General features: G+C 24.4%; 9 protein-coding genes across 12 annotated transcripts; 5 read left to right on the top strand and 4 right to left on the bottom strand.

Annotated features, from left to right (window-relative positions):
• The first annotated feature begins 40,778 nt into the window (after positions 1-40,778).
• On the top strand, positions 40,779-86,165 carry tara (SERTA domain-containing protein 2 taranis). Of its 2 annotated transcripts, none has more exons than XM_011502674.1 (2): positions 40,779-40,839; positions 84,538-86,165. In XM_011502674.1, exons 1-2 carry the CDS (start codon positions 40,819-40,821, stop codon positions 86,050-86,052), a joined length of 1,536 nt encoding a protein of 511 aa, XP_011500976.1. In that variant the 5' UTR covers positions 40,779-40,818; the 3' UTR covers positions 86,053-86,165. The 2 variants fall into 2 exon arrangements, with proteins under 2 accessions (XP_011500976.1, XP_011500977.1); XM_011502675.1 differs by lacking the exon at positions 40,779-40,839 and adding an exon at positions 80,633-80,981.
• Positions 86,166-93,605: 7,440 nt separating this feature from the next.
• LOC105364833 (fatty acyl-CoA reductase 1) lies at positions 93,606-101,073 on the bottom strand. The gene is made up of 5 exons (XM_011502863.1): positions 100,710-101,073; positions 96,415-96,928; positions 95,726-95,915; positions 94,907-95,152; positions 93,606-93,995 (listed from the first exon to the last, which is right to left on the bottom strand). Exons 1-5 carry the CDS (start codon positions 100,932-100,934, stop codon positions 93,665-93,667), a joined length of 1,506 nt encoding a protein of 501 aa, XP_011501165.1. The 5' UTR covers positions 100,935-101,073; the 3' UTR covers positions 93,606-93,664.
• A 4,657-nt stretch (positions 101,074-105,730) lies between these two features.
• Positions 105,731-108,325, top strand: Blos4 (biogenesis of lysosome-related organelles complex 1 subunit 4). 2 transcript variants are annotated; one of them, XM_011502673.1, is made up of 4 exons: positions 105,731-105,883; positions 106,174-106,245; positions 107,862-108,083; positions 108,201-108,297. In XM_011502673.1, exons 1-4 carry the CDS (start codon positions 105,803-105,805, stop codon positions 108,246-108,248), a joined length of 423 nt encoding a protein of 140 aa, XP_011500975.1. In that variant the 5' UTR covers positions 105,731-105,802; the 3' UTR covers positions 108,249-108,297. The 2 variants fall into 2 exon arrangements, with proteins under 2 accessions (XP_011500975.1, XP_011500974.1); XM_011502672.1 differs by having other exon boundaries at positions 105,732-105,883; positions 108,218-108,325.
• Positions 108,326-110,510: 2,185 nt separating this feature from the next.
• Stt3B (catalytic subunit 3B of the oligosaccharyltransferase complex) lies at positions 110,511-115,476 on the bottom strand. Its single transcript, XM_011502671.1, has 7 exons — positions 114,790-115,476; positions 113,686-114,384; positions 112,630-112,940; positions 111,823-112,360; positions 111,193-111,654; positions 110,852-110,942; positions 110,511-110,725 (listed from the first exon to the last, which is right to left on the bottom strand). Exons 1-7 carry the CDS (start codon positions 115,032-115,034, stop codon positions 110,642-110,644), a joined length of 2,430 nt encoding a protein of 809 aa, XP_011500973.1. The 5' UTR covers positions 115,035-115,476; the 3' UTR covers positions 110,511-110,641.
• Positions 115,477-117,440: 1,964 nt separating this feature from the next.
• On the bottom strand, positions 117,441-119,088 carry Idi (Isopentenyl-diphosphate delta isomerase). Its single transcript, XM_011502862.1, has 2 exons — positions 118,750-119,088; positions 117,441-117,908 (listed from the first exon to the last, which is right to left on the bottom strand). The coding sequence occupies exons 1-2, from the start codon at positions 119,020-119,022 to the stop codon at positions 117,441-117,443; spliced, it is 741 nt and encodes a 246-aa protein (XP_011501164.1). The 5' UTR covers positions 119,023-119,088.
• A 1,922-nt stretch (positions 119,089-121,010) lies between these two features.
• On the top strand, positions 121,011-123,202 carry cbc (protein CLP1 homolog). Its single transcript, XM_011502670.1, has 3 exons — positions 121,011-121,257; positions 121,328-122,385; positions 123,017-123,202. Exons 1-3 carry the CDS (start codon positions 121,159-121,161, stop codon positions 123,126-123,128), a joined length of 1,269 nt encoding a protein of 422 aa, XP_011500972.1. The 5' UTR covers positions 121,011-121,158; the 3' UTR covers positions 123,129-123,202.
• Positions 123,203-124,096: 894 nt separating this feature from the next.
• Rab8 (RAS oncogene family member Rab8) lies at positions 124,097-131,160 on the bottom strand. Of its 2 annotated transcripts, XM_011502668.1 has the most exons (5): positions 130,940-131,160; positions 126,906-126,966; positions 125,881-126,226; positions 125,515-125,517; positions 124,097-124,773 (listed from the first exon to the last, which is right to left on the bottom strand). In XM_011502668.1, the coding sequence occupies exons 1-5, from the start codon at positions 131,061-131,063 to the stop codon at positions 124,675-124,677; spliced, it is 633 nt and encodes a 210-aa protein (XP_011500970.1). In that variant the 5' UTR covers positions 131,064-131,160; the 3' UTR covers positions 124,097-124,674. The 2 variants fall into 2 exon arrangements, with proteins under 2 accessions (XP_011500970.1, XP_011500971.1); XM_011502669.1 differs by lacking the exon at positions 125,515-125,517.
• Positions 131,161-131,881: 721 nt separating this feature from the next.
• Hrd3 (HMG-coA reductase degradation 3) lies at positions 131,882-139,111 on the top strand. Its single transcript, XM_011502667.1, has 7 exons — positions 131,882-132,083; positions 134,808-135,482; positions 135,752-135,999; positions 136,230-136,709; positions 137,036-137,264; positions 137,731-138,137; positions 138,471-139,111. Exons 2-7 carry the CDS (start codon positions 134,990-134,992, stop codon positions 138,903-138,905), a joined length of 2,292 nt encoding a protein of 763 aa, XP_011500969.1. The 5' UTR covers positions 131,882-132,083; positions 134,808-134,989; the 3' UTR covers positions 138,906-139,111.
• Positions 139,112-140,126: 1,015 nt separating this feature from the next.
• On the top strand, positions 140,127-143,647 carry LOC105364677 (spindle pole body component 110). Its single transcript, XM_011502666.1, has 6 exons — positions 140,127-140,260; positions 140,853-141,122; positions 141,386-141,539; positions 142,357-142,606; positions 143,007-143,306; positions 143,468-143,647. The coding sequence occupies exons 1-6, from the start codon at positions 140,149-140,151 to the stop codon at positions 143,642-143,644; spliced, it is 1,263 nt and encodes a 420-aa protein (XP_011500968.1). The 5' UTR covers positions 140,127-140,148; the 3' UTR covers positions 143,645-143,647.
• Positions 143,648-144,179: the final 532 nt, after the last annotated feature.

Here is a 144,179-nt window from a genome sequence, read left to right as displayed (position 1 = left end):
AATATATATATAGTTTGCTATACATAATTTTACCGATAGACATTATAAAATATAATGCAGCTAATTTATATATATATATCAATAAAAATAATAGTAGATCTCGAAAATAAAGCTTCTAAAGCAACCCCCAAATTATATAATTAATTTAATAAAAAATTATTTAACGTTTATAAAAGTTGTAGATATATAAATGTAAAAATTTATGATGTAGTAATAAAGTTTATAATTATTTTATTTCTTTCATTTATGTAACCTAAGAACATATTGCATATTTCTCTGCATAAAATATTTATTTAAAAAAAGATATATGTAAATTGAAAAGTTACAGTTTTTTAGTAACAATTCTATATGTAAATGCATATATTATTATATTTATACAAAATTAATTTATTTGCACAAGTGCTAAAGTTTTTTTCATATGCGTCCATGTTCTTAACTCTAACAATTAAATTCATACGTATTTATTTAAATGAAAATAAATCAGATTTCAAAAACTTTTGCATCAATGTTGATAAAAGAATATCAGAATTTTCGTAACTAAGATAAAAAAAAGACATGGGTTTCCTAGGTAGTACAATCAAGCTGATTCACATTTAAAGAAATCATGAATGACAAAATGTAAACGTAAGTGTATACAAAACTTATTTTCCCTCGTCGAAAATGACCCAGTCTGAGTATAACAGCATCAAGTGCTCATTAATCGCCAAGCGTAGAAAAATAACAGCGATCGATCGCAACGAATTTGAACGCCACTAGGGGCCGCTTCTAATCTTGCAGCAATCTACATGCGCACAACCAATAATGAACTATGTATGATCTTTCCCATCCATTCATTATAACCTGGATGAACCTTTTTATATATGACTTTTTTTTATTTTTAAACTCTACCAATAATTTTTGAGCACAAAGATCTTATCACGTTATTTTCAAGGGACATCCGCTGAAATAATGCCTATCATAATATATAAAATTTGAGATATGTAAAACATACGATAAAACTTGAAAAAATTAATATTATATAAACTATTAATATTTTGTAATATTTTATTTTATTTTTGCTAAGATATGTCTGACAAAGTGCCTTAACTTTGTTTCGATTTTTTTTTACTCTTTGAATTTAATAATTTTTCAATATGTAAGTAAAGTCATTAAATCACTATCAAGTTTAATTTCTCCATACTATGATTTTTTCAAATTGAAAACTTCTATTTGTAGATTATTTTTTAAACCATTAGGATTTATAGATAAAAAAGTAATTATATTAAAATTTTTATTGCCTAATAAATAAGTATAAAATAAGTATAAGTCTATAATTATAGCTTTAACAGAATAACAACTACTAATCTCTAACATAAAAAGAGATGATTTATAAAATTTGATATTTTGATAAGTTTATAATCCTTTAATAACTACATGGAATTTTAAATTATTTAGTAAGCCTATTTAATATACTAAAATATTATTAATGAATATATACAAGTATAAATTATAATTGTATAAATATAATTAAAACAGTACGTTTTAATTTATATAAATTTTTATATATATATATATATATATATATATATATATATATATATATATATATATATATATATATATATATATATTAGTATAAATATTAATTTTTACAATTTTTAATGTTCAATCAAAACTAATTAAATATTATTGTCGACTAGTTTTCATTAGTTATGAAACTTACTTAAAAATTTTTCTTAAAAATTTTTTTATAGCCGAATGGAACGAACGAAATTGCGTTAATTTTCTTGAAAAATATATTAAATACATGATAATCTTGATTATACTGGATTATAGAGAAAGTAAATATTCTAAAGTATAATGATAATATGAAAAATACGGTGTTTTAAAATATTAAGGAATATATATTTAGGTTTGTTGATCGATTTGGCATTAATGAAATACATTAGAATTGAGCACAATAATATCAATTACAGTAGTAGCTTATAATCGCGTAACGAACATTAAAAATTCTTATTGTGAGATATCTATATGATAAAAAGAAAATTTTCAAACTTTTCTAATATTAATAGATGGAAATAGGTAACAGTAGTAATAGGTGGAATAAAAAATATATGAGTAAAAGGAATCTTATAGTATAACTTATTGTATATATGACAGTAGAGCACAGTAGAGTAAAACATTAGCCGATAAAAACATAACTGTTTGTGTTACCAACGTTATAAAACTAAGTGTAAGATCACGTAGTATACGAAAAATGTTCTTAATCTTGGTCGTAATTATTTTGCATAACCAATTATTAACGGCTATTAACAGTCAGGCTTTTTAAAGGAAGTCAACCAAAACAGTCAAACAATGATTATGAGTTCTTCAAAAGCGGTAGCACTTACACGTAAGCATATGGGCGCACATCATCTTTTTCACTCTATATGCGAGGCAACACTGAAACCGAAAGTAAAATCAAGGTGAATCAGTTCCATCTTATTTTGCTCACTTTTCAAGTATACTATTACTCTTCTTTCATAACCCCACCTCCCATCCTTATCTCACACATCTCATGTAAAGGACTCTCAATTTCTCCTGCGAGAAGCCGCAACTTTCTCGTGTAACTCCCAGAGATACGCTGTGTTATTGAGCATGTTACTTCGAATTTCCACTCGAGCAACACTTTATGTACATCTTTAAATATGAAAGATAGGCAATATCATATTGAACAGACATCATTTTTACTTTTGGCAAATTTCAAATAATTTGAAATTGAATTGCAATGAGAAAATAATATATATATAACATATTCAAATAACTCATAAGCTTTTAACTAAAAATAGAAACTGTTATTAACAACTAGTATTAATCGATTTTACTAAAAATGTCAAAAAGCCCAAATCAATTAAATAAAGTGTAGTTTATCGTTTGATAAAGTCTCTTTTGGTTATAGAACAAAAATAATTTTATATATAGTAGAGTATTTATGATTAGTATACATCTTCTGAAACTTTTCAATTATTATGCTAATGGTGATAAACATTTTTTAGTTAGTACAATATACTTTTAGTCTCTACATATTGTTTTTACATATTATATATTAAATTTAGGCAAACAATAAAACTTCTAAAAAATGTTATTCTAATTTAGGAAATATTACTTAAATTTAAATATAAATTATTAACTCCTTCTTTATTATCTTATTTAAAATAACGATAGAACTTATAAATAAATCTTTTCAATGAAATTGTCTCTCAAGAATTCAGTCACTTTTCTTCTCAATCTAGTGTTGTCGAACTATAGATTCACCTATTATTTAACATAAATATAATAATTGTTGTGGGAAATTACCTCCTATTGGCATTTCTTATATCAGTTGAACTTGTCATCACTTATTACCATCAAAATATTAAAAAATAAATTTTATTAAACTTTTAACAATTACTCGAGCATACAATGATATTAAACATATGTAGATAAATTTTGTGTCATAAAAAGAAAATATTTTCAATGAATGATATTTCAGTATACAACAACAAAAATTTAATATATCCACATTTTACTTTATATATATATACTTTATAAATATATGTGTTGTTGCGATCAATATTTTTATAATAAAAAAAGATTTTTAATTATCCGATAAAAGTTTATTTATATTTATGTAAAACAATTTTTATTTTAGTGCGTAGGAAAAGGATAAGGAGAAAGTCAGAGCATTATTAACCATCTTGAAGATTTGAATAACTTGTTCTGGAATAAAATTATATGTTTAAAAGTAATAAAAATTCGTGTCATATCAGTTACAAACACACACACACACAATATGATTGTAATATGAAAATGAAAATATTACAAAATGGTTTTAGTTTTTAAATATAATCTATCATGATTGATTGAATCCTATGAAAGGGAACCTTTTTGAAATAGAGAATATATTTCAAATTCTATATTCAATATTTACATAAAATAGATTTAATTTACATTATTTTTATCTTTTTAAAATAAAATATAAGGAAAGTACATACCTAAATTACTTATTACGAAAATTAAATTGATTAAATTTATATACAAATTAAAAACATTATTAAACATAATTATTTATTATAAACATTATTATTACATTAGTATTTTAAATATGTTCTCGAAGTAATGAAAAATTCAATTTCTTTATTAAAAAATACTATAAATTTATTTTAATTAATTTCTATATTATTATCAGTAATAGAAACTGAAAATAAAAATTTTTATCATTAAATAAAACCCTAATTATTTATTTTATAAGAATAAAAAATATAGAAAATTTTATATACACATATATTCATTAAAATTGAAATCAATTATACTTTTTTTGTAATTCAGAGATAAACTTCCAAATAATTTAAATTAAATATTTATTATTAATAATATCAATTTAATTGCCTTTTTTAAATTTTTCGGATATAATTTTTTCTTTAATATTAACTTTTCATTTATAAAGACATCTTATTGGTAATATAAGATAGACCAGCCTGGCATTTTTGAAGATTTTTTGTTTGTCTTTTGTTTTAAAATTTAAATATGCCAAAATTGAATTATATCGTTGTAGTTAACTATTACTATAGCATATTCAAATTTCAAAATCAAATGTTCAATAACGAATTTTTTTAATTTGACTTCTCATTATTTAAGAAATATATTAATTTTGAATAACTACCTGTAATTATCAAATTATAATTCAATTAGCTTATAAAATATATTATTCGTAAATTTTCTCATTAATTACTTTATTGTTTGTTAATAATAATTATTTTATGAAATAATATGTCATAATAACAATAAATATATAATTTTTATTTAAATTGAAAAATAATTTTTTCTTTTATTAAATATGTTGTTAATCTAAGCCATTTAAAAGTATAAATTTAATGAAAAATTAATTGAATTAAAGAATTATTTATGATTAAATGTACTAATAATGTAGAAAAAATATTAAATTTAGACCGATGTTGAATAAAGTATCGTACTCTTTTTTTGACATGAAAAGTTAGTTTATCTAATATAAAAGATATATAACGTAACATTTATTAAGAACTTAAATTTTATATTCAATCAATATTATATGACACGCAAATCAGAATTTTACTATTATCATAATTGTGAGACTATGAAAAACAAGAAAATAATGTAAGAGTGAAACCGATTGAAATATTGCCTCATAGCGTTAAGTATTCGAAATAACTCATTATAGGAAAAATCAAACAAATAACTACAAAAGATTTGATAAATGCTGCAAGTGACCGTTTATTCAAGCTTCTGGCTGAAGCATCGTAAAAAATAACTCTAAATCGTGACCACAATTTTCTTCTAAATAATGCAACAAGGAGCTCTAAAAAAATAATACAACCAAAGTATTATAATAATGAAACCTTAACCTCTAAATAATTTATTATTTAATTATTTATATAACAAAATATAAAGCATGATTTTATATTGTATAATTACAAGCTTCAGGCATACAGTAAAATATGCAACATTATCATTTTATCAATTTCCTACTTTTCTTAATTTCAACCATTTTGATTGTGCTCTTATTAACATATTACTTGTGATATTAAGTTCAACAATACACCTTTTCATCTCTTAAATGGCTAATTAATATTAAATAATAATAAATTTAATCACTTAGCCAACCACTTAGAATTTTTGCATCCAAATTTTAAATTTAATCTTTGAAATTGTAAGAAAATATAACTTGTTTATTTATTTTATAATCCATTATAAAATTATTATTAAGAGTTATTATTTAATTTTTTATATTAAATAAATAATAATTGATTTATATACTAATATGGTAAATGAAAGTAACATTATCTCCCTAAAAATAAAATATATTTATGTAATTATTTTTACTTACGAAAATAGAGCAAATAATAATATTTCTCAAATATAATTTTTATTACTTAACAAACGCTAAAAACCTACAGATATTCGATTAATACAATAAGTTATTTATGTACATGTTAAATAAATGAATATATATAAATATATATTTATAAGATAAGTTTGATAATTATTATATTTATAATTTAACATATAAAAAAAATAAGTCAGACTTATTTTATAAAATGTTTATATATTATATCATTCAGTTTTTCCTACTTAGTATTAAACATATAAGAACATTTATTAATAGAAACATAAAATGAACATATTAACACGTAATAGCTTAAAAATAAACAATTCTATCCTGTATCATTAATAGAACATTAATGTTGTTATTTATAAGTGAAATTTTGTACGAATTGTATATGTTGATTAATTTATATTAATATTATATATATAAAAGCTAATTTTCACTTAACCTAAACTATTTTTTTCATAAAATCCATAAATTAAAATTGTTTATTCAATGTAAATGCAAATATATAGAATTATTAGATATTATTAAAAACAGGTAGTGATGAATTTTTTAAATAATTAAAATAGAAAATGTTCTATATCGATAATATTTAATCTACTAAGAAAATTAAAAGATATTTTTATAATTTTTGCATGCAATTTATATATATTCACATTCAATTATAGGAGAACTTTAGAAGCTTAAAGTACATTTCGTCACAATACGCATACAGTGTATTTCTCATCATTCTTGCACACCTACCACACAGACGGACGCATGCGCTATATAATTGTAAATATGCTTCACGATATACTCCATGAAAAAAAAGAAAAAAGAAAAAAAACGAATGAGTTAAATGTTTATATTCATTATCTTCACCCTTTCACTATCTCTTTCCTTTTTGGCTTCTCTCTCTCTCTCTCTCTCTCTCTCTCTCTCTCTCTCTCTGTCACCCACCAAATTTACCCTATGTTCATATCAAAAAAAGATCAATGCCTAGTGCGGACTCCGTCGATCTACCCTTCACTCCTGCCCTCTTATTTGTTTCTCTCTCTCACGAGGTCCATACATCCCTCGAACTGTCTACATAACGAAATCTATAGCTTTCAATAGCCCACCTAGTTTTTTTCTTGCTTGCACGTTTGAAGATTGGTAATCAACATAAAGAACGAATAAGGAGCGAATACAAAAAATAATTTATACCAGATATATTTACACCATTTTACTGCCAATATTCGTTTGACCACGATATTTCATCACCTTCTCGATTATTAAAGCGCCTCCATTCTTTCTAATGTAATCCATAAAATTTTAATGTTTATGTAGAATATGTAAAAATGAAAAATTATGCTCTCCTTTAAACAAGAGTACCTTAATTAAATTTTTAAGAATTCTAGTATCGCTTGGTGTCTTAAATTTCTGGTTAATGTCCGTTCTATTCCATCAATTTATTTTTCAAACATCACTATTAATTTTTTATTCTTTATGTCTGTATAGATCGTTGATTTATAACTGATTTATAAACGATTCGCATAAATCATACTAGAAAACAATAACAATTTAATCAAAAATATTTCGGTCAAATAATACTTCAGTAATTTGTTATAAATATGAAAAATCTTATTTTATTCAAAAAAAGTTTATTTTTTTCAGAAGATTAAGTTATTACTATTACAATTAATAACAAGTCATATCAACAGTTTTATTAAAATGAAAACATTTTATTAAAGTAATATAGTAATTAACAAACAAATAATAAAAGAATTCGTAAATTATTTTTTTACCTTTGAAAAATTTCATGAAAGACCAAATGAAACAAAACTAACTTAGTATATTCAAAAAAATATATTCTTTAATTCAAACGAATTCAAATAAACGTCTATTGTTTTTGACGTACGTATTTGCAATATCTAATTAATTTATTTTTATTTCATAAAGAATTAAAACTTTTTTAGATACATCAATTACCTCTTATAATGTTATTTGTTAAAAAATTACTTGAAATAATTTATAATGAAGGCATTGAGTATTTAATAATTGTGTAAAATTCATGTGAAGTAAATATAGTTACTAAATACAAAACAATCCATGTATATAATTTTTCAACAAATATTCAAGTTTCATTTTTCTACACCAATTTTTATTAATATAAACTAAAAATAAAAATATGAAACCAAAAACATTTCATTTATTGGAAATATAAAATAATGGTAGAACAAAGAATTAATGCTAATAACCCATAAGTTGAATTTATTATTATTACATTAATTAAAAGAGAATTAGTTTGATTGATTAAATATAATTATCAAATTAGATGAATTTGTAGTTGGAAAGATTACAAATTCTTGGAGCAGCCCATGAAATAAAGTAAAAATATCAAATAAAGCAAAAAAAAAACAAATGAAAGAGAGTTAGAGAGAGAGAAAGAACATAAAAAAATAATTAAAAAAGGCTAATGAGGAATAGATAGAATGAACTATAAAATAAATGAACAACGTTTAAAAAACGAAAAAAGGTAATCTAATACAGAGTCAATTATGATAATTACCAGTAAAATCTTATAAACCAAGTACAACCAAATGATAACGAATTTAATATAACAGACAATGTTTAGCACTATGGGGAATTTCAATGTATAAAGAGACTACTTATAAATCTAATGAGATTAAGATAAAGAAAAAATCCTCAAAACAAATGTATACTCTAAAGAATGATAAACTTAATAATGGCGATATTTCCATAAAAGATCCAAGACTTTATATTACGGATTTACTTGAGCACAGCATTTTATTCCTACATTTTATTCTCATTTTGTATTAAATAAAATTTTGACAAATATATTACACTGATAAACTCTTTTCCTGATTATAAGTATATAAACACATGTTATCAACGCTATTTCCCTCCTTTTGAACTATTCATATATTTTATATTTATATTCTTTTGAATGTTATGTGCGCGCGTGTGTGTGTGGGTGTGTGGGCGTGTGGGTGTGTGAGTGTGTGTATAATTAAACGTTATTTTAAAACTATATATTTAAACATTAACTTGCTACTTTTTATTTTCATTAAAACTTTTTATTTAAAATATGGCTAAATTATATAAACTTTCAAAAAATAATAATAATTAATTATTATTGATCTATTCTAAATAATAAATGTTAATAATAAATAAAATAACAAATATTTATTGGACTTTAATTCCATTCTTTAATTGATTTAATTGTATATAATTTAAAAAAATGATTAGATTTATAGTTAGAAGTAGTATAATAATGAATTTGCTGTTAAAGTATATTTTAATTTTTTTAATTATTGGAATGATGTACAATTTAATTTATATTACACTACTCTTGATTAGACTTTGTATTATCCTGTTTCTCTTAGCATAACTTAGATGAAATGTTATTGCCTTTAATTTTAAATTATCATAATAGAAGACAAGTAAATACATCGACATATGAATATTCTAGTGGAATTAATAATTTATTGTACGTAGCAAAAGGACGTGTGTTTATGTTCAAATTACATCACCATATATCATATAGTTTTTCTATTCTTAATTCTATCTATGTGTATTATATAAGTCTTTATAATTATACTTAATGTGTTTGATTTATCAGACAGAAAAATAGAAAGATTGAAGAGTGTAGAGAAACTCGAATAATTGAGAAAGATATAATTCACAGCTTAGATTGTTTAAATCACCTATTTTGAGTAAAGTTCATCCATGCAAAAAGCTGAACACCCAAACTCAAAAAAGTGTCTCACATTTCTCACTTTTGCTTCTCAATCAGGGGCGGTTCAGTTCTGCGCTTGCTCGCTTTTTGCGGTCAGACAAGCGGGGAAGAAAACACTGTGCAAAAGCAACTATTGGCTAGACCCTCGGCCAATGGCTATGGAGTCGAGACTTCTACCACAAGCCATACACGTGGCTGATCGCGTCCGGTTGCGAGCTGTCATTCAAGAGTCCAATGTTCCAGCTTTTCGTCTTACTCTGTTTCCAAATCGCTTCAAAGATTTTCTCCTCTACTTGCAATTATGCATATAAGAAGGCTTCACAAGCTTTTGCACTAGAAAAACTTCTTCACCAAATTATTATTCCAGCGAATTATTGACTACAGTAGGAAAAATTGGCAAATACATGGACTCTCTATATCTCCTCTCTTTCGACTTTCTTCTTTTTCAATATCTTTTTCTTGTGGTGTAACTCTTCTATGCAGTTTCCGTCCAAACGTTGAGATGATGTTCGCTCCTTACAATATTTACTAAACAATCTCATATTGTCCCTATTTTTTTTTCTGTTCAAATGAAGTGCTTTTCAATCAATTAACAGCTATATATTAGTCCATAAATTGTAATTTAATTGTTGATTTAGGATATTTATTATTATTCGCCTCTTAAATTCATTTATTTAGGTATAATATTAATTGATCTCGATTAATTATGTAACTCCCTCATATTATTATTATTATTATGCATGTGTGTGTGTGTGTGTGTGTGTGTGTGTACTTAGTAGACAGAACTGTTAGCTTTAAGAATATGAATTAATTTTATTAGTTAATGAATCGTTTTGGAAAAACTAAATTTATGTACTAAGAAATAAAATTATTGTGTATGATTCAATATACGATCAAATTAATTTTCTTAAATTTTTATATTAATCATTACAACGTATAAAAATATTTATTTAATTTCTTTTTATATATAAAGTAAACAAATATTGTTTCTATTTTTTGTAGTTATCGTATATTTGTTTCATTTATAAATATTTTGATTTAAACAGTAGCACTTTTAAAAGATGTATACCTATTTCTTACATCTTTTAAGATTTTTTCGTTTGATATAAAGCAATTAAATAATTTATCTAAATAATTTACAAAATTTTCATATAAACTTATAATTATGGAGGTTACGTCTACAAATTGTATCAACTTCTCAATTACTTTTCATAAATTTTTATATATTGGATTCAATACACATATACGCGTAAACAAAAAATTAACTATTTTTTATATTTAATATTGAAAAGATTATTATGACAACACTAAATTTAAATGTAATTTAAAAATAATATAATATTATTAATATTTATTCATAATTTAATTTTGATTAAAATTTGTAAATTACAAAAAAAAACTATAAATTTATTTATTTATTTAAACATATAATTTTATTGCAAATATAAAAAAAATTTATTACTATTATTTATTTATATGGACTTATATATATACTAATATGAAAAGATATTAAATTCTTACTACTGAAAGTAAAAACTAATTTTTATTAATACACTTATCAAAAATTCTCATGTCAGTATAAAAAATTATAAATACTCGATAATAAAAATAGAATCATATTTATCTCATATAGCAAAAAAATTTGTTTAAAAAATTATATAGAATTAATAATAAACGTATAAAATTGTATAAAAGACCTTTCCGATCAATTGGATTGATTCATTTGCTATTTTCCTCATACATAAAAGTTTGTAAAAGGCCTTTTTATTTTAAATTTACAATAAATATTGATTCGTATTTATTTTTTAAAATCTTAAATTATTGTTGATTTTGCTGGCCGTTTATAATTACCAATATTGTATACATAATCTTTCTAGAAATTCATATTCCTTTTTAATTCTTGAATTTCATAGGTTCAAAGAATAATAGGATTAATATTAACGATTTACTTGCTTATAAAAAACGTAGATAAACAGATTGCTGTCAATTTACGTATTATTTTATTGCTAGTATTATGAAGCACAGAAAACAAAATTGCTTAAATCGAAGACAAAATAGGTATTGCTAAATGAAAGCCGATATCACTTTGATGCGATTCCGCACTGCAGTTACGATCTGACTGCAATCGACAGATTTGATTAAATACTCAAAAGTTATTGTTTCAACCGAGAATGATTTCTTTTATCAGAGTTCACTTACCAATCACTTTTCTCTTCCACATTCTTCATCTAAAATTTTCATTAGCCGCCTATTCTATTTTTTATTATTTCTTATCCTTCAAAATATCCTTTAAATGATATTTTGAACACTAATTCACTCTCTCAATTACATTATGTATACACATTTTGCATCTATTTATCGCTTCATTGATAAACTTTTTCTAAAACATTTACTTCACAAATCTCTTAGAATAATTGTAGTTTCTTTACTCGATTCTCGTAGATGTTAACCAATAAACATTAGAAAAAGTTATATAAAATTTATTGTCAAATTTACGTCTTGACGAATGTATACACCCAATAATAACAGCCACTCATTAAATTGTTCGTCTAAACATAAAGACATTATCGAGCATGTATAGAAAAAAATAATAAAGTTAATAGATAATAAAGCCACAATATTTCGGTATGATTATATATCAAGATACAGAAATTAAGTGAATAAAAAACCTTTAACCTTTCGATAAATAGATTCATAATATCTCTAGGTAAACATATATGAGACTAAAAATGCACATGCGTATATACTAACTGTTAACTAATTTTTTTTTTATTTATAAAATTTCTTTGCTTTTTTTAAAGTTAAATATTTTTGCCAATTTCCTTTTAGATGCAATTTTATTTAATTAATTAGTAAATTATTTTCATATTGACAACTTATAATACTATTACAAAGCTATATATGTGTCGTTTAAATAAAATTATCAAATAGCATGAAATAAAAACTAGAAAATTGTAAAAATAAATATAATGTATTTGCGATTAATTTTTACCAATTAAATCTTGAATGCAAATATAAATTCAACTTCTTAAATAAAAATATAATTATATTAATTTACATAAAGATATTCTTTCTCATTCATGGGCTCATAATAGCTTGTATAATTCAGACACGAACAATTTATCATAATTATATTTTCGAGTTACCATCCAAAAAGATTACCATATTATTTAAAGTGAAATAAAAATCTCAGTTCGTTTACTTTTGGAAATTCCGCATATAATTTTAAGTTGAAAAATGAAGATGTTGACATAAAAGTGAGGTTACATCTAGTAGAGCAGAAACGAATATTAGTAATCTCAAAGCACACTTGAATAAAACCATAAACGAATTTTTAATAATTCATATTACGATTGACGTAATTTATGAGAATATTCCTGATTTACAATCATTTTTATAACTAAATGAATACTTACAATACTTATAAAAAGAAAATTGACATACATGACATCTGATTTATTATATGAATATATTAAAATAGTAGTAAATTAAACCTTGTATATATAACTTATTAAGATTAGAAAACGTTAAAAAAATTGTGACAATTTATTAGGATGTACAAATGTTTTAATTTATATAAAAGTAAAATTATAAAAATTGAGATATGAAATAAAAAATAAAATTCTTTTATTTTCATTGCTTCATTACAATATTTTGATAAAAACTTAAATTAAGAATAAGATTTTAAATATATAGCAGAAAAGTTTTATAATATAATAATAAAAGAAACAATTGATCTAAATTTACAATTCATATTACATGCATATTATCATTTCATATCATTTACTATACATCTGTATCTTTGTAAAGATAACGTTATCATTTTAATTCAACTATCTGATATATTTTATCTTAAAACTGTGAAATATTATACCTTGTATTAAAAAGAAACTTTGACATAAGAATAATAAATTTATAAAAAATTTAATTTACATTTACATGATTCAGAAAAATTTATAACTAAAAAATATACAACATAGCAAAATTAATCAAATGAAAAAAAAATTTGAAGCATAAGATTATTTTAATAAATAATTACTTGAAATAAATATAATTATGTCAAATATTTACTTTTAAAAAGAATTATATGTCATAAATACTATTGACAAAATGATTGAAATAAGAATAATCAAATTTTTTTAAATTATCTTAAAATGTTTAACTAAATTTTCTTGAATTTAAAATTTTAACATAGCTCTAATAAAAATGATCAATAATTTTTTAACCTTTTTTTATAAAAAGCTTCTATTATTAATGTAAAATTTACACCGTTTAAAATATTTTTCAAATGCAGAATTTACAAAATTTATTTCTTAAATCATATTATCCAATTTATGTTACTCAAAAATATTGTATAAAGCAATATTAATATTAATACAACAGTAAAAGTGTCTAAATTTTATGAATTAAACAAATGGAAACAAGGAACTCTATAAAGAAATACAAATAAATTATAGTCAATATATATAAATCCATCATGTATTATCAATTATAAGATTAAATAATTATATATATTGAATTATAAATAATTGAATAAACATTTCAAGTTCATTTTAAGCAAAAATATTTTTGCTTTTTCACAAAATTATAAGAATTTCTGTTAATATTTCATATTCTATTAATCTTACTATGTGCCAAAAAATGTCAGTATATTTATAAAAATAATTATTAAATATATATCATTTTATAACTGCTAAGCCTTTTTCCTATGATAATGTTATAATAAATATTTTACTTCTTAAGTCAATACTAAAATAATATCTTATTCTAAATATTAGTTGTTTAAATTTTTATATAAATATAAATATTAATATAAATATTAATATAAATATTATTCTATTTACGTAATATAAATTAATTTATTATTTCCATAATTTTAACAATTAAATTATTACAAGTTTTAAAGTAATTAATTGTAAAATTGAGTATATTTTCAAAATTTTCTTAGTTTATCTACCTTTTAAAATTAATTTATAAAATGGTATAAAAAAATATTCAACGTGCTTTTAGGATTTCCAACTATGTGGTACAATGATTTTCCTTGATTCTGTCTCTTAACTCATGAACTGACCATCCTCAAGTCACATATGAACATTTTGGCCAATATCTTTGATGAGTATGAATACCTAATACACTTTTCATAACAGAATTTTACAATACTCGAAGAATTCAGTAGCAGAAAAATAAGCTTACCTTATAATTTCCATTCTTTTTTTAGACCCTTTATCTGAAAAATAAGTTTATTTATTGAGAACCGATCAATACCGTCCTGACTTTGTGATCAAATTCTATTCCTTGAAAGTAATATCTTTTATAAAACATATAAGTTGTATATTTATAAAAAAGATATTTTTTACAATTTTTTTACATAGTATTTAATAATATTTAATTAAAAATAATTAAAAATAATTAAAAATAAATTAAAAATACACATTTATTATTTAAACAAAATTAATCAACATACAAAAAAAATTTGTCAACCATTCATATTTTTATATTCCCGTATGATAAAAATATTCTAAGCAATTGACCAGATGAATTATTTAGTTATCAGTTATTACTTTATTCATTTAGTAAGTTTTTTCAAAAATAAATATACTTATTTAAAAAATAATAACATAAAGTCTTTAACAAAAGTCGTAAAATGTATATTTTCCCGTTAGTCTTAATGAAAGAAACACGAAAATGGAGCGGAATATTTTTACAGTAGTATGATTTTGATACAAAGAACTTATTTTTATTCTTTTTAACTCGATTTAAAGTATTTATCATATACCGCACCTGACACTCAACCACTGGATGTGTTGACTGAATGCGTTGACAGTTAAACATTGACAGGATCTTTAACAGTCTCATATATGCCTTTAGAATACTTAATCAAAATGATTTACTATATTCCCGAATAACTTAATAATGTTAAATATAATCTTATATATATTAAAATTAAATAATTCGGAAATAAATAAAAATAATATAAAATTGAAATAAATTAATATATGGCAATTTAGTCATATATACATTACACAATGAAAAAATTGTATTAGCTAACTAAGCTGTACTATAAATATGCATATTGTAATTAGTGAATAAATTTCGAAAATCTGAAAAATATTCGAGCTTTTAAAGATTGTTCGTGTATTAACTATGTAAGCATAAACGAATATTATTAAATAACTATTATATAAGATAATATAATGGTATGAAGAAAGATATAAGATATTCTATTATTCTACATGATTACAATAAATCATTAAATAATTAATTTTAATGTAGACCATTTAATAATTATTTTTAAAAGATCACCATTTATAGCTGATTTAATGACACTTTTTATAAAGAATTAGTTTTCTTTAAAAATAAAAATTAATTAATTTTACAAAAAAAACTTATATTCTTTAATGTACATTTAAAACAAAGTAATTTAAGTATGTAGTTAAGTATAATTTTTTAATAATTAAACTTAATTTACTCCTACAAAAATTTGGATGAATTGATTAAATATAAAATGATCGAACCATTATAAATAGCTAGTTGTAATAAGTAAATCGTATGTAAACCACACACCTTTTCTCTCTTTTTTATTGACAAAAAATAATGCTTTTAATGCACTATCATAAAAAATAATTGTTAAATGTATATATATAGCAAAAAATAAAAATACACATGACTGGTTTATTAATTCACACATTTGTAACAGTGACTGTAGTATAATTAAACAGAACTTATTGTTTTTATTGTTCGAGTAGAGAAATTTCTGCTTGAATTTATTTTTATGTATCGTAATTGAATTCAATTGCAATAAAATATGTGAATTTTATTGTTTCGAAATAATTCTTTTAATATTATTATCACTACATATTTAAAATAGCAAGTGGTTAAATTAATTTAATTAATTTATTAAATTAATTTTCTTAAATCCTATTAATATATTAAATAATTGGGCTTAAAAAAGTCTATCAATATATTTAAAAAGTCTATTAAATTTATATCATATAGATAATATTATAATATTATAGAAATTTATAATATATAAATTATAATTTTTCTTTGGTAGATATACTTAAAAATGTAATAGTTTAAATATCAAATTGAAAATTTGACTATTATTAAAACAAATGTTTGACATCATAATATCAAAATATTAAAACAGTAACTTTTATTCATTTCCACATATTTTAATTTATTCCATTGTGATAAAAATCTCATCTATGTATACTAAATTCATAACTAACGATCTATAATATATTCATATTAACTAATTAAATTTGCAATGCTACGTAAATATTAATCGTTATAAATGATTTAAAAACTGTTATTTTATAATACGAAAATATGCATTTTCATTATTATTCCTATTTTATCTAGAATTTAATGAGTTAAAGGTGAATCTGAAAATAATAAATCAAATAGTCTGAAAATTCAAAACTTGTTTATTGATTATATATTTAAAATATAGTTTTCTAGCTTTGAATTAAAACAACACATATTACATTTAAGGAAACCGTAATAAACAATAAAAACTACTTAAAATCTTTACAAACGATGACTCATGATTTATTAAAATACTTGTAGTTATTTCCGTTAATACATCTTATTTCATAAATTTATTGAAACATTGAGTATAACTTAGAAACTTGTAAATAGACTCATATACTTCAACTTTTGCATTATAAATTACTGTACACTTTATATTTAACTTTTAAAAGAAATTTTCTTAATATTACTAAAGATATTTAAATAAACTTCAATGTAAGCCAAAGATTATTTAAAAATAATGTTATACAAAAATGAAACAATAGTTTAGTTAAAAATTAATATATATTAAAAACTAGAGAAGGTATTTCGAAATCTTCAGCATTCAATTCTTCTAAAATATCAGTTAAATTTGATATTTACATTATGATAAAATAATAACTAAATTTTATTTATTTATTTATTTAATTCATTATATTTAAAAATAATAACACATTCAAATTTAATAACAATTAATTAGTTAGAAAGTAATAACTTTTTTAAACTAAAGAAAAAAAGATGATTTTATATTTACAATTTACTTTAATTAATTAATTAATTTGTTTTTATTATTTATTATTTATTATTAATTTTATTAAATATATTTATTATTGTTTATTGATTTTTATTAATTTTATTAAATATATTTATTATTATTTATTAATTATTTTGAATTTTTATTCTTTTGTAAAAGATAATTTAATAAAAGCACTTAGTTGTAAAAAATATATTGCTGTTATTCTTGTTATTATTAATTTAAGAAAATTAACAGCACAATATCTTTATTTTTAAATTAAGTCAACTTTATAAACACTAATTGTCTTTTCTTTAAATTTAACTATGGAATGACTATTAACAACAAAAACAAAAATAAGTAGAAATGTTTGTTGTATGTATTTTATTTCTTCAAGTATTCAATGTAGCTATTTAGATTTTCTACAAGATTCTGAAGCTGGTTTTATTGAACTTTTATAAAAAAATGTATTTTATAGTTTACGTGAATACTTGAACATATAACAAAAGTGTCTAAATATAACAAAAGTTCCCTAAGAAAAAATTCCTTCCTTTACTTGATTAAAAAAAGAGTATTAAGAAAAGCAAGACTCCATATATGGACAATGTAGAGAACATTTATAATTCTTCATTCAACAATTTTTAAAAGAAGAAGAGTGAGAAGATGGTATAACAAAGAAGAGATAGAAACAAAAATACAAAGAGAGAGAGAGAGAGAGATGTGAACGTAAAATAGAAAAGGAAAGAGAGAAAAAAGAATGGAGTTAATTTCGGTAATTATAAAAACGAGACAACCCTGAACTGTCCAGTAGTACAAGTCAATATGCAAAGAACCAATACATACTTTTTACATACTGGTACACAACCAACAATATTTTACTCACGGTGATCACAATTTTTACTACGTAAGACGATTTTATTTTACACTTATAATGTAAAATCCTACAACTTAATATTTAATATTATAGCAGAGTACTGCAATTATCAAATATATAAAAATGTTACAAACATACTTTTATTTGAATAAATAAATAAATTTTAATTTAAGTTAAATAAAAAAACAGAAAATGGGAGTGGAACAAAAACTTATTGTAAATGATGGAACTTAATATTTGAATACTCATTATTGGCGTAATGGTGTCTTTAAGTTTTCTGGTAATAGAAATTTTTTTTCGATACCCTATTCACTTTTGAATTAATTTCTCAGAAATTGAAATTTTGAAAACTCATAAATATTTACTAATACTGTATTCTTTTCTTAAAAAGTCAAACAGTATTTTATAGTAATTACAATATTATATAGATAGAAAAAGTTGATTCACTAGGCTGTTATATTTGTACATACATTAATAAAAATTAAGTTATGTGATATAAAATCGATATTTATTGTATAAGTATGTAATGATATAGAATCAATCGAAAATCTTGGAAAATATAAAAGTGTAGAATTTCAGAGAAATGGATCCAAGAAACTAATAAACAAATAATAAAGAATTACATCCATTATTTAAAAAAAGGAAGCACTTGATAAGAATTTTTATATTGTTTGCTTTTTCTATTACTTAGTAAATTTATATTTAAAATCTATGCATATATAAATTTACATAAATGTATATACAAGTTCTAGCATGAAAAAACTTGTAGATGTATTAATCAAAAATACAATATATTGACTTTTATATATATTTGTTTTTATCCATCTTATGCATAAAATACTTTGTTAAATAGCTTAATAATAATATTATATATAATTATATATAGTACAGTGAGAGTGATGCTCTGCAGTACCGATAAATAGCAAAGTTGAGCAGTAAAAACTCTAAACACAAAACAATCTTTTGTTATTTGTCAAAGTCGAAATGAATATTTATAATATTAATTTTATCATCTCATAATACTTCTCTCAGAATGTAATGGTAAAACAACTTCAAGCATATCACTAAATACTAAAATTTCTAAAACTCACGACATTTTTCTAAAATTTTAGTAGTGCCATAAAAGAAAAGCCGCCTATAATGTGTTAAATATATAAACTATAAACTGTAGTGATACTAATTGAATCTATACTGGAAGCAAGGCGAGATTGCTGTGACTCAAGGACAGATTTTTCCCGTTAATGTACAAATCATCTGTTGCTCCGCTCGCGTCCATGCATTATAAATCTCACCCCGAATATTTAAAATTTCATACAACAACCTCTCATTCAATCAATAGAGAATAATCGTTATTGGAAATACTACAAACTCCTATTGAATTATGTGTAGGAGTTCGCGAAACTCGTTTCCCAATGTGACTCGAATAGCTTTTTCAATGATGATCTATTTATTCTATAGCTATCATTATGGTAATTTCTCGTCCTGCTACGGTTCACGTCCATTTTTATACTAATTCTTCTATTCAAGATATTGTTTGTAACTATACATATTATCTTTGTAACGTATTTTCATTCAATTCGATGTAAAAATTTTTACTTATACTATGTTAAATCATATGTTTTTATACAAATTTGAGATTTCAATTCATTCTTTAAAATTGATTCCACCTATTCGGAGTTCATAATATCAATTCATTTTAATGAATACAAATTTGTGGTTTAAGAAACTGACGAAATTAAGATTTTAGAATTATTAAACAAAAGTCAATTCAAAATAAATTGATGACAGCCCAATAAAAGCTCGAAACTGAGTGTAAAAAATAATTAGATACAGGAAAGACTTAAAATGTTTCAAAATATTTAAATTAGAGAAATTTAAAAAAGTCGAAAGATTTTATAATCGCTTCATTATCTTAGCATTTATTGTTTATTAAAATAATAATTTATTAAAGAGAATATTTTTTAAATAAGACTCATATTTTTATTGTACTTCTACATTTGTTATATATGTATTTTTAACTTTTTTCTATCAACATCTACATCAATCATTTGTAAATGACATTTTTATCGCGCTCACCTTTTGTATTTCATTAAAAATTAAGTTATGTACAAACATTAAAAAATGTTCTGAACTCAAAATTTGTTTACATTGACAAAAATTCCATGAAATCTTTCACTAATGCTTACGATTTTTTATTTTACCTATGTTACATAGATAAATAATATGAAATAGTAGATAGCCCTTTTAGGTGTATAAATATTAACAAATATAGATGTAAAATGAAATAAAAAGTAAATAAAAGAAAATAAAAAGAATATATTAATAAATAAAATTTAATATTTTGTTAATTTTTGGCTATAATCATATATAAACTTGAATTTCTAGATCGAATAATATAAACTATTTATTATAAATACAAAAATTAAAATGTTACATGTAATTGCACAATTTTCAGTCCGCCAAATGTTATAAAAATTTATCAGCTTAATATCGTTTAGTAATTGTTCAAAATTACCTTTTCCATCTTTAAATAAATAAAATTTTAAATTATTGTAATCGAATTTCAAATTTAATGTATTTAACTGTAATAAAATACAAATTGATTTTCCCTTCAAAAATTAAAAGTTTACTAGATTAAAAGATCTACAAATGCAATGTACAAATGAAAATATCAACGAACGTAGTGCAACAGAAATGAAACACAATGCAATGAGATCGTCGAACACTGAAAAGCTCCTACGAAGTCCAACACAGTTTCCGAAATATTTTTTCATCTTCTTTCCAATATGAAAGGCTGTATCGCCCCTTTATCATTGACAACCGCAGAGTAAAGCTAACTCAAGAATATGTAAAAGTAAAAGTCTTTAGGAATTGCTCAGGGTCAAAGACATGGAAGAATGATCAAAGAAGAATAGTCAAAGACATGAAACCTTGATCGGAACGGTGATACTGTGCATATGCGACAACTATTCAATGATTCATCGAGAGTTAACGTCCACAACTTAACCGATTTGATATATATTTCACTTTACTTTCATTTTTCCACTGGTCGTTCACCGATCTTCAATTTGAATATAATATTGAATATATATAATAAATATTGAAAAGTAATGTTGATAATGAATTAAGAGTTAATAGAAGAATGAATAGTTAATTCGACACACTATTTCACTTCCATGTACTCTCCTTCACATACTTTATAATAGTTTTGCCAAATTACTATTCTTTCCATTACGGACTCGCATAATATACTTAATGCTTTGGACTTTACGCATATAATAGCAGCCAGTAGTTTTCTTTTTTTGTAAAGAAATATTACACCTAAATCAATCTGTAATCTGTTGTTATTTATCTTTTTCTTCTTTTTTCTTCTCTTATTTATTCTTCTTTTGCTCTTCCTTGATTTTGGAAGTCTTAGCTTCTGAAAACTATTACTATACAGCTACTACCATAATGGCGCATTACACAACAATTACAATGATAACGAAGCAGAAATTTATGTTGTTAAGTTAAGCGACTGAATGCATTTCATGAGAAAAGTAAATTTTTGTGCAGCTGTCCTCCAAAAAACCATTCATTTTAAAACTTTTTATTACTTATAATTGCAACACTCTATTGTCGTCCATAATTTTGACCTGCCATTTTGAATATTTATAACTAAATCGCTGGCTAAATAAAATAAAATACCTTTATGATGTTAAATTAGTATTAATGTTTGTTTAGAAAATATTTCATGCTTTTTAATTTTATTTTCTTAATCGTATTGATTTGTTATGCTAATAACCTTTAACTAGTATTTAATTCAAATGATCACATTATTTTATTGGAAAGATAAATATTTATTTATGGAAATCAAATAATATGAAAAAAACAGAAGTTCTTAAATGTTTAATATATTTAATTAATCACAGATAATAACATGTAGTTCTAGTATATTCAAATTTAGTGATTTATATAAAAAAAGTAAATATTAAGTATCAACTGTTTATGTACTTTATAAAAAAAATTATCACGTATCATTTATTTAGTATATATGTTTACTCTTTATATTTCATAAAAATAAAAATTTCTATTTAAGAATATTTAAAGATTGAATTTTTGAAGTTAAAAAAAATATAAAAAAACAGATTGAAAAAAAATATTTCTTTGTCCTGCATTACTTATAATTGAATGCAAACGAAACAAGTGTCATTTTTCACGTATTTTTTGTGATAAAAATATTAAAATATTTTCGGTACAAAAGATTGCACATGACCGTATTATGGAATGATACGCAGAACGTATTACGTAATTGTTAAGTATTCAAAATATTCTATTCTTTACAAAATGTTTGAACTGTTAAACAATCAGAAATAACCATAATATGTATATACGTATATATTCATTTATATATACATAAATAATACAGTATAAGACAAATAAGATGTGGCAACATTTAAGTGAGTATTTCAAATACTATTAATTACCTATGCACTTCAATTTGTAATAATTTAATTGCAATTTTATAAAAATTAATACAATCAATCAAATTAATTATTTTTTTATATTACAATATGAAAAATAATTATTAAATCTTCAGACCTATTTACATAAGGCAATGTATAATTACGAAGCTTAACTTCCATAAATATTTGTGGGAAGATATTTATATATATAATTACATGAAAAATCATAAGACTATTTGATATTATTAATTTATATCTATAATAATCGAAAATACAAAATTTCCTCTATAACTTACTACATTTTCCATTTAATTTATAAAATATCTTATACAATATATACATATAAAATAGATAAAATAAAAATTGCTTCTTTACGTAAGTTCAAAATATATTTTAAAATTCTAGGATAAAGTTGAACTAAATAGAATTTTCAACAACTACAAAATATTATAAATATTTCTTAACTTTAATTACTAAAAAATTGTTTTCAAAATATTTTATTTATATTAAATATATTTTATAAATTTTATGCCTATTCAAAAGTATATATATTCGCGTAATTTAGAGGATACTACATTATAAATAAATAGATAATATTATTTTAATTTTTAAAGAAACAAAATGAGCCTAATATACTAATTACTTCTACAATATTAAAATGATACTACCACTAGTAATATACTGGTAAATGTTTATATAAAATTTCCGATTTAACAACAACTAAATTAAATTTTAATAGAACTTATTTTCTTATTAGTTTGTAAACCTTTTCTACAATAATATTAAATAAATATTTACTTAGCTTGAAATTATTTTGACATAAATTTAAAAATGTTTCTTAAAATTAATGAGATTTTTCATCAAACTTAGTCTTAATATTTTATATAACACGTTTATGCATAAATGTGGTTTTAATACAATGAAATATTTTATTAATTGTATTCAAATTAATAAGCATTTGAATTTATGTATATTTAAAATAAAATAGAATGTTTTATGAATGATGATATGAATAATATTACTAATTAATAAATTTTCATTCGTTGTACGAACAAACATATGTTATATATTATTTTAATGTAACAAACATTCTTCTCTCTATAAAAACATTAAATATTTACATTAGAAGTGCATATGTATATATTTGTTACAAATAAGACAACAAATTGAAAACTTAGAATTATATCATTTTTTTAATATGTAAGAAATATATTTATGATAATGGAACAAAAATTTATTACGTGCTTTAAAAAGAATTATTAACTACATAGTAAAAGTAATAAAAATAATAAATATATAATTATTTGACTGTAAAGATAACTTCAAATACAAAACTTTTAAACAATACTTTTATATATTATTTATGAGTATTCTTAACTAAGTTTATAAAAAGTTAATAAAAAATTTTTAAAAATAAGTATATTAATAACACTAAATGACTATGTAATAGAAAAGTTTAATAAAGAAAAAATACTGTCAGAAATTTTTAAAATATAGAACAAGTTAAAAAATTCTGTATTTTGAACATAACTGAGTAGAATAAGCACAGTACAGAATGTGGGTTATACGATACTTACGATTATAAAAGATAATTGTTGACCATTAATTTATAATTATATTATATATATAATTTTATATTTATACTAAAAAATAAAATTAATGTATCGACTATTTAAGCTTTAGCTTATAATTATTTTGACATCTATTTAGAAATTCGTTCTGACGACGCTGAAATTATAAATCAGCCATTTTCATAGACAATTACAAAGTACTTGCAATTAAAAATTATGTCAAAGCTAATAAATATTGTATTTATTGAAAAACTAGTATTTGAATTTTGCATGTTTTATACAGCTAAAACTTCACTGGTGCCTCTATTCTATCAGAAAAACAATAAAACTAAAATGTTCAATAAAACTAATTCTAACAATTAATTGCTTTTTTATAGAAATATGAATCATTTTACGCCAAATCGAAATCCCAAGTCGAAATAGTGGAGTAAATTACAATACTTTTTAAAAATAATGAATTATAAGAAATTTGATTGATTATTTGAGAGATTATAGAGCAAATTAGCATACGTATATATCACAAAGTGAAATTTGCCAATGATAGTAATGTATTTAAAAAATACACAAGTAACAGTATTTAGACTTTCAATTCCTACTTCCATCACTTATCCATAAAAAACATTAATAATGAAAGAGTTTCTGAGTGCACGTGTGTGGTAGGACGATAACTATCATTCCACCCTTAACAATGAGCAATGACCCGTAATAGTAAATGCTCGACGTTTTCTGGCAAATAATATTTCCTTCCTACTTTCCGATTTCTGCAATCTTTTTCTACTTCTTTCACTACTTCTTTCTCTATCTTTTTCACTCCTCATTCTCCATGATTCGCCTATATACCAATTTCTTCAGAAATGTAAGAGACTGTTTGAATGTCAAGAGTTCCGACTTTGCCTTGGCAAAGTCACTCCACTTTCATAATCACTCTGCATTGACAACTTTGTTTATGACCCTCTTTGATCACTAAAAATACCATTTCTCAATCTAATATTTGCTTTATTTTTCGTAAATATAAAATACCATTTTATTTTCAATTTAAAGACCTTCTTTTTTGGTCAACTAGCACATACTAATACCCTTTTCAAGGATTTTAGCTACTTCTATGTATACTGTACATTCGTTTTCATATTATTAATCTTATTTAATGACGTCCAAGTAAATTTAAATAATCTTACATCTTTATGTGTCATTGGCACTTGCACAACTTTACTTGATGATACGTATTTTGAACAATTTATCCTAACGCGAATTTCAAAAATACTGGAATCAAATCAATTAATTCGCCAAGCAATCATTATATTTAAAAAAAAGTTAGACGTTATTAATTACAATAGAAACGTTTACAATAATTCACCGTACCAAACAAAAAAAATCATGTAATGTATTGTAATTATTGTATATATAATAAGATTCGTAAGAAATCATTGATAATTATACAATATATATAATTACATTCTAACTAAAGCATTCTGTATCTAACATTATCGATCGTTCCATTAGCGAAATTGATTATTATTCTATGTACGAGTTCTTCGACATAATAAAAACAGTTAAATATAATTATAAAAGAATTAAATTATTAATTAGTAAAGATTAACTAGTAAAGATTATAATGATTAAAATGAATGGCTAGAGACTGCTATTTAAAAACTTCTCTGTAAAATATATGTAAACATATTTTAACTGTATCCAATAAACTTTATGATATTCACTTTGTTCGTGTAACTACATAGTACAACTTCTAAATACTATATTTTTGAAGTACTTCCAATTACTAACTAAAAACTAATACTTTGTAAATTAAAAATTTTACTGTAATATTTGGAAATTTAATATTAATAATAATTAAATTATGAAGTGCTAATAGAAATATAACAATATTATAATACAACTTTTGTGTTACTTTATATATATCATTGATTTAAAATTTTATGAAGAGTACTTCTTAAAGTTTTCATAAACACATATAATACAATTTATAATTCAATTCAATTTATTATTCAATTTAATTTGTCATAAACTAGAAAATCACCTGAAAGTTCATTTTTGTACAAAATTACATTATAAATACAATATAAGAGTGTAAAGTAATAATTTTTATTGTTTAAACCATTAGATAATTAATATTAAGTAATTAATTTCAAATATTATATACTAAAGAAATTATTCTTTTAACATGAATTGTATGAATATATTATAGACTATTTACTACATATCATTATAAATATTAATTTTAATTTTATGTAACTGATAATTTGTACCGAGGCGTGATATTTTATAATTTATTGCTAATTTATGTAACTAAATTAGTATTTCGTAATAATATTCTTAAATAATATATTTTGATGATTTATTTTTATATTTGTGCATAAAAAATAATCACAAGTCACTATACCATGGTTTATATTGGTTTAGAACGGAGGTAAATAAATTTATCTTAGCAGATAATCCAATTAATGTTAAAATTTCTATAACCTCAAACGATACTAATTGAAATTTGTTTAACAAACGCAATTTATAATTAAATATTTAAACAATATAACAAAAAAATATTAATCTGTAAAAAACATTTTACATAATATATAAAAGTACTAAAATTAGCTATAAAATTATATTAAATTGAACAAATAAGTAAAAATTAAATTATAAAGGTATTATATTTTATGATCTATTAAATAAATATTTATTATTAATTAATGCTTTGATTATAATTAAATTTAATAATTACATTTAATATTCTTAGTATAAATTATAAAAAATAAAATATTAGATGAATAATATATGAATAATATTATTTCGATTTACTTTTAAGTTCCTTTTCATTTTTTTTTATTTTATGTATTTTATATATTATATAATAAATATCTATCTCAATTTAATATTGGATTAAAATATAAATATTTTTCTACAAAAATTCAAAATGTACTTTGACATTATAAAATATAAAATGCATAAAATAAAAAATTATTAAATGCAAATAATAAATTTCAATTATTTAAAAAAAAAAATCAAGCTTGTAGAAATACTACATATAGAGTTGCAAATTTAATAAATACTTTTGAAGTACATTAAGGTTTAGACGTACAGGTAAATATTTTCACATATCGCGTATTCATTATATAAGTTGTAAACAGCAAAAATACATAAAAAAGATGCAGTTAAACATAGCGTAAATAACATTAACGATTTATATAACAAATGAAAGAAACGATAGCAAATTCATTTATAAATACTTATAAACATTGATTTTCTTCGATAAAATGATAAATTAAATAATATTATTTAATATAATTAATCACGCTTTAATCTTCTATAAAAAACTTTCAACGGAGACTATAACTTAAAAAACCGTATACTTACCAAATTTTAAATAAATTCGAAATTGGAATATAATAAAAGTGTACTTCGAAGATCGTCATTTTTTAATGACGATAAGAATGATATAAAAACGAAGTTTAAAATCACATATGATGTCAAAATTAATTTTCTAAAATATGAAATAAATATTAACACTACATTAAACTACACTAAATAATAAGTAAATATATAATAAATATAATATAATAAAATTTTAATTGAAAAAATATTAAAATAATAAAATAAATAATATTTACGAAAAATTTTAAGTTGAGTAAATTTAAAGCTGTGTAAAATATCTGATCATTACTTGGAACGTCATTAAAAATTTTTGTTTATACTCTCTAAAATATATAAATATATATTTAAATTTTTAAATTTATAAATTATAATATTTATTTAAAACTGTAAACTTGATAGATTTTATAATCAATATTTATTTGTCTTATTGATCCAAAATTTTAAACAATAATACTGAAATATTACATTAATACAATTTAAAATTTTTTTTGGTTGCAACTTGTCCTCTACTAATTACTTAATTGCGACATAAATTTAAACAATTTAAAAAAAAATCAAATTTCAGCTCATTTATTGCAATTAATTTCAGTGTAATATTTTTGTATAAAGCTGTCCTTGAATCTATATTATTCATGAAAATGTTCAATGGCCTCAGAAATTAGACCAACCTTTTAAATCTCATATTGTTAATTTTAATTTTACCAAATAATTGTTAATATAATTAAAAAGATGAATACTTTTGAATATTTATAAAATATCAAAGTATCCAATTTAATTATAAATTAATGATTTTTAATTCATTAACTCAAATATTATAACATCAATAACGTATATGTTAAATATGTATTATGAATTTTAAACAAATGATATAAATTACACAGTTAAATTGGAATTACTTGAACGAAGAAAAATATGAAAACGTTTACTTTAGTGTAACAAGTAGAAGCAGTATTAAAGCAGTATGGATTAGGATATATTTATCACTGATATGATAGTTGTAAATAACGAAATTTAAATTAAAATCATTAGACAAAAATTAGAAATGTCATATATATTTTTAGACATTAAAAATTTATATAAATAAACTCAGTTTTGTAATGAAAAATCATTGGTAATTCAAAAGAATGATAAAAATTTCTTAAAAAATTATCAATAAATATTAAAACATTAAGAAATATCAACATCAACAAAGTTATCGTTTAATTACCGAAAATAGTAAATAAGAAAAATACGTGCAAAAGTATATTAGCATACGAAATATTTCATATAGAAGTCCTATAAAGCATAAAAAATAATGAATTTAAAAAACTGTAATTTCCCTATGAAACAATATGGCTCAATAATAATATATGTATATTATTATTGAGAAATAAAAAAAGAAAGATATGATGTTAGATAAAAGAAGAATAAAGATAGAAATAGTAGTACGAAATATACAGTGTACAAAAACATAGCATAAATATAAGTATTTACTCAGAGCAGAAGCATAAGTAATACGCAGTACGCAAGCGTTACTTGCCCGTTGGCGTACGCATAAGGCAGTAGTGTCTCATTTCTTTCATATCGCTCGCCAAATTTTTTACACTCTCTTCTCGCCCTCCGTAACTACCGCTGTCATCATTTGCACACGCGCGGCACATTTAGCTGAGCCAGACTAGCTAAAGATCGTTTCCATAGCGGTACTCGAGGAGAAGTCGAACGTTCATCGCTCTTCCAACCCTCTTCTCGATTTAAACTTGCAGGTCTCTGCTGCGCCAACTGAGTAATTAGTACTTTCGAATTTATAAAATACTTGCTTTTGCTTTTTTTGAACTGCAACCAAAATTCCCAAAAACAAAAAATGTGTATTACATCGATCACCGAGAATTGCTTTCTATTCTAATTTTTCTTTTAATTTATTTTGTGCCATCACTTTTTTAAATATTGCATGCACAGTTCAAAGCTAGAGTCATAAAATCATTACCGTCTTCAATTCAACATTGTTAATATTACCATCGTTATAAAACCTAACCTTTAGAGCGATACAATTACGATTTTCTACGTTAATATATTAAAAATCGTTTCCCGTTCGGCTTGGCTTAGGCTGCATAAGCTGTGGGTTATGTGTCGACAGCGGTAAGTTACGTTCGGGGATATGATGTTGCTTAGACTGCACGACCTATAGAATTAAAACTACGATATCAGCCAGTCCAAACTCCAAACTCAGGCTAGGCATCGAACCGCAAAGTAAGAGAGACGCCACGAAACCATTTATTTTTTAATACTTTTGTTGTTAGATTTTTGTTATTATGCTTCCGGTAGTTTATAACATTATATACATATACTATGTTTATTATTCAAATTTTACAAAAAGCGTTTATCTTGATCTTTGGAATTATTAATTAATTAATTTGATTACATATGTGCTTATTAAACATACAAACAAAAAGGAGATTATGTAAGATTTATATTTATGTAAGGATATTTATAGTATAATATTTTTTAGAATTACTTTTCTGAAGATTTTTCTAACAAGCTATTTTTGCCATTAAAATTTTCGACCTCAAATTTTTTAATGTTTAATTGTGAAAAATGCTTTTAAAAATAAATTACTGTGTAATTATACATATATTTGATAAATTTTTTAATATTTTCGAGAACTTATAACACAAATTGATAAAAATATTTACATATACATATTTATACAACATTGTTTGTAACATTATTTATTTTTTTTTTTTAAACAAAATTTTTTTTCTTTAATTAAATACATTTTAAAATAACGATAAAATAAATTCCCTTGCTTAAAGTATGTATGTGAGTACATATTTAAAGCTATATTTGTAGGTTATAAAAAAAATGTAAAAATTGTCAATATTAAAGAATGCGATATATTATAAAATTCTAATAAAAAGTATTACGTTTTAGAATTAACATAACATTAAAAGATTTTAAGATCTGATGCAAATCTAAATATGATTTTCATAAAATAGCATACAAGCCCATACAAACAGTGGTTCAACGCATGAACCAGTGTTCCACACCAAAAGCACACGTGCGTATAGGACGGGTGAGCTCAAAAATTTACGTTTTTCCTTTTTGCGAAGATAAAAAATATATAATTTTTTTAATTAATTTTTGGATTTATATTTTATAATTATTTAAATATCGAAATAATTTAATAAAATATTGAAAATTAATTTGTAAAAGTATAATACATTCTTATTTTTTGGTTAAAGTTATTAAATTTAATATTGGAATTATATTGTGCAGAAAATTAGCCTTTGGAATATAAAAAATTTATTCTTCATAATCATAAATAAAGCATAGGTAATATAATATTAAATTAATTGATTGAAAATTTGTCTACAATTATATACAATTTGAACTTTTGGCATAATTAAACTTGTATTATTGCATATATTATTCAATGAATGTATTAATTATTTTTAATAGAAATTCTATTACATTTTCAGTTATTATATTATATTTTAAAATTTGTAATAAATTAAAAAAAAAAAATTAACAAAAATTGATGAAAATAAAACTATAAAAGGGATAGGTTTGTTTATTATTGAATTATTAAAATTTTTTTTAAGTTACTTTATAGTTTCTCTCCATAAAGTACAAAGTATATTTGTAAAAGTTTTTTCAATATATAATAGGAAAATGTTGCTATATATTGTTATTAATTTATTTTAAATATTATAGATTTTTAAAGAATAATATATGTGATTACCGTAATTATTATTTATTTCTATAAATTGTGTTAGTTCTATTATTTTGTAATTTTAAAGGCATTGAATACTTTCTTGATTACTTCTCTATATTAAAATATTTATTAAAAGTTATTTTTACGAAAAATATTGAAAATTAATTTTTTTTTCATAATCTTATGCTTCATAAACACAATAAAAAATATATTAACAAGTTCTCAAATAATTTTATATTTTGAATACCAAATTTTAATTGTTTTATTTTGTTATGAAAAATATAATGTAATTAATAATCAGCATTTAAAATTTGAATAGTCATAAATTAAACTTTTTTTAAACTTCTGTTTATCTACATCTTCATACGTGTTCTATATAAAAATTAATTGATGTGTACGAATGTTAAAATATGATTTACATGAAACAATACGATTTTTTATAGATAAATGAAAAATTACTCAAGTTAAAGATTGAAAAGTTAGTATCCTTTTCGTTGAGTAACAAAATTCTCAAATATTGCTCTATGACTAATGCAAACCTCCGCCAATAACGTGCAGAATAAAATACTGATAAGACCATGTCATCACTTTTTCAAAATAAAACGATAAGATAAAATTGTAAGCAGCTAAAATATATTGCTGGTGACTATTGCTTATTTGTTAAGATTTATAACGATTTTAAAATGATAAGTTAAACTTATTTAATATGAAAAATATTATTAAAACATTTTTATATACTATATTTATATTTGTAATTTAAAGCATGTGTATTCATTTCTTTTGATTTATTCTAAAAGGATTTCCAAGAATATCATTTTGAAAGAATCTTAATAATATTAAAAGTAATTTACTGAAAATTCGCAACTGTAATAGTATATGTATTGTTATTTAAAATATACAATTTTTTAACATTACCTAATAAAATAATTTATAATCTACATAAGTTAAATATACTCCATTTAATATTTATTTTATATATATTTACATATATTATATATATATATATATATATATATATATATAGAGAGAGAGAGAGAGAGAGAGGAACTCTAAAAATGCAACTTTTATATTACTAAAACACAAGGCAGCATTGCACTGTATTTTTACAGTTTATAAATTGTATTCATTGATATGAAAATCGGTTAAATTTACAAAAAATATCATATAATTATAATTATCAAAATAATCTTACTTTAATTTTTTATGAAATGATTTTAGAAACAATAATAAGAGAATATAATAGATTACATATATCCTAACCAGTTGTACACTATATAATTAGTATACAGTGACTTTCTAATCAAAATAGATAAATAAATGGACGGAAGAATGAATAGATGGATAAATGGGTAGACAAGCAAATAGATAGATGGTCAAATAGATTGATAGATAAACAAATAATCAAACATAATAGGTATAGATAGAATAGATAGGCAATCAGACAAACAACTGAAGAAATAACAATAAAAAAACAGAGAGCGAATGTTAAAAGGAAATAAAGAATAAATCAACGAAATATAGTAAATATAAATGATAATAATTATTCATTTAGCCCAATAAATAAATTATTTTTTTAAAAAAATTTTATTCAGGAAGCAATGCTTATCATGTTTTTATAAGATTTCTTGCGTTAGATATATTTTCACTATATTCTATATTTTCAAATAACATAATTCGTTAATGTTTTTAAGCATAAAACTAATTTCAATTTTAATTGCATAAGTATATTTTTATTGTGATTATCAGAAAATGTCTTAATATGACATTACATGAATATTTATATAATATGTGTTTGTTTAAAAAAAAAAAACGGTATAAATATTTTATACGCTATAATTCTATGGCTGAAATTAAAATTATAAAAGTAAATTTTGACTTTAGGAAATAGATCCATCAACGAGACACGATTGAAATCAATTATCCAGTTTTAGAACACATTGAAATTTTCCTTTTCTTGGCCCATTTTTAAATTTAACAGCATAGATTTACATGTTATGAATTATTTGTACTGATAACATTTTCCATTAAATCATTTCCTTAATTATTAATTATATATTATCAAAATATAATCAATCGTAATATATAAATGTACAAATATCGAGAAATTTGTAATTATAGAATAATCCGCAATATTTCCCCGAAAATAGCTCAATAATATGTAACAACAGAAATAATTACATAAAAAATACGCCAAATTAACTCGCATTTAGATTCTTGTTTATAGCATTAATTTAAAAATGATTACCCATTAAATATTTAACATTAAGTATTTTTCATTATACGTATATTCCAATGAGATTTTGTAATTTATTAATTTTTCAATTTGTTAATGTTTTCATTATAATTTTTTAATGTAAATATAAAATCAATATATAGCATGAACAATAAATATTTTTATTTTAAAATGAATTACTTATATCAGGACTATTTTGCATATTTGTAAAACTACAATTCCGTAGAAAAACTTATTCCATAAACATTTAATTTTTCATTGAAACTATTCAAATTGACAGATATAATTAACAAATGTATAAATTATAAAATAAATTTAAAAAATAATTTTACATGAAGCAATATCGAAAAATAAATAAAACTCATTGATACACGCTCTTAAATTATATAACAATACCAATACTTACTAAATCCCATTAATAAATTTGATTTTAAATATTTTTATATAACAATATTTTAAAATTTAATAAAAATATTTATAATAAAGCATATTAAATGAAATGTAAAAAGTGGAAATTAAATACATACTCATATACATATATATAATAATATAATTTTAAACTAATAATTTATAGTTAATATTATATATATATATATATCTTATATTAAATATTTAATATGAATTGATAAATCTATTATATCCAATAAAAAATATTCTCTTTCTTGCTTCATTATCAAATTATTTATTATAATTTGTTTGATTAGTTTATTTATAAAAGTTGCAATGAACTTTAATTTCAATTTTTTCGAATTATTTCCATGTAAATAATATGAAATATTGTATCTAACCACTGATACCTTGAATGAATTTTCCTTCATTTATATACACATTTCATCTATTTCTGAGTAAAAAGCATTTTACTATAGTAAATTTAATTTTCAATTTTAAAGGAATATACAAAAGCTATAAAAAAAGTATTAAAACAATATTTATATCGTTTATGAACGTAAAATTAAAATAAATTAATTTTTTTAATTAATATTTAAATATTGTTTACAGAATTAAATGAGTGAATCAATTATAATGGTAAGTCCTTTTTTTATTCTATTTGACATGTTTTAACTTTTTAAATAATGGTCTTACTTAATAAGTATCATTAAAAATGTTTTAAAAAATTTTGATGGTCTAAATCAATTAGATATAAACTGAAATTTAAGTAAAATAATTTAATTGAAATATTTTTATATAAAAAATATTTGTCTTTTCTCACTGAAAAATGGAGATCATTGAGTTTAGATGAAAATACGTAATGAAAAGTATAGTCTCACTTTTCTATGTTTTGTTTAAATTCTGATTAAAGGGTTTCATAAATAGATACTATTCTATGGTTTGATTTAAATTTTAATAAATACTATTTAAAATTTAACACAAATATAGCAATGCAAAAAAACGAAATCTCAAAACCATCCACTTATTCATTAATAAATGAGACTTAACTGTGATTAGTGCAAGTATAAAATATAATTCGTTGATGTAAAAAATAATAATATTTGAATTTTCAATTCTTTTAGAAAATATTATCAAACTAGATAAATCAAAATGAGTAATACTTGACAATATATTTAAATTAAGAAAATTAAATTTCTTAAATTAAATAGGTCGATAATAATGAATAAGTAATCACAAAACTTCAATAATATATATTATTTAGTAAATATAGTAGATTTAATATTTTTTCAACCATATAAGTTTAATAAATATTTCTAGTAGAATTGTATGTTTACGTAGTAAAATATTTTTATTGATACAATTTAATCTACAATATAAATTACACTTGTCTCAAATTTTAAGTAATTTTCTTTACCATTGCTTTTTTTAACATCTTTGATTTTTGTTATCTTTAGATGAAATAAATCAATAATTTATCACATTTTAAATATTATTCTATTATTATTTCTGTTTCTATTATTATTTGACTATTATTATCACTTTTATTATTATTATTCATAAGAGATTTAAGACTCATTATAGATGTACCATTTCCATCACTTAGAGGCACTTATAATAGTTTCAATATTTTATGACACAACTCTACTGTTTCTTATTTGTTAAATTGTTGGTAAAATTTAAAAAAAATTAAGCAAGTGATCTACAGTCAATGTTATCAAATATGTGAAAAATGAGAAAGATTGCTATACAATTACAAATTTTGCACGAACATTTCAAATAAGTTTATTCGAAAATGCACCCTATAGTTACTTAACTCTGAAAATTCAGTATGTTTTTGTATTTTATACTAAATTTTATTTATACTAAATGATACTTGTTACAAAAAACTTCCAACTTCCTATTTCTCTATTATTTATAGTTTAATGATTTTTATAAACCTAAAGCTAAAACGTTCATACATTTATTTATTATATTTTAATAAATATTATTACTAGTCTGAAAATTAATATATTTTAGTACATAAATGTTTTTATACATTAATTAATTTTATTACTTGATACATTTTTCAATAATTTTTAAATCTATGGCATAATTTTTTAACTTGTTTAATATATATTGTCAATAATCACTTATGCATACAGAGTATAAGATAATTTAATATATATTCAACAAATAAAAAAATTTCTTTCAATTAAATTGTACATAAGATGATTAAAAAAAGAGCAAATAGAATAAATTACACGCTAAATAATAACTATTTAAATTCTATATAATATAATATAAATACTATCAAACGAATTGTAATATACTGTATTCTTTAATAAATAATCTTTTCATTTGGTATAATTTTATTCAATGTTTTTCAATGCTTAATAATATAATTTTATAAATAAAAATATATTTATTGAGGATGTATACGTATGTGTATATACTGAGTAATTTACTAATATAAAATAAAGGCTTATAATTCATTTATTAATGTAATAAGCTCATTATAATATTTGAGAAAATTTAAATGTTGAATTTGAACTAAGCATAGATTGATATATTAAATCCACGATTCCTCTAAATTTTAAATTATTTAAACCAGGATAAGTACTATATCTGTCAAATAAATAGAAACCTTCGAGAATGAAAACGATTCTTCGGATTCGCTTTTCATTCGGATGCCCGCATTTGGGACCCACTATCAACAGATTAGCGCTCGTTGACTTTGTTCTGTCGGCTCTTGCACCTATGTAAATATTGTTTTGAAAGAAAGACATCATTAACTTAAGGTTTCTCGTCTTTAACTCGTTCATCACTGTAAAAAATCTGTATTCGTCAGTTAAAAAAAATTCCATTCACGGGACTAAAATTTCACACAGCTACCTCGTTATCGAATCCAACTTTGTAAATGTTTTAATTAATTTAGATACCATCTTAAGCATCTGTTCTATTTATCTTTTCTATTATCGCTCACTCTTCTCTCCTGCACAGATCGTAATATCTTATCCCGATTCGACATTATATTTATTCATCCTCTTTCATCAGCATTCATATTAATTTAACTACCTTTATCTGTTCAAATAATTATAAATTTTAATTCAATTTATAATTTCAGTGAATTAAACTACTTGCTTAATGCATAATTAGTAAATATATATTTACTCTCTGTATATTTTACGTTTATTTTTGTTACTTATTTAAAGAGAATCATTTATTGAATAGAAAATGAACGTTGGGCTTGGCAAACTTTTCAATTAGTATACACAATGCAACTGAGTCCCTTCATTTCAATTCAAAACAAAATTCAAAATTTCAGCTCATATACTTATTTCGTACATATCGCAAATAATTTTATGCAATTAAAATGACTGGACTGATAAAACGTATTTTTAGAAGTTAATTTTTTAACATATTGTAAACACTAATATAAAAAATTTTATTTTTATTTAGTATAGAATATAGAGCATTTGAGCATAGCAAACTACAACATTATAAAGATTTAAAAATATAAAGACCATCGGCATGAGAGAGGAGCCAATGTAACGCCTTGAATCCATTTTAATGCTCTCGTAAATATATAATTAGCAACTTATAATCATATTATCTATCATGTATGAATATCATAAGAAATATTTTATATATTACTGATATTGTTTATTACTTTTTTAAGAATTAATTCAGAATTATTTTAAAATTTAAATTAGCAATATTTAAAAATACAGTTATGTATAAGTATTCTCTGTTGTCATTAGAAACTATACATATATAGAGATTTGAGATTTAATACATTATATTTTAATGTCAGACTGAATAGTATGAGACAATATCTTTTTTCTAAGTTAATTGTTAATAGGTCTGTAATCTTTGATTTAAATAAAGTGAACTTCTTTACTTAATAATTTAAATTAGTACCTGTTAATTTAATACCCTTTAAGATTAAAAAAAATAGTAATCGTTAAAATATTTATCGATGTATGTATTTTCAATAATATATAATGAATGAACCTAACTTTCATATATATATATTTATCATACGTTCTGAATATATCACAAGTAACATCTATTTGTATCAAATTAAAAGAATACCAGAAAAAAAATTTTTTTTGAAAACTTTGATAACTGAAATTTCAAATTGAATAATATTTTATTCGATTGAGACAATAGTTTAACTTCTTGAGTTTCTCCTTTGTCATTCATTATGCACAATATGAGTAGAAATTAACTATTTGCTCGAAATGATTTATTTACTTAAATTATTTCATTGTGTTTCTCTTAAAATGTAATGAGAAAAATGACATTAATAAATATTCTAATTTGAATATAGAACTTAAGAGGTTTTAAAATATGGATAGTATCTAATAATTAAATTTTTACTGTTAATATTTTATATAATAATGCAAAAAATAAAAAAATCAATATTTAATATCTTACAGGTTTTTAAAATATAATCACGTAATTTAGTGTTAATAAATTTTATAAATTATATATTTATAACGCAATAAAATTAATTATTTAATTAACTAAACTGATACTTATAAATGATATCGATAAAAAAATGATTCTCTACGACCCTTACAAAATTTATATCAACATATTTTCAATTGTAAGTTACAAAATATTTTTTAATTTTTCTTAATTAATATTTCAATTTCCTCACTTTATTAGTCCCACTATATTTATAATGTACATACATTAAGATAGTGTCTGATATATTCTCATATAATGTATGTAATAATAATAATACAGTAATATTTTATATAGTACAGATATATTAATAATATAGTAATAATGGCATAACATCGAATTGCCCATGTAATGTACTCTACTTTTATATTATATAAACAAAGTTCAATTACATTACAAAATTCAGTTTCCTATTCCATTGCAATTACGTATATCTTGATAAATATATCTACTTGCTTATGTATAATTATTAGTCTGCACCATGAATGAAAATTATTTTTATTATATAAATATAATACAATGCGTTAAAATAACCGTTTTAATAAACTAGTTAATCATTATGAATATGAAAACCTATAAAAATAAATAACTGAAATCTGTAATTAACTAAAATTTTATATTTTTATACTAGGATGCATTCGTTTTTTATATAGTTTTCTTCACTAAGCCATATTTTCATAGAACACTATATAAATAATTATTTATGAAATTGATAAATGATTAAAAATTTCTGACACTATGTGTTTTTATATAAAATAATAAATATAAAGAAATATTGATCAAGTAAATTAAATTTATCTATTTTTATAATCCAATTAAAGAAATATAAATTAAAAAATATGATTTGATTTATGAAGTAATTAAATTTTTAGTACGAATAAATAAATGAGGAATTATGTAGATATGACGGTTTGGTACTAAATAAATAGAGAGCTTTTGTATTTAGTATAATGCATCGATTTTTAAATATTAAAATTATATAAAAAATATATAACAATATTAACAATAAACATATTAAATATTGTACATAAATTTTAACTAAACTACAATTGTTCCAAGTATTTTATATACAAACTCTCAAAATGTATTGAAGCTATTGAATATTTTTCTAGTATATTGTATTTTCTATTTTAAATCAAATAAATGCTCGCTAATGAAATGTAAATGTAGTCAGCATTATCATATTTTATATAAAAAATTTAATTATACCATACGTTACAATCTTGAAAATAATTATATTAAATAATACTTATTAGTTTGATTAGTTTGATAATTGATTATGATCGAATTTGGGCGTAAACGTGGCGTAATGAGAATAAATGTAATTCATTACAAATTTAAAGAAACTTGCTTTAGAATAGAATATACAATTTTCTTAAACTTTTGTTAGATGAAGAAAAAATATAAATTAATATATTATATAATTAAGCTGAAAATAATCATATTGAAAAATTACACGTAAAATAGTTTCGGTTACTACTAAAATAGACGGTTTTATTTTTCAAAAAATTATGATTATAATTTTGTAAGAAAAGAACTTGTTTTTTAAATAAATGAAGAGTTAACATTGTATAAAACATTTCTTTACCGATAGAAAAATGATAGCGGTCCAGTCGAATGGGCCACAGGATTGCTCTGACTGGCTAGATCAGTGCCTGATCCGTTCATAAGCATGAGGCAGTGCGCGCTTGTGCGCTCGACGTGTGCAGTTGGGCCGAGCCGTGGCGAAAAGAGCCGAGCGCATGGCTCGGGGAAAGCCGACTACGTGCCTCCGCTGTTGTCGAAGCCGCGCGCAGCTCTCAGTAACGCTTCGCACAGCCAGTCAGTGTATAGCTTCTTCCCTGTAAAAGAACAAGTCGTTGCAAGTAAAGCAATTCTGAATAGAATTACACTACTGAGTCGTAGTTTCCAGAACTTTAGGCATCTCGACCACACCAATTCCGGTTTCCGTTGCCCATCTACTTCCCTTCCCTTCATATTTGCGTGTCCATTGCGAAAGAAGCCTAAGAGGAAGGACAGTCCGGCCCACGGCGCTAATTGCGCCAGCAGCGCACGTCGAGATCCCGTTCCTTGGACGGGAGTTACCTTAAAATTTGCAATTGATGCCAATAATCGATCGTGCATGCCTCGCAAAGCCAGTCCAAGATGCTGTCGTCGGTGCCAGCGAAATAATAATGTGGTACGACGTTGGTCAGGTAAGTCGCTTTTCCCTTTGGCTTCATGACTTTTTTTCGCAATCTTGGACTCTTCCCGTGGAATACTCAATGAAATGATGGATTCGGAGCGGTCAGTTGAAATATGAATGCTAGTATTTGAAATAACGGCTCCGTAGGAGTCAGATATTTATGATGCGTGGTAACCTCGTGGTTCGATGGTTTGAATTCAAAGCGATCCCGCGTTTCCTCGTGAGCCGTTAGCCCGAGCGAGCGAAAAATAGATGGAGCACGACTCGAGTATATCCAGTAATTGCAAGAGAGATGGAGCAAAGAGCTTGGTTACTCTAGTGAACGGCTGGCACACTGCATGACCTGTGTGTAAGTGATCGCACGGGAGGGTGGAGGGGACGGCAATTTCTGTATAGAGATGGCATGTACGCTGGAGGGGGCTTCGCGTCAGGACAGCAAGACGTCCCAATAATACGAGAGGAGAGAACGACTGAGAAGGATGCATATATCGACCATTCCCTCGTGACACGCGCGTCAGGGGTGGTGAGCAAGCGATTGTCGCCGCAGGGGAGTACGGGGAACAGGCAGCTAGGCGATGCTGGAAAGTGGACTTAAAATTTGTTACGTTAAATGAATATGTATATAAGCCATCAATGAGCATTTATATGCATGAAAACGTAGCAAAAGGTGGCCGCGATATTGTTAAATTATCTTTTTTATTTATTTTACTTTTGTTTTATAATCCAACTATGTTATCTGCATGTGTCAAGCTTATACGTTATTCCGATTGTATGGATGGCCATAATATTTAGGGAAAAATAAATGTAATTTTTTAGTTTTTTTTCATTGCTGTAAAATAAACGTTTCAAAAAAACTAATAACGCTAAGCACTGTTAAAAATGAAGTAAGGAACATCACATAGAAGAGCCCAAAACAAAACATGTCCGAGGCAATAACAGCAGCGGAAAACGCGTCTTTTACTTTACTTGGCCAGCAAACCAACAGACAAAGTGAATCTATTGCTTTCCTTAGCCAGTCAGCTAAACAGAGATGGAACGTGTCTACGTCCGATTGGAGTATAGCAGGAACCTAGCCTTACCTCACCTCACCAAGCTTGGGTTCCGCTTAGTACTGGGGATAGAATGTCGGTGCCCGCGCGTCCACCAGAGTAAGAGAGATGAACGAGAAAGAACGAGGTAGAATAACTGCAGTAGCAATGGCGAAGCCCTGGGACGCGCTGAAAATTTAGCGGCGCCGGGGGCTACTATAAAGCGGACTAGCTCGATGGTTATGAAGCGGGGAGGAAGGTATAGAAACCGGAGTGATCTCATGGTGGGGAAGCGATTTGCCATGGCTTAGTAGAAGGGGAGCTTGAGCAGTGGCACTACGTAGGCCTACGACCAATCATGAAGAGGACAGCCGCGTAACCATGGTTACTCCGACGACAACAAGTGAACGTCGCCGTTGCGTTAAGGGGATGTTTTTTAAGGAATCATACTTTATAGATATCTATATAAACGTTCTATATTTTTCTCTGGCATGTGCACATATGTATGATATTATCTATCACTATCCAGATAAAATTACCTGACTTTTTGTTTTTTAAGCATTTCAATAATTAGTATTTTTAATCTATTAGGTATTTTAAAAAGTTTAAATTTAATATTCTGAAGTTTTTCTGAAGAAAATCTATTTACTGGAACTTGAAAAAATTAGTTTCTGAAACAAATTAGTGATTTCTCAATTTTATAGAAGCATGAAACAAGCTTCATTTGCATTAGATGTTAATTTGTTGTTAATTAATAGAATCATATGTAGTTGATGACTTGTATGCGTCCAAATTAATTCGCATCACTGCTTGACAATAGTTTCTATTAATTTTCTTCAGTTAAATTCAAGCGCTTTTGCGTTCTTGTAATCAACTTGAATCAAAGGAAATTTGTTCAAGGGGTTTCCTACTTTTTTTATTAATTTAAAATTAACCAATACACTCAAATAATTTATTTGTCGAGAGAGAGAAAAGATAAAGTTGTTAACTTACTTCATCCATTGTAACAACAGCTTTCAAAAACCTGTTCTACTCGTGCCTAAAAAATTGTAAATAATACAACATACAAATAAGTTTATCCCAAATATTTTCATTCTCATTCAACTGTATTAGATGAAGTATTTAAAATTTTCAATTTATAATATTATTTTACTATTAAACATCAAATATACAATACCTATTAAAATGATAATCAACGATTAGAGCATAAAATTATGTAAATAATAAATATCAAGTATAAAAATTCTAGCTGAGAAAAGCTATTTAATGATATTTGTGCAATGCAAAAGAACAGATTAGCTCGAATTATGTACAAAATAAATATGAAATGTTTGTAAGGAGTAAAAATCTTTTTCTAACATATTAATTTTATTCATTAATGAAATTTTTTGCAAAGCAAAATTTTCCTGCTTTTATCGACCAATCACAATGAAAAAGTACTCGCATCGAATGTTGCTTAAAACACTCTTTTAAACTAAAGTATCGTATAACTCTAGTAACGCCGCTTTAAGCATTGGGTAAGATTTCGTTTTCTGTCGTTGGATGTGAGTATTCGATAACGAGTTACATGTCCCAAGAGGTGATGGCGAGACTTAGTGATGCTTTATACTTATAGGTCACGCACTGACATCAAAAATCAACGAGTCTGAATCAAATAAACGAAAAAAAACCGAAAGTGTAAATACAATGTGTAAAAAATCCATATAGATCCTGCTCAATTCTTCTCAATTTTCCTTAATTTGTAATTAATATACGGATCGGTTTTAAATTATCGATACGTCAATAGGAAGAACTGGAATGAATATTATAAACTGGGATGAGTGGTTCATTTTTATCTGTACCTCTTCATTGTCATATCCTTTATGGTACATTATTCCATCCTGACAAGCCATTCAACTTTTATAATTTGTAATAAAATTGCAAAAACACTTTTGTTTTATATCATATGCATTGTGCACTGAATGTTTATCTGCATTCTTTTATTTACAATAAAAATAAAATCCGAGAAACATAAATAACAGAGAATGTAATTGTAATAAGAGATAATTATTTCAGGTAATGGAAGATAATTAATAGTCCAAAGAGCGCGATGAATATAAAGGAAAAATAAAATGCGGCACCAAATTGGAATATTCCTACGAATCTTCTCCGAAATATTTAACAAAATTGAGAAATAGGCTCTATCAGTTAAAAGCGGTTGATGTGTCTTTAAGCAACAAGTCTTATTTCTAAATAGAAGGGGGAAAAGAACATGCATCGTGGCTTATACAATGAATTTTTTTGTTTATGGTTTACAAAAAACACGCATTTCGGCGCTCACTCATACTCTTTAATGGAGCTAACGCTTTCTACATTACGAAATTTCGTTACGCAATAATTTAAATTTTGAGTATAAGTACACAGTGTTCGAGCTGCAAATTTCATCGTTATTTTTAGAATAAAGCATGCATATCTTGATCTAAAAACATTAACTAAGAAAGAAATTAGAACAGTAAAGTTCACAGTGATGATGTGCTTTCTTTATTACCTGTAATCTGAAACTATTTTTATCTTTACAAGCAATAATAGATTTGCAGCATTCACGCATTTATAGTTTAACATACAAAAAAGGAGATATTAAAAAATAAACTGAAATACAAAATATAAATATATAAATTTCAACTTAGAAATCATTCTGCAATATTTAAAATTTTGCTGTTGTTACTATATATTCGTAATATCCACTTGAAATTTAACTTTTGTACGTATAAACTAGAACATAAGTATATCAATCGGCACTTATCAAAGTAGATTCGATTTTGATTGAAAACCAATAAAAAATTGAACGAAAATGTACTTACGTTTAGGTCCCCTGCCCTCTACTTGCCCTTCTCTATTATTATCTTTTTGACTTTCAAATTCCACAGAAAAGATGAAAATTGTGCGATAGAGCTCTTCTTCCTAATTTATCGCTCGGTTTTTTATCGATAATATTACGCGTTACTGAATGCACTGTCGTAAACCGGGCAAGGGATATTTCTCTACATTCTACGAATAAATAGTTTGTGATCGATCAGAAAAAGCCAAAACTGAAAATACCTCATAGATACAATGAGATAGTATGATAAAAAAGATTTAAAAAATCAAATTTTTAATTATGTAGTTACAACGAGACTAGATGTTTTTTATCTAGTCTAGAAAGGGGTCTTAGACATTTGCAATTTCCTCTCACTATTTAGAGTAGATGTAAAGATTATTCGAGCAGTATAGGCAGTCGTTTTAATCGTTTAGTGCCTTAGAGACCAAATGATTTTTATCATGCTTTAAAATTGCAATCAAATTCACGTAGATTAAGAAGCACTTGCTACTCAGTGTTTAATTCTCAAATTAATGATATCATCAGAAGAAACCACAAAGTTTCTAATTGAAACGCCATTTCTGTCGCTTCGTTTTTTTCTACAGGATTCAGCCTGAATCAGGCCCACGTAATAACTTTTCCCTCTTGTTATGATGATTTAATAGACGAAGAAGACGCAAATACAATTCCCTCCATTTTACTTTCTACTCTCTGTGTTCGTCCGCTCTTGTGTCTTCTCGATACAATTTCATTGATGTTGTTTTATTCACAAATTACTAACGCTTATAGAGAAACAACTATTCATTCCAGAAAAAATGCAAGCTCGTTTAAAAAAAAGGTATATGTAAGTCATAAAAAAATTTTGGTACTCAAAGTGATATGGAATCTATTATTTTTTTTTCACTATTATTCGTTATATTCTTAACTTTAAGTTCGTATGCCAAGGTAATGTTATCTTTATTTTGTACAGTTTTTTTATTATTATCAATTTGATTTCAATTATTCAAGAAATTATTTCTTGAATTATAAAATATTGTATTGCACTATACTTTTTATAAACTGTCGTTTTAATAATAATATTACAGAATAAAACTGATGTTTGAGGCTATAGAGTCATGTTTAAATGAAAAATGATGAGATAAATTTAAATGGGCCTATTGGATGTCAAGAACATCTTCATCCGGCCTTTTTCGTGAACAGCCGCCAAAATTAATCTGCATTTGCACGATTTATATATTACACATATTATACATTACAAACCTGTGCCGATAATTAATGTATATTAAGCTGATTAGATGACTTATTGAAAAGTAAGTAATCGCCATTAATTTTCTGTGCATGCACATACACATGCATGTACGAAAGATACAAAAAACTGACCCTTGGCTTGAAATTAGAATATTAGGCAATGCTAGTCACGATTCATATTCCTTCGAAGATTTTGCTTTTCTAAAGGATATGATAGATTGCCCTTTCCTGATACTTATATTCCCATAGTCTATTTTCATTTATAGCTACAGGTGATTTGTGGTAGAAAAAGTTTATAATCACATTCATTTTTGAACTTACTGCTAAACTTATCAAGCGATATTTTCCATTTCAAGATATTTTTTTATTTAAAATAAAAATATATCAATATTTTCAATTTTAATTTTATATACATTCTTTATTCAATATTTGATAAATTATTGTTTTTTCGCTAATTTTAATTTTAATAATTATAAGTTTGGCATTTTTTTTCTATCAATATACGGATTTCAAAACAATCAACTATAATAATGAATAGCTGTGACTGAAATCACATCGCGTGAAAGTAGAACTTTACTGTGTACACAAGAAACGATGGTGAAAAGCATGTAATGGTAGTAATTAGAATTTCTCTTACGTACGTGTTATATTGTCTTCATATTTAAATGAATGTTTTTAAGTGAATAATCTTCAACATTGATGCTGTAATTTAGTACAAACTATTACTTACCCATACTTAAATAATAGGATGAATTTAATAATGGGCGACTTAAATTTTTCAAAACATCGAATGATTATATCTATAATAAAAGTTAAAAACAAACATAAAATTTTTAATTTCTAGCTGTGCATTATGAGTGTAAGCTAATGGACATTGCATAGAAGTATAATTTTATATAAAAATAAATAATTAAAATAAATAGCAAACATAAGTACTATAAATGAAGTCATTAATCTTCATCAACTTTGGAAAATGTTTAAAGCCAATAGAACATAGCACCTTTATACTCTTAAGGTAATCGGCTACATATCTAAATAAAAGTAATTAATTTATCTAGTGCGAATTATAGAATACTAAAAATTAGACACCTACATACAGTCCACGCATAGATGTATCTCAATTAGATCTTACGAAGCACTAACAACAGCCCTAGAATAGGCATGTAGCTGCAATACGTGACATATTGAAAATTTGGTTTGAGCAACTTTACATTTGGTGTATACATTTCATTTATTATTTTTTCTGACTAAGGAATCGATCTTAGGATAGTTTTTGAAAAACTGTATCTGAATTATGATCTCAAATATTCGTCATCAATGATCCCTTTGCATATAAATTTGATGCTGGATATGGAGCAATATTAGCTTAATATATGCCATGTTTATTTTATTTATCAATTCCTTCTCTCCCCTTTTCATACTTACTTACATATTAAAAAATAAGTGATATTAAAAATATATAAGGGAATAATAGTTCACATGAAATATATCGCAGCAATATAAGCAAGGAGAAAATCATTGCGTATGATAGTATTGTGATCTAACAAATAAATGACGAAGGTTACCGACGTAATATAATATCTAACACATTTATGTACATATAAAAACATTTTAAATTTGCCGCATTCAAAATCGATAACTTTTTATTGGAACTATAAATATAAATCTTTATTAGTAAATATCGTATAAACATGAACTGTATTTTTATTTTTATTACGAGTACTCTATAGCTAAACATCTTTTTATAAATGTTTTTTTTTGTTTTAGGTACGTTCTTGTTTGGTTAAACTTAGCCATCCAGTTGAGGCTTACATGTGTAAGTAAACTTATAATTCGACTGTAATGTCTGAAAAATATTGAAGTAATGTACAAATTGTATAAATGTTATTAAAAAAAATTATGAAAGCGAACAGATTCCTGCACGTATAGTTTTGATTAATATGTGGAAAAAAATTTTTCACATATATTCAAGTAGTAATATTTAAGAGACGCAAAATTTTTGATAACGCAAACAAGTATGTTGCATAAGCAATTCATTGTGAAACAAAAAGTTTCGTAAATTGGATTAAAGTTAACTGTAAAATAATAGAAAGTAATAAAAAAAAGATGTTTAATTCATTCTCACATAATTCAAATACAAGAAATACAGTTGAAGGGTTAGACTGACCCACATACCTTTATGAAAGCATGTGTAAATCGTGTAGTTCGTTGACGTCACTTCTAAAACAGATTTGTACGACGCATGTAGGTACGAATGTGTAGGTATATACATCTTGGAGGCCACAAATCGCTATATACAATGCTTCTTCAAGTCCTTTTCATTTATGTATCTCTCTTCCCATCACCGGTGACTATTACGACGGTGTCTCCTCTTCTTTCCCAAAGGTACACGTCATTGTCAAATACAACGAAGTCACTTCATCTCCTTTTTGCTTCCTTTTTCACTCACGTAAGTTACCTCGCATCTTCTTGTGTGATATACTCTTATGAAGCACGTATGTTATGTGATGTTAAAGAAAAGAAAATTATCTCCAATGAAATTCTCTCTATATATATATTAAATGTATCGAAACATTCGTTAAAAATAAGAGGTAGAGAACGAAATGAAAAAATAAGAAAATATATACCATTCCTCTTCAATCATTTCCTCTCTCTCTAATAACTTTGACAATACCACGAACTTTTTACCGGTAAAGATCGCTGAACATAATTTAGACTCTGGCATATCCACTATTATGGCTACGAAAATCAATTGCTTTCTTAACAAACCAGGGATATTATCGAAGTTTTGATTTGATTCAAAACATTCAATCTGAATTCTTCAACTTATAATAATACTCCGTTGAATAGAGCTATATTTTGTAATATTTAATATATAATTAATTTGTATGAATATTTCTGAATATGTATTATAGATGTTTCTATTAAAGTATCAAACAATCTTTTAATCAATCAGTCCCATTTAAGTACATTTTATTTATAGAACATTAAGTGTACAAGTATAATGTATTAAATAATATATTAAAATTAAGTATTTTATAATTTTTTTATTTAAATTTAATTACCGTATATTTTTAAAAACACTATTTATCTCAATTGTTTTATAATTCGTATGATTTTACAAGCATAAAACTAATTAAGGGATTATTATTATGAACAAGATGAACTTACTTTTAAATAATCTTACAGATTTTAATTTTAATGAAAGTTGAACGATTATAAAAAAGTTTTTAAAATGCACACATTGTGTATTATAAATTCTTTACCAACATATATTATTTACAAATAATTTTTATAATATCTAGCCATACTCGAATTATCACGTGAAACTATTTTCCTTATTTATAATATATATTAAATTTTTTTTTTTTTTAATTGTTTATTGTATATAATTCAGAAAATTTTATTTTTTTCTTACTTAAATAATTTTATACTTTTAGTTTAAGTATTGTGATGTTAATTCAATCATATGTTGTATTTAAAATGTAATTTCTTTATCCAAGTTAAATTAAAATTTAAAAACTTTCAAATAAGTCTTACCCTCAATATCAATTATTTTATAATTGCATAATTTAACATTGAATAAGGTTTTAAATTATTATTAATTTGATTTTTCTCTCATATATTATTCATGGTATTATAATAATGGTATAATAATAGTGTTATGTATCTATCTCTCTACGACATATAGTATTTATTTTTTATTGTACATTTTAATATTACTGTTACAGTTAAGACCTAATACAATTTTATAAAAAATAAAAATGAGTAAAATTGTATTATCATCATAATACATCTCGTAAATAAATATATTTAAACGTATTTTTTTCTTAATGAAAAATTGACCTATATTTATAATTGCTAAATCATAGAAAGAATCTCGCAAGATCATGCAATAGTTTTTAGCAAATAATTAATAACTGGAAGATAAGTTTTAGCAAAACCATAAATATTTCGTTTTCTTCGTAATAAAAAATGAGTAACGATAAAAATGACAAATAAATTGTCACTAGTCATTATCACCAAAATTTTAATTGTATTAACATGTAATTGCATTAAATGTATTTTTTACACTTGTTCATTATATATGTCTCTTTAAATATTATTTCGGTTTGACTTGAATTGAGACAAAGAAATATTCGGTATAGAATTTTTATGTCCTTCATATAAAGTTTTGGCGTATTTATTTTACTCTTCTAATAGTGAAAACAGTTTTTTATTCTGCACAAAAGGTAAATTTATTATGGCCTGGAGAAATTCAGAAATTTAATATCGATCCAAACAATAAGTATCATGCCAACAAGTAATAAAGTGGTACGCATGTACTAGGCGAAACATTTAACCAAATACAAGTGTACCTGTGTTAAATAAAATTTTATAGATGAAGAAATTTCGGATATAAGGTTTTAAAAATTAAATTAACGCTTGAGTACAAATACCAATTATATAGTGAAAATAGAAATAAAATAAATTAGAAATATACATATATTAAATTTATTATTTACAAAGTTAATAATTTTGACAGATAGGTCGATTTATTGTTGAGTTTATTATACTTTCAAGTCCAGACAATTTTAAATATTGTATACGCCTTCTGATCTTCTTTTCCTGTCCTAATATTTCTCATATATTACCTTTCTTTTAGTATTGTATAATATTTTTTCTTAAATATATTTTCATTTGAATCGCCGACATATAAGCCTCCATCCCCCGTAATTGCGATTTACTTTTCCGAAAAGAACATTAGAAGAAGCATCTCCATATTCTTTTTGCACAATTTACATTGATACAAATTTATTTTATCTTGTCAAAAAGTAATCGCAAACCCTATCATAAATATATACAAATATTTTATAAAATTTTGACTTATAACTACAAACAACATGTTGGACTTTTAACAGTAAATTAAATAACTAAAACTTGTCCTGTCTTCCATTTTAGTTTTTATTTTAAACGATAACATGTACAATAATTTGATAATATCTAGATCATTAGATATTTTCAATTTATTTTTTGTACCTGTTTGCTCACAAAAAATATGTATGCAAAACCACATTGCATTCGTCATTCGATGGAAATCGAGTGTACTTTTTTCATATGAAAGAGTAATGCACAGGTTAATGTAACTTATAATTGCGTTTGTAACCATACAAGAACTCATTAGTGTGTTTATACAACCCCTATCAAAATTCCACACTATTTATGTTTAATTATAAAAGTTCTCAGCATATGTGCTCGAGCAAAACAAAAAAAGGAAAAGAAACGCATCATCCATGATCAACGATAAGACCGTCGTTTGTCCATACAGATCCCTTACCTGTACTTCAGTTACCCACGTTGGTTTTCAAAATATTCATAAAGTTCACAGCAGTTGATTCATCCCTCACCTCATTATCTTACGCATGTTTCGTGTACTTACTATATTATTTATCACCATTTTATCTATTAATTTTGTTTTCATTTTTCATATTTAAATATATGATGATTGTATGAATGATTTTTTTGTCTTTATATATTTCTTCATTTTTACTATTCAAAATTTTTCAGATTTTATTTTTCAGTATTGATTATGAATTACGTAATATTATTTGCAATTAGTTTATTTAATTAAAAAACAAAAATCTTATGCGTTTTATAGGAGTTTTATAATGTTTTGTTAACAATATGTTTGAATTCAAAATAAATTTTTTTTTTAATAATATATACGGTTTTCAGTTTTTAAAATTATGTTTAACAATTTAATTTCAGACTACAAAATAAAACTTTTAAAGATTAAAATTTTTTATTTAATTAAAATTGAGTAATTAAATTTATAGTGAAAATTAAAATTATGATATTATTTATTGATATTAAACTGCACTTTAGAAAAAAAATTATTAAGGGGCACAAGTAAATATATATATAACAATATATATAATAATATACAACAACAACAAATATATATAACAGCAATACTAACAATATGAATATGTAAGGTGTAAAGGAAATAATTTTTTTCCATTGATGCTTCTTATTTATACTATATCAATCTAGATCAATATTATTTTGATAATAAAGAATAGAATGATTATACAATTATAAATACTTGTATATAATACTCTACAATTATAAGTTATTTGTATAAAATTAATCTATTAAAATTATATTTGAAGTACTATATTTCATATCAATGTTATTCTCTTCAACAAAATTAAAATAGTATCCTATTTGTCAACATTTTTTGCATATTTTGTATTCTTTTATTTTAATTCAGATATTTATTGTTAATCAGTTAAAACAACATTCCTTATTTTTTATAGTTTGTAAAGAAAAGAAAAATATTAAGTCTATAATTATAAAATATAATTATTATGAATATTCGAAAAAAATATTCGAGTTAATTTTAATTTATTACTACATCTACTGTTACATGCAGAATGAATTTTTAAACATACTAAACATTTGATTTAATCACTATTGAATTTGTCTCTTTGTAAATAATTTTCGAAATAAACTGTAAAAAAGTAAAGTTGGGAACATACTTAAACAATTTGGTTATCCTGAAAAACCTATAAGCACGAGAAAATAAATTTATAATACTTACGTAATTTATATATACAATTTTTTTATAAGATATAAGATATAGCATTATCACATTTTTAATTGATTTTCAAAACAAAAATAAAATTTAGAATTTTCTTATCCTTTTTTAAATCCAACACAAAGTATAAGGGAATATAAATAGACAGAGATCAAGAAAATTGCTGGAGTTTGGAAATTAAAACGGAAATTATAGATTGTCTCTGATGACGTAGTGTTGAGTAGATAAGACACGCACTTACGAACTACTTTATTTCTATCCCTATATCCCTATATCGTTTCTGCAACTAGAAAACCAAATAAAAAATGTTTTTTATTAGACAAATAATCTTATTTAAAGATAACTGAAATATATAAAAAATATACTTTCGTCTCATTACAGTTCCAATGATTATCCGACATTAATGTTTTTTTGTAATGAAGCTTTCTTTTGGGCACTTATTATTTTCACATTAATTATAATTACATTAGAAATATATTCTTAATACAATTTTTAAACAACTCAAATAAAATATTTTTTTACATTTATGATTTTTATAACAATTTTACTAAATGTCAAAATTTAAATTCATCCGTAGTTGATAATAATTATTAACCTTATGCAAAATTATATAAAATTCTTATGATTAAAATCTTTTGATTTTTCCCTATTAAATAATAAAGAAATTTTTGTTTGGTCAAATATTATGTATATTTACCTTAAAAAAGTTTTATACGCTTTAAGTAATATTTATTATACAAAGTGAATTAGTTTAACTCATGTGAATATAAATTAGATATAATTTTTAAAAATTATTAAATACACAAAATCAGAGAATCTTGCTTTTAAAATTTGTATAAAATCTTGTTTGCGGAATTTTGCTAAGAAGTTCACACGTTTAATTAAATTCCAAACTGTCGTCCTACTCATCTTAAGGTTCAAATATATCATTGTGATGAATGTATTGCTAAACAAAAAATACACGACCTGCAGCACATCGTTCCAAGCTTTAGCTCTGTAAAATAACAACCTCACATCTCTGTACTGTATATTTATTGTCCATTAACCACATTAATTATATTTCAGCCCATTTATAATTTTGTTATGATGTTTTAACTTAGTACAAAATGGTAGCGGTTATTATGTCAACTGAATATTTTAGACGAGGTTAACGCACTTGAATGGAAATGTCGCAAAGTTGGCATATTGCAATTGCTTAAAAGTAATCTGTAAACATAATTTGATTGATCTTTTAGATATATTATATCGAACTATTCCACAATGTATAAGGTATACAAGGACCATTAATTGTGCTATAACATTATTACTTTGATAATCCACTGAGTTTTTATTTTAAAACTATGTCTTAATATGATTAAATTAAGATCGAGAAAGTTATATGAAACATATAAACAGGTTTTCAAAAATATTTTAAAAAGCAGTGATTTAAAAGTGAGGATACAAAAACTGTGTACACTAACATTAATATCTATTAGGCTGTAAACATAAATTAATACTTGGCTCTATTAAGGTGGTACTTTTTCTAATTGATAGATAATAAACATATTGTTTAGAAATATACCGAATACTATATGAGCGTTATACTAAATGAAAAATTAGTATACTAATTATTATATAAACAGCACTTAAATTAACTTACATATATGAAGGAATTATGTTCTTTCATTTAACAAAAAATAACTTGCCAATTTCTCTGCAGTGTCTATAATCGTTATAATTATTGATTTTTGTGTTACATATATAATAACAGAAAATTTCCTTTATTTTGATATATTCTAAATTATAAATCGTGCCTCTCTCTCTCTCTCTCTCGAGATGTGTGTGCGTGCGCACGCGCGTGTGTGTGTCACTTCCTTTTACTTCCTTTCACATAGAATATATCACTCTAATTCTAATTATCGTACGTAGTCGATATTCCTTAAAAAAGAAAAGCAGCAGTACGCGGTCTCATCCACCCGCCACACCCCTCACTCAATTATTTAAGTAATAGTCCAACATATAAAAAAATGTTCTACATTTTCGCAGGAAGTCGGTGTCCTTTGAGCGAGACGGAGACGGAGAGCGAGAGGTCGAGTAAAACAAACGCTTGCGCACTTGCGAGGGGTGGTGGACAACTCCCCAGCTCGCTCCCACTCCCAGATGCGCGATTTCGCCGAGCCAACGCATGCCCCAAGGGGTGAGAGCTCGATGTAAAACATTGGCGCCGCGGTGGCAGCACTGCGAACTCCCAGCCACGTGCACTTGCTATCGAACCGACTTTGCTCCATCACCCCCTCTAAGTGAATCCACTCTTGTACTCACACATGCCAACGTTCCTTCTATTTCAATTTTCTCTTACAGTCTCCAAGCTGCACCATCCCCACTCCCTTATACATGCAGTGATTGCAATTTTGTATAATTATATGTGTGGGCCGCGCGCGTATGAGTTCATCCTGTACATAGACCACGTTTCTGCCTGGATTAGATAAAGGTTAAGCTATATTGAATGCATATGCGAGCGCATGTCTCTGTGACAGTAAGAAAAATCACATCACAGTAATCCTCATTAATCGATAACAATTATGTTATATTTAAGTTGCATCATACTACCATCAATGATTAGATTGTATCATCCTTGTCATCAATAAATAGTGAGCTTAATTTGAGACAAAAGACAGTGGATAACATAGTAACAGAAAAAAATGACCAAACGCATTTTAGTAGCTATTTTACGCGTCTCGTTACGTTCTTCTTAATTCTTGCATATTATTTGGTCGATGTAAAACTGGAGAATTTTGATAATCTATATATACTCTACAGAAATATGTTTCACTAATTGTATGATTTTGCATTAATCATATGTACACCCATATTCGGTAGACGCATCGTAGATTAATCTATTCGAGCCTGTTTAATATTTTTTAAAACATAAAATTAAAATAAATATATATGTATAGACATGCACTGCAAATGAATAACTAATTAATTATTATATTTGCCATGAACGCATTTATGTTCAAATGTATAAAGGAAATAAATATAAATGTATGTAAAGAGAAAAAAATCTTGTAATTTATTTTTAATACACGAAGCTTTTTCGGAAAAATCAATTATTATTGTTCTACTCATTTTTATTAACGTTATGTATACAATGTATTCTTTATTATCTTTTTAAAATGTATAATTTAAATAAATCTTATAAATTATAACTTTATAATTTATCATTACAAAACCACTATTAGACGTATTAAATAGAAAATTAAATTTAATACCTTAATACTTATTCCTTAAATTTTAAAGCTTAAAAATATACTATTTTTCATACCTATATTAAATTTAACTTTTAATTGTATATATAATTATTTAAGTGCATTGTATTAAAAATATCTCAACGACGGTTTTTTAAAATTATTAATTATTTTGTTTCATTTTAATATTTAAATAATGTAAATTATTATGCTACTAATTATAAATGAATTTATAAAAAAACTAGTAGAAAAAATTATAATAAGTTTATCCTAACATTCCCATTTGATTTAAATAAATATATAAAATTCAAAACTTAAATATTAATTCCTCTGTTTCAATTTTACAATATTTTTAAAATGTACCCTAAATTAAACATAGATTTTTAATTAATTTGTAGAACAATTATACGGAAATTCTTACTTCGGAAATAACCATTCGCCTTTCAATTTTAGATATAATTAAAAGAAAATATTAAATTTAAAATCACGTAAATTGTAATTTATGTCGTGACAATTAGATATAATTAAAATATTTAATTCCAATAATTAATTGGTATTAATATAATATTAACGCGAAAGTATAATATACCTTATTATTTAATACTTATTAATTCATTTTTATCAAAATCTTTCACGTTTTTAATCCTAATTTATATATATGCCTAGTAAAATGTTATTATTTAAGTCATTCCTCCCCATTCGATCCCCTTTGTTATTGACACATTTTCCATACAGCTATCTGTTATTCTTGGTAAAGTTTACTCACTATGCAGAACAGGGAGGTTAATTTTTTTTAATTTTTACTTTTAGCCTAATTTACTGATAATAGGCGAAGATATCAATTTTCCTTTTCCTCATTAAATTCATAGTGCTTTAATAATATAGCAGGAATAATATTAAGTGATATTATACACTTTGTATTAATATTTTATAGATATTTATTATTTAATATAATATAATTTAAAACCTTTGATATATTAGTTTTAAAATATTTGATGTTAAAATTATTGAAATTCGTAAACTGTATAAAGATTTTTGAAATTCATATAAAGTTTATGAAAATGATATAATATGCTTCAATAAAAAGCGTAAATGTTAAATGAAATATACATATTTAATATATTCCTATTTAATTATCACAAAATTCGATAAAGCATATTGAATTGCATAAATTATATATACATACTTAAATAAATATTTAATTAAAAGTAAAATATGTATAACTACTTTAATTATATTTTTAATGATTATCTATTAAATTTTTTGTTTTATATGTGTGCAATGCTACAGTTCATTTTTTCCCATCAATTACGGTAGATAATAATTTAAATGTATAGAAAATAAAAAGAATACTTTACAGCTAATTAAAGTAATGTTTACAAAATAAAATATCGCTAACGAAATATTTAAAAAATTCATAATGTAAATATTTACTAAATATAACTCATAAAGTAGGAACAAAATAAGAATATAAAATATATGTTCAATATAATATTTTTTCACATGCGTAAAACTAAAAAATTATATGGAAGTCCAACCAAAGCACATAAAACATTTATAAAATCTCTTAAGGGTTAATTTCACCAAATTATACGTCAATTTTCTCTTTCCACTTCTCTCTCTCTCTCTCTAGTTCTTCTTCTTCTTCTTCTTCTTTACTCACACTCTCTTCAATTCCTTTCTTTTCAACCTGTAGAATTATCGATTCTCCACTGCTCGAGCATCGAACACCGACAAATATTTAAACACAATTCTGATTTATTTTTACTCTATTTCATTACACTCTCGATCTTTTTTTATTTCTATCTTATATTTCATTAATTTTCCATATTTATTTTCTGTTTTTTTTCCTAGATATTTTTATTATTTGTATCGACTTCATGTTAGTAATTAACATTATTTTGTTGATTCAAGTAGAGAATTTTGTATTTTTTATATTATCGAACTGCTTTTCGTTTTTTTTTAATTTTGATAATTAATTTTTTCAATTTAAGTATTCAAAGTCATAGAATTTAAATTCATGAAAAATACAATAAATAGTTTTAAAAATGAACAAATACAAACAAAATAGTTAACAAATTTTAATTAGTGGATGAATGCAAAAATCAATAGGACCTTTTAGAAATTCATACAAAAAATATAAATATTTAATAATTAAAATTTCTCGTAATTTGTACATACAGACACATTTACACAAGGCATGCTAAAATATTCGAATTTTTGTTTTTTTTTTGTCGTTTCGATTATCCTTTCTGCCATTGAAAAAAGATAGTGACTCCGTACTTAAGAGGAAGAGGGAGAGAAAGAGAAAGGCTAAATTTATATACATATTTATCTAAAATATCTTCGTCATTCAATCATTTTTTTAATACTAGAAATAATATTTTTAAAAGCCTTATACTTACCACAAGAATTAACATTACATTTCAAAAATGTATTTGACTGTTCTGTTTGTTGAGAAAATATTACAATTCCGTTAATTATAATATATAAAACTTTTGGTAAAATAAAAAGTACTCGTCCACAAAGTAAAGAATTGCATGTCCCTTGTAAATATGGAAAATATCGATCTTATAAAGACCCACTGCTTGAGCATCAGGTATGAATTAAGTAGTTGGCTAAAAATTTTGAGTTAAAAGCTATTCCAAAAAGATCTATAAACCTATGTGCTTTTTTGAAATCGAAAATGTTGCGTAGCTCTTCTAACTAGTATTTAACTTACTAAAAATTATCTTTAGATAAGAATTATTGTTATGATCGAGGCGCTTACGTGCACCCCATGAACCATGTATACTCGTATTTCTTCAAAATTATCGCTAACCAACGAATGAAGACTTACACAACCATCTGGTGAATCACACACTCGACATTTAATTTAATTTATCTAAGACAAGAAATACATCAATTGAATCAGCATTCACTGATCCTTTTGAGTGTTCTGAAAAATGTAGTTATTGTATTTTTTTACGAGCTCAGAGTATTCAAATAATGGTTGCTCTTTGTCCTTTTCGTTCCTTTTCGTCAGAGAGAGAGAGAGAGAGAGAGAGAGAGAGAGAGAGAGAGAGAGATGGTGTATGTATGTAGTGTGTCTAAGCGATTATTCGTGTTTTCTTTATTCGTTTTACCAAAATGAATGTTACAAATATTAAAATTATCTGCAAGTTATCAATTATTTGCGAAGAAGCGCATATATCATCTTTTTTTCTTTATATTTTGTATACTTTTTTATATTTGTAATTTTAAGTATTTACATTATTTTGAATTAAAAAACATGATTCTAATAGAACAAATATACTGCTTTCAAATTACTTGTTAATTAATGTTTTCATATCAAATCACGTGAAAAATTTTGGATAAATAAAAAAAGTTTCAAAAGTATATGGAAATTACAATAATAATACTATTACTATTATAAATATAAAATCAAAGGTATATACGAATGCTGTACTGCTAAATGTAAAGTGTTAATAAGAGATAACGAGATACAGAGAGAAAGAGAGAATAAAGATTAACAGATCGTTTGGATTAGAATTTTCGACGGTTTTGTGGTTAATTTCATCAAATAATAAAGACTTTAAACTTAATACGAAATAGCCATTGCTTAATTAGCGATTATCGTAGTACAGACCTCTGCTTGCTGGAATTTGTTCATTTTCTAAACAACAATTTAAATATTTATTTTTATTTATTACAAATATTTTAACAAAATTCTTATATGAATATACTTATAACAATTTCCTAAGTTTTCAAAATATTAGAAAAATTTATCGTTTAAAATTTGAATTCTATTTATTAGAATTGAATTCCTCAAACTTAGTATTCGACTAAAACTTTGTGGCTTTCAGAATTATTTATCTTTCTTATCTATTAAAAAACTAGAAAAATGCATGGTAAAATGATATTTAACACAACAGTAATAGTTCCAAATATTTAAAAGTTACTGTCATTCATGTCTTGGTGTAAATAATTTGTTGCCTTTTAAGAATTCTACCATGTAAATTAAGAAATGCACTGTTAAACCAGTTGGATACTCGTATAATTACTAAGTAGGTTCCCAAAATAAAATTGACCTAGATTCAAATAAAAAATGACAATAAAGAACAGACTTTTAATAATTATCAAATATTGTATTGTTAACTCCATAGCTCCTATTTTCTATTTTCTACGCACTTCTGTGTGATTGTGTAGATTATCTTTTTATCATTTTCTTTTTTTTACATACGCAGATTTGTTCAATTATTTAAACTTCAAGTATTTTCTTAAACAGTTCTAAATCAATAGTAAATCAAACCGTGGTTTCGATCGGCAACGAAATAGTTATGTAAAATTAAGGAAGAAGCTGAAATAAGTAATAAATAAATAAAAAACGTAAGGAAATTGTGAAAACGGTGTAAAATAAAATAAAACTATGCTTTATTATGCAGAAAGGAGAATTCCAAAGTTTTTTATGAAATGTTTTAAATTATTTATCATCTATATTTGCAATGCTGACTTACGCAAGGATTATATATGATAAAAATACGTTTGTAAATTATCATAAGGTATTCGATCTTCTTCAACTAGTAAATTCGGAAAATGATGTAAAACGACCCAGTCTTAAAAATCCTTCCTTGGCTTCTAGAGGCGCTGGCGCAGTCTCATCTCCAAAGGCCTCACAGAAAATCTATACACCAAGGAGGTCTCGTTGTACACGCGCATGCACTTGAATCTGAACCGAGCTCACTTACTCATACCGAAGGATTTTTCGCTATCTGGGCCTGTATTCTCGTGCATGTAAATGTGCCCATCTTAAACTATGCTTCGCAGTTCTTAAAGTTTTCCAAGTATTGACACAATAAATATTGTGTCATTTTTTACCTTTATATTAAAGGCTGATAACAATAGATTAATAAAAATTTACAATACAATCAGTCAATAGTGCAAAATTAAAATTAGCTGATCAGTATCTAACTCTTTACATATTAAGTGTATATGAAGGTGAAGTTTTTAATATTCACTCCCGGGCTTAAGGGAAAGCATTAATACATAATACAAAAACAATAAATTTTTTCAATCGAAGTTATAATATAAGTAGAACCTGTTTAGTTAGTACGGATATTGTGAATTCTCGCCTTAAGGAAAGAGATGAAAGTCAGTACACGTATAAATTTCTTTCGGATGGATAAAAATCGTACGTTTAATACGTTAAATTAATACGTACTGATACTTTTCCTCGTACACGAACGTACTAATGAACATGTGCACATATTTAGCTACGTATTAAACATATTTAATGTTTAAAAATTTGTTATTTTAACTAATTTTATTTATAATTATTTAAAATTATTTGAATACTTGAATTAAAGAATAAAACAAAAAGACAGAGGTAAAAGGTAAAAAAAGTACACGAGTGCTCGACACTAGCAAAAATAGATCATTCTATATGTATACAGTGAAAAAAGAGACATAAGGCGAAGGCACGAGGATAAAGAAGGAAATATAAGTAGAAGAAGATAGCTATATTAAGGAGAAAGTGGGGAGCGCATTACTAGATATAGACGTTGCCATAGTTACTCGTATTCCTATCACCTTTGATTTTTTCGTTCTCATCTATATATACGAGTAGACACATAAATGTCAAGAGATAAATTATAAAATAAGAGAAATAAAAACAGCAACGGAAAGAAAAAAGTGATTAAAGAGAATGGTTGAAGCAAAACGAAAGAAAAACGGACATAGCAAGAAAGGGATGAAAAAAAAACGATGCTAAAGGCTTGGGTGCACGAATAAGGACGACAGTGCAATCAAACCATTGCCTCTTTCTTTACTCCTATAGAACACAATCATGAAATTGTCTATGGGTCAAAAAAACGTCTAGGGGTAATTCCAACCGTTCGAATAATAATACAGTAAACAATGAAAACAAAAATAAAATAGAAAAACATAACGAAAGATTAAGGTTTTATTATATTGAGATAAAAACCAATTTTGTCGATAAAACAGTTTTAAAGTAATTACATATTACAGTTAAAAACAAATCTTTATTTTTTCGTTATCATAATAATTATTTTATTCTATTTTAGTTTCTACACAATATTGTTTTCATAATTCTTCTATCTCAATTTTTAATCCAAATAATTTTTACAAAATTGAAATATTAAAAAGAATAATAAGGTATATAACTTTTGGTTTCTTTATGTAGATAAGTATTATAAGACAATTTTAAGGAGTGATAAGAATTTGTCAAAGATGAAAATTTATAAATATAGGAGTTGATAAATGCATATAAATTATAACCGATTTCCAATTTATAACGCACACAGTAGAAATATAGAACGGGGTACAATCAATCATCGTATTATGCGTGCGCTATTTCTGTAATAATAAAATTCAAAATAAAAATGCAGAATAGTTAATTTAACAGAAAGACAAAAAATACTAAAATAATTTGCCGATATTTCCTATTGTCAAAAGTTATTAAAGAAAGCATTAAAAGGAATAAATGAAACTAAATAAATATAAAACAAGAAAAACGAATACAATGATAATGTTACAGATATAGAGGCAAGAAAAACGATGAGAAGCACGTCGAACCCGTGCACAATGTAAGAGAGCCGTCCACGCTATAGAATTTTGCACGCGCGAGTGTGTTTATGTGCGCACGCTTCTGCGCGCGTGCGTAAGAAGCAGTGAAGGAGTGTGGGAGTGTCGGAACGCTTGGTTGTGCACGCATGTGCGAAGCACAGTCACTACGTCTCATTAGAACCAGTTTTCTTCCACGCGCGGATGTTTGTTTGTTCTCCGATGACGGCCACTGCGAAGAACACAGATGTGATGAAACGCATTCGACTGCTACTGAGCTACCAATCTTCTCTGTTTTCTATCTCTGTATCTTATGTCCGTTCTCTAATGCGACACATGAAAGAACTATGATGAAAGAGCACAGGCAATGAACGAGAGAAATAAAGATAATAAAATAGTTAAATAAATTGCATTAACTCTGCTTTATTTATGTTTTTCATTTTCATTTTATTAAATAAATTCTTAAGATATATACATAAATCGTCTATTGTAAAATGGGTTTGTATTATTAAGAATACATTTTAGTCTGTTATAATATGGTATTATAACTTTCTCTAATAATCTATAGGTGCCGTTAAAATTCTGATTGTTGAGTTATATATTAATTCATACGAATAAATTTCGTTTAGCAAAATAAAATAAATATAAAAATGGCTATGAATTAGATATCCGTACTTATATTAAATTTTAAACATTGAATATATGCATATAGACGAGTTAGAATAATTATTTCGTTGAAATTATATAAATCAAAATAAAATTTAAAAAAGTAGATAGAAGCAGCAATTGTACTAAAAATAAAATGACAGCAAATGTTAAGAATGATAGAAGCCAGAGAGGCGACCAGTGTATATCTTTTTCTTTTTCATATACATGAAGTTTTATATATATGCACACATTCAGGAGCTCTCTCATGGATGAATGCAGCGTTTGCTCATATGCTCGCATATGTTTGTACGCGCACGCGTATTATATAGTTGTGAACGCCGAGCCGAGCAAGCATGGAAAGCCAGGCGCACATCAGCCTAGCTAGAAAGTTGCCCGGTGTGGCCTCACTGCTATTGAAACGAGAGAGAACGAATAAGTACCAATGGGAGGGGCAGCTGAGATAGAAAAAAGAGTGTACTAGTAAGAGCGAGTGAGCGAGAGATCAAGAGGTACGAGAGAGAGAGAGAGAGAGAGAGAGAGAAAGAGTGAGGGCGACAGAGGTTTCTGACACAGCTAGAGGCCTTTCGAATTTGAATTGCTGACTATACATTATTTTTCAAACGGGAGAATGTTCAGGACTTACGGACCTCGTACTCATACATTAGTAAATATATAATATAGAGATAACCTGTATCCTTTAAAACCATAAACGTCGTAGAATCGAAATTTCTAAAATTCTTTTTAAATATATAATGAACCGTCAGTCCATATTTAGTATCTCATTTTCCTTCTTCCATTCTTGTTATAAATTTGATCTTTTGGTCTTTTTTGTAAATGATTCAGCTCTTCATTTTTCATCATTCATTTTATTCTAACATATTTTAAAATATTTATTTGATTTTGATGAAAGAATAGATGGTATAATTATTATAAGTCAACTATAATTTTATTTTTAAATTAGAAATAAAAACCATATTTTAATATTTCTAAATTTTTTATGATTTTTGCTGAATAATGTCAAACAAAATGATTGATTTTAAATATTTCCGTATTTTTTCCTCAATATTGGAGATATATTTAAAAAATAACGAGTTACTTGCTTAAATAAGACATTATTAAAAATGTAGTAATTCTTCGAGGTATAAAAAATGCTGAGATTATAATTTTTTAGTATAAATGCTAAACTCATTGGCAGTTAAAATAGAGGCGCACGGAAATTTTTATGATCAGCAAATGAGCCAGTATAATGAAGAATCCGATGTAAACTGAGATTTTCTACTAATTATAATGATTTACTGTACGCAGCTTTGAGTGTTATAGATCTGAATTACGGAATCATCAATTAATATAAAAATACGTCGAATGATTTAACAAAACATTAGCTTTTATGAAAAAAAGTCTTATTAAAATTCACTATTGTTCGGACCATTAATTGCAGTAGCTTGATTGTAATAATAGTGTAACAGTAGCTAGGAAAAAATGGTATGCAATGATAAAATAGTTACATAATCAGTTAGGCAGAAAATTTAAAACCATCTTTGATATTTGTTTAAATAGGAAGTCAAACGTTTTCAATAAATAATATTAATTTTTCTATAACTCAATGTGGTTATTAATCTTTGCTATAATTGATCTCTTAAACAACCATGTTATTGATAAAAATTACCTTGAAAATTTTGTCTTGAAAAAGAGAATAGTAGTGTCGCACTTAAATTGAAATAAGTATAATTTGTTCCTATCCCTTATAACACTTTAGGTTGAAAAATAATTATAAATCAATACTTAATGTATTTACGGAATAAGAAAAATAAAACTTTGAAATTTAATGCGTTATGCTTTAATCTTTTTAATGTTGAGTTTAGAAAGAAAAAGAGAAAAGCAAGGAAAAAAGAGTAAGAATGAAAATGAAATAAAATAAATAGAAAATAGTGGAGGAAATTGACAAGAAGCAACCCCATTCACGTGAGTAGAAAGTTTCGAAAGGCATTGCTGTCCGTGGCTCGTTGTTACTCGTTGCTGTAGTATTGGAACGCTTCAGCTGCTGTAACTTGCAAGCAAGGAGAGCGTGGGTATCAGCACGGAACCAAACAAAGTACCTACGACGCAGCTCATGCAGGACGATGTTGCCGCGTTTTGAGGCCTTCTCGCTACGCTTGTGCGGTGTTGCCAAATTGGAAGTGCCGAGGTTGGCGCTGGCGGGAAAACCACCTTTCGAAATGAATTTTCCCGAAGAGTAAGAGAGACAGCAATTACTCCGAATCTTAGGAAGGGGCACCAAGAGGGGGAAGGAACTGCCTTTGCTCTGCTGTCACTGCTATTGCCGACAATCGATTGTCTTTTCTCAGTGTTGTAACTTCAAAATCATTTTTGTTTGCACGCACGTATTCTTTTTTCATCGTGCAAACATTACTCTTTGTCCTTAAATGACCTTTTCGATTCTGCCATCCAAGGAATCACGATCGCAAGATCGACATCTTTACCTTTATTTTTGTTATAACATTTATTTTTCCTTCCTTATCCAATTCAAAGATAAACCGCTAGTCATTTTTTTCAGCAATCGTAAATATACTTTTAGGAAAATAATACATATTTTAGGTATATTTTAAAAGTAATTATTTAATATTCAAAATATTCAAATTAGAATCGAATATAGAGTTGAATTTTAAATATGAAGTTAATATTAAATTTATACAATTTTATCCTTTAATTTTTAATGCAGAGAATCTTACGAATTTCTTCTTTGTGTTATCAATAAAATATATTAGTAGTTTGAGATTCATTTAATATTTTTCTATATGGAATATCACGTAAATTGAATTACATTTTAAAATACATTATAAATACATTAAAAAGAATAATATTTATATCAATGTACATAATATTATATTATACTAAATTATACTAAATTTAATTTATACTAAAATTTCTTTTAACAATATTTAGGCAGTATTTTTATTATAGAATACTAATAAGATTAATTTTTGATAGTATTAAAATTCGTTATTTAAGTCAATACTAAGTACGAATATTATTTGTAAAATGAATAAATAAAAATTAAAGAAAAAGCAAAAATAATTATCTCTGTGTATTACCTGTATAATGTGATATAATGTGATCCATTAATCTACTAACTTTTAATGTCTGAAATTACACGATTATATTGGTCTTCGAGTATTTTGATCTGCCTCTTTTTCATAAGTAGATTTGGTATCGAGATACTGACGTGCACTTTGAAAATAGAAAGGGGTCCATAATATTTTGGAAATAGGTTCCGAAAGTACTTTGTTGTCGTCATGAAGCCCGAAACGAACTCTCAAAGAAAGAAAGAAGCGACGTTGGCATTGACGCTCACAGCTTGTTTTTAGATTCGCAGTGCGTAGCTTAGTGTCGAGTTAAAAATAGTAGAGCCATGATAGTCAACTTATAGCAGCCGCTCAGTCAATTTCTCTGTTCTTTCATCTCTGCATCCGTTCATTTATCTTAGAGGCTGCACTTGTATGCTTTATTGAACTTTTTACCTTCAATATCTTTATTTTCTGAATCCACACTTGTAGTTTTTTAATGCTATATTTATATTATATTTTTCTTTTTTCAGACATAGTTCATAATCTGTAAATTGTATCTTCAGAATGTCAGCGTTTCGAGTTTTGAAAATAATGGCTAAACTGTAACTTATTTGTTTTTTTCGTTCATCTTTATTTTTAGAGTTTAAGTTCAGAAAGGGCTTATTCCTTAAAATTCCATGATATAATGTCTGATCTATGATTATAATATTACTGTAAGTTTAAACAGTATAATAATAATAGTTTTATAACACTTCCTTCAACATGCGACAAATTTTGAATAATATTTTAAAGTTATTCGTGAAGTTATTAATCAAGTCTTTGGATGATCATACGTACGGGACCAACATAGATGTAACTGTTAAATTCTGGTTACCGCACTACATTAAAAAGATTACATAATTTTACAACGTAAATTAAAATATTTTGCTAATAAATGCAGACATAAGCACTGAAATTTCAACACTTTGGGAATTGTCATTTTGAAGTGGCACGAGAAAATGGTCAGATTGATATGTCCGGCACGCATTGTTACTCAGGGAAGATGGGAAGGAGGGTTACCATAGCTAGCAAAGCGAGTTTTGTTCCATGAGTTGTGTAGTGTGTCGTTGTGTGGTAACCTTGGGCTTCAAAAAATAAAAGAAAGATGCCGCGCTCCTTTCGCCGATAAAATTCGATGGCAGCTAGACTTTCACAACTACGTTCTCGCCGTAACCTTGCCCATATCTTTAAATATTTTTCGCACAAACGTGCCCAGTATAGAGTTTTTTGTCAAAACGAGAGTGTTGTGCGAAAAACGGATATTTTATAAAATTTTCAAAGCCGATGGATTTTATATCAATGTTCCTTTATAAAACTTTATTAGGAAAACTATGATGTAAAAAGAAAATATCCATTTATTTAAGTATACAAACATTTTTTTGTACTTTCTATTTACTGTTCATATGAATCGTTAGGTATTGGGAATCAATCTTTTCAAAAAATACATTTGCAAATTTATATTAAAATTAAATAGCCAGAGCACAGCATACTAACACTTTAATTTATCGACTTATATTTTTCATTTCATGTGCTTAACATCAATGCCTATGTATAAATATCATAGAAACTCTAGATGAGTAATTTAAGCAAATTTTTTTTTCACCCAAATTTTTTTAGATTACTACATTCTAGACGTGCCAAATTCTATTTATTAATAATATTAGTTATACGAAATCAAGTAATTATATAATTTAATAACTTTTACCATTTGGTCTGACAGAGATGAATTTAATATACAAATAATTAAATACTAGTTAAATAATTAGCTCTAAAAGATATCCATTTATTATATAAACCATTAAGGTATGACGTTAATATGTTAAGATATGAAATGACTTCATTGTCACTCAAGAACTATAAATTGATTCCACTTTCGTTAGAATTCGGATAATAGGGTTATATTCATTGCTAATAAATAATCTATTATAATAAAAGTAAAGTCGTAAAAAATTATTTAAAGAGATATAGTTACGGAAAGTTCATATGAGTACTGAACATACGAAGACTCAATTGTATATGAGTAGTTAAACATTAAAAAAAAATATTGTTTTTAATAATTAATTAATTTATTAATTATCGGCTAACAACTTATTATTGCCATTAAAAAATGCTTTAGAAAATAATAATCAGAATGTTGCAAACGTATTGCACTTTACTTTCATAAATTTTTTTCTTAAAGCCGTCATTAACTTCAAAGAAAAATTTTTCTTAATGCTTCATAAATAAATGCTGGTTTTATGATCTAATATTTATCACTCTTCAAATTTTAAGAATTATTTTATTAATCGAGACTTCTCTTCAATCTTATTTCTGCTCTCCATTATGTATTAAATTGATTTCATTTTTGTCTACTTTAAGCAAAGTTAGAAAATGTTTCAAATGTTCTGAATAGAAAATGTTTTCCAATTCAGAAAAATCAATGTAATTTAAATAATTGTATAATCATTGAAGAGAGAGATTAATGAATGTCCACTATGTTATCGATCCGATCACTACTCTTATTTCATACTATATATTACTCATTGCGGCATTTTTGCTTTTGAAAGACATAAAAAATTCCAGTTAAGTGGTAAAGTTGCTGATCTTGTGGTAAAATAAAAAGATCGAGTTTGTTCTGGTTTCTCTGGAGAATAGTATACAGGTAGTACCGTTAGATGTGATTTTATGATCAGCCCCGTTCTTATACTTTTCTATCGGTACGAGATGTCTTCATAGGCGAAGAACTAGTTAGTTTTTAAGGAGCTTAAAATGGATTCAAAATAAGCGAGTGCTTTGATTTTTCAGAGGAATTCATTTTTAATTATAAAATTGAAGTAATTATCCTCAACTATTTTCGATTTCAAGTTTAATATTTCAAAATTATTTAAATAATAAAAATTGAAATTGTTGGCCTTTGTTTAACGTATCATTTTAAATTCTTTGACGCTTCACAATCTTGTAGTAATTGAGTGATGAAAGCATTATATTCTTAATCGTTTGTTATGTTTCATTAAGGTTTCGGAAAAATTCGCAATATCATAATAAAAAGAATTCTTATTAATATTGCATTAATTTATTATTAATTAATAATTTCATCTTATTATTTAATCCCATAATTCAAACGAACAGTATTGGTAATAAATAAAGTATTTCAACTTTGGATAAACCCCGTGAATAAATAGATAATAAAAAATGTACAATTCTTTATAATGCATATATAATTAATGCAATGAATACATATGTATTTATTTATTTATTGACCGTATTTGATAAGTTTGCATCGTACAAAATCTCCATACACGTATGTATGCATGCACGTCTGTGTAATGTATTCATACAGTAAAAGCAACTTTTAACGTATAATATAATTTTTTGTTTCTTGTTTACATTGAGAGTCTGCTCGTCAAGGTCAGTAAATTTGAGTTCCATTTTCTAGTGCTTGAATCATTCGCTAATACTATCTGTATAACTTATGATTCAAGTTTTGAGACACAGATCTCATTGATCCATTGTTGACAGTTTTCATGAAAAGAATAGTCTCAGAGATTCTTGTTTGTTGTGTCAAGTTTACTTTTCTTACTCATATCCCGCTCTGTCTTTCTTATAAACGAATGTGCATTGTATTGGAAATGCAAGTAATTCAAAACATATTTATCTATGTGTTAATTGCAAATTATAAAAAATCTTGTATTCAAAAAGTTTTATATTATGACAACCCTAACTTATTTGTTTATTATTTAACTGTAATTATAGATATTTATTAAATTAATTATAACATTTAAGTTTCAATATTATAAAGGAACAAGAAGAGCGTTTTGACACAGCATATGACAAAATTAAAATTACGTATTTTAGCCTTGAAGATTAGTGATAAATAGATTTTTTTAGAGAAATTAAATTTCCTGCTTCGTGTAGTTTCTTTGGAGATTGTCTTATTGACTAAACAGAAAATAGCACTGAATTTATTAAAAAAAAAAATGAAACTAACCTCAGAAGATAAGTGTTCATCTGGGGCTAAAAGAATATCACCTGATATTTCTTTATTCATTATAGAAACTATTCTCATCAACATATTTATTTCATTGTATTTAAATTTTAATATTGCTTTTTATTCCTATCTTATTTTTCTGATTTTCTGTCGATTGTGTTATTTCAGTCATGAGAAATGAAGATAGAGAAACAAATTAGACCATTAGACCAGCCAAATCAAGTCTCCAAATTGACTAGTATAAAAATGTCGAACGATGAAGTTAAGTATTGAAAATAAGTAAAAAAAAAACAAGAAATTTAATTCATTTAATATAAAGAATTAATAATTTATAGTTTTTATTCCTTTGTTTATCGCTTGCTTTTTCAGTGCGAATTTACGTATTGAAAAGGAACAGTTTCTGCTCTTGATTCTCTTCGTGATTAAAATATCAAGGTGAATTTTGTTATTCATTTAATTTCTTACTAATACTTTTGAAAAAATGTCTGCTGAATTTTTATTTAAGTATTTTTTAAACCATTTGAAGTAAAAGACTCGTAAATTAGACAAAATCGAATCAATAAGTAACTATAACTTTTTTTTTAATTTAAGAAATGTATTCTTGAATCTGAATTTCATAATGCGATATAATTACAATTTCTTAATGCATACTTATTAAATTATAGTAATAGTAATTGAAGCTCTTAAAATCCTAACCTTTAAAGAAGCTACGAAATTGCAGAATGTAATTCAAATGTTTGATTGCCAAATAATTAAAAACATTTCTTTACATTTTTTTATTTTTATCTCACTTTTATATAAACTTTAACAGAAAAAAGGAAAAGAAATAGCGAGTAAAAAAGATAGATAGAGACAGAGAGAGAGAGAGAGAGAGAGAGAGAGAGAGAGAGAGAAAGGAAAAGAGGGAGCATAGCGGGTGCAGAGGATATCTGTGGTTGTCCCCTTATGCGTACCCCAATTATTTAAGTTTTTCGTTAGTAATAAAAAGGGAATGTTCAACGGGAATAAGGAATAAGGAATGGTGATTCTAGCCCCAGTGTCAAAACTAGTAAGAATGATTAGAAACTTTTTCTTTGATATGACGAGCACTATCGCTACTTTTCGAATGTGCAAGAAAGAGAAAGAAAGAGCGAGAGAGAGAGAGAGAGAGAGAGAGAGCGAGCGACGAAATGAAGAACGAAAAGAAGGGTGCAAGAGAAACACTTCATTGTTTAGACTCTAGGATGTGTATCATACTCGTGTTGAACGTTAAGTTTGGCCTAGCTGCTTTGTTTTTATGCCCTATTTTCTTGATCCATTGTTTCATTTTTTTCATAGATATTTTCCTAAAAAAAATAAGTAAATTTCTTTTTATTATTGGCACTTAACAATCAAGATGAATTTATGATTTTTATTAAATTACTAGTGTTTTTACTGATAACAATGCGAATTTTAAAAGCATAAAAATAAAAACAACAGAGATGAGAACCACTAGATCATTTGCAGCATCCATATATTTAAAAGTGAAGAATGGAGCGGTCGATTGGTCGATCCCTCTGTCACATTCAACCCTCGTCAAAAGTTCTGAGAGCCGGAAGAACTTGCGAGTACGAGGAGCTTTTACCTGTCTACCGTTTTAGTTTGTAAGAAAGACCTTTTCTTCAGGTATGCGGTCTTTGTGGAGGGTATATCTGTATGTTGGTTGAAAACTTTTAAGGACCCGGCTTTTACTCCTCTTAAATCAGTTCTTATAGATATAAGAATTTATAAGTTCCTCCTTATTTGGTTTTACGTTTTTAATTGTTTTCATATTTTTTGTAATAATTTCTCGTTTTTTACATTATTGCATGTTGATATTCGTACTGACTTGGAGTAAAAATTCTTAAATTTAGAATTTTAAGATGTATTATAATCTAATATTATAAAAATATACTTTTCAATCAGCAAATATAGTATTAGAGGATTATAATTGTCCTTAATTATTCTTGTAATTTAATATATAATTAAGAAATATTAATATATAATAAGCCTTTATTCAATTAAATTAACAAAAGATTGACTGTTAAAAAGATTAAAGTTAATTTTTGGAAGTGCACAAGACTGTGAGGTTTTTCTAAGAACAAAAATTCTTTCATATAGCGTGTATTAATATATAATTATCGTAATTCATCTCAATTTTACTGTATCAGAGGTCAACACGTCATAATCGATAATAATTAATGAGCATGCGCGGCAACAGTTTTTATATATCTTTCCATAAACATTCATGGACTCCACTTGGTAGGCTTTCAAATGATCTATTGTAAAAAAAGAAAGACTATCTTTATAACCTTCTTATCTCATATATCACAGATCAGCCATATATGCGTAAGTTCATCTCCATTCATATTTGGATGTTAATGCATCTAATAATTAACAATCAACCTTTTTGCAACATTACTTAATATGAAAATGCAATATTACTTAATAGTTGTTTATTAATTTTTTCAAGTTGTTCCATCATTTGTTTTTCTAGAATTAAACATATTACATATTTCACTGCTCTTATTTGATCTGCTTTTATATTTGAAATATCTACTATATAAATGCATTGTCTTAATAAATTATTTTAAATTGATAATCGTTGTTTTTTATCGATTTATGCATTAATATTATCGATATTAGTTTGTGAAAAGTATTTTATATTTTAAATTTATAAAAGAACCTGTCATATAATTTTAATTTTTAAATCGATATATATAATGTCTATTTACAAGTTAGGCACAAAATAATGATTTTATAAATTAGAATATCTCATGGAAAGGAACGAATTTTGATAATTAAGAATATTAAGCATTATATGTAATCGAATAATATATCAACAAACATTTTTTCTTCATTACATTTTTAATTATGTATTAATATACAAAAACATATAAATATGTGGAACTATATTTGTTTAATATAGTTTTAAATATACATTTTCTGTTTATTATTTTATATTTTAAACCCTTTCTAACGCCTTGCTCATTTTATTTTTCTCATTCTTTCGCTTTCTCAAATAAATACATAAAAAAGCTGTCTGTATCTCAAAATTTTTAACACTAATGATAAAAGAACGATTGAAAAGAGGGAAGATATACTTACACAATGGCATACTGTTGTATACAAGCTGTATGTATACATGCTGTTTTTTTTTATTATAATATACTTTTGCAACAAACTTTCCCCGTTTTCATTTAAATACTCTATATATTTTGTCTTTTTATACATTTACTTATTACATACCTATATGTGTAGATGTTTATTAATTGTATAAATAATTCACATGTACAAATAATATTCTGTGTCAATATATTGCTTTTCTGTCATTTATTCCATACTTGTTTGTTTTCTTTTTTTCTTTATCCTGTTCTTATACTACTTTTTATTTATATTATACTACGCATACATTTTAATTATTATTGTTACTAGGTTTAAATTAATCTTTATTTATTAAAAGCACAAACATTGTTAAATATTTAAAAAATTATATAATGATGTAAATGATATAATTATATAATAATATTATTTGTTTTTGGTATTTGATAAATGTATGAAAGAGATTTTAAGATAATCCAATAATTTTGTATGTTTATTCATTCGCTTAGTATATGCATAGTCTAAAGTATAGAAATATATCATCTATATAAGTATTTTTAATATTTCTTTTCAATCTTCTGTACTTGATTTCAATAAATTTACACGGGAAAGTATGTAAATTGTTGGTACAGTTAGTATAATGTAATAAGTAAGTGCAACAATAAATATTAATGTCTTTATTACTTTTTTATTTTCGTATCAAATTTTGCTGGACATCGATGCTATAAGATAAGTTATTGGCTTTGATTCGGATGCGCGGGAGTACTGTATGTTAGATACACTTTGAACTGAAGCGAGTAGAGTATTAACGCAAGTAATAAAGTGATTTGCTATATTTGATCTAAATTGAAATAAGCCTTAATTATCTAAATAATCGTAGAATGTTAGTTTATCAAACTTTCTGTATGTACTTTTTTAAAATTAGATATTAACTAAAAGCAATTGCATCAGATTCTGTAGTATTCTATGTATTCATGCAAATTATACAACTAATGTAATTTTTAAACAAGTTGTTACTTAATTACTCTGCACTAAAGTATATTTTGAGAAATTATATAATTTTCCATTATTAGAATAATTTTTCATCGTAGGTATAACCTTTTTTTTGTAACGAACCAAGATAATTGGATATCTCAATTATTAATAAAGTATTCTAATACTTTATTGCTAACGAAATGCCAATGGACAAGGACCAAACGCAATTTTTTAGATGAACATAAGCCCATTAATGGTCACTAATATTTGATAAAAATTAATTTGTATGCAAGCATTAAATCAACAGGCCGGATGACTAGATAAAATAAAAAAAAAGATTATATTATGTTAAAAGTGAACGCATATGAGTTGGAAAACAGATGATAGGACCTATAGTTGGTCCCGCCTTCAATTGTCTTAACACATAATTCAATTTTATAAGGTCTTTTAACCTCTCTGCCATCGACTGCGTCTAAAGTCCACTGTATGTTTACACGTACCTAAACAACTATGTAAATAAGCTCTTGATAAGCGAATTATGTGCGAGTTGATAGAGAGTAACGATAATAAAGTGTACATTTATTTTGTGATGAGTTTTTTTCCAGTAAAACTCTCAATATGATTAGAATTATTCGTGATAGAGAAACTGTATACTAATAATAACCGAATTTCATAATAGTTTACTAAGTTAAATGCATTGTATCGGCGGCGTACTTTGCTTATATATTGTGTCTCTCTCCGTTTTTGCGCTTTTCCTCTTTTTCATATCCTACTTTCTCTTTTGTCTAACTCGTGATTTACTCTCATTACCTTTTCTTTCGATTCTTATCTTATTTATCTAATATTCTTGAAGAATTATTTGGTTCTTTATTATGATATAATGATGGTTATAAATCTTATAGATAAGAATGCTTTTGAAATTATTGATTATTAACAATTATTTTTCCATCTTATTGTTTCTCATCAAATAGCATGATTGCTCACCATCCTTTTAAATTCGAAATCTCTATTTCCATGTTTACTTTAAATGCAGTGTAAAATTAGAAAACATCAATAAATTTATATATATATAGAACCTTACCAATATAATTAAAAAATAGATTTACTCTGATGAAAATATATATGCATTCATTATTTCTATTGATAATCATTAATAATAATGTTTTTATTGATTAAAACATTTCAGTTGTTTATTTTTCTTGTTTTGTCTACTTTTGACGTTAAATTAAAAATATATTTATCCTTTTTATTTATCTTATAAGTGTTAAATTGTCTATTTCGCTGATTTCCTTAATTATTTACCTGCATTATATCCTGATTATGCCAATAAATAACAAAATATTTTTTCTTGAAGTTAATAAATGAAATTTATTTATTCTTATATTTTTGTACGCATATTAGCATATTATTTAACAAGTATAACTGTCATGAATACATGCCAAAAACAATTTATTTGTTAAATAATTTATTTTTAATTTATATACTATGTTTAAGAAAAAATGAAAACTATTAGATTTTTAAAATTTAATTGAATAATTTATATAATTATATTTTAATCATATTCTAATATCGTTTAATAGATTATTCTCATTGATTAATAATAATTTTCATCTATTTATAATAACGTTTTTTTAATAAGTAAAAGAAGTTTGAATAAGCAATATAAATTTACCATTGAATACAGAATATAAATAAAAAGCAGCTTTGCGTTCATTTTTGATTTGAGCATTTGTTTATGCGATAATGTTGGACATCAAACGGATTTCCGTGATATATATAGGGAGGAGCGTAACTAATGAACAAACGTCGAATGATGATAATGAATGTGAAATTGATAGGTATTTATTGTAAAGATAACATACAAGAAAGAAAACGGAATGTACGTCAGAACAAAATAAACTTAAATAAGGCAATTTTTAGCTACCGTGTCATTGAGCCTCTAGTAGCTCTGGAGCTAACTCCAGCAAGAAATTGCCGATTGTAATAACAAAATCCTCTGTACGATAGGAAATTTTTACAAATTCTACAAAATGGTAAAAAAAAAATAATAAACAAGAAAATGGAATTTCTAATCACAACAATGAAAAATTTGTTTTAAAATAAAGTCATTAATTGATTTATACAATATATACTTAATTTATTACTGCATATCATAACCACTTAAAAATCATTGAGAGGTTTTATATTCAATTACTGATTAATGAAATTAATGAAATGTAATAGATGTGATTTTTGAGATAGCTAAAGAGGATAAGAAGAAAAAGCGAACGTGAGAGAGAGAGAGAGAGAGAGAGAGAGAGAAATAGTAACGTAGGCTGAGCAAAATTAGTGGATATATGAGACAATTTAAGAGGGATGGAGAAAAACACTAGTGACGATGAGAACGGAGAAAAGAATGAGAATGCGGCACGAATTGAGATATGTATATAAGGTATCACTCGAACTTATCCTGTTTTCTTCCATAATAGTGAGAAAAATTCAAATTGTTTATCTTTCACATTAAGAAATTCTATGTTTGCATGTGATAATGGTGACCATGAATCTGCTTACGTATATTGATAATATGCAACATACAACATACAAAAACAATGATACGATCGAAAAAATGATGAGAGAGCAATCTTTGAAATTAGGTATTCATCTGAAGTTAAATGAAGGTGTGTACTTGAGTAAGGATTTAGGTTACGTTATAAAGTAGGGTATGAATGAATAATGAAAACTTGCGCGACTCCTGATATAATAAGCAAAAATAAAGGTGGATGCTTACGTAATGGCATCGAAGCCTCTGGTATGTCTTTGGTTTATGCATGAGACAGGTATATATTGAGTTGTTAAAGTTTTAAGTAATGGCGATTCGTAGACTATGGCAATTTTGAACTTAGGCGGTGAAATAAATAAAAAAATTCGTGATTATATAGAATTAAGCATTGTACGAAAAAAACAAGGAGATAAATCATTTATTTTTTAGTCCTGCTTGACAATCTTGACGCCAGCTGGCGCTGCTTCTGTAACTCGTTGAATTTTCTTTCGAAAATAACATAGGACTGTTTGACGTCATCTTCAAGAGTAGTTCAAATATCTTCTCCTTCCTCCTTATTGCGTATCCCCTTTTCTCTTGTTTGTTCTTGCGTGTGCGCAATGAACGAAATAATAATGGCGGACGGAAGTGGTTCAATTTTAATTTGGCTCAGGTTCTCACTCTTGTAAGTATCGTTTATCTTTGTCAACCTTCTCGAAAATTAGACTTAATGACGGCCCCTGTTAAATTTTGGAATTTTTCCATTTTATTCTTAACTCGTGTATGCTCTTGCAAACCTGGGGTTCGTATTGCATGCCTTTAGTTCAGTAAAATCAATATTTTGAAATTTAAAATGCTCAGTTTATATTCGTTTATATAAATCACTATGTCGCCAATCGAACTTCGTTTACATTTAATGGATGGTAAAAAAAAAACTTTTTATACAACCAAATTGTATTATTAGCCGTTAATTGAAAATAAAATAAAAAGATAAAAATATTAGATGGGATTGTGCAGAAATATTGCTATTAAATAAATGCTGGCAAGAGAAGAACTCAAAGATAAAAAAACGTCATAATTTTATTTTCAATTAGTTTAGCATTTATCCATAATGTAAAAGATTATTATAAATTTTAACGAATGGAAGTTTGACTTTTTAGCAAATTCTTTTAATATTATAATACAAATATTTGTACAAAATAAAGTCGTAATTTGAAATACGAATAGTTTAATAATGGCTTTGTAAAGCATGTAAATTTTCAATACATCTTTGTTAATCGATCTTCTTGAACTCGATTTTTCGCTAGCTCAGTGTCTCTTTATAAAAAAGGAGCACCTGAATTGTAAATAAACGTAGAAACAATATTGCAAATAATTTTTTTCAAACACGGAGCTCAAAAATGATGTTCCGGTCGGACTTTGAGCGAGGAATAAGTGTTCAGGTTGATGAAAATCCTCGACTTGTAACAAGGGAGGAGAGGAATGAATCGTGCAAATGAATGCGAGACATGAAGTTGGACGGCGCGTACGATAATCAAGATATATCAGCTAGAATAAAATAGTAGAGTAAAATAGAGCTGAAGAGATAGGCGCTTATGAAAGCTTCATTGCTAACTCGTATACGTTATAATCGACCAAAGACAGTTGGAGTCGACTGCTGTGGCCCTGAGTGGCTTGCCTTTATCTCCGTGCGCATAAGGCTTGATGTACGTGAGTGCGTAAACGCACACGTACGGGCATACGCGTGAGACCTCCCAGAACTCTGCGCGCATATTGATACGAACTTTAGATAGAAGTGTCATACGTATATAGACACGTAGTTGTGTCAATATTACCTCATCAGTTGTCAAGAGCACTCATATGCCTGTGGATACATGTTAAATAACTCGATGCTATCTCTTTTCTTTCTTCATAATTTTTCCTTTATTATTTTATATAGATTTTCGCCTTTCGTTGATGTCCTATACGAATTTTAAATTTGCAATTCTGGAGAATAATTTTATTAACATAATTTTTTTAAATAATGAAATTTATGCTTAAGTTATAAAGACACTCGCAAATATTAACTGAAAGTTAAACAAATAGATGAAGAATATAATTAGAGCAAGACGAAATATCTTAAATTTTGAAGTAAAAACTTTGAAGTAAAATTTCTGTAGAACTATGGAAAATTTGAAAGGATGCATTCAAATAAAAATCTATAATAGGATATAATAAATGAAAAAGTATCATTAGAGATCTTGTAATACACATATACTAGGTTTGAATCATTTTGCGGATGAGTAGATAATGTGAATGTAAATGGGTCGCGAAGATTGAAAAGTGACTTAGTAACAGGAAGTCGTCTAGTGACTATTGATATAATAAATACATTGAGATAAATTCGGGCATCACAAAATGAAGAAAATGGGGAGGGGATAAATAGAAATGGAAGGTGGATTCAGTATTGGAAGGGATAGCTATAAAGAAAATCAGTCTGTGCGCAGCTGCGACTGTGATCAGCTGTGAAATGGAAAAGGGATAGAGATATATCGATACATTGCGGGCACACATGATCGATGTCATGAATGAAATTGGAGAATATTGCATCAAATAGAGGAGACAGACATGTGCTATATTATACATGTTCATTCACGGGGTAAAATCTGTAACGCATGAGTAACGTCAGCCTGTGAACCGCTTATTTTGGTTCTTGATTTTAATTTTTGGATAATTAAAAAGCAGACTATTCATGACAATTTCATGGAAGTGGAATAAGTGACACAGAAATTTAAGCGTATCAAATAATTTAATTTAATGTTATTAAAATAATTTTTTGACATTTGCGACGAAGTAGCAACTTTATTTAGGTTCACATTGTTTCAACAGACCCACAGAATTTTCTGTTTATTGAGTGAAGACTAACTGATTGAGTTCCGAATCATTAACTGTGTAATCAAAATATTGACTTGTCTTTCGTATTAAAGATATTTTGTATGCGATAGGAAATTTTTCAAAAGCAAATATATATAATTAATAAAATATAAAAGATTTAAAAAAAATTTTTAAAGCTCGAATGAAGTACCAACCAGATGAATTCAATTATAAAAACCAAATACTATCTTCCTATTTTAAAAAAAGTATTTGAAATTGACTTGAAAATTTGTTCAACATTATTATTGAGAATGATGCAGCTCTTTAATTAGGATACTTGCTAATTGTTTGCGAATGAATTTCAGCAAATATTCTGATATATACCCTTCAAAAATTAATCTTATGGTAATGGCATTACTTTTTTCAAATATTATTTTTATTGGAGAAAGTACATATACTTGATGGAGTAGTTTTTTTTACAGAGCATCAGCGGAAACAAAAAATCAGTATTCGATGTGCGACCTCATTGGTGTTGATTAAAACGAAAGCACCTGAATCTCAAGTGGGACGAACAACGAATACTTCTGAGTCCCTCCTTCTCCCACGGTATTTAAAAGAATTTTTCGTCGGAAAATTTAAAAGATCAGATGGAAGTGAGGTTACGTAGAAATATGAAAATATATCTATGTATATTATCGAGATTGAAATATTTTAAATTCATTATTTTAAATAAGTATTATAAATTTCCTGTATATTTAAATGTATTTTTTACAATATTAATGGATAAAATATCAACTTTTAAAAAGAATAAAAAGATCTCGACATCCCTTACAGGGACTCAGTAAATCAATTATACTAAACCGACTTTACGTACTTTTAGGAACGAAAGAATAGAATTGAAGATCACAGTTGTATATTGAGAAGATTCACTGTTGAAAGTGGATCATGAATTTTCATCAGTAGAAAAACATTTTTTTTTTGGCCGTGAGATTTTCTTTAAGCCTACAACTGACAGTAATGGCACTTCAAGTTTTCTTACTATTCTTTACGAAGGTAGCGTTTTGCTATGAGAAGATTTATTTATAAGTATATTTTGCAGAAAAATTTACTAGAATTTGCTTAAAAAGTGATGTTCAAAGAGGCAAAGCACACAAATACACGTGGGTAAGAATGGCGCGACATTGGTGGCGCCATCAGGCGGCGTAGGTCTTCAAGTGCCTCGGAACGTACGACGGCGGCCTTTCGAATCAGCCTAAGCCGAGTAGAGCCGAGCCCGAGTCGGAGAGGCGCGCGCCTTAGTCAGTCGATGTTGTACCGTTGTGCAGTGAGTTGTGGGTTATGTGTGTATGAGACTACTTTTACTGCAGCATAAGCAATAGCAATAATAGCGATAGCTACAGCCACAGAAAACCGCCGTCAAGGCGTAGGCAGATCCAGTCGTGAGAATGGTCGTTGCCCAATGCCTCCAAACCGAGCGCTGTTCGGATATTTCGAGCTCTTTGTGTTTTGTGAGTTTTTGTCGTGTGAAGGTCTTGTGATCATTGTGATACGCGTAATTCGTTCTTGTGAGTGGCCGTCACCGATATGGGCTAACGTTCACCCAGGTTGCTTAGGTAGACCTCTATAACAGGCTTTGTTGGAGGCTATCTGCTTTTTCTCTCTCTCTCTATCTCTCTCTCTCTTTTTCTTTCTTTCTCCTTCCCTCATTTTGCCCCCTCCACCATTTAACTACCATTCCCCTCCAATTCTATGGGTCAATGTCTTACAAATTATAAACTACTTGTTTTTCAAAAAAATTGTAGACTCAAGATACTTTGAACATTACAAATTAGTAACGCCTTAACTGCACTGTACGCAAATTATGATTATATTTTCAGATATTTGTATTATGAATTTTTAAATAATAGATCGCATTTTCATATTTGTTGATATTTAATGAATTGTATTTCGTGAAAATTTCCTGATAGCATGCTTAAAACTTTTTCACCAAATAAAAAGTTAAAAAAACTCCTAATGTTCTTTAAGAAAATGATTAAGTTTTTCGCATTTGTCGAATATTTATATACCATACTTAAATTAGATTTATTAAAGAATATCATCAAAGGCATATTTTTCTAAAATTGAATTAGATGTTTTATTTTTATTTTTCTTTTAATGATGTTCAATTGTATAAAATAGATAAAAATAAAATATTTGCAAATAAAGTTAAACAAAATAGATTTAAATGTTCTAAATTACAAATTATTAGTACATTTCCTTATCTTCCATATTACGTAACATATACTTTTCTTTACTAAAAATTCTTCTTTATTTAAAAATAGTTTGGAGTCTATATTTTTTTATTTGTGATCGTATGATGTTATGAATATAAGTATTTTATGATTTTATTTTTATGTAGAATAATGATTTGTTTAAAAAATTTTTATAGAAAAATATAATTTTTAAAATAAATTATTCTATCAGATTCAGCCATCAATTCACCTATCCATCCATTTATCTACACAAAATACACACATAATATGCATGCTTCTGTATATGAATTTATTGTGATTGTTAAGTTTTATTTAAATGAAATCTTTTTTTTTTAATTTACATACTACAAAATGCTTAATTCATAGTACTGTAAAAGTTTTAACCTGTTTCCGTAAGATGTCGGTAGCGACTAGTGCCTACTAGTGACTACTGCTAAAGCAGGAATAATTTAGTAATACGATTTTATTAAATCATATTGACTACTCAAGTATTTTCGATATACAAATGGCAATGATTTATGTGCGTGTGTGCGGGCGCGTGTGCGGGCGCGTGTGCGGGCGCGTGTGCGGGCGCGTGTGTAAGAATAATATTTTAAATATATTATATTAACTGAATATTTTTATCATCAACTATAATTAGAACTTACAGCTTAGTTCGAAATGAAAGAAAAATTGTGAAAATTTCACTAGTACCGAAAATTTTTTGATTCTTCAAAATAAATAGTTATAAAGTATTTGTTGAATAAAAATGTATATTTTTATATTGTATATATAGTTCATAAAATCATTCATAAATTAAAATTTTTTCAGTGATATTTCTCCATCATTGATAACATTCCATGACATTTAAAAAATTCATAGAATATAAATAATAATTATTTTGCACGACAAAAAAGAAAACAAAAAATATAAGAAGTTTTTGAGTAATGCATATCATCTGCACCTATCTATAGATATATATAGAATAAGATTCTCAACAGAATTCTCGGTTAATTTATTAACTTCAAAATATTCGGCGTTTAATTATCTCTGTTTGTGTGTCTCTCTCTTTCTTTCGCTTCGGTCTCCCTCTACCCCTTTTCTCTCTCTCTCTCTCTCTCTTTCTTTCGCTTCTGTCTCCCTCTACCCCTTCTCTCTCTCTCTCTCTCTCTCTTTCTTTCGCTTCTACCCCCCTTCTCTTTTGAATATCTTTTTTATTTTTCAATCGTTAATGGAATTGTTTTTCATATATTTTTTGATCCTTTCCATTTGCAATACATTTATTGATCGCCAATTTAACGTATTTTTAAAGCTAATATTACTTCAAGGGTAATATAGTAATTAAAAATAAATATAAATATTGGTATAAGGATATATATAAAAATCGGCGATAAAGAGCTATTAGTACTACATTAAGAATATATAGTATTTTATATAAATTTTTTTAACTATCAATAATTTGCTTTTTTTATCAAGTAACTAAAAAGCTATTGAAATGTAAGAAATTACAGATGATTTTAACGTGTTTACAAGTATTTGCATTAAATAAATATTGAAAATTAGAATTTAAATATATTATTGAATCAATGACAAACGTAAATTTTTATTAAATTAGATACTTTTGAGTGTATTCTTTTATATTCATTATTATATCTAACAAGTACATATATTATTTTTATATAATTAATTTATAATAAATTTTAATAAAAAGTAATTTAATGAAATAGAATAAAATAATTGTTTTTTAAAATTTTTCAAACGTGGGACTGAGTTGAAAATTTACTATTTTATTAATATTGTAATTGTGGTAAAACAATAGTAATGTTAGAATATTAATAAATTTTAACATTGATAAATTTTAAATATAATCAATTATTTTTATTGTAAATTAAAAATGAATACAAGATATAAAAGTAATTTTACAATTTTAATGAATAACGTTTTAATAGAAGCAATACTAACTTCATAATTACGAAAGTTAGTATGTGAACTATTAGAATAACGTATTTTAGTATAAATAATAAGTAATAGATATATTGTACTCTATATTGACATCTCCTTATGTAGAGTCTACGAAACTTTTGAAATGAAAAACGTTTAGATTGATACGTCACTCGTAGTTCTCTATGCTTTGTTTTTCCATTGACGCACCGATCTTCTGAGTCATGAGAATAGCAGCACTTACGCAGTATAGATGAGCTCTTTGTGTGGTCGTTTGCTTCTGAGTTAAATGCATGGGTGTATATTCACGATAGTGGTAGAGACTAAGTTTGACGTGTATGTCAGCTTTTGATACATGTAAAAGTAGAAAATAACAATCTGATAAGCTTTTAGTTTTTGTTTACTGAAAATCGTTGGTTTTAGATATTTTAGTTGCATAGGAATAAATGTTGTGAAATTATTGAAATTTCATTTAAGTTGCATATATTTTCGTGTATTTACCTAAAATAATATACTTTTTAAATCTACTGGAATTTAATTATTTAATTTATCTTGTAAATGTTTTTGAACGAAAATTTCAACAATACAAGAAGTTTCAATTTCTCCATTGTTGGGATCTGTTCTAAATTTTCAATTATAAAAATATGAAATAAAAATGAATTGCTTTTCTGTTAAAATATTATATCTTTTATAAAATAAAGTAGTAATAAATATTTGATAAAAAATTATTTATTACTTGTAAAAATAATTAGTCAAAAATAAATTATTTCTATGAACGAAAAGCATGTTTACAGTAAAATGCGAATGAGTATATTTAGTATTTTTGTTATTTTTGTTTACTTTTACCAGTACATTTTTTAGTTAATTCATGATCTTATATCTCTCTTTTCAGAGTTGTGCAATGATGGGTCTGCAGGCTACGTCAGGAAAACGTAAATTAGACGGTGGAGTTGGTTGTATGGATTTTGATATGGAATTGGGTGAGAGCCCTTCAAAACTTGGTAGGGTTGAGGGTAGTTGGTGGGCGATGGAGGAAAGCTTTGCTTCATCATCGCCTGTAGCTCTCAGTCATACAACTGCAACAGCATATTACGATATGGAGGTGGTGGCCACTTCCTGTATTCAGTCTCCTACATCCAACAATTCTTGCCATTTGTCATCACTCCACAATTCTTCAGGAAGTTCTACGATACCCGGATCAACAACGTCCACGACTAGCCTTAATGGATCTTCATCTCCTGTCAGTTCCTCTCAGCTAACATCTGGAATCAGTCAATCTCAGCAGCAACAGTCACAACAGCAGCAGCAGCATTATTATCAACGAGGAGGTGCCAGTCTTGTAAATTCCATCTACCATCAACAACAGCAACAGCAGCAGCAAACGCAGCAGCAGCAGCAGCAGCAGCAACAGCAGCAAGATCAGCAGCAACAAAAACAGCAGCAACAGGAGCAGCAGGAGCAGCAGCGGCAGCATCAACAACAAAGACAACAATTACAACAGCAACAGCAGCATCAACAGCAACTTTCGAGGCCTCAAGCCCAGTGGGGTCATCATGCAAGTGCACCTCATCACTATGAGCCTCCCACGATACGTAGGGAAGAGAATGGGAAAAGCTACCTGGAGCTGGGCTCCAGTTATCGTGTAAATGAGCGTTGCTGTGAAGGTTCGCGGTCTAGCTGGTGCAGACGCGGTCGGGCTTGTTATAGGCAGCGACGTCTCGCTGTTCTCAATATCTCTATGTGCAAACTTGCCAGGTACAGGCAGTTTCCTGATCCAAGTCTCCATCGTTCGGTGCTTATTTGCAACACTTTAAGATATCTTGAACGTGAAATGGAGAGAGATCGGAGTCCACCACCCATGGAGCCGGTTATGGCAACGCCTATAGCTCAATTGCAGTCATCCGAGCAGGGCAGGCTCACGCCTTTTCCTGTAACAGTGAACTCTGCTGAAACGGATGTTGATTCAGGAATTGGAGATAGTGATGACAGCCGCTCCATTAATTGGGGCAGCGTTTTATCGCTTTCAAGTCAGTCGCCTCTTGATCCACTTAATAATAATGAGCTTCTTGATGTGGACATTGGTCCAGAGCTGGATCTTGATTTTATGCCTGGATGGAAGTTGACATCTGCAGCGCCCGTGAGTTCAGATGAGTTACTGCGAGGTCTTTCAAACTCATCCAATGAATCCACTTTGAGTCTGCAGCAACAGCAACAACAGCAACACAGTCAGCATCACGGTCACCAACAGTTGCAGGCTGGTCATCATCACCTTCACCACCATCATCACCACCATCACCACCATCATCATCATCATCAAGGAAATGTAGTCGGGAGTTGTAACAATACGATAGTCGCAACTAATAGCGGCAGCAATACGCATGAATCGCTTATGTGCGTCGGTTCATAGCCCCAGACGATACTCACATCGCTTAGTCACCTTATTGATTTCTATCCTCTTGCGCCATAGGAGATAAGAAAAAAACAAACTCAAGAACGAAAGCTAGAATAAGATAGATATATAGGTAGATAAATAAATAGATAGATACATAGGTATATACACAGATAGATAGATAGATACATAGATAAATAGATACATAGATAGATAGATAGATAGTTAGATACATAGATATATAGATACATAAATAGATACATACACGCATACATATATAGATAGGTAGCTAGATACACAGGTATATACACAGATAGATAGAAAGATAGATACATAGGTAGATACATAGATAGATAGATACACAGATAGATAGATAGATAGATAGATAGATAGATAGATAGATAGATAGATATATAGATAGGTAGCTACATACATAGGTATATACACAGATAGATACGCAGATAGATAGATAGATAGATAGATAGATAGATATATAGATAGGTAGCTACATACATAGGTATATACACAGATAGATACGCAGATAGATAGATAGATAGATAGATAGATAGATAGATAGATAGATAGATAGATAGATAGATAGATAGATAGATAGATAGATAGATAGATAGATAGATAGATAGATAGATAGATAGATAGATAGATAGATAGATAGATAGATGGTAGATACATAGATAGATAGAAAGAGAGGTAGATAGATAGAGAAATAGATAATAGATATATATATAGATAGATAGATAGATAGATAGATAGATAGATACATACATAGGTAGATAGATAGATAGATAGATAGATAGATAGATAGATAGATAGATGATAGATACATAGATAGATAGAAAGAGAGGTAGAAAGATAGAGAAATAGATAATAGATAGATATATAGATCGATAGATGATAGATAGGTATATATATATTTATATATATAGCTGAAAAATAACATGAGGTGCGCATGATTCCACGAGATTAGTGATACAGCGTGTGTATGAATTTATAGGTGACCGTCCACAAATTAAGCAATGTAAGAGACAATTATCGAAACTTCATTCGCTACGAATGATCAACATTTACGACTCATCGCGGAATTTCTTGCGTTTTCTACTTACGCTCTTGTTTAATCACTCTGCTGATGTGACTTCAGGGCTTAGGAAAATTTCGCACGTCTTCGCTAAACATTCAAAGCAAAGAATACTTGTATGCTATTTCCTTGAAATTTACACGTCAAAGTTTTTACTACGAATATCACGAAAGGTAGCTGAACTACAATGTTCACATTTGATAATAAAGATAGGATGGGTCGCAGGGAAAAATCTTTAATAGTGATTGAGCAGATGATTTGTCTGGTGGATTAATTACTATGTGAATAATCGAACAGGGCGATTTTGAAAGATATGAAAACCGAGCTTATTAAAGAAAAAATCCAATTTAAAAGAAAATGTCCCGATGACGTTCGTAAATTTTTATTTGTACACATGAGTATATATATACAATATAGATATTTATTGTTCGTGTCAATTAAAACACTATTTCGATTTTTATCATAATCCTCTGTTCTTCATAAAGTCTCAGTAGTGATGAAGTAATCGTAAGACAAAAATAAAAAGATTACGAGTGTTGTGAGGGGGGGGGGTTACGAGAGAATTTAAGTTTTTACAGAAATGGACGTCTTTATTATGCAAATAATAAAAACTTCGGGAATTTCAACGTCCATTTGCCCCCGGGCCGGCGATGTATTCTTAATTGTCGTTTACACTAATCGTGTATCAAATTTAAAATTAAACATCGCTCGTCTAGTCGGCCAACGTTGAGAATCCTGTCGTTTGATTATATATATATATATAAATAAATAAAAAATAAAACAAGCATTAGAATAAAATTATTAGCATAAAAGACGTCGCGTGTATTTCGTACTGGCTAAATTACGTTGGCGCATAAGCGCTGAGAGGCCAAAAATTCAATCTTGTGAAGATACCATTATTATATACGAATTACTTGACGGCAAATTTGATTTTAAAAGTTATTTGAATTCAAAAGTCTAAGCTATGCGAATTGATTCATTTTTTTTGCAAAATTGAAACAAAATTTTTATTGTATGTGGAGCATTCCACAAAAAATATAATTTATACTAAATTTTCTCCAAGTTTAATTCATTACATAAAATGGCCTTTTTAGACTATTACTATACCTTTACTGCTGCTGCTACTGCGATTATTATTTTTATTATTATTATTATGTCGATGATGTTGATGATGATGATTATGATTATTATTATTATTATTATTATTTTATAAGGAATTTGTTTTATTACATATACGAGATTTATAAGTCAATTTTTTTATTGATTCATTTTTTATAAAGAATTGCGTTGTGTATGATGAAGAAAGGTTAAGATTTTTATTACTTTTCTAAACATAAGAAGAAATAAGGAGATTGGATTTTTAAATGAAATCTCACAAATCATTGATCTCACATAGTAGAAGGAATGTTAAAAGAACAAATGTAACTTTCGCGCACTTGATTTTTCAGAATTTTACATTTTAATATTTGCAATATGTCCATGTATTGACAGCTTGGCAGACATCTATCTATCGTATGGCATATGCTGAATTTTCACGTATTATAATACAAGGTCAAATTTATTCTCTTTACATTAATATGATGTATATGTTTACAGAGAATTGAACCTTGACTACTGAATTTTTATAAACAACTAATCTTTTTTTTAACAATTCAAGATTATGAAAAATTAAGAAGAACATAATGAAAAGCGTAAAATACGGGACTGAAAATTTAAGTATGAGACGGAAGAATAGAGAAAAATGAAGTAATAGGTAATTGTGTAAATAAAACGAATAGCAAATGAAAGTTAAAGGATACAGAAAATTCGTTTGTGGAATTTGTGCCACTTTTTTCTGCAAAAATGTTTTCTTTCAAAATTCTTCTACAAAATACACAGCAAATACTTCCAAATAAGTTTTCAAATTTCAGTGACAGCAATGCTAAAGTTAAGAAAGAAACTCTCTTCTTCCTCCAATTTTGTCTTCGATAAAATATAACGAGCAGTGTTATTTGCTGGTAAACATTTTGAAGCGATCTCGTAAATGTATGAGTTGATTAAAATGAAAAGAGTAAATGGATAATATTTTGTGGAATGCTGTTCCCGCCCGACGTGCGATTATGCTGTCAATGAAATCTAGGTGAAATATATGTGAGATTATCGCGATTTGTGAAAAAGATTGAATGGATTACCAATCAATGCAGAACTTTGAGAGTGAACTAAGTAAGAATAATGCTTAAAATTTCTATCAATATGAAATAGTGTTTTAATGCAATTTTAAAACAAATGATTGCAAACGAATTTTCAATGATGAGAAAAGAGACACATATACATAAGTACACCTAGCAATACTCAGAGAGAGAGAGAGAGAGAGAGAGTAAAACGGATAGACAAGTGACAGAGATGAAGATCGTAAATGATTCAATGCTCCAGACGCATTAGAAATCGGCACAAAGAATAAAGTATATTATGTTGTAAATATAATATAAATTTTGTGTAATATAAAGAATTTTGTGTTTGATTTTTCCTTATAATGTAACATAAGTAAATCGAGTTAAGAAGAATCTGTGTGAATAAAAGTTATAAATTTGTCCGCCAAATGAATATGCGAAGAATCAAGTGCTGGATAGGTTGTAATGGCGGTGACTATACAAACGATGAATTAAAAAAAATGAAAAAACTGTAAATAGTATAAATAGTACGCTAAGGTATGTTTAAACGATGAGAAATTATGAATATAAAATTAAATATACATTTAAAATATGTATTATATATACGTGTACGTATTTGTATGTATGCGTATGTATGTATGTATATAAAAATAAAGAAATTATATATATAAGATTATATATATTTACCTTGGTAAGTGATATAAGGGGCCACGATCGCTCGCTCGATTCTGGGATGCCGAATACCGTCACAGGCAATTTCGTAAATTGTAAACAAAAATTAGGCCTTGCGCTTAAATTCTTATCGTTGTTTATATCGTTTCTACTTTTGCTCAATTTTTCTACGTACTTGTTGTTCACATTGTATTTTGATTACTATTTCACTTTTTTGTAATTATAATTTTTGTTTTGTTTTGTATTGTCAAAAATTTGTCGATATGAGCAGATAATAGAGTAAAATTCTCGTCATTTGTAACTAACTTCAATTGCTAACGATTAAGTTCCTATTATCTCAATACAACTGTAATAGTTAGTTTGCAAATGATGAATTTAATAGAAGCATGTACCAATTAAATCGACAGTTTTATCGATATTTTTAAACATAACATAGGCGAAATTGTAGCAGGAATTTTTACTTTTATTTAACAGATATTTGAATCAATTTTGAGAATTCCGTGGCTATTCGATTACTGATTCGATGAAGCGGATTATTCATGTAATTTTTACTAAAATAATTTACCTCGACAACGTATTGGATTTTCGTGTTTTTCAGTACGATTATATTTATTGTAATAACATATTTCAGTAACAACTTCGACTTTTAATCGATTGAAACCTTTAACAAAATTCTTTTGATATATTCGGTAGTGATGCGCCTCGTTTATCTATTTTGAGAATGTTTTTAATAAATAAATTTTGTACAATCATTTTACTGAGAATTATAAACAATATTATATAAGATTAGGTGAAGGAAGAGAGAAGATGATAAGCGAGATTAATTAAAAAATTGTATTAAATATTTTGGAATGAATGAGATGTATTTTCCTTTTGGAAAAGGTAGAATAATAAAATTGAGGCTGATGAACGAGAGGCGATCGCGACCGCTAACGGAACTTAGGGCACTGTACATTGTACATAGTAGTACAGATAAAATAAAAATTTGAAGCATTAAATAAAGAAATAACGGAACTGAAGTTCATTTACACTTACATATTAAAAATTACATGCCCATCTTTACACTCGTCATACATACTTACCCACTTACAATTCTACAAGTACTTTATACACAGACAGAATTTCTATAGAAATAAAATAAAACACGGTTATAAAAAATTTTCATGTCAACGAACAATGAACAAAACGTACGTTAATATTGGTATTTACAGGAGTTGTAATAAAACATGTGGTTGTTGTTTAAAAAAAAATTGTTGTGAATCGAGAGAAAGAGAGAACATACGAAAGTGTCAAATAAGTGAGGAAGTGAGTGACGAAAGCACTGATCATGTGTTACGAGTCGAAATTTGTTTGGGACCGCATCGAAAAAACGATCCGGGACACAATATTTACAGCGCATCTAGCCTTTTATATATATACGCATTTGCTAGGTGTTTTTTGCACTTTTTCCAATTTTCAATGAACTAATAATTAAAGCCTGATGTATACAAAAGTCAAATAAATATTGGTCACCAAAAAATGTTATAAATTAGCCGACAAAGAATAAAATACAATATTAAATGATAAAATAGGTATTCCATTTGATATATTCTAGTCGTAAGCGGTCCCGATTAAAATGCGTTTTAGGCTCGGAACAGCGGTCGGACCAAAATTATGTTTCCATAAACGATATTTTGTTGAAAGACAAAGAAAATTGTTGTTTGCCGTTTTACAGATAATAAATAAATGCAAAATTAATTTACCGGCCGTTATGAATGAAATACTGATGAAATATTTAAGCTGAAACGAAATTCACTCACAATATGAACAACAATAAGAACTTTAAAAAACAATAAAGAGTATTATTCTATATAATGATAATTTTTTTTTTCATGATCCAATTCTTGATTCCTCATTTTGTCTTTCAGGTATAAACTAAAAAAAACTAATGAAGAATTTTATCAATAAATATTTTATATATTTTCAATGTAAATGTAATTGATATTAGCTTATAAACAACAATAATGCATATCTAATTACATTAAATTTTTTTCGGTTGAGTTTAAAAAAAAATATATGAAAAATTATGCTAAAACATTTTTACTAAATAGCCTATTTTCAATTATATATAAATAAGAAATTAAAAATTTTATATCTAAAATTTCAAGATATTTATAATAAATTTTTGTATAAGGTCATGCGTACAACTTGCATATTAAGTAATATAAATAATTATATTTTAGATTATTCAGCTTTTTAATATAAAAATTAAAATAACGAAGAGTATCTGTATAAAAATTTGTCAAATTAAAAAGTTTAGGTTTAAATTACTTTTCTTTGCATGTAAAGAAATATTTAGTATTATTAGAAGCTTTTAATGTATTTAAAACATCAAATCCGTTTTGAAGTACAAACGTTTGTTTTTGTTATTGATAAATTATTAAAAATTTTATATAATTATAAACATGTTAATTATCCATTTTTATTTCTTAATTTTATGATTATAATAATAAAGATTAGAACACAAAATACATTTACGTACTTAAAGTATTCTTTCACGGACTCAAATTTATTTATATTTATTGTAATTTTTATCTTTTTAACTATTTTGATATAGTCACTGTTAATGTTACAAATGTATATTAAATATTATATATTATTTTTTATATTTAAAAAAGACAAATTTTATTTCAGTTTAGTTGGTCTCTTTGATGAGCTTCAGTATTTGCTTGAACAGCTCCTGTTATCTCTGCCGAATTAGATGCTACTCTCTGCTCTTATCTGATCTGAAATTAGTAGATGTAAGATGGGGAGCTCATTTGTTTTGACACTGTAGGAATGTTTGTTTTTAATTCATTTAAATTTATTGTTTTACACATGAATGATGTTTTATTGTTTAGTGTCATTTTACTTGGAAATTATATATTAGAGAATGAGCACAGTAGCGAATTTATTCCATTTTTAGTATTTTGGTAGAATTATTTGTAATTGTACATTTTTTTTTAATTTGAGTGATTTAATTTTAATTGTCTAATTGGTAAATCTATCGAATCGGTAGCTTGAAATAAAATTTGTTTGCTTCTTTAAAATTTATTATACGGCTATTTGGAAAACCGTTTTTGCAATTACTCGATATTTAACATAAAAAATTAAAAAAAAATATTAACAATTATTTGAAACGTAAATAAAATTTTATTTGTGTCAAAGTCTTACACAAAGTAAGTGGAATTTTTAGTGTTTCTTTTTTGGTTAGAATATTCAAAATGTATTTCAAAGAAAATTTATAATGCATATTATTAATTAGTAACATATTAAAATTTTTTTAATGTTTTCTAGGATAAAATTTAGTTGAATATCTGAGCAATAACAGATTTGTTAATTTTTTTTATGTAAAACAAAATTTTTTATAATTTTATTAATTTATGTTTTCAGATACTATAATTCTAATTGCAATTTTATTTAATTCAAATGTGTATGTAAAGAAACAATGCAAGAAAAACTAAAATTTAATTTTAATTTCTTGATATCACTTTATTTATTGTAGCATAAATAATGACAAGAATTCTAAACGAATTTATACTTTACATTTATATAATTTTAGTATTTATACAATATATTGTACAAAAATATATTATTAATTTTCTCCATATTTGTATTTTCTTTGCAAGTACATTGAATTGTAAATTAGCTTAGAAAGTGGAATTTTAAACAAATACGAAACTATTGAATATTTAATCTAAAAAGCCTTTATCATGTAATACACAAGGATACTTAAGAGGATAACGATGCTGAAATCGATATACTTGTTATTATATTTGTAACACTTTTTTTTGATTGATTCATTGGGTGAGTCTTGAAGGATGTTGAGTCTAATACCATGCCAGAACGTTACGAAGAATTCACCCCAGTTAAGAGTGCGCAGGTCACAGAAGAAAAGCTCACGATCAAGTGGGTTCAGCTTCTCGTAAGCTTTCGTAATGTCTGTGACAGAGATCCAACATTTACCGACGATACAATCATGCACATAACGTATATCTCTCTGCGATTTCTGTACAAGTGACCAGGATCTGTATAAAAAATATATTTTTACTTCAGATTTCGGTTATTTTTATGAATTTTAAAATACTTCGAATAAATATTCGTTTCGATTGTGGTTTGAGGTAATATTAAATAAGAAACAATTAAGAGGATATTAATACGATAGGAATCACGTGCTTTACTAACTTTTTTTTATTCAAACCAAAGCAAAATGATCTTATTAGAGAGTAATTGTAAGTAAAAAGAAGCGTTAATTCTGTAAAATCAAAAGCCAATTGATAATAATATGTATAATAATTTACATCGAAGCATATAATATTATATAATTATATAATATTACATGTTTTGATTCTCGCCTAATTAATATAAATTTATATCTAATGTAGACAATAAATAATAATTATGAATAGAAAGCATTCTATAAATATTAAATGTAAATCAAATACTATTTAAAAACTTCAAAAAGTTTAACAAAAAAAATAAACTTATAAAGAAAAAAGAAAACTTATAAACTTATATAACTAATATAAGTAAAAGAATTATAAAAATTAAATTCATAAGTTTTTAAATCACAAATATAATTTTATCTATATATTAAACTTAAACATAACTGTTTTTAAAAGTTTCATCTCTCAATACATAATTATTATGTTAAATACTGTTCTAAATATTAAATAACAAATGTATCTACTCAAATAAAGGAAAAATTTTAAGAGATTTATTATCTTTTTTGAAATGTGTTTTATATATATTATTTACAAAAATCTAATTTCAAGTAACAAATGTGACTAATTTTATATGATGTTATATTATTTGACAATGGCTTCAATTTTTGTGATGGTATAGTTATACAAAAATACATAATTTGATTATCTAAAGTTTTGCTTTTTATTAGTAACAGAACGACGCTGATAAGGGTTAGGTTTTCGTTAATTCTTACTTCGGAGCATTGCCAATAATGATTGTTGATAGGTCTTGAATTATAGCTGGTATGTAGTCAAACATTATCCGGATAATAAAGTAAAATACAAAATTTGTTGTGATTAAAATTACTGGTATATTATTATTTTGCGAAGTTTTGAAAACATTTCGATCATTCATCATATTCTCTTTGATTTGTCTTAATGTTATTGGATTTACTTTACTTGTGCCATAATTATATACACAAGCTTCTGATTCTATTTGCCTAAATAATATAAAAATAAGGTTTTTTTTGCATTTTTTCAATAAAATATATATTAATAACATTTAGTAATGTTCAAATAGAAAACGCTTTAAATGAATATCTTTTTTCTAAAATGAAAATTAAATACTGTAAATAATTCTTATTTATATCATTCAAAATAAGTCAATAGAATACGTAATTATATTCAAAATTAATTTACAATAATTATTTATAGTAAATAATTGAATATTTTTAAATATTTTGAAAATATTTTTCTCTTTCTATGATATTGTATATGATTTTTATATCATATATGGCATTATCATATTATTATATGTTATTATATAGAGATTCATCTTATAAATAAAAGTAATATTTAGTATAGACATATTACTTGAATAGAATGTAATATAATATTATTATCAAATAAATCATATGAAAATAACAAAAATTTTGAGTTTAGAAATGAAATATTTAAGCATTGTTTTTGTTGTAAAAAATAACTATCTGTTGATTTACAAAATTTTATAAAAAATAAAGAAAAGATCATTACATAGCATTAAATATAAACAAGGTTGTATATTTATTGATTACCAACGATGAATGGCATCCCATGTGCTTACTATAATAGCATTTGCACATAAATCTGCAGGTATTAAGTCACAAGGCCCAGGAACTTCAAATAATATATGAATGACACCCATAGCAATATTGATAAAAAATGAAGTAGGTACATTTTTAATGTCACACCAACCTGATACCGGTTCCTTGTATGTCGATATGACTGTGCGAAACAATTTTTTTATTATATTTTTTATTATTATTTTATTTATTACATAGTAGCAGTAAATGAGTACTAACGATGTTTCATCTTGTTTAATTTATTTTATAGTATTTCAAAATAAAATAAATTGTATAAATATTATAAGTAAAATTTAAAAAAAGACCCAAACTATAATAAATAAATAGTTAGTTGAAAGATTATAACGAAAATTTTATTCTAATACTAATGGGTGTGAGTGATGTCATTGGATTATTTTCAAATATTGTATTTAGATTGTTTATTTATAAAAGAATAAGTACTTGTTTGGAATTAAATAATTTGAAGTTTGTAATATGATGTAATTTGTAATATTGATAAAGTTTAAAATTAAAATCTTTTAATTTTTCATAATGTAAACATTGTTTAATTTTATTAATTAAGAATCCATAGAAAATGACGTCTATTTTAAGATGACTCAAATGTATTGTTTTATTTACAATTTTAATATAATTTAACTCACCAGTAGTAGGCCTAAATACGCAGCATGCGAAGGATGATTTACGTGCATAATGTCGTACCATGTCCTCGGCAGTAGCTTTGGTAAAGGCGTAAATATTCGTCCATTTACCAAGTAGCATCTTTAGAGTTTCATTGCTAATACCGGTCTGAGATTCTGTTCGAATCATGTCGTTGATCATGTTAAGATCGGCTGGCGCAGAATAAAATTTATCTTCAATGATGTTTTGATGGTAATGTGAGTAACACGATGATATAAAAACGAAAGCCTTAAGATGTTGGCAGTTGTGTGCTAAATCCAACATTTGTTGTGTTCCAAGGACATTAGTTCTCAAGGCCACTAATATTTTTTCGTTTAGTTTAGTTGTAGCTCCATTATGAAAAATAATATCTACATTCTCAGTAAGGATTTTATATTCCTTATTATTTAGACCTAAATTATCTTGCATTAAGTCTCCCTTGAAGAAATTGACTTTATTTATCAAATTAGAATTATGTTTTCGTAAAATATCAAATATCTGAAAAGTAAGATGGTAATTTGTATAAAAGATTAGTCAAAATTATTAAAAAATAAACATAGTTTTCTTCTGAATAGAGTTTCAAATATAAAAATTTTATTAAAATAAACCAAATTTTATATTATAATATTTATAAATAATCATAAATAATTATCATTAATTAATTAATTGAGAAACACTAAAAAATTATTTAAAATTTTAAAATCTCTTTAAAATCAAGAATTTGTTTTATGAAAAAATTTAATTATAACTATTATAGATTGTTTATTCGGTATATAATATAATATTATATTACATTAAATATAATATAATATTATATTACATTAAATATAATATTGTAAATTGTAATATAAATGTAATCAATTTCAATTAAAATTAATATTATACATAGGAGTATTTTTACCTATTTCGTTTAAAGTTATTCTTTTATAATTTATAGGATATATATAGGATATATATATAATATAGGATATAGTTAAATTCAGTTTCAAAGTAGTGAGTTTGATATTTGTCATGGAAAAGAGAGAAATATTGAAAAATATAATGGGTTATTTAATCAACAGTTACTCAATAAGTTCTTTTTATGTCCTTCAAAAAACTAAAGACAAGGTATTTAATTAATTAATTAATTAAATTAATTAAAACAAAATATTTAACAAGAGGTTAAATTACTTATCCTTACACTTTTTAACTTTGATATTAAATATTAAAATCACAATCCAAATACAACAATTTACGTTATAGTATTCTATTTAGAAATAGAAGTGAACCAACTTTTAAAGTTATAAATTTATATACGTGATTCGTTAAAAAACAGTATTCATAACATGCATATTCATAAGGTATTTATATATTTACTTTGTTTATCTAATTATAATTAATTAAAATTACTATTTTAAATATTATAAATGTAAGATACTACATTTGAGAAAAAAGAGACTTTTTAAGAGGAATTAAATGGAGTAATACGCAGGATTGTACATGAACTTATATATTTGCTTATAAATTATTAATGCAAAATAAATTAATATAAAAAAAATTAATTAATTAATATAAAATTCACCAATTTATATAAATTTCCATGACATATACTTTCTTCTCATGCAGCAACATCTTATTTTATTTTATTTTGCAATGATTTTAAATTTATGTCCTTTTTTATAAAAATTATTTTACTTTGGATTAGCCTATATCTTTTGCAATCGATTCTTTTGACAACTATATTTTTCTTTCATTATTATATTTCAAGATTTTTTTTTTAGTATAGTATTTCGTTTATCATATTACACATAGTTAACACCATTTATTTCCTTCTATCATTGATTTTTATTTTATTTATCAGTTTTGTTTTTTATATTTTCACTTACTCTTCCATTTATTTTTTCTATATTTCTCTAAATTTTTTTCAATTTTCCTTTCTTCATATCATTTTCATTATTTTTTTTATTTTTTGCATATTGTTTTTATTTTCCTATTATTTTTTACCAATCCCGTACTGACCTTTATTTTTTATTCGAAATTTCCTACAAAATTTTTCTATGTTATATACTATTAAATTTTCATTATAATATCGACTTTTCTCTGTTTTTATATTTATTCATTATTTGATTGCCATATTTTATAAACTCTAAACTTAAGATGAAGTTCATGTTATATTTTTTTTACGTTTTTTAAATTATTTCAAAGCTGATATATAATACATTAAATAGTATCAAACAGGAAAATGTCTATTTTAATTTTTTAAATATTCAGAATTTGTTCAAATAATTTTTTTACCTTTATTATTTAATTTGTTCCTCTATAAATTTGTATCATTGTATTACTTCTCTTTTCATTTATTTAGATTATCATATAAATTTTTTTTCTATTATGTAAAAAGAAGTTTGTACAATTCAGAATTACGCTAAATATTTCTATATTATTAGTTAGTTTTTGATACAATATTTTATATTTATATTATATTATATTACTATAAAATATATTTTTTTTCTAAATTAAATTAATTCATTTTTACTTAATTGTCTTTGTATTATACACATTAAATTTTAATTAAATATTTGCATATATCTTACAGATTGTATCTGACAATATTAACAGTTTATAAACAGTTATTCTTAGATATATTTTTATTATTGACTACAATCATAACTTGTCATTATTTGATAATATATCGAGGATACCGTACACGTTATATTCATTTTGTTTTACTGTATTTATTAATTAAGTTTTACTGTATATACCTGTATAAGATCAAATAAGTAGTTATACAAGATTATTTAATTAATTTTTGCATCTTCTTTTTTTTATTTTTATGGATAATTAAATATCTTTTATTAAATTATACACAGAGTATTATCGACATGTTTCACTACGTACTCTTCGTAAGAATCTTCTTATCTCTTTTTCTTATTATATTCTTTTTGCTATAAAGCATAAATTTTTGTTTTTAAATATATGTATCTAATTTTATTTTGTTCTTATGTTTAAGTTTTTATTGCCCCTATTACATGTTGATTTACTATTATAATAGATAAACTAACAATAATCATTTTTCTTTATATATGAATTTTCTTATTGTATATTTTCATTCCTCGTGCGTATATATATATTTGAATTTTTATTTTTTAAATAATTTATTTTTATCTTTAAGTAGTTTATTTTTATTAACAGAGATTTCATTTATACTTACTTATGGAATCATTTAAATTAGAAAAAGAAACTATAAAAATCATCTTTTCTGCAATTCAATCCATTTTTTATATATTAATGTTTCTTAATTTCCCTTTGTATACATTTTGCAAATTATTACATAGTAAATGTATAGTTTATTTTAGAAATTGATATTTTTTAAATTGGCATTGTAGTACAATATTTAAATAATTTGATTATTTTAATATTAATTTTAATAATAACAATTTTAATAATTAGATTATAATTATAACTAGAATTATTAGTAATAGATGATGTATATGTAAATGCTGTTGATATATGCATTTATGTAAATTTGGCATAAAACTCAGTTATTTTTATATTTATGACAGAAGTTAATGATAATTATATAATTTAAAAGTCAGTGAGACAAAGTTATACAGTTTAATATCAATATTAAATTGAAAATGGATAGCTTGATAATTTTTTTTTTATTATAAAATTTTTATCTTACGAAACATATTTATGTATACAAACAATAATATTATTATACAATAAATTTATTACTGTATATTACTTACACTTTAAATGTTAAAACAGTTTTGTGATAATATGTATTAAATATTATTATCAATTAAAATAAATTGTTAAACTAACGATATCGAATTATGTTCTCATTAATATGTCGTTTTAACGTGTTTATAATTATTATTTTACACTCTGATAATTATTATCAATAGTAATTTGCAATTTTTTAAATGCTAAATTTAAAGAAAATATAACTCAATCTCTAATTATTAATTTTTTAAATTTATAATTATAATAAATTTAAGAAAATTACATTTATTGTATTTATAGATAGATATATATGTTGTGGAATAAAAAATAAAATAATATATATTTAAATTCATTTAACATAATAATTAATAAAATAAATAAGAAATTAATAAAACAATAAATTAATAAAATTTGTATAACGTAATCTATATATTATATTATATAGAAATTCTACAAAAAGAAATTTTTATTATTTTCATAATTATTTTTTATATAAAATAATAATAATAAATTAATTGAAGAACTCTGATCGAAGTGATTTGTTTAAATGAAAGTTTAATTTTTAGGTACTCACATTATTTTCGTAAAACTTTTTGCATTTATTTTGAAAGTTCTCGCCATCGTTAGTTTTAACTAATAAATACATCGTTTCAATCTGCGGACAACTCCTGAGTAACTTTTCTAGCAGGCATTTTCCTAACAAATCAGTACCACCAGTTATGAAAACATTCAGTCCCTTATAATATTTTGCTATTTCACTTTTTTCTCTCTTTTTGATTATTGCTTTACTATCTTGCATTTTCTGATAAATTTGATCAATTTGAGATATTCTTTAATTCTTTTTAAACCCACTATTTGAATATCAAAATGAAGTACGAGCTGACTGTTCTTAATAGAGCGATAAATGGTAATGGAGAATCAAGTAGATTGAGTAGATGGTTTTATTCTTTATTCATTTGTTTTCATTTCCATTAATATTATTAAGGTAATTACAAGCTTTCGAATTTCCTTGTATCCGTTGAGCAATTTTATGTCAAACATTATTTGGTAAAAGCAATTGTAAGCAACAGTGTGAGTCCTTTAAGATTTAATGGATTTATGAAAAAAATAATGATTCTATAATTAACTAGAAAGGGCTGTAAAAAAATAAAAGTTAATTTTTAACTCCTTATTAGAGTAATGTTTGTCAAAAATATGATAATAAGCCCTCCAAAGTTTATAAATCTATTAATTTTTAGAAAATAGTTTCTAGATAAAATATAATAACTCGTTTTTAACCCTTTTTAACAACTCGTATATTTCACAAATCTCATTTGGATTTGTAAAATTAAAGATATTAGTGAAATTTTTTTAGATTCTTAGATTTAGATTTTTAAAGTTTTACGTATATTCTTTATTAAAATTGTTAGTAATTATAAAAAATTCATCATTCGAAATCTGAACAAGATAAATTCATGGAGCTAAATATTAAATTGTTTTAATTTTGTAAATAATCACAAATTGTATTCTATTTTAATTTTACTTTTGTATTTTCCATTGTTGTTGATATAATATGATAAAAGTAATTTCATGGTTCGCATTTATGAGAAATTAATTATTATTATAAAGATATTTGAATCAAAATTTATAATTTAATTAAATTTGTTTCTAACAGTAATTTTTTTATAGTGTTATTAAATAAAGACCATGATAGATTTTTATAGATCAGATAGATTTAAAGATAGACTTTTAAAAATGTAAAATCATTGTCTTTCACATATTTGTATTCTAAGTTCCTTTAACTAGTTGACTGTATAAGATTGTTAATAAAAATGTATAATAAATTTATTATTTAGCCTGTTAGTACTAACCTACTACTAAACATGAAGGTACAAACTTGTGCACAAAGATGTTATAGTATAATAATAAATGACATGCTATGTGATTGCATGTTAGTATTTTGAGAGTGCTTAAGGAGTTTCCAGTTTTTTCGGGTGTATGCATGTAAATGATTCCCTGATGGAAATTTTTATGATTATATGATTCCTTATCATTTGGCATATTTCTATTTTTGTTTTTATGTGAAGGTATCTTTGTATTACATTCGTTATCAAATGTGGTATATGACAAATGATGGTACTTTTAAATGAGGTCATAAATTAGATGTAATCAAATTAGTATCGATATAGTATCATTAGCATTTCATTTAGAAAAGTTGTATTAGTTCGTACAAATATTTGTTATTCATTTATGACTTAGTCCATATTTTATGAATCATTATTTAGATTATTTTTCAGTTTCATGTAACTTTTTAAAATTTATAAAAATAAAATAAAATGAATAAAAGTAATTAATTTGGTACAATTGATTTAAATTAAATTTAATTATAAATAAAAAATTAAATTAAATGCAAGAAAATGTTAAAATTAAAAATTAATATTCATGGATTAAGTATACGATATTCATATTTGAATTTCATAAATTTGTCATTAAACGTCTTATTATGAGATAAATAATAAATTATTATAAATTACAATTTTTACATCTAATAAATTTATCGTTGAAAGCATATTTGACGGTTTTAAAAAACCTTGTTAAGATATATTAATCATTAATTCTAATATCATAATGAAATTTGAAGAATGAAATACAAAAGTTATAAATTACTTTTTTCCATCATTATTAGGATACTATTGACAGAAATGAATTTTAAAATGTTTTCCATCTTATTTTTTAAGTAAACAAATTAGATTTATATATAAATGTTTAAGCTTTTACATTTAAAACTAGTAAATGGGTAAATTTAAAAATAAATGTATATGATTCTAACAAAAATATAACATGTATACAGAAAAGCAAATAAAAATTTTAACAAAAATATTTTTAGTATAATAGTGGTACACAACATCAACAATTGAGCATACAACCATTTTTTTATTTTCTGTGATTTAATAAATTAGTTTTAATTTTGTACGTTTATAATGAACTTATTCTAATATTAAATTTTTTAAATAACAATATTTGAAACCTTATAATAAATAATAATCAATTGTGTTTTATATAATTTTATAAATAAATTATATTATACAGTGTGCTATTAAATTTAATAATAAATTATAATGATAATTCTTTGAGAATTTAAAAATCTGCATAAAAAATTCGAAATATATGAAATTATAATGTATAGAAATTTTCTTCCTTTTTCAACAGAACATAAAATTATTTTTTATTAATAATATAAAAATTTTGTTGTGTGATAATTATTTCTAATAAATAGATCCTTCAAATTTATATTGAATTTATCGCTATTGTTAGATTTTTTGGATTAATCAAATTAAAAGTTATTCATGAATGAATAGTAATGTTTATGTACTTGTGTATGAATTATTTATACATAATTTACAAAAGTATTTCTTGTATATTAAACTTATTTGTATTTATTTAGATTATAGTTATTTAAATAACAATGTTTAATGAATATTGTGAATTTTAAACTTATACTTTTTATACAATATTATTATTGAGTAAGAATTAAAAGCGAAACTTGAAAGCGAATGGTTATGCACATAAATAAGTATTATGGAAATAGTTAAATTTGTGTAGGAAATGACGTATATCAACCGTTGACATCGTATTAACCTTTGCAATAATTCACTTGAATATGGATTTATTACGAATAATAGAATATTTTAAGGTCTTTTGGTGTGGTATCAACTTTTTTGTTAATGTATTTGAATGCAAGATGTTCTACAATTTTGATTTATTTCTATTTTCCTTTGAATAGCAAATTAACTAAATTTTTGTGCTCATTATTATTTCCTGTTTTATTATAATAAATGCAAATCATTTTCCTTAATTTGATAAGTTATAGTATTTTGTAAAAATATCTACTATGACGTGAAAAATTAATGTATAAACTATGCATAAAAATATGATAATAACAAATAAATTAAATAAAATATTATTAAAATATTATTTTCTTTTCAATCTTTATTTTTGTAAATTCTATTGTATCCTGCTTTCAATTTTTAAAATTTATGTATATGTACTTTATGTAATTTATAAATAAGTATATTGATATCTAAAAAAATGTAAAATACTTGGAAAATATATTTTATACTAAAAATTTTTGTTTTTAATATTTGAAATTTTTTTATATGTTGAACATAAAATGCAAAATTATGAAGTTTTGGAAATTTTCAAATTATTAAGAACTGAGAAAAACTATCTATTTTTAAAAAATATAACTTTTCATTTCATGACGTTTGCTTAAGATATATGAGTAAAAGTATAAAAATTATAGTAACATTTGTTCAGTATAGGAAAAATATTAAATAAAAAAATATGTATAAAATGTACACATTTTGGATTCATTTGAGGATGAAAAATTATTCATAGAAAATTGAAAACATTACTTTTCATTAAATTGACTTCAATATATAATTAAAATTTTAAGAGTCCTTCAATCATTTTTTAAAAGCCATTATTTTTACTTAAAAATTAGACCTCGTGCATTTTACACATTAAAAGTAAAGTAATTTGCTGTTTTTAAGTATTTCATGTAATTGGATTAAATTTTAATTACTGTTAAAGGTATTAATTTATTCGAAATTTTATAGTAAAATTTTTTTGTTAAAATATTTTTCAGTGATAATTTTAATAATTATTAAATAATTAACAAATTCTTTAGATATAAAGAAGTTTAATAGGGATAGTGACGACGTATGAGCAATATTTTAAATATAAGAATTATTAATAATTTAAATTGAAAATGTGTTTTTGTCATAACTATCTTTTAGAAATAATAATATAATTTACAGAATTCTAAATAAATTAATTAAACATTTTGACAGTAAAAAGAAATTTTCTGAGTCAATATACGTAATTTTATACTTTGTTGGCTATTTTTGAAATTATTAAATTTTTTCTGTGATTTTTTAAATAAAAAAACAATTTATTTAAAATAAATATTTTTTATATTTATGCTTATTGTATCTTTAAAAAGGTTGAAAATCTATCGTCACAATTGTTATTTATAGAAAGTGAGATTTAAAACATTTTCCTATGTATTTCAAGAAAGGCAGAGTAAACTCATTATATATATAATTACATTTACTTATATGCATTTTATATACAATTATTTATATACTTCTTGTATATATTTTATTATTGTTTTTAAAAATGTTATGAAGTTTAAGTAATTTATGATTACTTGATTTTTAGTATTTTAAATTTATTTTTAATATTTGTAAAGAATTTATTTGTAGATTGGTAATTGAATCAGTTCAATATATTTTATGTTTATGTAAACTTAATGAGCAATCAGAGAATATTATATATTTTTAATTTTAATGGTATTTACATTACAAATTGTATTTAATAATTATTGCAATAAATAATGAAAATTGAATTTTAAGCAAGTATTTTCAATGATTGTAAATACTACGACTATTATAATTTATTTAATAAAAATAAATATTTAATAATATGTTTTTTGTACTTTACAATAAAAATCAGTATTTGAAATGCCACTACTATTTTTATTAAATATAATAAGAATTAACTTAGAGAAATTGTAAATGTATCTATACTGAGGTCTCTGCTATCTCCGACACAGATTTAGGATTGGATTGGCGTAGGAGAAATGATAATTTAACCTATAATAATTTAGTAATAAAGTTAAACAATATGTCAGAAAAGTGTGCAGCTACGTTACAAGAAATGGCAAATGATTATACGGCCTTCGCAACAATAGATATAGATGCTGACGTAAGCAACAAATTGTATAATCTGTTATATTTATTATAATCGGTGACTCACTTAATTAACAATTATATATAGAATCTAGAATTATCAACCTGGCATCCTATACTTCTTATTCAGGCAAAATAATAAATAATTATTTTAAATAATAATATTTATTTATGAAATTTGTATATTTCATTTGTATGGATGAATGAATTATATTTTTAATTTTTTATTACATATATCAAATACATATTACATTTTTTTAAATTTGAACAATATAAATAATTGAATAAAATTGTTATTTATTTTAGTTAAAGGGTGTTCATGAAACTGTAGAAGAAATGCAATTACACTTAGAAGAATTTATATCAATTCTTGGAATGGTTTGTATTTATTTTTAATATTTTAATATAAATGACATTTCTGAAAAATTAATTAATGAAACAATTTTATTTGACATTTGTAAAACTTATTTGTTATTGATTTATATATACTGTTATTTTAAAGTTGATTTATAAATTTAATTCATAAATATTTAAAGGTCTTAAAAGTGATAATTATAAAATTAAATTATTCGTGATTATAAACAATAGTTTTTAAAATCAATAATAAATAATTCAAATTTTAATATTTATAAATTATAAAAATCATGATTTTTTCAATAAATATTGCCCTGTTTGAAAAATTTTAATTTAAATTCAATTTAAAAATAATTTTTTAATTTTGTGAAAATATTAATTAGGAAAGTAGATTTAATATTTATTTATATTACTAGTATTTATATTTTTATTTAATAGTCAACCATTGTAGAAAACTAAAGTTTATAAAATAATGAGATATTTAAACTAAGTTATCGAATATTTTATCATATTATTGGTTAAATATATATGTTTTTTCTAATTTGTTTTTATAAATACAATTATTTACTACATAATATATGGAGGAAATTATTAATGATGAATAATTTTATAAGTTTATTTTAAGGTTTATTTTAGTTTAATACAGATTTTTATCAATGTTTTTATTTTTCCATAATTTTATTGATTTACCAAAAAAAAAGAGAACTTTAGATATACTTAGTATTTGTTGATACCTCATATACATATGATTGTATACAAAATAATAAATAAAACAAATGGAATTGATAACTTTTTATAAATAAAACATTTTTACATAAAATTAATGTATAATGATAATTACAGATTCTTATTTAAAATATAAATCGACATTTTTTTATCAAGGTTACAATGTTTATAATATTTGAAGAACGTTAATAAAAATACATATCCAAAGGTTTCATATAAAACTAAATTGTTAGAATAAAAATATTATTTTTTTACTTTTTATACATTGTTTTTAAGTACCTTAGCATTGGAAAATACTAATAGATATATAGTTATTAAAATTGTAAAATACAAGTATTTAGTTGATTTCTATATTCAGAATATATTTAAATACCTAACCATTTTAATAAATTAAATATTTTTAACGCTAAATACAATGGGTAAGTAGTATTGAGAAACATTAATTATTGGCTCCTTTAAAGATATTTAGTTGTATCATTTGTATTAATTAATCAACAAATTAGTAAAATATTATTGTTTGATAAATACTTTATTTGTATATGCAAAACAATTTTAATTTAAAGTGAATTTTTGAGTAAAATATAAATCTATTTAATATTTTTTAAGAATGTTAAGAAAAAATTTTAATCTTGAAGATATATAAATTTATTATCAATCGGATTATGCGTTCACATTCATTGTAAATTACAACGAATTATTATCGCAAATAAAAATTATTTTTATTTAATTTTATAATTAATTGTATAGCCAATTGATGTTATTTATTAATTTTATAAATTGTAAATTTTATAATTTTATGAACGTAAATTAAGTTATAAATATTTTATTAATATACTTTTTACATTAATAATTTTTACATTTTATATTAGAAATATTTAAACAAAGTAAAAAACGATTAAGTACTCTTTTAATAGTTGCAGGCTAAGGGGGATAAAGTAATAACGGCAAACATGTCGCGTTTTTTATCATTGCGACCGCAAGTGAACCAACTTTGCAAAAGAATCGACGCCCTTGATTACTTTATAAGAAGGGTGAACATAGATCTTACCATTCTCGAAACAAACATGGAAATAATAGAGTCGACATTTAATTCTTCAGATAAAAGATATCCCATGTTGAATCCCTTTTCCGTTTTTGTAAGTGTATTACTAAAAAATTATTTTATCATTAATATCATTTAAGAGTAGTTTAGTTTAAAGTTATCATTGTTTTTGTACGTATATGTTTACAAATTATTTTAAAAAATTTTTCAGTTAAGATCTTATTTCAGAAAAAGTCAACACCTAATCTACCGTCACTAGCTATTTATCAAACACCGAAAATTTTAAAAATTGAAGATTATTTTAAGAGTAATTCATAAAAATGTTTTAATAATTTAAAGTTTTGTTTTAAAGTATGAAATATATTCTTGAATCAAATATTTATCTCGTTCTTATTTATTTCATCATAATTGATTTAATTGTTAAAAATACTTTATTATATTTGGTTCATTGAATTAATTAAATTTTTTATGTAAGTAATAGTATCCTTAAACTGAATAGTAATATATATTTTGGTATCAATAAATAAAAATTTTTTGAGACTACTCAAATTACATGTATTTTTTTATATTATAAATTTAATGTATAGAAGAGTTTCTTCATAAACTGTATAAATCTTTAATATTAAATTAGATTATTTCTATTCAAAATTTTAATCATTACCTTTTTGTCATTCTTCACTACAGTTCTATGTAATATGTAAAATCTGTTATAAATATTTTATTTATAATTGTTCTACATTTATATAACTTGTTGAAGTAATATCTTATAATAAATATAACAAAAAAATTAAATTTTTTTAAAATAAGTAAAATAACACCAGAAAAGATTAAAAAATAAATTATTGTTTAGAAAATCATTTCAACATAAATTCTCATAATTTGATTAATATTTACTTAGAATACTGATTTTTGCTAAGCACAAATGTTTCCATACACACAAATTAATAAAATACAAAACAAAACAGAAAATGTATTCTATTTTGAAGTGTTAGAAATATTTATTATTTTGTTGTTATACAAAATTTCAAGTTTTAAATAGTTAAATATGAATTTGATCAATTTGATAAAAATGAAATTGCAAATTCAGAATATATATATTTAATTTTAATCATATAGAATGATTATTTTTTATTAGAAATAACTTAAAATAAGGTTGAATCACAAAGAAAAATAAATTGTAACTGTTTAACTTATAAGTGCATATATGATGTAATTCGTTGATTTTATTTTATAAAATTTTAAATCAATGTAAGAAATCTTAATTCTTCTTGCATTACTTTTAATAAGAATTATTTAAATCCTAGAATTTTCATGAACTAAAAATATTTTTTATATTATAATATAAAATATTTTTGACCAATAAATATGACATATTAATTCAAATTTCAATTAATTTTGATTGGTTTATGATTTTAAAGATTTGTTATTATGATGTGTAAAAATATACTATATCATATATTTTGTATATTTCAATTACTTATTTATATTTTAGTTATATATTATAAAAATTAACGTTGATAAAACTGTATATTAGATGAATGAATGATTTATATTTTATAAGTGAATGCTATAATATTTATAATTTTATAACAATTAATTCCATTATTAATGAATTTTATCAAAACTTGAAATTGTACATAATGAATAATTTGTATAAAAGTCAATTTTATTTAAATGTGAAAAATTCTATCAAAGAGAAATAAAAAATGTTATAAAAATATTAAACATGAATATTGGGTATTGTTTTAATAATAAAAATTAATTTTAATCTTCTAAATGTTAATATGAAAATAAATGGTTTAATATTGATAAAATATGAAAACTTGAAAACTCTATAAAATTATTATATAAGTAAAAATATTACTTTAAATGTTTATTTCATAACAAAACTATACAACAAATTGTGTACGCACGACACATATATAAGCCTTTATAAAGCTCAATTAGTTAAATTCTAAAAAATTGATGCTAATTATTATCTTGTATTTATATAAGTTCATTTTTTTAACAGTTACAATATCGATATTTTATACATATATTTTATTAAAAAAGAGAAATAATTTTAAAATTTGAAAAAGCTAATTCATTGTGCCACTTGATGTATCTAAGTCTAAATCTATCTTGATATTTTAAATTATAAATACTAAGCTTTTTAATCAAATAAATATTTTAAACAAAATATATCTAATTTTAAAGATAATTATCTTGATCAATTATTTGATGCAATTAATAATAACTCGATCATTATTTTTGAAGTATTGATTTCAGACATTTACAAAACAGCATTAACCAATTAATTAAAGTGATTTTAAAAATCGAAAATATATTTTATTTAACAAATTATTTTCATCTATTTATCTGAATGATTTTGTAAAAAATTTTTTCATTTAAAAAAATTTATTATTTATAAATACAAATTTTGTTTTAATATATATTTTACAAAATCATCTGTGATAAATAAAAATATGATAAACAATTTTTAATCTCTTAATTTTTTGCTTTTAGAAATAATTAGATAAAATTGTATTTAGGAAAACATTTTACTTCATAATTGCACAATTGATAATAAAAATCATGATCTGAAGATCCAAGGGACGGTGATTTTTTAAATTTGAAAAAAAATATGTATTTTTGAGTGGAATGTTGTTTATGTTACGTTGATATCCTTTTTTGCAGTTTCTGACCCTTGATGACTGTTGGACGTTTCTTGATATAACCTTTTTTTTTTCTAGCAGTCTGAAAAATTAATATTTCTCTCAAATAAGAAAGTTATTTATTATATTAATTTATTCATATGTTTATCAAAATCAAATGATATGATAACTGATATTTCTTAAAATTAATGTAAAAGTAATTACTAACCTTTCTACTGATGTATGAACTAGTTTGACGTATAATTTGACGTTTCGATATTGGTATTCTTGGTCGATTAAACTCACTTGGCTTCTTTACTCTAAATCAAATTTCAATGTAATATCTCAAATTAAAAATGAAATAAAAAACTTTTAAAAATACTGCTAATTAAATTATTTGTTATTAAATGAAGGAAAGTTTTTATTAATTTCCACAAATAAATTTTAATAATTTTTTTTAATATTCTCAAATAATACATTTTTTAAGAAAGAAATGAGATCATTTTAAAAAAAACTATCAATCAATAATATTAATTTGATCAAAATTTGGATTAAATATTATTTTATTACCTGTAGATTCTAACAAGCCAATGTTCCGAGGTATAAGCTTCTTCTAAGTATGTGATCTGAAAATGTTTATTACCAATCTCAGCGCTGCGAGTTCTATCGTAACCGTATGGTGAGCGATAATCAATTTTAACTTCTCCAAATCGATAATAACTAAGTTTGTACATGAGAGAGTTTAGGAGTGTTGGTGATCCCTCAGAGTCAATGCGAAATTCTCCTCTTTCAGTAAAATAATCGCCTTCACGAATATCTTGAGGATGTTCACCTTCAGCAATTCTCACCATCCACAAGAACTTGTTTATGTCATCACCAGAATAGCCAATCATTCCACCAAAAATGACTAACACATAATCAACATCAAGGGATGTCATAATTTCATAGGCTGCACTTTCATTGGAACTCATTGCTTTACCGACAAGAGCGATATGAGAATTATTCCAGGTGTTATTGTCTACAAGGGTTGTTCTAAAAACAATTGTTGTATAAAAATTATTAAAAAGTTTAATCACTAAGTTATTAACATTTTCAATATTTATAAAAAAATCTATTAATTATTTACAGTATTATATAAGAATAAGGAGTTTTAAAAATGCAAAAGATTATGATAAATAGATGTTTAGAAATATACATAACCTATTGGCCATTCCAGCTATTTGATATCCATAGTCCCACCAACTCATGATCCTGGCATCAGTAGGAGTATTTTGAGCAAGCCAATAATAAGCTTCACGAAAATCATCAAGTATCGCTCTTCCACCATCATTACTATAAGAAGCCAATACTATTGATGGGCTTGAATAAGCATTACTTGTTACCCAAGTGCAGTGTACAGTGAACATCATCAACAGCACCAATATAAAGAATACAACTCCATTGCGTACATTTGATCCAAGACCGTCCCCATTACCTTTTGGTTTCTCATGCTTCATTCTTCTAAGCTTACCAGCTTTATCATATAGCGCACGTCCTGGACTTTTTTCTTGCTCTTCCTCACTTTCTTCTTCACTAGCATTCAATCCACTATTTTCATCACGATCCTCTTCTTTTAAGAAGAGTTCTAAGAGGCCACTGAATGCTATTCCAGAAAGCATACAGACAACTGGGGTTAAGGTTAACATCAAACGAACCATTACACCAGCAAAATATACTGCACTGATAGCATATAATACCACTGAAATATGGAAACTTGTCTATTATATTAAAATCTTATAAAGTAAGAAACTGCATTTTATTATTATTATATATTTATTTATTATAAAAATTATATTATAAATAATAAAATAAAAAGAAAATTGATAAAAAAACTAGCTATAATTATACTTTGAATAATTTTTTTAATTTTATTTAAGAAATTTGATATTTTAAAAATTATAAATTATAATAATAAAATTTGTCTTAAAAACATTAAATATAAAATTATGTTATAACAAAAAAACTTACCAAAAACTCGTTCATCATTGATATGTTTAATGCAATACCAAAGTCCAACCGGAAAGGTTGTGACAAGAATATGTAGATCAAAGAAAAAGCTAAACCAAGTTGTTGGTTGATGCTCTGATACAGAAGCAATTATAGGAATATGTACTTTTGCATAGCCAGTATCCCAAAGGGAATAAAATCTTCCACTCCATGGTGCTACAAAACCAGCATATGTTAAGCCAATTAAAACAGTCAGTAATATAATTGCTATACCAGTAACAATTCCACCAAAGTATTTAATTTCTGATTTTGTTAAGAAAGTTCTAAGATACCTAAAATAATAAAAATCAATGTCGTTTAAGAAAGCTTACACAAGTTTAATAAGACTTTTGTAATAAAAGATAGAAATTTTACTAAATGTAAATGATAATAATTTACTTTAATTTACTAAGATTTCTTATCATATAAAGATAAATATTTTAATTTCATTTAATGAAATTGAGTTTTACAAAGGAAAACAAAATTTTGATAAATTAATTTAAAATTTATTAAGTAAAATAAAATGTTTATGCTGTTTTTTTTAAATACATAATTTGAAATAAATTAACAAATTTTTTATAGCAGTTTATGACATAAATTTAAAGCCTATGTGGTTGTATCAAATAATTCCATAATATTTATATTAAATAAATGTAAAATAAAGATTTATAGTATTAAAATAGTCTTTCTGAAGAAATAATATTATTGTTTTCATTTTTTAAATTATAAGTTTATCTTTGATATGAAAAATTAAATTTATCAATTTTTTTCATATATACATTTATATTTATTATTATACATATATAAATTTATGAAGAAGTCTTATTTTATTATTGATACATCTAAGTTGTATATTTTTAACTTTTTATTTTTAATAGATTATGTTTCCTTTTATACAATTAAATTTACTGTAGAAATACATGAGGAATTAAAAAAGTACTTTTATATTTTATATAATTTTTTTAAAAAGGTAATTTGCTACTTTATTTTGCTTATTTTAAAATAGTTTCATAGATAACGAAGTAAAGTATTACTTACTTTAATGTTCCAATGAGAATAAGCAAACAAAATACACCACCAGCAGCCATATGTTCAGATGTTCGAATAGGTTGAAAGCCAACAAATGGGATTTGCATACTGAATAAAAGTCCCAAGATGTAAAAAGTTGTATAACTTGTGAAAAGACGTTGACTAAAACGATTCATAATAAGTAATACAAAAACATGCAGAGGTATTAAGTTAATTATAAAAACATATCCTCCCCAAGCAGAAACCATGTAAAAATAAGATAGAGCAGTCATAGATGCCCAAAAAATTGAACCCGATTTGACAGATTTCACCCATAAATAATAGGTAAATTGTAATGCAAATATAGCAATGCCCTCATTGTCGTAACTACCAGCCACTGATCTTGAAATATAACCTGGAACAATGGCAATAAAACAAGCAGCAAATAATCCAGCACCTGCACTCCATAGCTCTTTAGTCAAATAATATGTTGATATTGCTGTAAGTCCACTAAATATTGGTGCCAAAAAAACACAAATATCTCTGATATGAATTGGTATATTTAAAGATGAAAAAATGTAATGTATTGATCCTGAGGTAATCATTAGGCCTGGATAAACTGTTCCACCAACAATACGGCCCAATGGATACCATGCTCTTTCATCAAACCAATTTAAAAAATTGTAAAAACCATGTTGAACCATGTATGCTGTTGCTCGATAATTAAACCTATACAAAAATTTGTGAAAATACAAATATAAATGTAAATTATATAAAATATTTATAAAAATAGATATACTTCTACAATTCTTTTGAAATTATTAATATAAATATTTGTTATATTATTTTACTTATGAAAAGTGCAATTGCAATGTATAAACATTTTAAAAAATATACATATCTAACAGACAAATGTAAAATGTATAGGTAAAATATTTATTAAATAAATGATGTTAATTCTAAATTTGTATAAAAATGTTTTTTTAATAATTATGAATAAAATCTTTACAACACGCGAAAAAGAATTCTGAAGTTAACAATTTTTACAATAAATGAAAGTTGTAACTTGTAAATAATGTATTCTATATTGAAGTTCAAATAAACAAGAGATAAGACGCTCAGTTTCAATCATACCAGGGGTCGAATTCGTGAATGATGCTTTCAAAGCGTATGACGGCGAAGAGTCGCGAGGCAAAGCCGGAAATCCATGCAAGCAGGAGGACAGTGAAGGTGATGAGAGAATTGAGACCAGCAATGTTCGTCAATGTAGATGATTTGACCTGTTTAACGATAGGTTTCTTATCGAAAAAAGAAATCTTTTTATTGCCAGAAGACGGAGGATTTGCAGCTATTGCAGCCGTTGCCTTGTTAAGTTGCATGTTCTTTTCCAATTGATATTCTACTTTAAATTTTCGTTGATTATCTCGTTGGAGATTCTTGAGCTTTCTCACTTTCAACTATTCTCAAAATGATCTGATCTCCATGGAGTGCTGCAATTGGCTTTACGCAGTCTTATATCCAAAATTTTTATTCAGTCAAACTAATCGACACGTAGCAAACTAAACAGATGCACAGGCTCCCCTTTTTTCATAAACAGCAACTGATAAATATTACTATATAATCGTATTAATGTAGAATCGATAATATTAATATCATATGCAATAACTAACCGAATAAGTAGACACGTCTAAAGCCGGTTATAATAATCATGATCGCCAACTCATAAAAGTGCCAACCTCATTTTCTGCTAGACTTTTTCTTGTATAATTCCAGGTTATTAATTGCACCTGCGTATAGATGTTTTATAAATATATGTATTGTCTGTCAGTTTTGATTCTAAGCTCCAAAATACAAAATTATATTACTTAAATAGTAAAAGCAAAACAAAAGTTAATAAGAAAAGAAATAATTCTCATTTTAAGTTTTAAGGCAACCCTGAAATAACTTTCGAGAGCTTTGTTGCCAAATTTATTATTTTTTAATTTTAGTTTTAGTTATCTAATGTAATGTTATACATTTTTTTATAAAGAATAAAACTCAATAGGAAAATTAGCGTCTTATTAATTCATGATAAATATAATGAAACATGTATTTTTTGAATTTCAAATGTATGAAAATATAACGTCTTTTTTCCGTATTATTTTTTAATTATTTTAATTTTATCAACAATCTATTTTATATTTAATTACTATATTTTTGCAACTTCCACCAATAAATTAAACAATATTTTGTATTTTTACATATATTTTATACATATAATATATATATTACGTATAATTTAAAAAACATTTCAGACTGTATTAACAAATTGAGCACTTACAAAAAATGGTATGACTCGTATATGAATTAATTATCTTTTTAATATATAAATAATATTTTTAATTGTAAATGAAACTGTTTAAAACTTGTGCCGAATAGTTTAATTTTAAATTTAAATAATAATTATAATGAAATTATAAACATAAATAGAGCCAAAAATCATTTCAAAATTTAATTTTATTAGAAGTTATATTTTTATAAAACAATAATTGGATTTATATTGTATTTATGAAAATAATTATGAGTTTTCTACAATAATTTGACATTCTTTTAATCTGTTTTTTTTAATTAAGTTTTTTATAATCTGTAATGTTTATTTAAAAATAATTCTTAAAATTAGGTAATGCATACATGTAAAAGTAATATTATAATAATATTTATATTATGGAAAAACATGTGTACACTTTATATTTATAATAAAAAATATAATCTTAGTTGTTTGCAACTATGATTAATTTAATGTTAAAATTAAATAATTGCACTTTCAAATTCTTTTTAAAGTTTAAAACAAATAAACCAATTAAATTGAAGAAAAATGTGGGTACATATTGCAATATATTAAGTAAAATTAATATTGATTAATTGATTTATTTGTAACCTATTCACTGATGCACAGAAAGTAGATAACAATTTTAATTTTACATAGATTAGTATTAAATTGACTATCATACTAGTTCATATTTATTTTGTTATAAATTGTTTACTATCAGTTGTTCATGATTATACTAATTCTTTTATTGCTTCTAGCTACTGTATTAATCTAAATGATCATTCGTCATATTCCTACCTGTTTAATTCTGTTTAGTTTAATGTTTTATTACAAATAGACATTGCATCACAGTTGATTCACATGTGACACAATTTAAAACAGAATAATTAAAAAAATTGAAATACGATTTTTGAAGAGATAATATACTTAAACATTTTATTATATTAAAACAAATAATACATATTTTATATTAATACATTCTTTTATTGCATAATTTTATTAGTTTAACAATTTAAAAAATAATTTTATTAACACATTCAATAATACTATAAAAATTACACAAATTTAAAATAATATAAAATCATAAATTCAAAAATAAACTCAAATCCAATAATAACAATAAATAATTTTTATAAATGAATCTATATAAGATTATAAAATATTCTTATTAGAAGAACTAATAGCAATGAATTTTTATTTTATCATTTTTTTCTTTCCATATTTTCAATTGTAAACAAGTTTAATACTAATTTAAATTAATTTTTCTATTAACATTATAATGTAAAAAATTAAATATTATCCTTTATAATTTTTTACTATTAATAATATATGATAATCTAGAACTATTTAAAATATCTTTAATGCTCATAAAATCTATGAAAAATTTAAATTGAATTTTTTAGAGGAGTTTGTAATGAAAACTTGTACTGTAATGAAAATTAAAAGGCAAAAAAATATTGTTAATTAAATTTTTAATTCATAATTTTGAAAAGCGATGAATAGTTGAATGATTTTGAAATTTATGTAATACATTTAAATTATTCCACCACAATGGCAACTGATGTTCAAGTATTAATTTAAACCATGGAGTCAAAGGGAACTTAATATTTTTTACAAAATTATTCATATGCTCTTTTGATATCCACTGAATTTCACTAACTTCATTTGGGTTTGGATTAAGAGTAACCCTGTTCAATTGTAAAAAGAGTACATAATCTATTTCGTGTTCACCCCAAATTTCATCATCTGTTGCATGATAATGAATTCTAGTAAGGTAACAAAAGTCTTGAAGTTGAACTTCTATCAATGGAATTCCTAATTCATAACAAAGTCTTCTTTGTGCAGCTCTTCGAATTCCAAGGGCATTCATTTCTTCACTTTCACCATCAATTTCAGCCAATGGATGACTGCAGCAGGTATTTGTATAATAACTAGGAAAAGTAATCTAGAAATTTATTGAAAAATATTTTGATAGTTACAAATTAAAATTTATTACCAATTTAATTATAGTTCAAATATTTTATAAAATTAAAGTAGATATGAATAGAAACTTATGTATTTAGTAAATTATATTTACTTTTATTTTTGTTTATAGATAAGACAAATATAAATTTTTTTTTTTAATTGTAAATATATCATACATAGTAAAACATTAAAATAAATCATTAATTACTAATTTATCTTTAACTATATATAATACATTTTCATTGTAACTTTTTCACAGTATATATCTTTAAAATAATCAAAATAAAACAAAGGCATAAAAATTTAATTAAAATTTTAATCTTTCTACAATTAAATCATGATTTACAATATACATATATTTTTTACGATTATTTTAACATATGCTAGTTTATAATTTTATAGTAAGATTATTGGTTCTTATTATAAATTTTGATATTTATTGTCAAAATACTTAGTTTTTACCTATAAGATATATAAGAATAACTAATTTAATCAAATAATCAGGCTTCAATCTATTTTCTTTGTATGGATTAGAAAACAATTTTTATCAAATAAATTAAAGTATATTATAATTTTACTAAATTTAATACATATGATTATCATTTGAAATAAAACAATTATAATTAAATTATTAAAACTACTTTGTATAGTTATATATATATTTCATCTATATATTTAATCACAAAATGAATTTTTATAATTATATATATATTTGTTATTTACAATTGATTTTTTCTGTTTTTTATATTATTGTTCTACAAATGATAAATAATACTTGGAAAATAAATAAATAATAATAAATATTAATAAATTAAACTTACTTTTGTAGCAGATCTTTTTTGTATAAGTAGATCACCATTGCTATTAAAAAGAAACACACTAAAAGCCCGGTGTAAAGGAATGTAGCCATCTTTTGCAATTTGGTGACAATGCTTTTTTGTAGCTTTACCTATAGGTCTATCAAATTTATCCACAAGAATACATTTTTCATCCAAAGCAGTTTCTTGGAGTGAATCTATGTGCATGTTTGTATACAATTTAACACTGAGAATCTTTTCTTTAACAGGACAGAACCTTTTGAAAATAGTGAACATTTTTGTGAGAATAAAAATATTGAAGTCTTTATACAATCTGTTAAAGAATAAACATTGATTAAAATATAACTTATTACATTAAAAATAGAAAACTTATAATATATTCAAGTTATATATAGATAAAAGATGATGACCTGATGAACTTAAATATTTAAACATTATTAATTAGCATTTAAAAGATACTTTTTTTTTAAAGAATAATTTTAATAATAAATACCTGTGCAAAAGTGTATTTTTGTCGATCGCATACTTTCCTTAACTTTGTCCTCACATATATTAATAGCGAACTAAACAAAATATATCAAAAAGAGTTTAACTTTCAGCAAATGGTGTCATTGATATAATACGTATATTCTAACAATAAATCCGATTTTAAAACTTATTGAGCCAATAAACATTTCTATTGATTTTTTAAAGTCAATATTGAAAATCAAAAATCGAATATTATAAATAACACTAGTATTTACAATTAACACGAAAATAAGTCCAAACAATTTATTTCGCAATATTAAATACAATGGATTTTATTAAAAGACAATATTTTAGACAATAGAAATTCGAAATTTCTTTGTCGATACATTATAATAGAAACAGAGAACGGAATAAAAATTAATTATAATTTAAATGTTTTTTTATAAAATTGATTTATTCGTTTTGCTCAATAAATAATGAATTCAAAATGTTGAAATACTATTGTAATTACGGACTAATATTAACTTATTAACGTAAGTTTTTATATAATTGTCTAGATAATAAGATTGATATTTTATAATGGAATGAAGTGAAATTCAAAGTAGGAATCAAAATTTCACAGTTTTCTGGAAATGAATATCTTGAAATAAATTGTTATTGTTGTTAAGTAAATAATGAAAATATACAATATGAGTTTACAAAGCTTTATATAATTTTATTTTATTTATAAGCTTATGTATATAATTTTTAAATAAATTAATTAAATCATGTATGTGAATATTGTAAATAATGCTTATATTTTTTATACTTTCGACGATTAAAATAAATTTTAATAAATAACATCGAATATTTTTAGGCATTGGATTATTAGTAATTAATATGTTAAAGTATTACAAATTTTAATGTATCAATGTTATTTATATGTATTTATTATATTAATTAAGATCATAACATATTGTTTTAAATTAATTATTTTAGATTATTTTTCCCATTACATTCTAATTAATTGTATCTTTATGATTTTTATTTAAATTAAAAATACATATTTTATACTTAAAAATTATTTAATACAAAAATTTAATGAAATAAGATTTAATACAAAAAATTTATGTATAATTTTATGTAAAATGAATAAAAATATGTAGTAATCATTTAAAGTTTAGATAAAAGTAATACATTTTGTATCTATTGAACTAATTCTTATACATATAATTGGAAGATTATGTTTTTACATGCTATTTACTGCTTTTAAAAATAAAAAGTCCAATATAAAAATGATAAATAGTATCTTACAATTCAAATTTAATATATATATATGCCCAATAATTTATTTTATGATTATTTTTATTTTAAGTAGTTTTGATAGTTTAAATTTTTTATGATTAAATTTTATGAATTAGCATAAGAATTATTTTTTATAGTTTTTGATATATGAATAATTATTTGATTTAAATCTAAGTGTATATTGAAAATATAGGTAAATGATTTAAATATATATTTAAAGAAAATTTAATTAAATAAAAATACGTTAGATATTGGTTGAGAATCTAATTTAATATATAAAATGAAGTACTTATTGATATTTATGTAATAAAAAGTTTAAATTATTTAGAATATTTGGTATAGATTAATTACCATTTCTCAAATAAGAATAAATGTTTTTTTTTCTTGTCTATACAATATAATACAATTATATTTATATGTAACTCAAAAAAAATTTTCACATATTATTTTATAGGAAAGAAACCTTTATATTTCTCGTAAATAGAAATAAATTCGAAAACTAATATATTTAAACAGTATTATTTTTAATCATCATAGGTTAGGTAAAATATGTTGCCAAATGTAGTTAAGCAAATGGTATGTAAAGCCGAAAGTGTAGATTTATCAGATTCAATTTAAAAATTTAAAAATTATAAAATTTGATTTATAAATTGTTTTAAAATGACGGAAGATAAAGTTACTATACAAGAATTTAAATTGGATCCTGATTGTGAATTACGCTTTGAACTTGAAAGTAAAAATGAAAAAATGACATTAGAGGTATTTGTTTATATTTGAACTACAACCTAATTAAAAATTAAAAGTAATCATTTATTATTTTTATTTTTAGTTAAAAAGTGGTTTAGCTGAAGTTTTTGGAACAGAATTAGTTAAAGGAAAAAAATATGAATTTACATGTGGAGCTAAAGTTGCAGTATTTACTTGGCAAGGATGTGCTGTTGAAGTAATTGGTAAAACTGATGTCAGTTATATAGCAAAAGAAACTCCAATGAGTTTATATTTAAATTGTCATGCTGCTATGGAACGAATGAGGGAAGTAGCAGAAAAAGATGATACAAGAGGACCAATTCTTATGGTTGTAGGTCCATGTGATGTAGGTAAATCAACCTTGTGTAGACTTTTATTAAATTATGCAGTTAGAATGGGTAGAAGGCCTATATATGTTGATTTGGATGTTGGACAAGGACATATAGCAATACCAGGAACAGTTGGAGCTTTACTGGTAGAACGACCATCAAATGTTGTAGATGGTTTTAGTCAACAAGCACCCTTGGTTTTTCATTTCGGACATAAAAATCCTAGTTCTAATTCAGTTCTTTATAATCTTCTTGTTACTAGATTAGCTGAAGTTTGTTCTGATAGGTTACAAGCAAATAAAAAAGCAAAAGTTTCAGGAATTGTTATTAATACATGTGGTTGGATTAAAGGTGGAGGATATAAAATGTTAACGCATGCTGCCCAAGCTTTTGAAGTTGATACTATTTTAGTTTTAGATCAAGAAAGACTTTATAATGAATTAGTAAGAGATATGCCAGATTTTGTAAAAGTAGTATTTTTACCAAAAAGTGGAGGTGTTGTAGAAAGAAGTCAAATACAAAGAAATGAAACTAGAGATCAATCTGTTAGAGAATATTTTTATGGCTCAAGAACACCTTTATATCCACATAGTTTTGAAGTGAAATGGAGCGAAGCCAAACTTTTTAAAATAGGAGCACCAATATTGCCATCTTCATGTATGCCTTTAGGAATGAAAGCAGAAGATAATTTAACAAAATTAGTTGCAGTTACACCAGGACCTAGTTTACTACATCATTTACTTTCGGTATCATTTGCTGATTCTCCAGAAGATGATGTTGTACAAACAAATGTAGCTGGATTTGTTTGTGTGTAAGTATTATAATAATTTTTAATATTTAATATTATTTGTAAATAATATCGTTAAATGTAATTTAAACATACAAGTTATTATAAATAAATAAAAGATTTTGTTGAAAACAAAAATAAATTATTTAATTTATTAAAGACTTTCAAGATCAAATTATTTCTTAAAATTTTAATAGTATTACAGTAACTGATTTTATTTATTAAAATTACATTATTTATCATTACTTTTTTTTATTCAAAAGTTATCTTTATTATATTACTTTCGTAACTATTCAAAGAAAATTTTTAAATAATACATTTTGAAACTTATATTTATTGAAATCCTTTAAAGAAAATTATAAATAAAAACTTTCAAAATTAAGCTAACCCTTATGCTTATATATTATAACACGATTTTATATTGAAAATGATTGAAATTGTTAAATTTCTTAATAATTTTAAAAACAACATTTTTTGGGTAAATTAAATTATAATATAATATATATTTATAATTATATTACTCTTAATAAATTCTTGTTCTTATTTATAACAAAATATATTATAAATACATCTTATATAAAGAAAATAAAATATTTATTTTGTATACTTAATATTAATCTTAGTCGTGTAAGTTCATAAGAAATATTTTTTTTAGAACTAATGTTGATGTAGAACGCCAAACTTTCACAATATTGAGTCCACAACCTAGACCATTACCAAATCATATTTTATTGTTAAGTGAAATTCAGTTTATGGATACACATTAAAATGATGTCATTAATGATTCAAAATTTGTATTTGTATAAATAAATAAATATTTAAAATGGTAAATTTATTTGTCACCAAAATTATATTGTTCCTTTAATTAAACCTTGTATATTAATTTTATTATTACACAAATTTATTCTGTTGAAGTTCGTAATATTATTACTTAAATTTATGAAATGAGCTCTAAAAATATCTTTAAAACAATATGGCGTAATGTTGTATTTGAGTGCTTTAAAACGTGATAACTAAATTAATTATAAAAATAATAGGAATAATAGGTAATTTTTGTAATAAATACACAAAACACAAAACTATTTAGGATTAATATAAAATGTATTGTATAAGCATTTGTTTGTATATTTGGATCCCAATTAAAATAAAAATTGATAAAGATACACGAGTCGTAACAACAATAAACAAATTTTATAAAGTTTGTTACATAAATCGTCTATACATATCTAAATCGATTTACACTTATAAACATAAATTCTTTATATAACACAAAAAATGTTTCATCTGGTACATATTGAAGGTTGAAACATTTTAAATCTTCATTCAATTACAAAAATAATTAAAGAAACATATATTTTTATTTATTATTCATTACATGATATATTCAGTCATGTATTACAATATCTTTGATTAAAAAATATTTTTATTAATAAATGTATTAAAATTATTCCATCATTATTTCTGTGTTATTATAAATTTTTAAATAAGTTATTTATGAATAAAACTAAAATAATTGTGATTAATGTTTAGCCATCATTATTGTTTAAAATTTTCTTCTTTTGATTTGAGCACATTAATGTGGCATGGTAGATTTTTTTTAAAGATTATTACTTGCAATTCTTTATTTATTTTCTTTTGTCATTTATTATACCTCATTATTATACAACAAAATCAGGGAAGAAATGGTTCAAAACAATATTTATGAATGCATTAATCAGAAAAGAAACAATGTCAATACAATATAATTAAAGATTTTTATTTTTAAACTGCATTACAAGAATGAGCTTTTTTTATTCACTAATACTGTACCTTGACTTTCATAGTTTTACAACAATTATTATAGAATGAATAAGGCATTGTATAAGTAATGTATAAATAATCATTTCATTTTTTGAATTTTTTTATTGTCTTAAAAGTCTTGTTTGCAAACTATTAAGTGATTTGTCAAATACACAGCTAAGTTTTAATCTAAAGTTCTAATGATTTTTATAGTATATAAAACAAAAAACTTCATTTACTCATTATATCTCATAAAGAAAGAATACTATTTATGAATAGTTCAGCTTATGAAGTCAGTACAGTTTCTCCTTCAAAATTGTCATTAAGAGAATATTGAATATTATTTATATAAGTTATAAAAATATCACCCAATTGACAAGATGCATTTAGTATCAAGGAGCAAAATTACAAAACTCCTTAAAGAGTAGATACCCATTAGTTTACTCTTTGAAAATAAATTCAACAAAGAGAATATAAATAAATGACAGCAGTAGACAAGTGGGTCTCAGCATAAGGTAGAAAGTGTTTGAGGGGTCAGAGTATAGAACAACGTGAAAACAGGCTTGGAGGTTTCCTTTGAGGCTCTATAGCTTTTAGTTGATGACCACCTCCTTTTGGTGGATTTGATGCTTCCTAAAATTTTAAAAGAAATTTAAGACTTTTAACTTACTAATGCATTAACCAATATTTTTGCAGTATAGAAATAAATAAAACGCCTACTTCAAATCAATGTTATTATTATACAAAAAGTGATAAATAATGTTGAATGTGTGAAGACTAATAATAAGTAATTTTAATAATTATATCTTTTTATTTTGAATATATTATAAATTTTCAAAATCGTTGCCATTGATATAGCTTTGTGAATATACATTTAAACTAATGTTTAATTAGTTTAGTGTACCTATACAATAATATTCCCAATCTCAGAAAATAAAATACTTAATTATTTTGTTTAGATATGCTAACATATAAGTATATATTAAAATTTTGGTTATTAATTGTATTGATTTCTCATAAAGAAAAATTAAATTATAAACAAGTATATTATAATTATTAAAAATGTAACACTTCATTGAACAAAAATGAGAACAATAAATTGTTAGATATGAATCCAGTGTTTTAAGCTATTTCTGAATAAAAAGATTGAAAAATGAAATAAAAATTTAATCATTTAGTCAGTAATAAATTAATATAATTCCAATTATAATTCATCAATACAATAGAATAAAAATAAAATGAAAAATTAGTCTTAGTTTCATCAAATGTCATACTTCACAATATCAAAAATTAATTGTGTAAATATAAAAAAAACTTAAATATATTATAAGGTTGCAATAGTGGTAAATAAACACATTGTCAGAATAGAGTTACCTTCTGCCAACATAGACCCGCACCAAACACAGAAAGTACATGAGAAACAAAGAAACATTTGTTATTTTATATAGTTTTGTTAAGAATAAGGCAGCTATTGTTGGAGAATAAAAATTGTTAATATTTAATATGAAATTGAAAAAACAATATTTCTATTTACAAATTGAGGATTCCATAATTCTTATAAATGATTATTATATAAATTTTATTTAGTACCTAATAAAAAAATCAAATTATTAAAATGAATGCACTGAAGGTTAAAAGAGCAATGATAAATCTTTTTTATTAAATTGACTTTGAAAACAAGATTGCTCCAACAATGGTAATTAATAATTTATTATTTTTCGTTAAAAAAGTCAAATTTACCAATCTTTTTTCCATTTTAGCTTTAATATCTCGTGCGAGCGTAAAAAAGGCTTCTTCAACATTAATGCTGGACTTTGCAGATGTTTCCATAAATTTGATGCCGTATTCGATGGCTAGCGCTTCTCCGCGTTCTTTTGACACTTGCCTTTTATTTGTTAGTTCGCATTTATTGCCTAAAAGCATTTTTTCTACATCTGCCGACGCGTTTTCTTCAATATTACGGATCCAATTTTTTATATTATCGAAGCTCTTCTCATTCGTAACATCATATACTAACATAATACCCATGGCACCTCTGTAGTACGCCGTTGTTATTGTACGGAACCGTTCTTGCCCAGCTGTATCCCTAAAATTTGCTCATAAATTCTATTACTAAAAGAAATGTTCTAAAAATAAATAATATTTTCAATATTATTTATACTAATTTTTATTATTTTATTATTTTATTTATATTTATACTCTGTTTGTTTATATGTTTTTTATATTCTTGTTAAGTTAAAATTATATACATAATTTCAATAAAATTAATTTGCTTGCTTTATGCACATGTACGCATAGATACATTATATTGCATTAAAAAGAGAACAAAATATTATAATTAAACATAATATAATGTTTGATATTTAATAACAAACAAAATTAAAAGTAAATTTTTCTTTTTAAATTATAACATTTATATTACCTTAGCTGTAACAAACAAATTGTAAGGTTAACATTAGTTATATTCTGTACCCTATATTTATGATAAAAATGATAAAAATGCGCAAATGTGCAAGTATTTTATCAGTCTTATTGTAATATAAATACTTTACATTCTTCTATATGTACACACATGGTCACACACACACACGCGCGCGCGTTAATAGGTACATGCAATAGAGAATATTTTTAATGTGAGATATTAACTTACAATAGTTTACTTAAATAAATTTTCAATTTAAAAATTTATAATTTTTCATATTGTTATTTTTCTTGACTTATAATTATAATAATAACTATTTGAAGAATATAAAAAATGCATTTACCATATCTGCAGTTTAATCTTCTTTCCATCTAGATCTATGGTACGAATTTTAAAGTCGATTCCTTTAAAATAAAAAAGACAATATTATTAACAAAACATATCTAAAACATATATATATATATATATATATATATATATTCGAAAAGCAATATGGATACAATTATTGTAAGATATAAGCAAATAACAAAGAATGTATATTGATTAATACATTTGCTTTAGTCTTAGCTTACTGTAAAATTAATTACAAGTATGAAAAGCAGGTAAACTTAAAATTTGAATCATATACATTTTATTGTATTTTAATAACCGTCGATACTATATATTACCATTTATTTTACTTTTTTAATTTAATGTATAATTATTCGATTTATTGAAATAAATATTCGAAATATAATCTACGTATGATTAAATACACTATATTCATTATATTCCCTAAAAATATTAAAATTGTAAAAATTTTACTAGTTATAAGAATATGAGCATTAGTTTAATTTATTTGCTACAAATGTAATCATGCGAATTTAACTTTTATTTTTAATAATATAAAAATAACTGATTTTTTCTTAGTTATTTCAGCCATTTTTGAATATTCACATTTTTATACATTTCATTCTATAGAATATAATCGTTGTTAGAATTAATTATATATTCTGTTAAAAGAGAATGCTTTAATGAATAAAGCAAGTTTTATTTAGAGAAATGAGATGTTGGATATCCATACATATATTTATAGATTTATACATTAATACCAATCCCCACACATCATATTTAAAAAATTTAGATGTTATTTTACTACATATATATGATGATTTTTCAACTGAGTTTTATCAAATTAATTTTATTTTAAATTATTCGTGATTTAATTCTAATAAGTTTTATACTAATAAGATTTTATAGTATAAAGAAATGTGTATAATTCATTTATGTTATATTAACTGACTTCATCGATTATTTTATGAGTCCTTTTCCTATTTTAAGTACTTAAAATATTAACAAAGAAAAAGCAATTAGCTATATACTAAATATATTAATGGTAAAATAATAAAGTAAGTAAATTTCAGAGATATTGATCGTAAGCGTATATATTATATCTGTTATGTTAGCAGGAGTACATAGTAAACACTAATCTAGTATAAATTTTATAATCGCTACATAACTTTAATTCTTTTTATAAAAATTATACTTTCCAAAGTACAAGTTAATTAATCTAATATTATGTTCATAGCTATTTTATACCTGATTTTTTTACGTTTACTTTTAGTTCTATAACTGTCTTCGCATATAGTAAATATGTAAATATCTGAATAACAAAATAATTTGAAAAATTGTAAGTCTTTATAATTTTATAATCAATATATTATTATTATTCAATTATTAATATATTATTCAATTATTGATAAATTATAGGTAATATATTATTTAAAACGTTATTAATTTGCAAAATAATTTTGAATATAATTTATTTTATAGTTTTTATATGTAATATTAAGATTGCAGATCAATTTGATATTTAGCACAATTAAATGTAAGTAAACTATGCTTTCTTTCATTGCAATTTCATAATTTATAATATTTACATTGTATATTTGTACACATAGAAGAGTTTTAAAAAATTATTAAAAATGCATGTGAAATATGCTTATTTACAATTATATTTTGTTCAATATACCGAATTGAAATATCTATAGCAATTTTGAATATTTCTTAATTTTGTGTATTACTCGATTGTAATTAATATATTAATTTTAGTTTATAATAAACTACATTATATTTATAAATAGAATTCGTATTATTAATACAATAATTATTAAAATAGAATTTGTATTTATTAATATTCTGGGAATCTCAAACATGGATCATATACAATTGTTAAAATTGTTTATTATTTCCAATTTTTATGATTCATCGCGGATAGGTCTGTATAAAGCGTTTTATTTAAATATTTCTTATGAATTTATTAATATTACTCCATGTTACGTAATAAACAAGAATAATAAAAAATGTACGTCAAAAATATCTAATACAAGATAAAAATAAACAATAAAATAATAAAATCAAATACAAAATATAATTAGTATTAAAATGAATTAAAAATTACTTTTTCTTCAAATTGTTTGCTTTTGTAATAGTTTTAATATTTAACCAAATTTAGAAAATCTGCAAACTATTGCAAAATATAATATATTAAAATATTCCAATAATATTAAATAATGAAAAAGAAAAATATATAGTGTGATAATTAAAAAAAAATTGTATAAATTTATAAATATTCATATCTTATATTGATAATTTAAATAAATTTCAATTATGTAATATGAATGTATAATGAAAAATTAATTTTTTATCTAGTATAAATTTGTTAATACTTATATGCCATATTCTGTTTTAATATATAAGAAAAGTGTATAAAATATAAAACAGTATTTAAAAATAATTATATTTTTATATTTTAATAATAAAAAATCATAGTTGTAAATATAATTATCTATTTTCAAATTGCATGAAAAATGTTATAAGATTAAAAAATAAACTTTGAACATTAACAAAATTTTCAGAAAGATATAAGTATATTCTGATTGAAGTTGTAAATCAAGTTTTAAATACCCTATTCGGAATCGAAATCTTAATGTATATAAAAATGAAATTCATATTTGAATTTTGAAAAAATGCAGTACAAGATTAAGCAATGACAGTTATAATTAAATATTTTATTAGTATTATTCCAGTATAGAATTAATTTAATAATAAGCTAATAATAAACGAAAAAACTTTTAAATATATTTTGCATATAACAATAAAAATAGAAAATAATATATACTCATAATGAATTAATATGGTCAATAATTGAAGGAACAGAAAATTATAATTGCCATATATCTTTAATTAGAAACACATGTGCACACGCGCGCGCGCGCACACACACACACAACTCCTAATTTAACTAATATAATATTACTCATGTTAGTGTTCAAAATGGCAAATAAATACAAAATCCACATGAGAACAAATAAAAAATAAAGCTAAAAATACTAAAATTATAAATGTTCACAATTTCATCAATTTACAATGTATAATAAAAACGTTTTAATTAAAGTGAAAATTTTTTTGTAATAATTAATAGTTATTTTAAAGAGTATTACTAGTAATTACTGAACAAATACAAAATATTAAAATCCACTACATAACAAAAAAAAATTTTTTTTTACTCAGAATTATTAATAAAATTACTTAAAAAATTATTACATTAAAATATTTGAAGTAATTTAATAATACAATTTATAATGTTCAATAAAACTGTCAGTAGAAGACTATTAAGTGGATTATATTATATTAATTTTTACAATCAAACAAATAAATGTATAATTAAAATTATTTTTTTGAATGTATATATTTATACAGACAATTTAATGAAAGTGAAAGTACAAATTTATTAAAAGAGAAAATACATTTTATATAAAAAAATTAAATAAAAAAATATAATGCAAATAAAAAATAAAATGTAATACCGACTGTATAATTATATGGCATTTTACACAATAATATAAAACTGCATTAATTGGTTATTAATTGAAATCGAATCAGTATTCGTTAGAATTTAACCTTAAAGCCTATTATATTGTACCCATAAGAGTGTCGGTTACAATTTACAATCATAGTACGGGATAGATGACACATACATATAACCTAAATTAATATGAAAAATATATGAGAAAGCACACAAAACCGATCTATTGTACAGCACTTTTAAACGTCGTGTAATCAAAGTAATCAACCTCGCCTATAGGTGAAATAAACTTTGTCAAATTCACTTTCGATCATTCTGTAAGCTTAAATATAAATGTAAAATCTCTAAGGATATTAGCGTGCAAACAATCGAATGTTTTGACTCAGCCGTGTGTAAACAGAACAACAATGTGGTAAAATAGACATGGAAATAGGTAAGGGACTCGTAAAAAAGGGAAAAATATTGGAGAAGATTGTAACACGTGAACAACTTCTACGCACATTATAAAAGCAATTTGAATAAATACGCACCGATAGTGGATATGAAGGTTGTATTAAAGGCATCCTCTGAAAAACGAAACAGAACACAGGTCTTGCCGACGCCCGAGTCCCCGATCAGTAGCAGCTTAAATAGATAGTCATACGTCTTGGCCATTTCTCGCTTTACACTCGTTAACACACTTTGAATCGTGCTTTCAAAGCCTATATATCTTTTTCACTGTCTTTGCCTGTATGTTTGTTTGTTTGTTTGTTTGTCTGTTTGTCTGTCTATCTGTTTCTCTCTCTCTCTCTCTCTCTCTCTCTCTTTCCTCTGTATTACACTCGCTTAGCGCATAAGCAGGAGGAACCGCTTTGATTCTTGTCTTTCAAAGATGATCCGTTGATTTTTAGAATGTACTTCCGTTCTATATGTATGTAGAATGGGTAAACGGAATATGTGTGTATTAAACGAGAACCAAAGGTAACGAAGTTGCGTTCATAACATACATACACACTCTCAATTATTCATTCACCTTACTCACTAACTTTCTTTCTCTCCCTCAAAATGAAGAACCGATAGAAGCGATTACTGGGAGGCGTGTACCCGTGCTACTTCCTTTGTAAACTTTTCTTGGAGGAACATGCGAGTACTATACAATGATTGTGAAAAACGAGTGGGGGAGGGGGGACCAGCTGTTGCGGTGAGTATCGTATTTTTTTCTCTTCTCTTACTTATCTTGTCACTCTGTATCTTTCACTTTTATAGCTTTTTCTTTTTTTCTCTCAATTTAAATATGTATATTTATATGAATTAATGTGTTACTCTGTATGCATTTTGTCTTTTTTATTATAGGATTCGAATCTATGCTATACGTGCTAGTATTGATCTTTTCCGTAATACTCGTAATTCACTATTTACTTTTTTTTTGAGAGTAGAAACTGTCTTAGTCACTAATAATTTCATTATTTTCATGACAAATTGTGTATGTATCCGTCTCTTTTTTTTTAGATGCGTGTCTCTTCTGTCCTTGCCACGCTGTATCTCTCTACATGCAAATGTTTGCATTTTATCCGCTTTGAGTGAATAGACTCTGATATCGTAAACATTTAGATCTTTTTATTAAGTTTAATATATGTTGTTTAGGTATTCACCGTGTATGCTGAGAGAATAAATAAAATGCGACTTACAAGAGAGGTTAGTTTCAATTATTATTGGTTTGAATTAATTAAACACAATTTCGATCCTTATGTTTGTACGAAATGTTTTTATTTCGTTGATAGTCAGTTCAGAGTTAATGGTTTCGCCAAGTAACGACAATAATGTCTGTGACATCAACATTCAACATTAAAAACAATACAATGATAATGATAACCAATTCAACACTGTTAATCGATCGTTTTTTATTGATTTTTATTATAATATATGTGGTTTCTAGTTCAAATATATAATCGAGATTCGAAATGCTATCTAATTAAGAGTAAATATTGATACATTTGTGTAAATATTTTAATAATTTTGTCAAGAATTTTTGTTTATATGCTTATCGATACCATGAATTCCTTTATTTAAAAAAATTTGACACAAGTAAACAAAAAAAATTAACTTTTTATATTGAAACATATAGTGATTGCAGCTTATTTAAAATGATTTGTGGTTATACTAATAGATTATAATTATTAAATTTAAATGATAATTAAAAAATGTTTTGAAAAAAAGCAATTCATAAAAATGGTTCATTATGGATGTATTTTGTTTTTAATCTTAAAAAATTATAATAATTATATTTGCTAAGATGAGTCATTAATGACTACAATGTTGTATTTAGCTACAAACTTTATAAATAAATTATTGATAAAATTTTAAATAATTGTATAGAGATGATCTGTATTTAAATAAAGTATATATGAATCATGACTTATAATTAAATTAAATATGAAGTTTCATATCTCAGCTTATTAATAAATTTCTAAAAAGCAAATTATAAAATTTTAATTATATTAATACTATATATGCTAGAACTGAAAATGAAAAGATGAAATTATATAAAATTTGATTTCACTGGTATATATTAAAAAAAATTTCACTGGTATATATTTATTATCATATTTTATATATTAATTGAATTTTATATATAATTTTACAATTGAAAAAGTTTTAATATTTAATAAAATGCATAATTTAATTTTGTTAATTTTAATTTCAATCCTTTAAATGAATATTTAAATTAGTGACTATGTAATAATTATAACTTTGTATAAGTATAATCATTCTTCAATTTTTATCAATTTAATGTTTTTTTATCATAATGGCTTTTAATTTAATTTTTAAATTTCTAAAATTGGATCATCAACTTACATTTCCATTTTAATAGTAATACATTTTTTAAAGTTTGGTTTTTGTTCAAAATTTTTATATATGATTTCAATTTGTAATATGATTTTTTATTTTGATTATACATTGCATGCAATAAATTATATTTGAATTTTAAGTCTTATTAAAAAATTTCAATATTGATTAATGTATATCCTCATAATCTTTATGTATAATAAATGTTAAATTACAAAGTTTACCACATCGAATATATTTTCTATATATTTTCTATTTTTAAGATAATCAAACAATAATTGTTAAGAATTTTATATTGAAGAAGTTAAAATGAATTTTTTTTTGTATTTAAACAGTATTACTTTTTTTTTAAATAGTAATATATGTAATATAAATTTATGAATTAAATACATCTCATTATTAATTTAGTTTACTATATTTAGTATTTGTTCCTTTATCACTTATAAAAAATGAACATAAAATGTATTCAAATACATATAGTATTTCAATAATATCAGCAAAATATAATTTTACATAGATTATTTCTGTAAAATAATTCATATTCTTTCTGATTTTATTTTTAATTAATTTTAAAACTGACGAATATATAATATGAATCTATAAGTATATTAATATTTGAAATCTGAATATTAATACAGTATTAACTTTAATTTTTAATATAATTATTTTTATTACTTTAAATGTTTTAATTAATTATTACGTTTCAATATTAGCTATATCTTTAATGAAGCAAAGTTTGATTATTAAAAAACAATAAACTATTTTAAAAATTCTTTAATTATTTTTTACTTTTATTATCTATTTTGCATGTATGAACGTCTATACAGCTAAACATATAATTTGCAATTTAAATATTTACTTATTAGAGTCAATTATAATAATTTATTGAAAATTATAATAGAATAAACAATCTTAAAATTTTATTCAAAATAAAAATCTATTGAATTCATTGTTGTATTAGTTAACGACAATTGCTAGATTTCATTATTTAATATTTATTGATATTAATTTATTTTAAATAGAAATTTAAATTCAAAATATTTAAGTGACATCTAGTGTTATTATTAGTAACTGATAAGACAAGGCCGCAAACTATCTATTTTAATAAATGAAACTTCGTATGAATATTTATGTGTTCGGTACTGAAATTTATAATTTTATTTTTATATAAGTTAGTTTAACCAGTGAGTGATGAGTACTCGTTGAAAATTGTTTTTGTAATATTTGATTACTATTATATTTTGTAATAAGTAATATTTATTATGTTTTACAATAGTAAATTTTAATACACATAGTTTAGGATATTTTAAAGTAAAAATATTTTTGAATATATTTATTTTTGGAAACTGATCTTTAATAATTTCCCATAAAACAAATCAATTCCATGAATTACTGCAGTTGAAATGCTATATGTTAGTTTGTATTTATTGAAATGATTGCTATTGCACGACTAATAACTGATTCGGCAAGAAATTTTTGAATCATTTTGTATAGAATCGGAATTTAGATGTTTTCAGTATGAGGTATGTTTATCAGTAATTATTTTAATGATGATTTTTTTATTGATTTTAGTAACATTCTTATCAGTAAATATTTAAAAATTACGTGTTCTGACGTGTCAAATTGACGTAATTAATATTGAAGTAATGGCAGTTTGGTAGAATGTCCACGTATATATTGGCGTGTAATCAAACAAATCGCAAATTGTCGACTATGTAATATGAAACAAGATACATAAAAAAACTTTTGAAAAAATGAAGATAGCATATGTTGCAACAACTTTTTTATTAGCATGGATAGTGCAAGTCAAGGCAGAGACAGATAATGAAGTAAAGTTAGAACAGAAGCAGAAAGATGTTAGCAGTGTTAATCCACAATCTGAGTCTAAACAAGATACTGATGAAGATATTGCTACAGAAGATTTAGTTTCTATTATTGAACATCTAAAAGAAATGAATGCTCTTGGTAATACAATTATATCATTACTACCACCAGTAGATCCTTATATAAAGAACAAAGATGTTAAACAGCATAAAGATAACCAAAATGAGAATTATCCAATTAAAGAAGCAGTAAATTTTTTGATGAAAACAGCAGTAACAGAAACAAAGAATGTAAATAATATTGAAACTTCTGGACAAACTTTGTTGATAAAAGAAGAGGAAACAGAAGAATGGAATGGTGAGAAATCAGATGATAATGTTTTTGAAAAAAATCCAGAATCAATGACAAGAGAAGAAAAAGAAGGTGTGTATTTAAACATATATATATATATATATATATACACATATTTATTTATATATCGCTACAGTATTTTTCAAATTTATAAATATAGAATTTATGCAAGGTATAAAATCTATTTATTTTAAATAATATAAATTTCAAAATAGAAATTCAAAGCTTATTTTATTATTTTCTATTATTTTATTTTTATTGTAAAATAATTACTTATTTAAATTTAATGTATATACATGTAAAATATATTATTTTTCATGAATTTTCATTTATTATTATAGCGGAAAATTTATTTGAAGAAGCCAAAAGTTTATTAAATGCAACTCATGCAAATAAAGCTTTAGCATATAAATTGCTTACTGGTGCAGCAATATTAGGTCATAAAGAAGCTCGTTCTATGCTAGCTTGGGCCAAGTTACTAGGAACTCATATTGGTTTTTCTTCATCACGATCATCTAGTCAAGATATAGTACTTGCTGTACAAAAATTTGAAGAACTTGTTCTAACTGGATTGCCTTCTGCTCATATGGTACTTTATTTTTAAAATTAAATAATTATTTTTATGAAAATGTCAAATATTAAATGCATAAAATTATCTCAATATGTCTATGATCAATATTTAAAAAAATCTTAATAATTATTAAAATTTATTGAAATAATTATAAAAATGAAAATATTAAAAAATTGAAATAAAAAGTTCTTTGTATTTTTAGAATAATTAAATTATTCAAACTTAATTTAGGAACGTAAAAATTTTAGGGCATTGGATTTTTATATGCAACAGGACTAAGTGGTGTAAATGCATCACAAGCTAAGGCTCTTTTACATTATACAGCAGCAGCTCTTGGGGGAGATATTCGTGCACAAATGGTCATGGGTTATCGATATTGGGCAGGAATAACTACTCAAGCATCCTGTGAAAATGCTTTGGATTTTTATCGTAAAGTGGCTAACAAGGTTGCTGAAGATGTATCATTAAGTGGTGGTCCAGTTGTGCAACGTGTGCGTCTTCTTGATGAACATGAAAATCCTAATTACAGTTCTGGAATTTTCGATCAAGATTTAATAGAGTATTACCAGTTACTTGCTGAAAAAGGTGATATACAAGCTCAAGTTGGTTTAGGTCAACTTCATTATCAAGGTGGAAGAGGTGTTCCTATTGATCATCAACGAGCTCTTCACTATTTTCAAAATGCTGCTGATGCTGGTAATCCAGTTGCAATGGCCTTTTTAGGCAAGGTGAGTTTTTTAATTTAAAAATTTAAGTAGCTACTTTTTGTATTTGATTACGTTTTAATAATATAAACATTTTGCTTAGAATATATTTTACTAGCACTTTTTTTATTTCTAATAAAGTACTCTTGCTTTACATACAGTTTAAAGTAGATTTTTTTGTATTTTAATGTAATATTTTTTTACCAAATGTTTGAATACTAAAAATATTTAATTTAGATTGAAAACATAAAATTAATTAAAAATGATATTGATAGCATTTTATGAACTTATATGAATGTGAAAGTTTATTTTGGTATTCATATAATAGAAGTCTGTAATTTTTTATTTAGATTTATTTAGAAGGCAGTGACATTGTCAAGCAAGATAATGAAACTGCTTATAAGTACTTTAAAAAGGCTGCAGAATTAGGTAATCCAGTTGGCCAAAGTGGACTTGGTATAATGTACTTGTATGGAAGAGGTGTTGAAAGAGATCCAACAATAGCACTTCAGTACTTCAACCAAGCAGCAGAACAAGGATGGGTAGATGGACAATTGCAACTTGGAAATATGTATTTTAGTATGTATTATTTTAATTAGTGATAACAAATTTATTTAATTTTTATACAAGATTTTCCTTTTTATTTTTAAAAGTAAATGTTATTAAATTTATTTATAATAAAGGCGTAAAGAAAAGACTGGTAATCAGATAATATAAATGTATAATCTAAAATTAATCCAATTTTAATGCCTAAGTTCTTTAGAAAACAGAAGTAATTTTTTAAATATAATAAAAATTTTGTAATTAATTAAACATGTGTAGTATATTCTATATTTTGGAGAATATTTTATAATTGGTAATATTATCTGTAATAAATTAATAAATTTCAATTAGTACTTTAATCATTGATAAAACTTATTATGTAATGTCTGATATGATAAATATGATTATATATATAAAAATATTTCGTTAATAATATCTGTAATATAAGTAAACAGTCATTTTTAAATAGCGAGTATGGTACATTTTTAGTATTTCTTTTTAGGTGGAACAGGTGTAAGACGTGATTATAAATTAGCTAACAAATATTATAATTTAGCAAGTCAATCCGGTCATGTGTTAGCTTTCTATAATCTGGCACAAATGCATGCAACTGGTACTGGTATGATGCGTAGTTGCTCGGCGGCGGTGGAACTACTAAAAAATGTTGCCGAACGGGGCAAGTGGAGTGACCAATTAATGACTGCCCACGCTGATTATAGAGAGGGTCGAGTGAATGAAGCTTTCGTTACTTATTATCTTTTAGCTGAGATGGGATATGAAGTGGCTCAAAGCAATGCAGCTTTCATATTAGACAGAGGTGAAACGAATATTCTCTCAGAGGAACAAGGACTCATTCGAGCTTTATCGCTCTGGGCACGAGCTGCTGCTCAAGGATACTCTGTTGCTCAAGTATTTGTTTATTTATTTATTTTTCATTTTTATGAAAAGATTTCATTGTTAATATAATAATTGTTTGGTGAATATCTTTAATTTCATTTAATTATACAATTCAGTTGTATATTTCTAATTATTATAACTTAATGAAAAATAGTAAATATTTTGTTGAATTTTTCACAATTAAATTTATCTACAAAAATTAATCTTATATATAGTAATAATTTGGAGTTAAGTACTACTTTCATGAATAAAAGTTCTATTTATTATTTTAATGTATCAAATATAATTAAAGACAATGAATAACATTTAATATTATCTACATTAAATTATTTAATTATATTGTAGGTGAAGCTTGGTGATGCTCATTACTATGGTAGAGGTACAAAAGTTGATTATGATCTTGCAGCAAGTCATTATCGATCAGCCTCAGAGCAACAACATAATGCTCAAGCGATGTTTAATCTCGGTTACATGCATGAATGTGGGCTCGGTTTGACAAAAGATCGACATCTTGCTAAACGCTGTTATGACCTTGCGGCTGAAGCTAGCCCTGACGCTCGCATACCAGTGGCTCTTGCTCTTGTTAAACTCTTTATTCTGTTTGGTATCGATTATTTGCAAGGGTTAAGTGCGTTCAAACAGTTAAGTACGTGGGATGAGTCGTTCGTTCAAAATTGGGACCTGTACCTTATTGGCATTTTTTTTGGTTTGCTTGGCTTCGTTATTTATTTTAGAAGACTTCAATATTCGGAACAAAGGCGGGTAGCTCCTATAAACTAAATGCTGCACAAAAACTAGTAGAAGCAAGTATATCCATTAATAAATACAAGCTTAAAGAGCCAAGTTAACACCAAACATAGGATCAGTTTTTTAGTTTTTTAAATGAAACGTATACATTTATAGAAAGTATTGTCAATCTAGAATTTTTAGAGAATCAAAGACAAAAGTTTATTGATTTTGAATATAGCAAATTACTTTTTTTGTGTAATTAAGAATTCAATTTAAAAAATAGATGATTAAAATTATATTGTATAACAAACATATTTGATTTATATCTTTCCTATTTTATTAATTTATATATTAAGCTGCTTTTATTAAGCTTTATTAAATTCGTATCAAATCAAATTGAACTGTTTTATTGGATTCTAGTTATCAAAAATAAAAATTTTCTGAATTTATATGTGAAACAAATAGATATTTGTAATACATAAATGTTTGGAAGTTGTTAATTTCAAATTTAGCATTACTTGGTAATTATGTTAATGATAATAATTAAATATAATATTAATTTTCTATAATTCCTGATTACAAATTTTTGTTAACATTTTTTCCAATATAGATATATCTAATTAAATACAAATAATCTCAAATAATAAAAATTATAAAATATTTATTATCATTGCTATTAAAATAAATTTATTGTTTTTATTTCAGTTATATCGATTCTTTGTATTGTATTATGCACATTCTTTGTAAAAAAACTTTGTTAATTCATAAAATAAATAAGATTCTTAAATTTAAATTAAAGTTTTTTTAAGATTATGTATAAGTTATTAATAATAATTCATTGTTGTTTCTATATTTATTTTAAATACATTGTACAAATGTAAATAAAATGAATATAGATCATTAAATATAATATTATTTTCTATTAGATTTTGTATTTATTTTATCGCAAATATATTTAAAAGTACATATGTGATAAAATAAAATCTTTAAATAAACATTTTTATATTAAAAATAAATGCATATAGCTGTATATTCGAAAAATATCACTTTTAAAATTTATTTTTTGGAATTTGTTATAAAAAAGTGGAATCATTTTTAGAATATTTTAATGTACTGTTGTGTCATTTCCATGACAACTGGTAGTATTGAATATAACAAATATTTAGAATACAAAATCTAACAATTTTAAATCGTGTATATAAAATTTTTTATATTCTAGAATTTTAAAATGTATTTCTTATTTATTTTTTAATTATTGAGCCTTAAACAAAAATTAACAGGTTTTCTCAAAAATATGAAGAAAAAAGGAAAAAAGGATAAACAACGAAAAAAGAATTTCCTCAGTGAATTAGAAATAGAGATTTATGAACAACAAATTGTTGATAGCAATAGGCAATTGGCAAGGTATATATTATTTTAAAAAATTAATTTTTCTATTTATTTATATATAAAAGTTATATGTTATAAAATAAAATAAAATTGAATTTAACGAAATAATATGTATTAAAATAATTTGTAAAAAAAATGATAAAATGTAAAGTATTTTAATTTGAAGATATAAATTCATTTAATTTATATATTTTGAAAATCAAATGATCGAAATGTTAGATTTTACATATATAAATAAATTCACTTATATATATAATTAAGTTAAAGCTGGTAAAAAAATACATATACTTAAAAGAAAAGAAACTTTATAATATATTTTTTATAAATAACTTTTATTTTATACAAGTCTACTTTTTATGTCTATATATTTAGAATTCAATATGCTCTTTAGATTTTATATTAAAAAAGAGTTTTTGTTTTTAACAAATATAAATTCATTTGCATTTGCAATAATGTATCCATTTAAGTTTGTTTCTACTTATGAAAATGCTTAATTAATAATATTCTGTAGATAAATTAAAATCTTAGGAATACATTATTAATTATTACAAAAAATTTGTATATGTAATCGAGAGCAACAGTTATTTGTAAAGAAAAAAATATTTAGATTACGAACTCATAATGAAGAATTAGAAAGAAAAGTGGAAAGTATCGAGAAGAAGCTAAAGGAGTTAGAAGAAAATAAAGCTGATTTGACATCACATTTACAGCAAGTACTACAAAAAAAAACAGAGGAAGCTCAGGAACTTCATGAGAGACTGATATCATTAGACAAAATACATAATGAAGAACAGCAACATTTTAAAAAAAAAGAAGAATTATTGGAAAATGAATTTCAGACTATGGAACATAATTTAATTGCAGAAGTTAAACTTGCTGGTAAAATAATTGTAGGATATAAAACAAAAAATATCGACTTATTATTCATTACATATTTTATATAATTTATATTTATTTAGAATTTTTATTTATTTAGGATTGGTAGGAAAAGTTATCAGAGTTTTTATTAGGATAATTTTTTAAGATTTTCTTAAGATAATTTTATTTATTATTTAAATATTTTTTTAATATTGATTTTATAAATATAAATAAATAAATAAATATATATATATATATATGAAATATTATTAACATATATTTAGCTGGAAAACTAAGTGCTTTAGAAGAATGGCGACTTAATCGTATTGATTTAATGACCAAATTTGAAGAACAAGAAAAAAATGTAAAAGAGCAGGAAATTCGTCATAAAAACATTCTTTATGAAGCTGAAAAAAGATTTATAATTGGTAAAGCAAGGTATTTATGTAATAATATATGTATCATTTATATGATTTTTGTATTAAGTCTAATATAATTAAAAAAAATATTTAAAAAATATGAATGTTATAATAATTCTTACACTGCATATAAATATGTTCTGATTTTTTTAACAAAAATTTTATCAATACTTTTGTACATAATTTAAAAATAAAGTAGTATAGAGATTCAAGTTGTTTCTAATAGCAAGCTTTTAGAATTGCTTATTTGAATAAATATGTATGAAAAGGTACAAATGGAATATTAACTTAATAACTTTCTATATGTTTTTGATCAATAAGTATTATTTATGATTAGTTAAAATAATATCTTCTAAGTTTATTTTAATTCTATTGATAGATATATTTATTAATAATGCAATAACATTTAAAAATAAAATTCTATTTTACAATTGACCAAATATTTTACAGTAAAATATTTTTTAGTATTGAAAATAAAGAAGTAAAGTTGATGAAGTTTAAAGACTGTTATTATGTATTTAATATATATATTCATATGCAATAAACATAAATCATAAATTTAATTATAAAAATGAAATATATTGTTATTATTCTGCATATAAGTAAATTGTTAAGAAATCGCATGTTTATCTCTATATTTACGTTCATATTAAATTATAAAATTATTTATAAGTAAAAAGTTCAATTTTAAATTTAAATAGAAGAATAAAAATAAAAAATTTATAATTAATCAATAAAGAATATACATTTATAAATGAAAGACGCATAATAATATGTTAATATTTTCATGTACATACTATACGGAGTATAATATGTAACAGTGTTTAATGAAACAGAATGCAGAATGAGCTGGATAACCGTCTAACAGAATTGTCGAAGAGTTTTCGATCTGCGACAGCATTGCGGTTAGCAAACACATCTCAACGTGCTATTTATGAGAATATATCGTTACATCAAGAGCTCAATCGTCTGCTAGGTCAATGTCGCATTCTTGACATCGCTGTGCAGAATTACAAGGAGCGCGAGCGCATCTGGCGACTTCATTCTTTGTTGTATGAGGCTGAATCCTGCTTCGCACTTGAAAAGGTTTATAAATTTCTATTTGTATACCTTATATATCTTTTCTATATTGTCTTAAGCAATTTTATCGATCTCAACTCATAAAATTCTCCAAAAAAGATAATTTAATGCAATTTCAAAATGAATTTGATTTTAAATTATTTACAATAGTTAGATAATAATAAATATAAATTATTTAAAAGCCTCAGGATCAATTAAAAAAAAGAATTTGATAAAATAATTTTCATTAAAAATCTGTAACCCGATGAAAAAGTCCTTTCTGTTATTACTAAAAAAATTAAGTGCTTAACAAATTTGAAAAATTACTCTCATTCATAATAAAATTAATTGCCTTTGATATTTGATAAGCTTATCTTTTAATAATATTTCAAGTCAATATAATGGAAATATAATTTAAAATGAACAGGTTGCAAGGCAGAATCGCAATATTGAATATTTAGCAATAGAGCATGAGCGCATGAGTCGAGTTATTGGAAGGATATGCAGGAGTGAGAAATACATATTGCATGGTGATAAAATACTCGAGAAGGCAAAACAGAGTTGTAATGAAGCACAAAACAAAATCCGATTCCTTGAACAAAGTATCGAGCTTAGTCAGGATAGTAGAGAGGGCTCCATGAAAAAAGTCTTTGACAATTGCCAGGAAATTCAAAAACTCAGTAGTATACTCTTCAATGTTAAGGAGACTATTGAACAAATTCTATTGGTATTTTTATCGATCTATAATTATTTTTGTTGCAATTTTTTGTTTTTCACTAAAATTTTAGTTAAGATCACACTTTAATCATCAAGATTTTAATTCATTATCATTAATTAATTTATTCTATGTAATGCTTATAGTTAAGGTACATATGCTTTCTTTTTTAGGAGCAAACTAAACTAACATGCACAGACAATGATTCCTGTTCCACACATTTCATTAATATAAAAGAAAAGTTTCTTCATTTGCTTCTTGATATGATGAAAAGTTATCAAGAGCAAGCTGTTGAAGATATAGAAGAAATAGAAGTAAGGCAAATTTATAATAATTGTAATGTAAGTTGACATTCAATTTATATGACAATATGTAGTCTGTAATCAAATTTTATTTTGTTATAGTACAAGCCAATTGATAATTTATATGAACTTGGAAATTTGGGTTTAATACCAACTTCATTGGGTATAAATGCATAAAATATAAATAAAATTGACATTTAGAAAAATATCAATACAAAAAGCTTGATTAAATAGAAAAGCAAGATAACAACTTTCAACAATTCTGTAATTAAATTTCAATATTCATGTTCTTGACAATATTATATCAAAAGTGTTTTGTATACTTTGTTTAATAATTTGCTTCATTATTAATGTAAATTTATAACACAAACATAAAATATATTATTTGTATGTATTGTGCATTAATTTGTGTAAATAAATAAATAAATATTAAAAATATGAGAATTTAGCATAAATTGTAAATCTTATTTTATTCATAATAATATAAATTAGTAAATATATTTATAAATAGCAAAAAATTGGAGATTAAATATTTTCCTACCTTATTAATAAAATAACTTACGTAAGATTAATTATAAAATTT

This window comes from Ceratosolen solmsi, unplaced genomic scaffold, assembly GCF_000503995.2.
Source record: "Ceratosolen solmsi marchali unplaced genomic scaffold, CerSol_1.0 scaffold15, whole genome shotgun sequence".
Classification (NCBI taxonomy): domain Eukaryota; kingdom Metazoa; phylum Arthropoda; class Insecta; order Hymenoptera; family Agaonidae; genus Ceratosolen; species Ceratosolen solmsi.
Note: the sequence above shows the minus strand (reverse complement) of the source record. Positions and strands in the feature narration are given on the sequence as shown.

Excerpts from the sequence above, each read along its gene's own strand:
- Stt3B (XM_011502671.1), bottom strand. The coding sequence starts at position 115,034 with ATGCAACTTAACAAGGCAACGGCTGCAATAGCTGCAAATCCTCCGTCT. Across the intron at positions 111,655-111,822 it reads ATAGCTGGAATGGCCAATAG|AACAACCCTTGTAGACAATA; the intron begins GTTATGTATATT and ends AATTGTTTTTAG. Across the intron at positions 110,943-111,192 it reads TGGCTTGTTAGAATCTACAG|AGTAAAGAAGCCAAGTGAGT; the intron begins GTAATAAAATAA and ends AATTTGATTTAG.
- Hrd3 (XM_011502667.1), top strand. The coding sequence starts at position 134,990 with ATGAAGATAGCATATGTTGCAACAACTTTTTTATTAGCATGGATAGTG. Across the intron at positions 137,265-137,730 it reads ACTTGGAAATATGTATTTTA|GTGGAACAGGTGTAAGACGT; the intron begins GTATGTATTATT and ends ATTTCTTTTTAG. Across the intron at positions 138,138-138,470 it reads AAGGATACTCTGTTGCTCAA|GTGAAGCTTGGTGATGCTCA; the intron begins GTATTTGTTTAT and ends ATTATATTGTAG.
- cbc (XM_011502670.1), top strand. The coding sequence starts at position 121,159 with ATGACGGAAGATAAAGTTACTATACAAGAATTTAAATTGGATCCTGAT. Across the intron at positions 121,258-121,327 it reads ATGAAAAAATGACATTAGAG|TTAAAAAGTGGTTTAGCTGA; the intron begins GTATTTGTTTAT and ends TTTTATTTTTAG. Across the intron at positions 122,386-123,016 it reads GTAGCTGGATTTGTTTGTGT|AACTAATGTTGATGTAGAAC; the intron begins GTAAGTATTATA and ends TATTTTTTTTAG.
- Idi (XM_011502862.1), bottom strand. The coding sequence starts at position 119,022 with ATGTTCACTATTTTCAAAAGGTTCTGTCCTGTTAAAGAAAAGATTCTC. Across the intron at positions 117,909-118,749 it reads AAAAAAGATCTGCTACAAAA|ATTACTTTTCCTAGTTATTA; the intron begins GTAAGTTTAATT and ends ATAAATTTCTAG.
- LOC105364833 (XM_011502863.1), bottom strand. The coding sequence starts at position 100,934 with ATGCAAGATAGTAAAGCAATAATCAAAAAGAGAGAAAAAAGTGAAATA. Across the intron at positions 96,929-100,709 it reads AAAAGTTTTACGAAAATAAT|ATATTTGATATTTTACGAAA; the intron begins GTGAGTACCTAA and ends CTTACTTTTCAG. Across the intron at positions 95,916-96,414 it reads CGTATTTAGGCCTACTACTG|TCATATCGACATACAAGGAA; the intron begins GTGAGTTAAATT and ends TGTTTCGCACAG.
- Rab8 (XM_011502668.1), bottom strand. The coding sequence starts at position 131,063 with ATGGCCAAGACGTATGACTATCTATTTAAGCTGCTACTGATCGGGGAC. Across the intron at positions 126,967-130,939 it reads AACCTTCATATCCACTATCG|GAATCGACTTTAAAATTCGT; the intron begins GTGCGTATTTAT and ends TTTATTTTAAAG. Across the intron at positions 126,227-126,905 it reads AAGATTAAACTGCAGATATG|GGATACAGCTGGGCAAGAAC; the intron begins GTAAATGCATTT and ends AGCAAATTTTAG.
- tara (XM_011502675.1), top strand. The coding sequence starts at position 80,919 with ATGGTCGTTGCCCAATGCCTCCAAACCGAGCGCTGTTCGGATATTTCG. Across the intron at positions 80,982-84,537 it reads TTTCGAGCTCTTTGTGTTTT|AGTTGTGCAATGATGGGTCT; the intron begins GTGAGTTTTTGT and ends CTCTCTTTTCAG.
- Blos4 (XM_011502672.1), top strand. The coding sequence starts at position 105,803 with ATGTCAGAAAAGTGTGCAGCTACGTTACAAGAAATGGCAAATGATTAT. Across the intron at positions 106,246-107,861 it reads TTATATCAATTCTTGGAATG|TTGCAGGCTAAGGGGGATAA; the intron begins GTTTGTATTTAT and ends CTCTTTTAATAG. Across the intron at positions 108,084-108,217 it reads TGAATCCCTTTTCCGTTTTT|AAAAAGTCAACACCTAATCT; the intron begins GTAAGTGTATTA and ends ATCTTATTTCAG.
- LOC105364677 (XM_011502666.1), top strand. The coding sequence starts at position 140,149 with ATGAAGAAAAAAGGAAAAAAGGATAAACAACGAAAAAAGAATTTCCTC. Across the intron at positions 141,123-141,385 it reads TGCAGAAGTTAAACTTGCTG|CTGGAAAACTAAGTGCTTTA; the intron begins GTAAAATAATTG and ends ACATATATTTAG. Across the intron at positions 143,307-143,467 it reads CTATTGAACAAATTCTATTG|GAGCAAACTAAACTAACATG; the intron begins GTATTTTTATCG and ends TTTCTTTTTTAG.